The 144,179-nt window shown below is 42.6% G+C and overlaps 1 protein-coding gene across 1 annotated transcript; it reads left to right on the forward strand.

The window, feature by feature from the left end:
• The first annotated feature begins 14,668 nt into the window (after positions 1 to 14,668).
• Positions 14,669 to 75,183, forward strand: GXYLT1 (glucoside xylosyltransferase 1). Its single transcript, XM_067563956.1, has 8 exons — positions 14,669 to 15,019; positions 34,774 to 34,866; positions 45,646 to 45,820; positions 56,590 to 56,715; positions 57,248 to 57,499; positions 71,368 to 71,491; positions 71,877 to 72,049; positions 73,754 to 75,183. Exons 1-8 carry the CDS (start codon positions 14,802 to 14,804, stop codon positions 73,913 to 73,915), a joined length of 1,323 nt encoding a protein of 440 aa, XP_067420057.1. The 5' UTR covers positions 14,669 to 14,801; the 3' UTR covers positions 73,916 to 75,183.
• Positions 75,184 to 144,179: the final 68,996 nt, after the last annotated feature.

The raw sequence follows: 144,179 nt of genomic DNA on the forward strand, positions 1-144,179 counted from the left end.
TGGTTTGTTCTAGTGAATGGTTTTCTGAGTCACTGGCAGCTTTCCTCTAAGTCTCAGTTGTTCCCTCAGCTGCCTGGCATCTTCCAATACCTTCCTGGCTATAGCTATCGTCTAGCTGCAGTTCTGGCCCTCAACAAATTCTTATTTGAGTGATTGCATATGTCCATTTTACTGTAGGTGTGTGCACACCCAATGCACAGTTGTAAGAGATTTTTCTCTCAGTGGCAGAGCATGTACCCTCTACTGCCTCATTCTGCTGTGTGATGGTATAAAGGGTGCAGCCGCCCCCTAACTATGCCCCCACCAATTCCTTCTTACTGCCTGTGATGGTTGTCGGAGTGCGTGTGCTTGCCATTGCACACCTTTCCCTGCTTCTTGTATATAGTATCCGTTTTCTATTTAGAGTAGTTTATATGTTTTTGGATAGTTCTGAGGTAGAGATAGTGTTAAGTTTCAGTTTTTAAGTGTTTGGAGACACACTGGTTCCCACTGGGTTAGCGGTACGAAGGCATGCTTTGGTCACTGGGATTCAAGCCCTGTCACCCCTGTAATAAGCCAATGCCAGTGAGTGACCTGGGCCCTACCTGTCTTAAGTGCCTTGGAGAATTGCTCATTAGTGACAGGTGTCATATTTGTAGGGGTTTTAAGCCTCAGTCCAAAAACGCTAGAGCAATGTGATGGGGTGTTCACCCCAGACCAGCCTAGAAGGGGTTAATGAGGCTGAAGAGAGGTCATTTAACTGATAGACCACACCTGTGGGGAATTAGCTGGCTTAAGGAATCCCTGAATAATGATGGAACCCAGCTGAGAAGGACCATGCAGGGCTAATATAAAGTCAGGAAGCTGGCAGCAGAAGGGGCCTGCAGTGAGGGAGCCTGTAGCCATTATCTGGACAGTAAAGAGGGAAAGAGAGGAAACTAGGGGAAGAGAGTGTAGGAAAAGTCTCAGGGAAAAGGCAGCAAGGTTTAAGATGGTGCAGAATTTGGCTGCTGATTAGAGGGTCCCTGAGCTGGAACCCAGAGTAGAAGGCAGGCTAGGTTCCTCTACCAGCCACTGGGGAAGTGGCACAGTCTGGGCAGTGAAGGGAAGACTGCCATCTTGGAGGAAAGACTCTGATACCCTGGAAGGGGGAAAACACAAAGTGACCTGGCCAGAGAGTCAAGCCATGAGGACAGAGTACCCAGAGTTGTGCAGAGAGAAAGAGTGGTGGTAGGACCTACAGTGCGCAGCAGAAGGGGATGTTGGACCTGGAAAGAGCTAATCCCCAGAGCAACCAAGAGGAGGTCTTCCTAATGGTGAGAGCTCTCCATGACAAGCAGCCAGGCTCAGGTTTCTTCTAACGGAGACAGCACCATGTCTGCCTTTGGAGCCTTCCTACTTGGAACAGCACTGAGCATGTTCATGTCTGTTAGGAGTGCTCTTCCTGGCTTGAGTGAGCTGAGAGACTGATCTTTATTCCTGGCATTAAGAAAGAGACACTGCAAGGCTGCCAGGGACTTGATACCTGGAAGTTAAAGAACCTTGGCACCAAAGTTTGGTAGAGACAAAGGCAGTGGATGCGCTCGAAGAAGAGGTACTTCCCACCCGCAACAGACTTCTGATCAAGGGGTTCATCGACTCCAGAGCCTGGTCCAGGCCAGTCAAAACTGACCCCTAAGTGACCACCTTTCTATTTCATCAGCTCTACTCGTGGTACCTCAGAGTCAACCCAATACCAGCTATTGCTGGAGGCTTATGAAGTGGCTCGGGAGCTGCTTAACCTCTCAGTACTGGATTCCCTGGTGATCCAGGACACGTTGAACCTGGTACCAGTGCCTAATGTTCCTGTTCTGGCACCAGCACAACACATGGTACTGAGGGCACTTTCAACCAAAGTGCATCTGAGAATGGTGCTGTTTAGAGGGAAACCAGCCAGTACCACCTTCTCCAGGGTCAGAGAGTCCCTCCCCAGTGCTGACGGGATTAGCTCCCCCTCTGTCAGAAGAAGCAGACTCTGAGGTTGGCTGTTAATGTCACAGCCCAGACACATACAGCATCCCTCTCTGGTTACTTGCTAACTCTGGTACTTACCACATCCTTAGCTTTGACTGACACACAAAGGCCAATGACCTGGGCATAACTGGGTCCCAAGCCCATATCCGTGGCTATTCTGGAACCCTTGGGGACTCCTGCCAGCCTCCAGGTCATCCCCACACCCATTCTGCTTCTTTGGATAGACATCAGGAGCAGCCACATCAGAGATAAGTGTCCACCCTGACACTGGGCCTGGTACTGAACAAGAGAAAATCCCCTCAGGAGACTTGTCCTTAGGGGAATTAACAGAGGCTCTATCTGACCACACTCTGGCTTCTCTTTGTCCTCATCTGATGCAACAGTGATATCAGGGAGTAATTCTCACCCATCTAATAATTACAAAGCCCATCAAGACTTGTTGATGAGGATGGCCACAGCTGTAGATATCTATCCAGAAGATATCTAGATATCTGTAGATATCTAGTCCAAGAGAAGTTGCAGACTTGTGGACATCTTAGCCGTAGGGGGACCCTCCTGAATAGCTTTCCCAATTAATGAGGTTATCCTAGAGACCATCAGGGTACTATGGGAGACACCATCTTCCCTCCTCCCTGTGGCAAACAGGACAGAGAGGAAGTACTGTATCCATTGCAGAGATTGGAGCATTTGTATACCCATCCCCCCCTCTGGGATCCCTTATAGTCTCCACTGCCAGTGAGAAAGAGATGGGGCACCAGGCTTTGATGCCAAAAGAAAAAGAGGAGAAAAAGCTAGACCACTTACATAGGAAGCTTTATTCTACCATAGATATAACTCAGAATTGCAAACCAGCAAGCACTACTGGGTCGTGACAACTTTAGCCTGTGGGACAATATTTTAAAGTTTAAGGACAGAGTATCAGACAAGGTGAAACAAGAATTCACCGCAAGGGTGTATGAAGGAAAATTAGTGGCCAGAATGGCTCTCAAAGCTAATTTAGATGCGGCTGATGCTGCAACTCAGCCATTATTATGGCATTATTATGTTCATGGCTCCAATTGTCCAGCCTCTCTTCCAATAGACCATTTGAGTGTCCTTCAATTTTTTCCAGAGAAAACAGATGAAAGGCTGCATAGTCTCAAAGATTCCAGGGTGACCCTTAAATCACTGGGTATTTATACCCCAGTGGCCAAAATAAAGCTATTCCACCTGCAGCAGTCCCACTGTAATGAGTCATCCCTGAGTCCAATTACCTGAGGGCTCCATGTCAATCAATCAGGGGTTAGCCAATCTAGAGGTGAAGATTTAACCAAGTGACTCCAAGGCCCAGGGATATAGTCTCCCAATGAGAGCAGCCACTTCAGTCTGCTCAACATCATTATCTCACTGGGATTATCTCCTAGCCCCACCACTGGGTGCTTCTGATAGGCTGCTCCAGGTCCATCCCCAGCTTGTTCCTGTTCCTGCTCTAGCCTTGTTCCAACCACACTCTTCATTCCTGCTCTGACCGCTGGCTCCAGTCCCCGACCATTAGGCATGACTGTTGCTGCTTCAACCACTAGGCATGACCATCCACTTCTCAGTTTCTGACACTCACTGATTTCCAGTTTTTATGCCTTTTACCTAAGACCTGCCCAGAAAGAAGGGCAAAAGTTACAAGAGAAGTCTGCCACCTCCCTCCTCTTCTGCAGCTGCCAGTTCATCTAGACAAGCTAGGGCCTCCAAATAAGCATTCTGGAGTGTTGATCAAGGACAGACTACCAGTCCCCAAAGTGTCATCCTTTCCTACCTCTCTATTTGCAAATCATCTATCCTACTTCCTACGTGCTTGTTTCTGCATCACCACAGATCAGTGGGTCTTAAACATGGTGGAAGAGGGATACACCTTTAAGTTTGTTTCTGTTCTCCCTTCCCACTCATCTTCCCCATCCCTCTTCAGGAACTACTCTCATAAAGTAATTGGACTGCAGGAGGTGCAATCTCTCTTTCATGTGGGGGCCATAGAGGAAGTTTCCCTGTTAGTCAGAAGAAATGGGGTTTTATTCCCATTACTTCCTAATCCTGAAAGTAAAAGGGGGTTTCAGATCTATTTTAGATCTAAGAGAACTCAACAAATTCCTGAAGAAAATAAAATTCCAAATGGTAACTCTAGCTTCCATTATTCCTTCCCTGGACACAGGGGATCAGTATGCTGCCCTAGATTTAAGACACCTATTTTCACATGGCAATTCATCAGAGTCGCTGAAAGTTCCTCAGGTTTATGGTAAACTGATTCCACTATCAATTCATAGTGCTACACTTAGGCTTATCAGCAGCTCCTTGGATATTCACGAAATGCATGGTGGTAGCATTCCTGTGAAGGTCAGTTCTTATGTTCCCTTACCTAGCTGACTGGTTGGTGAGATGCTGGTCCAGATCTCAGGTGCTGTCCAGTATGGTCTTTATCCAGTCCACCTTCAATGCACTAGGGCGATTAAGCAACATAGAGAAATCAATCCTGACGCCTGTACAGAGAATAGAATTCATTGGTGCAGTCCTGGTCTCTACAGAGGCCAATGCCTTCCCTGCCACAGCTGAGTTTCCAAATGATGCAGGCCTTTGCTTTAGACTTAAAGGCATATCCTGTGACCACCGTATGAGACTGCATCCAACTTCTTGGGCACATAGCACCATGAAATTACGTGGTGCAACATGCCAGGCTGCACTTTAGAAAGCTACAAAGATGTTTAGCTTTGGTGTATTCACTAGTCCATCATCATCTGAACATGGTTGTTCAATGCCAGTTCAGGTCTTATCCTTCTTGGACTGGTAGACAGACCCCTTGAAAGTTTGGGTGGGGAGGTCCCCTTTTGCTCCTCTACAACTGGTGCTCCCCTTAGTTATAGATGTGTCATCCCTGGGTTGGGGAGCTCACCTGGGGTTTCCGCAGACACAAGGTTTTTGGTTTACCCAAGATCTGAAAATACACATAAATGTCAGGGAATTGCGAGCTATTTGGTTATCTTGTTTGACCTTCCTTCCATATATTAAGGGGAAGAGTTTGCTCGTGATAGGAGACAACACAGCAGCCATGTTCTGTGTGAACAGACAAGGAGAAGCCCGGTTGCTGTGATTGTGCCAAGAGGCAATGCTGCTTTGGGATTTCTGCATCACCAACTCCATCCACCAGAGAGCTGTTTGCCTTCCAGGGGCACAGAATACTCTGGCAGATCACCTAAGCAGGTCATTCACCAATCAAAAGTGGTCCTTTCATCCAGATCTGGCCAGATCCATTTTCTAGCTGTGGGAGACCTGTTTGCAACAAGGGCCAACAGAAAATGTCATCAATTTTGTTTCCGAGCAGGTCACAGCCCAGGTTCTTTGACAGATGCCTTTCTGCTACCCTGGATGAACAGCCTGCTGTATGCCATCCATCCAGTTCCACTCCTGCCCAGTGTCTTGTCGAAAATCAAAAAAGACCATGATAACCTCATACTTACAGCCCCACCAGGGTCCCAACAACATTGATTCTTAGCTTTACTAGCCCTATTGGTTGGGTCTCCACTGTCACTCCCACTGGATTCAGATGTGATCTCCCAGGACCACAGATGCCTCCTCCATCCCATCCTGCGGGTCATCTACCTGATGGCCTGGTTGCTTCATGGAAGAGAGCTATTCTAAGGAGGTACAGGAAGTGCTTCTAAATAGTAAAAAGCCTTTGATTAGAAGTACTTACCTGGCCGAATAGAAGATTCTACATTGGGTCCCAACAGAAAGGTGTTTCCCCCCACTGGGCTCCCATCTATCAAGTATTGGACTATCTCCACTTCTTGAAACAACAAGCGTTGGCTGTTAATTCCACCCAAGATCCACCTAGCAGCTGTTTCAGCTTTGCACTCTCCTGTTAATAACCACTCTCTCTTTTCCAGACCAATGTCTGCCAGATTTTTTGAAGGGTCTGGACAGGTTAAACCCACAAGTAGAAGACCCTCTTCCTCTGTGGAACTTGAACTGAGTCCTAGGAAAGCTGATGGGCCCCCCCTTTGAGCTGCTGGTGACCTGTTTGCTGCTACATCTTTCAGTTCAAGTGGTCTTTTTAATCACTATTACCTCTGCCAGGAGCAGGGGGAATTGTGAGCTCTAGTGCCAAAACCTCCCTACTGTCTTCTATAGAAACAAAGTTTACCTTTGCCCTCACCCAACATTCCTTACTAAAGTATTTTCCTATTTTCACATTAATCAAGCAATCTATTTACCAGTGTTCTTTCCAAAACATCATATGAATAAAGAAGAGGAAAAGCTTCAAATTCTGGACGTTAGAAGAGCTTTGGTTTTTTACGTGGATTGGACTAAGCCATTTAGGTCATCGTTGCAGCTGTATGTGTTTGCAAACAAAATGAAGGGCCTTCAAGTATCCTCCCAAAGAATCTCTCCCTGAATATGTGCTTAAATTAATTTATGCTACCAGTTAGCTAATGTGATGCCCTCCAAGTAGAGTATTGGCCCATTCAACCAGGTCTCAGGCAGCTTTTGCAGCTTTTCTGGCACACATGACCATCTTGGACATTTGTAAGGCAGCAACTTGGTCAGTCCATATGTTTGCCTTTCATTGTGCCATCTCTCAACAATCCAGGGACAATGTCAGATTTGGACATGTGATCCTCCAATCCCTGTTCAAATAGACTCTGAGCCCACCTCCAGTTCAAACTGCTTGTGAGCCACCAAGACTGGAATGGATATGTGCAGTCACCTGAAGAAGAAATGGTTACTAATCTTTTCTGTAACTGTTCTTCTAGGTATGTTGCATGTGACCATTCCATGACCTACTCTCCTTCCCCTGGCTATCAGTTTATCAGGTAAGAAGGAATTGAGGAGGGTCAGTGGCGGCTTTGCCCTTTATACCAAGGAGGCAGAGGGCACATGCACCTATGGGTACCGCTGAGGAAAAAAATCTCTGACAACTGTCTGCTGGGCATGCACACACCTATGGTGGAATGGACATGTGCAACACATGTCAAAGAACAACAGTTATGGAAAAGTTTAATAACTCTTTCTTTTCCTGCACTCTGGAATAATTGCTATCTAAAGCCCCAATACTACAATATGATCTACTTCCCTGGTTTTTAATTATATCTTTTAAACCATCATGCAAAGTTTTGACTCTACATAATATAAGTATCTAATTATGATAATAAATAATTATCGTATCAGCAATAAATATATTAATGTAGCAACAATAGGACCTCATCAGGAGCAGGGATCCGTATGTGCTGTACCAAAGAGAGAGAGAGAGTCATGGCCTCTTGCATCAAAGAATTCTAAGCTGGATGCAGTTTGAGAAACCAAATCAAGCCTACTTTTCTTTCTTCCACATTTATGCACCCACAGCTCATATTCCCATTAGCAGATAAGTGTGCTTTGCTCCTTTGCAGCAAAACTATTTAAAGTCAAATAGCAGTGCCCAAGACAGCCCCCAGAGAATTTCAGGCAGGGCAAAGAAGAAAAGATTAAGAATTTTCACTCCACTCATATTTTGGAAGTTCTCCTTTCAAAGATCTTTAAAGAAAAAAATGCCTTCATCCTTGATATAGAAGTAAGGGGGTAAAAGTAAAAACAAACTTCTCTTTATACTGCTAGAACGTCTTTTCTCTCAATTTAAATAAAAAAAAAACAATCTGCAGAAAGATTTAGAAATTGCACTAGTCTCTAGCAAATCACTGCTGCATTCACATTTGTTTAAAGTAAGAGAGTTGGGCTTTTTAGAACAATGATAAATGATCTGCTGACTATTTACTGTTTTTGGGATGTTCCAAAAGTTCTGATAGGACTTATTCAGTAACTCTTTGAAGTGAATTAAAATAGACTCTGATGAAGTAATAGTTATTAAAATATGAAAACACAGAAATGTGCCATCACATGCCTTCCCCAGCACTACAGTGCAGCTTAATTCAGTTCCTTTGAAAATCTTTCGTCACATATCTTTATACTGCTGATGCCAAGTGTATAATCCGTCCACGCCTCAGGTAGTCACCTGAAAATGCCAAGATCAGGGCAGGCTATAAAAGGAGAACAAAAAAGCTGGTGGCTAATACTGCAGTAAATTCACCAACCAGTCACAAACTGTGCTTCTGATCCCCACACTGGTTATCAAGAAGCTACAAACAAGAAGCTGCATAGCCCCCTTATTGCATTTCAGTCTCAGGCCCCCAATCAGCCACTAGCTCCAATAAAGAGATAAATTATTAAAATGCTATTCCCTTTACCAAAAAGTTCTCCTGACCCCAAAGAGTCAGCCACATTGCCAGATCAATATAAGTTTGGATTTTACCCAAAATACCATGCTACCAGCCAATCCTTTAGTAATTAAAACTAAAGGTTTATTATAAAAGGAAAGAAATAAACAAGGTGAGAGGTATTATATGATTAAAGCAATTAGATACATATAAATTATTTGAAAGTCCATATCTATCAGGTTTTCCGTAGAATTGTGGAGTTTGCAGGCTTGCATAGTCCCTTTGGTGTACAGCTAGTACCTGGATGGATCTTAGTCCTTTGTTTCATAGCTTCAGTTGTAGATGAGTTGATCGATTCAGAGATAGGAAGCAGGAATGAAGAGATTGAAGACAATATGGATGGTGCAGCTACCTTTTATAGACTGGATTGCCACGTGGCTTGTTTCAAACACAAGCCCTCAGCACATGGCATAGAAAAGCGTCAGAGAGAGCTCCTCTCTGTAGGGCATGTTCTTACATGTCCTGGTGACTCAAAGTGTAGCCCTGGCTTCTCTCCCTGGGCTCATTGTACCTTCTTGTTCCCTTAATGGACCACTAAGCAGGTTTAATGCTGCTGCCATCCTGTCTGGGATGTCACCCAGAAATACAGCACAAGTTGAATTACAGATACATCAAACATATCCATAACTTTTGATACAAATATGACACATACACAAATAATCCCATTATATTTAGTAAATTATAACCTTTCTAATGGTACCTGACATGGCCTATCTCATATGAATTATTGTAATTTTGAAATATTGATGTTAAATAATATAAATGGTCCCCCATCACGAGTTCTTTATCGTGAATATTAAATATGTACATACACAGACCCAGCTTTACAGTCATGACATAAGCAGAAAAATAATACACAAAATGACAAGGTAAGGAAGGAATAACATGAGACAATACTTTGCAATTTAATCTTAACCATTTTGTTTAAAAAAAAAACAAAACCAATTCTGAGATATTCTGAGGATGAGGGGAGGAGCAGGTACCATTGGAGTGGAAGTCAGCTATGAAAAGCAAGACTCAAGAATTGGGTTTCAAGGAGGAATTTGAAGAAGGAGGGGGTAGATCACTGACCACAGGAAAAGAGACATTGCATTGTGAAGACTGATGCTACCCTGTGTATGCAGCACGTCAGCAAGCTTCTTCAGTTTCTCCCTGCTTCTCCCCTGTCTACAATCAATCACAGGAAAATGTTTACACTGTAGGTTATACTAGAAGGAATACGAATTTCAAAGTATCCCTTCTTTTGAAAAACTCTTAAGTAGTCTGCACACTTGGCAGCAACAGCACAAATCTGTCAACACAAAATGTTGCTATGAGATTTAACTGAATTTCCTTTAGTGATAGTTTAACTTCTTAAAAGAACAAAACTGTACAGAGTGAAGTGACACTAACATATGGGATAAGATTTAAATGAAAATGCTTCACGTGTAGCATTTCTTTAAAAAAGAAAAATAGTAGGATGCCTACTATTCATATTAGTGGAAGCTAGTTTTTCTTTTTATTCAGTAGGAGCAGAATTATTTTCCTCTTCCATTATTCACAATAAAATCCCTGGAGTAATAATGTTTCTTGGTAAATTAATTTTACAAATAATGTATACATAATATTACCAGCTCTGTTTTTTCTTATAACTCAGAATGGGAGTTTTATATTCTGCTAAAATACTAATATATTACAAATAAATAACAATAGGAATTCAGTTTTCATTATGTATCATACATTAATGTAGCTTTCAAACATACTAATTGTAGTAATATTTAAAATTTCTCAGTTGCCTTAGATACATACATAAGATTTAGAGTTGGCTAACCTCAGTCTTTTCCATATTCAAGGTATTTTCTATAGTATTGTTAGTAGAAAGGAATCATAAATATACAGAGATTACTATATCTATTTATTTGACAAATAAGCAAATTTTGAATGCTACCACGGTAACTCTTTCAAGATAAAGATTTAAATTTGGCAGCAAATAGACATAATCCTATATATGACTATGATCTTGCACAATTCACATTTCCCTGAAGGGCAAATATGCAAGGAAAGATCACAAGGAATATGCAAAGAAAGATCTCCTTGTTTTGCATAAAATGTTAAAGTATCAGAAATTAAATCAAAATATCACCTCTCATGACAAATAATCTAGATTATCCAGTCGTATATTAAATCTTTGAGAAGAAAAGGTCTAATTAGGTTAATGAATACTTTTGGTGAGGAAATATTAATGTCTTTTTTAATGATAAAACCCCTAGTATGATATTCCAAAACTAGTCATTGATGTGGCACAGTAGTAAAATGAAGAATGACATGTGCATGGAATTAAGTGGCAGGCTGCAACTTTTATTAAACTTTAACACTGGGGGGAGGCACTATTTACCCATCCCCCATACTCTCCTATACCAGACATTTAAGTGGTCCAACGTGGGTTACAGTGCTCCTTACCATATAACCCATAATGCAAGGTAGGCTTTCCTCAGCTTGCCCCCCAGTACTCAGCTCTCTCTGAGTTCCAGCACTCTTCCCCCCTGCAAGGGGACAAAGGGTGCAGCAGGACCTCAGCTCACAAGGGCCACAAAGTCTGCCCATGGCCTGCAAGGGCCAGAAGGTCTCACCCTATTGTGCGAGCCCAAGGCCCATCACCAAAATCCCAGGTCTTTTACCACTGGGAACTGTTTATTTTATTCTCTTAAGTGCACTGGAAACTGGTCTCAAGTTGCACCAAATAAACCGCTCCACTCTAGTACCTCAGTTAGGTACTAAATGCATTATTACTTAACCTACTGTGGCTTGAAGGGGCTATGAAGAAGTTCCTCATCTTCCTTACTCAGGTTTCTTACTCCTCCTTCTCTTCCCCCAGTTCTCCTCCTAATACTTCATTCCCCGATCTAACCTCCAGCTACTAGCCAGAGACTCCAGCTTTTTAGCCTTACCTCTGGTTCCATTTTTTGGGAACTGGTCAGGATGGGCAGGGCATATGGAACTCCCTCCCCTCCTGCTGCTTCCTTGCCTTCAACTCCCCCCTCCTTCAATGAGAGAGACAAATGGAGCATTGACCAGCAGGGGAAGATGAAGCAGGCTAAAAAGCAGCAGCAATAACAGAAGCAAAGGGTGGGATCCATGAAAGGCCTTAGGCATTGCAATCCTGAGCATCATAGTGCCTAATTTTTAGGGACCTAGAAAATCATAGGAACAACATTCAAATCCACAAACCTGACTAGGTGCTGAGACTCCTATGCAATGAATGGGGAGAGAGAGATATGTAGACTAGGATCCATAAAGCCAGCATATTGGATAGGGAGCTGCCTAAACTAGACAATGGGAGATGCTGACAATAATGGTCTGTCCTAAGCCCCGCTTCTCTGGTGGAGATAGGTGCCTAAATCCAAGCTGCAAGTAGATGCCTATCTCTGCTTGCAATCCACAACCCCTGGGAAATAAGAGACACTCCTCTGCCTAACTCACATGCAGGCCCGATACAAAACAGCCTGGGGCCAGGAAGGACCTCCCTTATAACCTTTAACCTAGTGGACAGGGTACTCATCTGGGATATGGGAGACCCCTGGTTCAAGTCCTCCCTCCTCCTGTGGGGAAGAAGGGATTTGAAAAGGGATCGGTCATTCTAAGGAGGGAGGATTTGAACGGTGGGTCCCCCACATCCCATGTGAGTACATATCCACTAGGCTAATGGTAATAAGAGAGGTCCCTCTCCACCCATCTCCCCCAGAGTGTCTTGCACAAACTCACCTGAGTAGGCAGTCTCTGAGCATGCCTGCTGGACTTAGGTGGCCGAATGCCTATCTTCCCTGGTTTCTGAATCGCTCTGAAGTTTAGGTGGGAGGTGGGCATCCAGGCATCTAGAGTGAGGCTGCCATGCACATGCTCAGAAACACCAACTTATGCTCCTAGTAAACTTTTACTGCAAAAACTTAGGCATCAAGTGAATTTAGACACCTACAGGGTGAGGCTACAGTAGTGCCCAAAAATTCGGGCTTAGTCGCCTAAGTCCAGGATTTAGGTGCCCAAATAACTTTATGGATCACATCCCTAATGCTTAACCTACTGACTGGGAGGAGCAGAGCTGAGCTGAAATGCTGTAGCCAAGTCCAACAGCTTGGAAGAGGAGTCTCTGAGGTACTAGGGGGAGTGGATCGATTAAGGAGAAGGGATGTATTCATTGAAAGGAAAGAATAGGAGGAGTAGGTGCATGGGGGAAGGATATCAGATCGGCTCTGGGGGAAAGAGAATTGCTAGATTGCTGTATTTGTGTGAGGAGTAACTGATTGAATGGGGAAATTATGCAGCAGGGTATTTTTTTTTATTCTGTAATGTATATATTTAATTTACTAAAACTTTTCACAGGCAAGTGTCCTTAATTCTTCTACTTCCTCTCCCCCTCTGCTAGTTGTCCTTGGAACTAGAGCATGTGGGTTACACCCTCAACTTGTTCAACTTACTTACCATTGCAATCCTGTCCAACTTGGGCCATGAAAGCCAGAGACCACTAGAGAGGGCCAAGAAGACAGACAACAGACCCAAAAGCAGGAGCATCTGGCTAAGTAATTAAAGATTAGGTAGGTCTACATCCTTGTGTTGTGCTGCCCCACTGCTGTGCAGAGACCTGTAAACTGTCCAAAGTACATAAAAAGATAATAAGAGTCCAGCTCAGCCTGTTCCATTAAATTGTTTAAGAAATAAGTAAAAAGAGAAGATATTTGTTCAAACTGCATGTGTTTAAGCTTAAAGAACTATGATAAAAGTGTATTCAAGATGCCTTTGGAACTCACAAATGGACACAGCATCAAGCTGGGAGACTGTAGTATTGGAAGGATATATTCATAACTGGAATCTTGAGAAACGTGTTTACTAGGCAATGCTCATCAGATAAGGTTGCTGCCTATTTAAGGACATTGCTTTTTGGAGGATTAGTTGGCAACTTGCTTACATGGGTGGTGGACTGAAGACAGGAGGATTAAACAGCAAACGTCCAGACTGATCAGTGTGGGTCAGTGCGCACATGCGCGCACAAACACACCCCTCAAACTTCACAGTTTACAATTCTCAGTATTGCTCTTACAATTTTATTTCATGTTTTATGATATTTGGTGTTTTTTTCCCCCTTAAAGCCCAGCTCCTGGAGTCATGTGATTATATGGGAATCTAAGCTTCCATTTAAAAAAAACCCTATATTTCTAGTTGTTATTGTTTCACAGGAAAGCTTGCAACCTGAGTGCACCCTAAACTATCAAAAACCAAAAGGCAAAGAAAAAAAGAACTAAAAATGTATTATTTTAAAAAACCTCACAATTTTATAGCCAATATTATGGTTTTTGGGGGCCTGTTTGATTTTTTGAATGCTTTAGTTTGGCAATATTGTATCATGTGGCTGCATCGTGCCTATGCTGTTCTGAGCATGAAAGATGTCCTGAACAGATTGAACCAGAGAGAGGAAACCAGATGACAGTATCTATATTGGACTGTGCTGAAACTTGAACTTGAGGTACTTGCACCTGACGTACTTGCTATTACCTGCTCCTTAGTGTGTGACTTCTCATTTCCTACCTTTTCTTCTTTCCTCTCTTCCTTTTTTGCCTTCTGTCAAATAAGAGTCTGGCCTGACAAAATATGAAAGGCAAGCTGAAAGTAAGTCCTTAGAGAGCCCAACACTAATAAAAGTTTGCCAGGTTTCAGGGAGACTATTCACTAGGGAAAAGGATGCATTCTAAACCCATCTTAATTCTTTTTGCCTTAAAGAGAACAGGATCAGCATTTAACCACAACAGCAGCAGTGAAAGAAACCACCTAAAGAAACTTTTACATTTCCCCCCCCCAAAGAACAGCTCACCTCTGCTAGACTCCCCTACAAGTTAGAGAGAGGGGAGAAGGAAAACTGTTAAAATTCGTTTCGTTTTACTTTGTAAGTGACAAGCCCGGTCACTGTTCTCCTGGTGTGTTAAGAGTGGAAGTCAGCCATTAACTATTTAACCTGCAGCAATTAACAAGGCTTTTAGGAGCACAGCATTGGGTGCTGAAGTGCACGCCCTGTTCGCAGGGCAAGTGCCCCCGAGCCTTACTGCCCCAGCTCCCTGTCTTCCAATACCGCCTCCCCCCCACTTGTACCCCAGCTCCTCCTGGAGTAACCAGATAGCAACTAGGACAAATCAGGCCGGGGGGGGGGTGTGGAGGTAATAAGCACCTATATAAGATAAAGCCTCAAATATTGGGACTGTCCGATAAAATGGGGACATCTGGTCACCCAAGCCCCTCCGGTCACCCTAGCGACCCGTCATCCCCTCGCCCTGGCCCTGTGGGGCAGCCTCGTTTTCCCCCATTTGCCCCCTCCCCCACTTGACTCCTCCCAGCCCCGCCCCCTTCGCGGGAGCAGCGAAGCGGCCTCCCCCCGCCCCACGGAGGACGCTGCAGGGCCGGCTGCTGCTGCTACCACCTCAGCGCTACGGTAGCGCTGCAGCTGCGCCGCGGTGTCCGTTGGGGCCGGGCTCGCGCTGCCGCTTGGGGGGCCCGGCCGGCCGGCGCCGGGGCAGGATGCGGCGCTACGTGCGGGTGGCGCTGCTGTGCCTGGGTTGCGGCTTGTGCTCGCTGCTCTACGGGTCGAGCCAGCTGGCCCTGGAGCAGGAGCCCGGCGGGGGCAAGCCGCAGGCCCGAGACCCCGTCGCTCCCGTCCGGAGGCAGCGCACCGGCGGCGGCGGCGGCAGGGCGGAGGCGGGAAGCGCAGGCCGCGGGGAGCCGGAGCTGCCAGACAGGTACGGACGGGCCCCTTTTCCCCGGCCGCTGAGGGGCTCTACGCCGCAGCGGCTTTAAAGGATCCGGGCTGGGTCTCTAGGGCCTCTCCGGACCGGTGCTGCTCCAGCCCCAGCCCCAGCTCCAGCACGCGCGGCGCTCACCCGCCTGGCCCGGGGATCGAGCGAGCCGCTCTGCGACCAGAAAGTTTTGTAAAGCACTTGTCAGGCTCCCCCCAGCTTGGAGATGGAACAGTTCCGCCGTGCTGCGGCTTGGCTGGTCTCCTCGTGGCCCGGGGAAGCCCCCCAGAGAGGGGGCAGTGGTTAGTCAAGGTCTCAGCCCCGCACGGAGCTGCCCCTGTGCTTGCGTGGAGGGAGCAGCTGGCGGGGCTGGGACCCCGCTGACCACACCGGAGGAAGGGCGACGTTGTCTCTGTGCACACTGCTGTCACATCCCCAAAAGGGCACGGGAAGATGGGGGCAATACTTTCTTTTTCGATCACAGTTATCGTAATCTTAAGCGCTGCTGGTACACGCAGGATGAAAGGGTTAAGGTTAGTTTAGCCTGGCTGGGAAAGCAAATGTAAAAAGGCCTTACAAAATAATTGGCTCATGAGGTAGGAGGAAGGTGGCATCTAGTAAGACAAGTTTTGGGAGGATGCTAAGCTTGTAATGTGGCTAATAAGACAAAAGGGAGGCTTCTGGGTAAGGAGTCTCTAAATTCTAGAAGATGGTTATAAAATGGTTCCAGCAAAGTTGTTTTGTAATGTGATGAACGTATAATATCCTCTCACATACCAATGTTATCTTAAAATATGGGCCTTTGTGAGAAGATAAAACTAGTTGCATTTGGCATTTTAAGATCCATACATTTAAGATAATTTGAAAGAGAGAGGCCCAGCTGGCATATCTTGTTTTAGCCCAGGCCAAGAAAAGGGTCAGACCCAAACCTGTTTTTTTTAGCTAAGATAATAATGGTCAGTATGGCATCACTTGTTTTTATCACTATATGAAAGAGTGAGGCTTACTAGGGATATTTATCAGATCCTATCTGATCATGCTGGAGCAAGCCAGGATGAGAGGGTTATCCCTGGGACTGATCCTTTCATGAGTATACAGCTTAGAATGTGTGTTACTGTATGGGTGTAGTAATTGCTTATTTAGATGTTTAGAGCAATTGTATAAATACTATTTAGCCTTTTTATTTAATAAAGGATTGAATGGTTAAATTAGTGTCTGGTAGTACCCTGTATTAATGAAATTAATAATAATTTCAACATCTTAGTGACTACAATACCACTGACATTAATTTCAGTTGCCCTAAATGTGCCTCATTCCCCAAAAAAGAGTACTGACCTATCTTCTGGGGCCACTATAGAGTTCTTTCTTAGAGCAATGAAGTAACATAAGGGAAATGGAGATGTACTTTAGGTACTTCTGTAGAAGAGATATTGGCAAAGCACAGTGCAGGTGCATTGAATGCCATTGACATTTTAAATGAATTTATGATTGAAATAATGATATGGTGATACCTTCTATTAATAATATTAATTCCAACAACAAACTAAAAGTAGGTAAAAACATTTAGATATAAAGTGTGTTTTTTATAAGTTGATTGCATCTCTTCAGTGTTGTATTATTGACAGTTTATTTTGTTTCTAAGGAAAAGTTAATTTGATTGCACTTCAATAACTGTCCCATTTGAATACCACTTAAATCACTGGTGTCAAGTTACACTTAAATACATACTATTTAAAATGTTCTGAAATATCTAATAGATGAACAAACACAGTGATGTTTGTTTGCACACTTTAGTTTAATCAGGCTGTATGTTATTCCAGTAAAGGAGTTCATGTGACTAACTATTGTTACAGGCTATATCATAGGAATGGTTTTCTTATGGACTTCACTTGATGATCATACTCTAAAATATAAGGCTTGAAAAACCTTTTCATGGTTACCTTAGCTAGCGTACCACAATTGCAGATCTTGTTCAGATAAATGTCTAGTCTTTTATTCTTGCCATTTACGGAGTGTATATACCTCATTAATAATCTAGAGCAAGGAATTGCTGCCTCTATTTGTACACATGCCATCAGTTGGTATTTACTTCTGCTTTGGTATTAAAAATACATTTTTGAAATTTGCTTTCTCAGCAATGTTTGCCTTTTTAATCATGGAAGTTTTTTTTCCTCCTGTTGACTTTGTTTAATACAAGAGGCTTCAATCATGCTCCGTGGCAGAAAAGATAATGAAAAAGATGGGGAAGGTAAAGGGGACCACAAGTAAAACTTTCAGAAGTGACTTAGGCTGCTAAGTGCCTAAGTAATTTTTGGAAATGGGATTTATGCTTCTGTAGAATAAATATGAAATTAAGGAATTAGGATTATTTTAATTTGGGTTAAGGAAATGTGTTGTAAATAAAGGCCCTAATTAGCAAGTAGAAGGAAGGCCTTGAAAATAATGGGTTATAAGGCCAGAAAGGAATAAAGTAGGGAGGAAGTCTGGTTCAAAGAATAACTAACGGAATAAGGAGATGTTTCTAAAAAGAAGGCCTCTGACTGATAGGGGTGACTGCAGATGGTTTTAAAGAAGACAGAGAATCTGTTTTAAAATAAGCCAACATGGCCCTTCCCACCCCACGTACCAGTGTTGTTTAAAATATTAGGGCCTATGTAAATCCAGGTGCAAAGGAAAAACTGTTGATCAGCAAGAAGGAGGGGAAGCGGTAAGGAGGAAAGGCCTTGGGGAGAAAGGAGGTTGAAAATCTTATCCGGATTAAGACTGAAAATAAGGGTGAATTATCTCAAATTGTTTTTTAGCTGAACTCAGTAATTGGCATTGATGTCGCTTGTTTATTAAAGGGTATAAAAAGTAAACTCTTAAAGAGTTCATTGCTAATACCTGCCTGACCATGTTGGAGCCAACCGTTAAGGGTCTAAGCACTCCTGGGTTTAGTCCATGTGTAAGTATCTTGATCAAATGCTTATAAATGTTTTGTTACTGGTTCAGTGTGTAGTAAATGCATATTATTTAGGCTTTTTAGATATTGTGGCAAAGCACCCCTTCAGTCTTGCTGGGCTAAGGCTGTCTCCCTTGGCAGGACAGGCCTGGGGTAAATCTGCCCCATGCTGGATGAGTCTTTTGGTTCTCTGCTCAGCGTCTCTGTCCTAGAGTGTTCGGGGTGGGTCTTGGTTGGGCCTTAGAAAGGCCCCTCCGACCCCCAGCGGGGCGTGATGTGTCTAAATGCTCAGGCCACACTTCACAGCAGAGTACCTTGCCTTGGCTCCTTTGATGCGGCTGCAGTTGTGGTGGTACAGCCTGGGGAGGGGGCGGGGGAAGCAGTAGCCCTTCCCCCCCAGGCTAGTGCCTGGGTTTTCTTTTTTTTTCCTTTTGCTGCTCTCCTTCTAGAGAGAAGCGCTGTCTCCTATACTGGGGAAGTCTCGCTTCGTACTGCTATAAGCCCTCTGGCTGCTTGTGTCTCTCCCTCCTTCTCTCTAGAAGAGGTGGGCTTTCAGTAGGCCTGGAGTAGCCTTTAATTGGGCACACGTGCCTCTAATTGACCAGCAGTAACCTCGCTCCTGCATGCAGGGAAAAGGGCCTTCAACATTCTAGGGCTGACATACCTGCCCTCAAGTACCTTTTTGTAGCCCTCCAGCCTGACTTCATCACATATTCCCCCCCGCTCAACACTATGGGGTGGGCTACTTGGGTCAAGCAACAGTGCACCCGTGATAGGCCATCTGCATTGCCATGTTTGATCCCTGCCCTATGTTGTACACTGAAGTAGAAAGGCTGCAATGACAGGAATCATCACATTACCCCTGCGTTTTGGTCTTTATTGCAGTGCATCCACTTCAGAGGGGCATGGTCTGCAACCAGGGTAAACTTCCGCCTCAGTAAGTAACATTGGAGGGTTTCCATGGCCCACTTTATCTCCAGGCATTCCTTCTTCATCACAGCATACCTTTGTTCTCTGAGCAGGAGTTTCCTACTGAGGAATAAGATGGGGTGCTCTTCATCTGCCAGCCTTTGAGATAGTACGGCACCCAACCCGACCTCCAAGGCGACTGTCTGTAATATAAACTCCTTCTTGAAATCTGGGGCTATCAGTACTGGATCATGACAGAGGGCGGTCTTGAGGTCCGTGAAGGCTTCTTCAGCCCAGCAAGAGCGCTTACTACGTGTGGGTTGCAGGCTTTTATCAGGTCTGTCAGCGGGTAGGGTTGAGTGGCAAAGTGGGGAATGAACCGTCTGTAGTACTCAACTATCCCCATAAATGCCCAGACCAGTTTCTTCCAGATCAGTTGGGGCCAACTTCGTATTGCCTCTAGTTTGTTCAGTTGGGGCTTCACCATACCTCTCCCCACAGTGTATCTGAGGTACTTGGTTCCGCCAGCCCCATTGCACTTTGGAGGGATTTGCCTTGAGACCCGCTTTCCTCAGGGTATTTAACACGACCTCCACTTTTTCTAGGTGTGTATCCCAGTCCGGGCTATGTATTACCACATCATTGAGGTAGACGGCGGCATACTTAGCATGGGGGCATAATAGCTTATCCATGAGCTGCTGGAAGGTTGCAGGGGCTCTGTGTAATCCAAAAGAGAGGACAATATATTGGTACAGTCCTTGTGGCATAGAAAAGGCAGTCTTCTCTTTGGCTTCCTTGTCCAGAGGGATTTGCCAATAACCTTTGGTCAGGTCAAGGGTGGACAAGAATCGCGCTTTCCCCAACTGGTCAATCAACTCGTCGCTCCGAGGTATGGGGTAGGTATTAAACCAGGACACTTCGTTTAATTTTCATTCCATTCCAAGTCATTACAGAACCTCATGCTGTCATTGGTTTGGGCACCACAAGAATCGGACTGGACCCACTGACTATGGGACTCCTCGATGATCCCCAGCTCCAACATCCTCTTAACCTAGGCCTTAATTTCCTCTCTGTCTGCCTCTGGGATCTGTTATGGTTTAACATTCACTTTTAGTCCAGGTTTGGTGATGTGAAGAGCCTCAGTGGTCCTACCAGACTCCGCTGCGAACACGTCCTGGTTTTGCTCAGTCATCTCCATGACTTTGGACCGTTGCACTGGGGTTAATTCAGGGGATATCCTCATTAGCCCCTGAGTTTTATCTTTATGGGGTGATGTCTCTAGGGCAACCGTACAGGTGTGTTGGTCCTGCCAGGGCTTCAGCAGGTTCACATGATGGATCTGCTCCAGCTTTCAGCGGTCAGGCTGTCGAACCTTATAGTCGACCTCCCCAGCGGCTTCTACTATTTTATATGGTCCCTGCCACCTGGCCAGGAGCTTGCTTTCCACCTGGCCAGGAGCTTGCTTTCCGCCGTGGGCATCAATACCATCACCTGATTGCCGGGCTGGAACCTCCACTTTCTTGCCTTGTGATTATAATAGGTCTGTTGGGCCTCTTGGGCCTTCTCAAGGTGCTCTCGCACTATGGGAGTGACTCAGGCAATCCTGTCCCGCATCCTTATCACATGATCAATGACATTTTGCCCCTGGTTAGGTTGTCCCTCCCAGTCCTCCTTGGCGATGTCCAGTATGCCATGGGGGTGGTGACCATCTAGCAGTTCGAAGGGGGGAGAACCCAGTGGACGCCTGGGGGACCTCCCTAATTGCGAACATCAGGTAAAGTGATAGGATGTCCCAGTCCTTCCCGTCCTGGCTCACCACCTTCCTCACCGTGTTCTTCAGTGTCCCATTGAAGCATTCAGCGAGGCCATCCGTCTGGGGAATGATAGACTGATGTTCGTAGGGTCTGCATGTGGAGCATTGTGCACATATTCTTCATCAGTTTGAACATGAAGGGGGTTCCTTGGTTCATGAGGATCTCTTTGGGTATTCCTACCCTAGAAAAAATGTGGACCAATTCCTTTGCTATCATCTTGGATGTGGTGTTATGCAAGGGTATGGCTTCTGGGTAGTGTAGTCTAGAACCACAAGCACGTACTGATGACCACGGGCCGACTTCTGCAGTGGGCCAATCAGGTCCATGGCTATCCTTTCGAATGGGACCTCTGTAATCGGCAGGGGTATGAGTAGTGCCTGTAAGTGTGGCTGAGGGCTGGGGAGTTGGCACTCTGGGCAGGAGGCGCGATATCGTTGGACTTCCATATAGACCCCTGGCCGGAAAACCTCCACAGGATTTGATCATGAGTCTTGTCTACCCCTGGATGTCTTCCAAACAAGTGCTATGTGCTAGGTCTAGCACAGCCCTCTAGTGTCGTCAGGTACCAGGAGCTCCTCCACCTCTTCCTCTTGTACTCAGACTACCCTATATAGCAGGTCCCTTCTGATCACGAAGTATGGCCCAGGGCCTTTGGTCTTTCCCTCCATGGGGACTCCATTCACCTCCACCACTTCTTTCCTAGCATTGTTGTATAGTGGGTCATTGGCTTGGTCTTGTGTGAAATTCCCAAGCATGGGCCCAATGTCCTCAATTTCAAGGGGACCTATTTTGGTCTCTTTGTCGCGGCTGGCCCCAGCAGGACTAGGTCCAGGTTCTGCTATGTCGACAGTCTGGGCTGTTTCCCTGTCGGTCGGATGAGGTTGCCTTCCCAAGAGCAGAACCTTTTGGTTTTGGGTCAGAATCCTGGTTCCCAGTCTTTTGTCCGCTCTCTTTTCTTGCCGAGTCTTCCGTGGTTTCTCCATGGCGGGAAACAGGTCCTGGGCGAATTCGGAGAAGACTGGGGTAGGACCATATATGGGGACCTCAGTACCAATCCCAGGGTCACTACTCATCTCTGACTCCTCCACCAGGAGTAGGCACCCAAATCCCAGAAAGTCTCGGCCTATGAGGACCGGACATGGGAATTTAGGGACCACCCTTGCTGTCACCTTTGTGGTATTCACCTGAATTTTGATCCGGACTGGAATAGTCGGATAATAATTGACCGTGCCATGCACACAGGTTATTCCTGTGCGTTTGGCCCAAGATAACTGGTCCTGACCCACCAGTTTTCTGAAGACCAGCGTGACGACACTCCCAGAGTCCACTAATGCAGTGGTCTCTCTGTGATTTTAATTGGCTGTGTATATCTATATGGGGTCTCTGCCACCCCTACCAGGTAGATCAGGTTGTAGGGACTGGCAAAATCACCCAGACCACATTGCATGGGTTCCTCGTCATTGGGCTGCTATGTGTCCTAGCTCCCCACAAGCATAGCATCTGTACCTCACTCGGGGCGTCTCTCTATTCTTTGGGCTGCCAGGCCTTATGCCACGACCCTCTCCCGAGTTTCCCAAACCCCTTCACAGACTCAGGCCGCTCTCTGGCCTCCTTTCTCCCCAGCATGGGTTTACCTGATGCCTCAGGAGTTTGAGCCTTTGGGACAGGGGCAGACCTCTTGCTCCGGTGCCATTCTTCCCCAGCTGTCTGCGAGAGCTCCTTGGACGTTAGCTGTCTTTCCATGAGGGCAACTAGATCGTCATACGAGGAGGGGTCATTTTGGCTAACCCACTTCTGTAAGTCTGATGGCAGCCCCATCATGAATCAGTCCAGGACTAAGATCTCTGTAACCTTTTCCGCACTGTAGCCACTTCCATGTTAGGTGGATCAGGTTGAAGAGCTATGACTCAATGCCTGGCCATCCTGGTACCTCCACTCATGGAATCTCTGGGCCCTTGTGGCTGTCATCACTCCAGACCTCACAAGGATTTCTGCCTTCAGCTGAGAGTAATCCAAGGCAGCCTCAGCTGTCAGGCTGTAGTAGGCCTTCTGGGTCTCCCCACACAGGAAAGGGGCAAGGATGCTGGCCCACTGATCTTGGGGCCAGGCCTCCCGCAGGGCTGTTCTTTCAAAGGCGAGCAGGTCCGCTTCCAAATTGTCCTCCACTGTCATCTTCTGCAGGTAGCTGTTGGCCCTTAAGGGATGCACCCCATCGTGGCCACGGGTCAGGATGGTCAGGTCTTTCAGCTGGCTCACTACTTCCTGTAGGGTGGCTCGGTCCTGAGCTGCCTGGGTGATCAGCAGCTGATTCGTCTCCTATTGTAGCTGCACTGATTCTTGCTGGGCGGCCGTTTGAACCCGTTTAGCTTCTTGCTGCACTGATTCTTGCTGGGCTGCCGTGGCCTGCACCAGGGCTCTCACTATGTCATCCATTTGGGGTTGATTTACCTTGCCTCAAGGTGGTTCTCCACCCTTGTGCACATCCGTTCCGACACCACGTTTGGTAAAGCACCCCCTCAGTCTTGCTGGGCTAGGGCTGTCTCCTTTGGCAGGACAGACGTGGGGTAAATCTGCCCCATGCTGGATGAGTCTTTTGGTTCTCCCCTCAGCATTTCTGTTCTGCAGTGTTCAGGGTGGGTCTTGGTTTGGGCCTTAGGAAGGTCCCTCCGACCCCCGGGGGCCTTGATGCGTCTAAATGCTCAGAGCACAGCAGAGTACCTCGCCTTGGCTTCTTTGGTGGGGCTGCAGTCATGGTGGTGCAGTCCTAAGGGGGAAACTGTAGTCCTTCCCCCAGGCTGGCACCTGGGTTTTCTTTTTTTTTTTTTTTTCCTTTTGGAGAGAAGCACTGTCTCCTATACTGGGGAAGTCTCACCTCCTACTGCCACAAACCTTCTGGCAGCTTGTGTCTCTTCCCTCTTCTCTCTAGCAGAGGTGGGCTTTTAGTAGGCCTGGAGTAGCCTTTAATTGGGCACAGGTGCCTCTAATTGACCTCCAGTAAACTTGCCCCTGCCTGCAGGGAAAAGGGCCTTCAACATTCTCGGGCTGACATACCTACTGTCAAGTACCCTTTTGTAGCTTTCCTCCCTGACTTTATCACAACATGTTTAGAACAATTGTATAATACCATTTGGCCTTTGGATTTAATAAAGGATTTATGGTTTTAATCAGAGTTTGGTAGTTTCCTATATTAATAATTCCAAATATTAATAATGCCAACAGCTTCTAAGTCAGTTAGGGTCTTTTGAAAATTTTACCCTAAATCTGAAGTGTGCCGTTTTGGAATAATTTTGTTTCAGGCATGAGATGTCTCTTCTACAGAAAATCTCACATTAGAATGGAAATGCCATATTTGAAGCCAGAACTACTAGTTGAAAGGAGGTCCTTCAGGTCCAATCAGATTTATGAAATTGTGGGTTTTATGATTAAAAATATGAAACCCATAGTCTTAAGAGCATGACCTAATGAAGATTTTCAGATATGGGGCCATCACCAACTTTTGCCATGCTGGCTGTTGCAGCCATTTTAAATTCTGAATGCATGTTTTTCTTCTAATTGATTGTTTATGGTATTAAACCCAGTGGGTTTTTATTTTTGTACATTTATATTCCTATTGTCTTAGGTCTCCCAGAAACTAAAGCAATGAATTCTGATGCTTGAGATTATACAAACATATTAAGAATGAGCATGCTCTGTAACGTGTCACCAGGGAGTATTTACAAAAATATTAATTATATAGAAAAATAGCACAAGTTTACAAGTTTCTGTTCATGAACAGAAAGTTACATATCTTTTTCTAATAACAATATTTCAGATTGATCTACGCATAACAAGATATTGCTGTGCCTCAAAAAGATTGAAAAGGCAGCTTACATAATGTGCTTTAGGCTGCATGTTTAAGAAACAAGAAAGTCTTTCACAGCCTTTAGCATATTGAAATGTCACATTCCCCACCACAGTGGCACAGAGCGATGCAACGCTGCTGCCTTGACTCACTTGAACCTTGCCTGGCACCCCATTTTGCGGCCACATCTTCACGACAATAATCACTTGCTTCTGGGAGGGTTGTCCACAGTGGACTCCATCCATCCATGCCCTTAACCCATACCCATCGTTGGGTGAGAGGAGGTCAGGCGCAGGTATGACACCAGCAGTATCTTGTGTGGTATACAGATCACCTATTGTGTTAAACAAGAACAACTTTGTCGGTGGGCGGGATTCCATAGCTCTGCTCTTCTGTGTGAAGAGTCCCTTGTGGGCCTCATCAGCACCATTTGTGTCACTTGTCCTGTCATACAGAACTACCACAAAGCCCAGAGAAATAGTTCTGTCATGTACACATTGTGGTGTAGCAGACAAATCCATTAAAGTAGGGGCCAATTTTTCTAGGTCTCCAATGTGAACTTTTTTCCTCTTCCAGCAATGTCAGACACTGTTTTTTGCAACCAGTGTAGGCATGGAACACTGGTAAAGCCTTTGAATTGCTTGGGCCAAGTGAAGAAGCTATGTCATGAGCGGATATATATCTTGAGTGTTGGCCAGTCCCAAGTCCAATCCATAGTTCAGGGATCTGAAGCTTTTGCACATATATAATAAGAACTACCACAACTGTGTCAGCTGTGCATATGAAAACTTTAGTACATCCTTCACTGAATGCATCAGCAGTATGCAGCTTCATTCTGGTATCTGCATCCTCATGGTTGCATGGGGAAAGGTCGGTGTTATCATATTCAGGGCTACAGTATACATCTTGACCATCTGGGGTGATTACCCCTCTGCCTTCTGTTAACAATTTTGCACTATAATTTGCAAGGAAGCAGAAGCGTTCATTTTTATTTTAATTGATGCTTATAATGTCTTTCTAATTTAGTGGTAGAGGGATGTAAGGCTTGGTGCTCCTCTTGATCCCTTTCCTCTCTTGCTTTTGGTAGTAAACAAAGTAAACATCCCACACTATAGCCATCCTTCTACAAAACTACAGCTGAGTCTCAAGATATGGAATGAAAACTTTCATAGCATAATCATTAATTGTATAGCTAGCAACAGGTTTCAACACATTCATAAGAACTGCCCCATCTAAAATTATGGCATCAACTGCTAGAGCTGTATCTTGAGCTATGGCTGAACATAGCCATCCAGAATAGTCATCAGGTCACACTTCTTGCTGAGGTATAGTTTTCCCATCTGAGACAATGAAGGGGGGCATGCATGATTCTTATGCTGAAAGAAATTAATCAAGATTGCCAACATGTGTTTGGCAAGCTATGTATGTACAGCTTTGAGAAGAGGGAGCAGTTGTTTTTCAAGGAGGAGATCTGCAATGTGGTCTTAAGGGGAGTTTTTTTACTTGATAGGCTTTGTTAATGTCTTGGTTTTGTTTTGCAGTCTCTGTTACAAATTGGGCAGCAGCAGTTCACCACATTTTCTCAACCTCCCTAACAGACGGACAGCAGGGTCTGCAATGTCTTTGGTGTCCAGTTTAAGTCTCCACTTTCTTGTGAGAAGGGGTTGCCCATGACTTCTATGATCTCAACAAGTGCTTTGACATGTCATGCAAAAGAGGCCTGAACACCGTTCTTGTTCATGGTGCTTTGTGTTTAAACTCTTTTCAGGTGGTTCCTTTCTCTGCTGCAGCTTCAAATTGTCCTTATCAACCTGGCTATTTCTGGTCCTGCTATCATCCAGGGCTGAAGGGACTTTGTGTTAGAGCAACAGTTCTACCATTCCCTGTGATTGTCATTATTTTGCTCAGGAGGTTGGTCAAGTGAGATTGCAGAGAAAACATGCTATGTCTTGTGAACTGTGACGTTCCCCTTTAGGAGCCTCTTTAGTTGTGTTTGGATGCACTATATGAAGGCTTACCATATCTCGGAAGTGAACAGGCACTTAACTCAGGGATGACATGTATTTACCAGAGGTGGTTTTTACCAGGTAAAATCATGGTTTTACTGCCCTGGGAAAAACTATTTAGTCTCAGTTTAAGGTATCTTCTATTTTAAAAACTGTTTCATTAATGCACACCACATTACACTTAGTTTTAGTTACATATTCAAACTGGTATTTGCCCTGATAGTACCCCAGTTCTGATGGGAAAACACAAAAGTCTTGTGACTCGGGCCTGGTCTACACTGCTGGTGAAATTCGGTGGCAATCGACGGGAGTAGCTTGCGTTTAGTGTGCTGTCCCCGCTGCACTGACGGAAAATGCGTACCTTTCAACGCAGCTCTATGGTTTTTGAGGAGATGGTTTTATTAGATCGACTTCCGGGTCGATTGAGCGTGTCTTCACTGCAGCTCAATCAAACTGGATAAATTGATCTCATGGCAGCATATTTGCCACCGTCAGTATAGACGTAGCCTCAAATCCAGTCATTTGCACCCTGAATTGTGCAGCAAAGAGAATGCCAGTGGAACTGAAGAATGTATTTGATAAAGTGTGACAGTTATGAACTTCATTAAAGATACGTAGTAGTGCATGCCTCTTAATTATTTTATGTAAGGAAAAGTGCACTTAGCTTGAGCATCTACTCTTCCGCACAGAAGTTCATTGGCTTTCTCATGACAAAAATCTCACATTGCTTGTTTGAGCTGAGAAGATGCAAGGATTTTTTTCCTTACTGAATGTGGCTCTGCCATTGCTGAATACTTTCACTGGTCATTGCTGGCTTGCTGTCAGTGCTTCCTTTCAGGGGCAGAACATGAAAATCCTCATTGATTGATAAGGTTGAAATCTGTATTGACCACTTGCTGAAGCTAAATTATCCACCAAACATTTCTCAAACTCTTGGATGTCTGTGAAAGAGAAATACCCAGAACTTTAAGTAAAGCTTAGAGAGTTCTTGTGCCTTTTGTCATGACATATCTCTGTGAATCAGGCTTTTTTGCTTTGATTTTCTTCTTTGAGAACTCGTTGCTGTTAAAACATATCCTGCTCCCACCTCTCTGTTTGAAGATGACCTCTGCTTTTGCCTGGCCAGCACAGAGCTTCAGGTCTATCATCTTTGTTTATTAAGGCAGGCAGAGCACTTAATGAATTTTTTGAACTTTTTTGATCATGACACCTTATAAATCTAAACTTTGTAAGTATCTTGTGCCAAAAGTTTTTCACTAATTTTCAGGTAATTTATTTGATGATTGGCTTTTGTTAACTACTTCCTGGTTGTGAAGGCTTTAGACATCATAGACAAGATGTGAACTTGCAATCTGAATCTCACAATTTGTTTAATCTGCAAAGGGTTGTAGGATGTGGTGAGGTGAGAGATGACTTTATTTTTTTCTGGCCATTTGGTGGTTTGCAGACCAAAAAAAGTGGAGAACAAATGTAAGTGAATTACATACTAATGATGTACATGCATATGTATAAGTTCAGATCTTTCATCCCAAACAAGTAATGAGTAGGGATATGATTTAGACACAGAGGTCATGAAAGTCACAGATTCCGTGACTCTGCTGGACCTCCATGGATTCTTTGGCTTCAGCTCCGTGACATCAGCCAGGGCTTCTGCCAGGGCTGTGCGTTCCTGCCCCGTGGCTGTGGCTGGGTCCAGAGCCAAGGCTGTGTGTCCCTGCCCTGCAGCTTCAGCTGGGTCTGTGCACCCTTGCCCTGCAGCTGGAGCTGGGACTGTGTGCCGCTACCCCGTGGCAGCTGCCAGGCCTTTGACTGGGACTGTGTGCTCTTGCCCCATGGCTGCGGCCAGAGCCTGGGCTATGTGTCCTGGCTCGCAGCAGCGGCCAAGGCTGCGTGCCCCCCTGCAGCTGTGGCTGGGTCCGGAGTCAGGGCTGTATGCCTTTGCCCAGCAGCTGTGATTATTGCTCACGACCTGGGCAATAACCATGACAAAAAAATCTTAACCTTAGTAATGACAGTTGAAGATTGTTAACAGAAGTCAAAGGATCATGACAGCTCTTTTCTTCTTATGTTGCTAAATGGCACATATGGAGGTTCTGATATGGAAAAGGCTGATTAGAATAATGACTAAACTGACCTTTCTCTTTTGCCATGCCAGTCTAGCTAGACAAAAAAGAGCTAGCTACAGCAGAGGAGTATGTTGGTCTAGAGACTTAGAGAAGTCCAAGCCATTTATATCCAGAGCTAATAAACAGTTACTGTCTTGCAAAGAGCACCTGTAGTCAAGCTCTGTTTCAAATATGGAGTCAACTAATTCACCCCCTAAGCTAATAGGAGCCAATATCAATCTATTTAAAATAATTGCAAGTCCATAAAATATTGTGTTCTTCAGATGGTCAGATAGCAAAAGCACAGCTTCCTAATGTACTTTGCAATTCTTTATAAATCTCAGAAGAAGATTCTTGAGGTTATACTCTACATTTTGTTTTCCCCCAAAAGTGCAGGTATACTACCAATCAAGAGGTGAACAAGTTAATGTTACAATATCTGGAATGGTTGTAAAATGAGAGGAACAGATTAAAAGATAATGAGCGACAGGAAGATTTTTATGACAACCCTGTACCCAAATATATCTACTCCACAAATTGGTTCAGGAGAATTGTGGTTGTTTAATTATTATTTCTAGTAGGTTTATGCTGCAGTTTGTCATTTTGTAATTCCAGTAAATAAGAACATAGGAATGGCCGTATGGGGTCAGACCAATGGTCCATCTAGACCAGCATCCTGTCTTCTGACAGTGGTCAGTGCCAGATGCTTCAGAGGGAATGAACAGAGCAGGGCAATTCTGAGTGATCCATCCCCTGTTGTCTGGTCCCAGCTTCTGGCAGTTGGAGGTTTAAGGACATCCAGAGCATGGGGTTGTGTTGGTATCCATCTTGGCTAATAGCCATTGGTAGACCTATCCTCCATGAACTTCTCATTCTTTTTTGAACTCAGTTACACGTTTGGCCATCACAGCATCCCATGGCAATGAGTTCCAAAGGTTGACTACATTGCGTAAAGAAGTATTTCCTTATATTTGTTTTAAATCTGCTGTCTATTAATTTCATTGTGTGACTCCCTGGTTCTTGTCTTACATGAGGTGATAAACAACATTTCCTTATTCAGTTACAGAGGGGTAGCCATGTTAGTCTTTAAAGTGCTACAGGACTCTCATTGTTTTTGCTGTATACAGACTAACAAATTTATTTTCTGTAGGCATAAGCTTTCGTGGGTTGTAACCCTTTTCTGAAGAACCCACGAAAGCTGTTACAACCCATGAAAGCTTATGCCTACAGAAGATAAATTTGTTGGTCTTTAAAGTGCTACAGGACTCTCGTTATTTCCTTATTCAGTTTCTCCACACCATTCATGATTTTATATCATATCCCCTCTTACTCATTTCTTTTCTAAGATGAACAGTCCCAGTCTCTTTAATCTCTCCTCATCCGCTCTTCTATACCCCAGTCATTTTTGTGTCCCTTGTCTACACTTTTTCCAGTTCTAATGTCCTTTTTGAGATGGGATGACCAGAACTGCATGCAGTATTCAAGGTGTGGGTGCAGGCCCGGCCCTAGCCATAGGCAAAGTAGGCAATTGCCTAGGGCGGCAAAACGTAAAGGGCGGCTGCTGGACTGCAGCTGCCCACCTCTTGCCTGGTGCAGTGTGCAGCCGGGACCCTGGTGGCAGCCGCTCGCCTTCCACCTGGTCCCAGCATGCAGCTGGGAGCCCAGCGGCAGCCACCAGTATCCTGGGAAGTGGGCGGCAGCCGCCCATGTCTCTGTCCACAGTGGGCAGCAGCAGCTACCACATCCCCTCCAAGAGTCAGGCTCAGCTGCCCCTGGCTTTCTTGTCAATTTCATCGCTCCACTAGTGGTGAAATTGACAAGAATGACAGCCTCTGCACCTTTTCAAATACTCACATTTTTCTGTTGTGGGGGGAGTACACATTTTTATTTTGGCTACGGCAGCAGAATATGTAAAGCTGGTGCTGTGTGGCTGTATCATGGATTTAGATATTGACCTATTTTCTGTCTCTTTATGTATCCCTTTCCTAACATTGTTAGCTTTTTTGACTGCTGCTGCACATATAGCAGATATTTTTAGAGAACTATCCACAATAACTCCAGAATCTCGTTCTTGTTTGGTAACAGCTAATTTAGAACCCATCATTTTGTATGGATAGTTGGGATTATGTTTTCCAATATGCATTACTTTGCATTTATCAACAGTGACTTTCATCTGCCATTTTGTTGTCAAGTTTAGTGAGATTCCTTTGTAACTCTTCGCAGTCAACTTTGGACTTAACTATCTTGAGCAATTTTGTATTTTCTGCAAACTTTGCACTTCACTGTTTACCCCCTTTTCCAGGTCATTTATGAATATGTTGAACAGCACTGGTCCCATTACAGCTCCTTAGGGGACTCTGTTTTTCACCTCTCTCCATTGTGAAAACTGACCACTTAAATCTGCCTGTGTACCATATGACTGGAAGATACCTAATGCAGCGCCAATTTTTTAGAAAGGCTCCAGAGGCAATCCTGGCAATTACAAGCCAATAAATCTAACTTCAATAACAGGCAAACTGGTTGAAACCCTAGTAAAGAACGAAATTATCAGACACATAGATGAACATGATATGTTGGGGAAAAACCAGCCCAGCTTTTGTAAAGGGAAATCATGCCTAACTAATCTATTCACTCACTCGCTCACTAAGAATTCTCTGAGGGGGTTAACAAACATGCAAACAAAGGTGATCCAGTGGATATAGTGTAACTAGAATTTCAGAAAGTCTTTGACAAGGTCCCTCACCAAAGGCTCTTAAGCAAACTAAGCAGGATAAGATAAGAGGAAAGATCCTCTCATGAATCAATAATTGGTTGAAAGATAGGAAACAAAGCATAGGAATAAATAAATAAATCTGAGCCAGGATGTATTTAACTACCTGATAAATGAATGGAAACATCATCTAGTAGACTCACTTTTCTTTTGGCAAATGAGATCATATGTATGCCCTATTGTGTTTTCAGCAGGCCTATCCACAAATACCTCTAATTGAGAAAATGAAGATAATATATTGTGTGATACTAATTGCCCCATGTTGAGTGAAGAAACACTGGTATTTTGATTTTGACGGCAGCCCCACTGTCTCCCCGATTAAGGAAGAACCTATTATTCTGAGACCCAGTTCTACCTCAAGATACGGCTGTCAAACTAAGAAATGTTTAAATAAATTATAAGGATTCTGTGGTACTGCTTTAACCTCTAGGAAGGACTCAAAATCAAAGATACAGTACTGCAGAAAGTATAGTATTGCTAGTGCTTAAAGGGGGGAATCTTCGCTTTTGAAGTGACATCTTACAGAGCGCCTTTTTGTAACTGTCTATCTGCACAAGCATTTTAGACAGCAAAGCAGTATTCTGGAAGAAACTGAACACTGGACTTACATGAGTACTGATGCATATTGGAAATATTCTGTGCTCTTTTTGTTTCACCCAAGGTTCAAAGGCAAGAAGATTGCTGGAGTCAGATGTATAGAGAAATGTACTTGTCTTTCAAGACAAATGATTCATCACCTCTTCAGGGAATTAAAGCCAATTCCATGAAGGCTTTGATAGTCATAGTACAGAGCATCAGTGGAAGAAATGTGTAAAATAAGTACTTCATCGCAGTACAGAAAAAGCTTTTTAAATGTGTATTCAAAGGGCTTATATCCTCATGGTGATGATTGGACATCTGTTTGATATGAGATGAGATTCCTTTTTGTAGTTAATGCATATCTGCCAATTTGTTACACTCATTATAGTAGGTAGATATATGTTTAAAAAAAGTTCGCTGTCCTTCAGATCTGAGAGACCATGCTTATATGAGCCTCATTTTGGTTGTCATTTTTACAAAAGTTTTATGTTGTTCATCAATTGAGTAAACTTTGAAATAATTTTGTCAGAACATTGGATGAATGAGCCTTTCTATATCTCATCTGAGATTTACAGTTTTGTTGCAATTTCTCTTGATGGCTATCAGAAGGGAAAATTATGGGCTGACTGGCAGACACTTTTTATCTAAAAAAAGAAATTAATAGGTAAGACACTTCCTATTGCATATTATATATAGCTTCTTTTTATTTGAATATGTGCAGTTATTGGCTAATGTACAAAGATGATTTTGTAGTACTTAACTTCACACTGACAGTTTTAAGGCATTTAAAGCACAGTTTGTAGTTAGAAAAATGACCACTTAATAAAAAGTCACCTTAATCAAAATCTGTCTTCGTATGTATTAGGAGTCCTCTGCTTGCTCCTTTGACAGAAGCTTCTGCTACAAATACTATAAGGAGTGTAATGCTGACAGCGAGATGAAGTTTTTTTCCCCTGGCTTGTGTATCAACAAAATTGTTTAAGTTCAATTGCAAAATCTGTAGTGCTTATGATGCACAAGCTGGAAATAACTCAGTTTAATTTTCATATTCCAGGTTTAGTCTGTAGTCTTATAGCCTAGAAGTCATTGAGTCAGTAAGCAAGAAAATCCCAAATCGCTGTAGTAATCTAAATAATGCAAGTAGTATTAGTACTATAACATTGTGGGTTTCCTTCTTTTACACTTACACATAAACACACGATTTCCCTCCCCCCCCCCCCCCACACTCTGCTACTTTTCCTAAAGTGCTTTTCATCAGTAGAGGTTGAAGGGTAAGTATTGTTACCACCACATTCCAGTTAGAAACATTGGGTATAGGAAATCACTTAAGAGTATATCTGCGCTTTGGGATCTTCAAATGTAAAAAGCTTTTTCTAATCACTTCTTGACCACTACTGCGTAAAAGTGGGTGATGCAGCAATATATCCTGCTATTTCAGTTCTTAATCTAGCAGAGGTCAAGAAATTATTGCATTTATCATTAACATGAAGGAAGAAAACTTGCCAAGAATGGTGGTTGTGACACTGCACAGCACTATAAATGTGATGACAAAGAAATAAGGTTCTGCCACTTCATATCTTTTGTTCTGCCACTTCATATCTTTTGTGCAGTCTTGTTGAATTCTCATTTTAAATGAAGGTTTTTGGGTAGTCGGGAGTGACATTTAAACAGACAAAATGTCATTATAAAAGGATTAAATTTAAAAAGATATTCTAATTTAGGACTGATTTAAGATGCCTAAAGGAAAAAAATACTTTAAAAAAAAAAAATAGGTTGGAGAATTAGCGTATGTTATGGTAAAATTCTAATGGCCGTATTACACTAGGGCTTTGAAGCCTGTTAGTTTACAACAAGTGGTTTTTTTGTGCCTGTATTTCAAAGCCAGCATGCAGAGCAGAAACAGTCCCGGGTCTGCTCTGTTCCTGTAAGCCAAGGGCGCTTTCACCCCCTCTCATCCCACCTCACTGGGAAGGAGAAGCTGTTTTCACACACACACAGACCCTACAGAGCCCAGGAAAGAGAGCTCCCAGCTGATGCAAGGAACTGAAGATTGCAGCCAAAGCCTGGCCTGGAGCTGGGAGTCAGCAGCACTCTGGAGGAATTTTAAAGGGCCACAGCCTGTGCACTGATGCAGCCCAAGCTTTGCCCATGGCTGCACTCCTGGATCCTGCCAGCACCTCTGGGAGTGCAGGGGGCAGGGGAAGGAGGGGTGCTGGGAGCCGGCTGTCACCAACCGCCTACCACGTATTGTCTCTGGAGCGTGGCAAGCAGTGCAGTGAGCAGGGAAAGACCTGGGGAGAGGCAGCTGAGGGCTTGGGCTTGTAGTGTGAAGGGTGTGGGGCAGCCCCCACCCCAGTTCAGCCCAAAGGGAAGAAACAGGAATAGGGCAGGGAACTGCTTGCAAACCAGGCAGTGCTGCCAGGTGCCACCTTTGCAGAGATCTCTCCCAGCCTCAGCTGGAAGACACTTGACTGCAGGGTACTGTACCATAATGTTTTGTTCAGAGTTACAAACATTTCAGAGTTACGAACAACCTCCATTCCCGAGGTGTTTGTATCTTCAAGGTTCTACTGTATGTACCTCTAGCTAGTATGTTTAGCGTTTGGGCTAGTAAGTATCTAGTTAATTATATAAGCCCTGATATATGCTATATATGTAAGCTAGCGTTCTTTATGTAACTACTGTGCCACAGAATAACAGTTCTAATGTTTGAGCTAAAAATAATCCATTTCGATTTGATGTAAAACCAGTAACATTCATATAGGATTGTTATTTCTGTCTTATCCTGTTAGGTGTAAGAATTTGTCTGTATCTTACTGGAATTCCTATTGGATGCTGCCCTCTGATGTTTGTGGAATGAACTGCTTTTGGGAAGCTGCTTTTAGGTAGGCTCTGATACTAAATAGAGACTTATTACTCAGTTGCTGACAGATGCAGCTAGTATCATGGGTTATATAACAACCTGGCAAATTAAGCATACTTTAAAAATGACTTCAAATGCATTTTCTTGTGCTCACAGTGCAATTGTCTTCATAACTGGACTTTCTTTGTTTGCCCTGTTAATGACACCTTGTGCATTATCCATTACCCTGAGAAATTAAATATCAAGAAGAAATTCAGATAATATTTTTAAAATGTTCTTTATTGCATTATTTCTTTTCTTTTCTTTCTACTTATTTAGGAAGTATTAACAGGCTTAAAAATTCTTGCAATGTAAATATCAAAAAACAAAAGATTAAGTGTTACAACAGTGAGCTTTTGTTTCAAGATAGTCATTAGATCTCTCTGTTTAACAGGGTGTTACTATGTTACAGAATGAGCCTCATTACAAAACTGACATGTCATTTCATAGAATCATAGAATCATAGAATATTAGAGTTGGAAGGGACCTCAGGAGGTCATCTAGTCCAACCCCCTGCTCAAAGCAGGACTAACCTCTGCTATATCATCCCAACCAGGGCTTTGTCAAGCCGCAGCTTAAAAACCTCTAAGGATGGAGATTCCACCACCTCCCTAGGTAACCCATTCCAGTGCTTCACCACCCTCCTAGTAAAAAACTTTTTCCTAATGTCCAACCTAGACCTCCCTCCCTGCAACTTGAGACCGTTGCTCCTTGTTCTGTCATCTGCCACCACCGAGAACAGCCTAGCCCCATCCTCCCTAGAACCCCCTTTCAGGTAGTTAAAGGCCGCTATCAAATCCCCCCTCACTCTTCTCTTTTGCAGACTAAACAAGCCCAGTTCCCTCAGCCTCTCCTCATAAGTCCTGTGCTCCAGCCCCCTAATCATTTTTGTTGCCCTCCGCTGGACTCTCTCCAACTTGTCCACATCCTTTTTGTAGTGGGGGGCCCAAAACTGGACACAATATTCTAAATGCGGCCTCACCAATGCCGAATAGAGGGGAATAATCACTTCCCGTGACCTGCTAGCAATGCCCCTCCTAATGCAGCCCAATATGCCATTGGCCTTCTTGCCAACCAGGGCACACTGCTGACTCATATCCAGCTTTTTATCCACCGTTACCCCCAGGTCCTTTTCTGCAGAGCTGCTGCCCAGCTCGTCGGTCCCCAGTCTATAGCTGTGCATGGGATTCTTTCTTCCTAAGTGGAGGACTCTGCACTTTTCTTTGTTGAACCTCATTAGATTTCTTTTGGCCCAATCCTCCAGTTTGTTTAGGTCACTCTGTATCCTATCCCTACCTTGCAGGGTATCTACCACTCCCCCCAGCTTAGTGTCGTCCGCAAACTTGCTGAGGGTGCAATCTACCCCATCCTCCAGATCATTAATAAAGATGTTGAACAAAACCTTTCTAGAGATTTTATTAAAAATGAGTGAAATCTCTGATTACTCATATTTAAGAGACCAACCATGTCTATCAAATACTAATATCAACATTATTTTTTTTTCTAACTGAGACATTTACCAAGGATGAGAAAAATCGTCTAGCTTAACATCATGAACAGCTATTTGTGGGTCACCATTTTAAGAAAGATTTGTTGCAGTGAGCTGTAAACCTGCAGTTTAACCCAGTATAGCCAGAACAAGCACATGGTTTGCAATTGCTTATTCCTAGTGCTCAGTTTTATTATTTGAAACCTGGAATTCCCTATTAACTTTTTTTCCCCTAGGATCTCATGCCAAACAATGCTGAGTCCAACTACTTTACAACATGCCATAAGTAACCTAAAACAATAGTTGTATAGTACATTAAGGCCAAGTTGCATCTTTAATGAATAGTTTACACACATTACAGCAGTGGTGCAAATTTGTTTCCAAATTATGCAAATAGTTTGAGATGTCTGAAAAGTAACATTGAACATCTGGCGTGCTTCAGAACTGCTTGACAGAGACATAGTCTCCAAGCAGCATGGTGCTTTTCAATGTACAGCCTAATACAGGCAAGTTACTTATCTTCTGTTAAAATGTGATTAGGACATCTTTAGAGAGATCTTTGCCCAGTGTATGTGACTATCTCTGAGGAAATAAAACAAAAGACTATTAATGGTAGTCATTTTCAATAACTTTCAAGTTTGTGATAGGTTTAATATTTTTAAAAAGAAAGTTTATTTTATTTTTTTTATATAAGCATAGCAAGATGACAGGTTATGAAACCATGCAGAGGAACTGGTAAAAAAGCAGATGATTTCTGGCAAATTGTGTCACTTCTGGATTTAGTTCCAATACTTCTTTAAGCTTTGAATACCCTCACTGCAGTTGTCAGTCAGGAAGCTTAGAATATCTGTTATCGGCTGCCTCTTACCCTCCACAGAGGACCTCCTCTGTCGAGACGCCATGTCACAGTAACCGTCCTTGGCCACAGCGGGCTGGATAGGACTTTCTTCAATTCCTGTTAATGTACTGTCTATGCACATCATAGAGCTTATTTTAGAGCAACACAAGCATTTTTCCACATAGCCTGCTGTGTTGAAGTGTGCCAGACTGGACCCAGGTTTTTACTGATATTTTATTGAATAATTCCCCCCCCAATCAGGAGAGACCAATAGACCCAAAAGAATAGTTTTCTAAGGGAATGGGAAGCAGGGAGGGAAAGGAGACTAAGAAGTGGAGGAGGTAGGGAGGGAAAAGGAGAGAGACATCGCTCTGTCTGGTAGGAATTAATCAAAAGTTTCTAAAAAGTTAGATTAAATCTTTTCAAGTTTGTCTTCTCTGAAACATTATCTGTTCTTTAGCTGCTAGGTTAGCAGAATTGCTCTGTCAAGTTTCAATCCCTGGAGGCAATGAGCTCTTTCATATCAGCAAGTTGGTTATAAGCAATACTATAGAGAACCAAGCTTTCTGTGAGTTGGAGGTTTCCAGGATGATCGGATATATCCTAAAACTGCTCTGGGAAGTAATTTTTGCGGGTATATCCATTATCCTCCTATTAAACCTCCTATCTACTTCTAGTCAAAAGGATTATATTTTGGGATAGCCCCAAAACATGTGAATCAGTGTGGCTGGATTCAAGTTTTGTAGCTGTATCAACCTCATTTACAGGGGCAGTGGGCCGATCCAGTTTTATAAAAATATCCTAATAAAATAATAGTGAAACCTTGTTGTGCTTGCTTATTTGAACATCAAAACTTATAATCAGATTCCTGATTTGTTGCCAGTTAGATCTGTATGGTGCAAAGCCATTATATTAGACTCTGCTCTCTTGTGGGAGAGGGTAGGGAGTCAGAGAAAAGAATATGGACTTGAGGAATATTACAATTTTGGATTTGTGAAATAATGTTTCTAGTACATACCCTATTGTTTAAAAGTGTAGCCAATTACTTGACAACACTTGTGGTTTGCTATTAAGAATGTTTGAGGCCAGTTAACTAAGTTTAGCCAAACTTGCTGCCTAAAAACAAAACAGTATAGTACAAAGAGGAGACATACATATCTTCCTTCTGGGAAGCAAGTTTTATCTCTCAGCGTGTTCAACTTACACAGAAGGTGGGCTTCAAAGATACGACTTCAAACCCACTTCTGTTCATATTGTGGTTGTTTACAAGCTAAAAGTTTAAAGTTTTAAATTTAACCCACTAGTTTGTGCCAGCTTTGTCCTTCCTAACTCCCTATACTTTCTCTTATCTTATTTTAAGATTATATTCCAAGTGTTGATAAACCATGAAAGTACTCCCTAACTGGTAGTTGTATAGTCAATTGCTGGACCACACTTCCCTTCACTATGAAATATACTCAGGAGGCCAAATAACAAATATTAGTCAGGTTTATTGCTAAAAGTCAATAATAATATAATACAGGAAAAAAGTTCAAGATGATACCAGTTTCTGGGAAACCATCTTGTGCAGCATTGTTAAATTTACCTTGCACAAAAGTTGCAAGACAGCTTTGTGCATAACTGTTTTTTAATTAAATACACGTCTTAATGGCATAAACTTGATCTTTAGTGTATAATCTTCAATCATATTATTTTTCATTTTGAAATGTAACTCACTTTTGATGGATTGCTGAGAATGGATAATACAGTAGACAGATTCTTGGCAAACATTTCCACTTTGGGAAGGTTTTTCATAACTTGTAAATAAGAATTCTCTACTTATATTTATTTGAAAGATTGTGTGATTTAATACATTCATACTGTATTAGATTTGATAATCACATTAGAACAGTTCATGGTAAGAATATTATTAAATTGTTTCTAAAGTAGATCAACCTTGATAACATAATCAAAGCCTTGCTTAAGTATAAGGGATTCAAGGGAACACAGATTTGATGTATGCACTGTGCTGATACCAAACTAACTTTATTTACTTTGTGATTGACTTTAGCATATTGTACTAAATACTGAAATGGCTTCTGAACTTAAATTGTATATATCACAAGGCACTTTCATCATCACAACAGACAAATGACCCAAGAACAAAGATTACAGTTGTCTTTAAATTAACATCAGTATGCACAGAAATTGAAGAGTTTTTTTTAATTAATATTTTTAATAACGTCATCTAGAGCAGAGGTTTCCAAACTATTTTCTGGACTATTGGTGGTCTGCATGTGGTTTGGACAGCTGGCTTGTCACATGTTGTGTTTTTCTCAGTATTTATTGCTGACAAACTTAATTAAAACAATTGGGTTCATGCATCTAAAATATATTTCTAATGCTATTTTCCTGTGCCTATAACTTCTGTAGATGCTACAGGTTATGTGCTGCAGCAGGGGGAAGCTTACTGCAAATGAGGAGTGTAGGAGGGATAGGAGGAGGACCAAACGGAGCAACTGAACCATGTGGACTTGGGTGGGGAGGAGCAGGCTCCAGGCTGGGAAGAGGCATCCTTGCTGTCCCTATTTCTGCTCCTCAGCAGCTGGTGCATGTGCTCCTGACCCTCTGACAGGCTGGGTGTCTCTGCCAGAATTCTCAATTGCTGGAAGGCAGGGAGAGGAGAGTTGCTTTTTACCTTCTCCCTAGAGGTGGCCTGATCTCGTGTGCTGTGGCAGCTGCTTCAGCCTCTCTTCCAGGTCTCACTCTGACCTCTGCAAGATATTGGGGGGAAGAAACATCTTCACTATTTCCATTATGCTTGTCCTGCCTATACAGTTCTGCTCTCCCTGGTTATGAGATCACAAATGGGAAGGGATCAGGTCTGTACAGTGGAATGAGGGTGGCATGGAGTGCTCAATCCTGAATGGGAAGGGAAATGCTTTACAAATGTCTATTGAAATATGACTTTTATCTAAAAGTTTGAGAACCCCTGAGAGATCTTTAAATTAGATGTTATACATGGTCTCAAACATGATTGTCTTATGGTATGAGACATATACAGTGAATTTTGATTTGCTGTAGTGGAATCAGTAGTTTAGTAGTCTTCATAGGCCTAGATATTTTTTACCTCAGTTCACATTTAATGTTGCAGACTATCCTCCATTGGTTAGCTAGTAAGAATAGGTTTGAAAGCATTCTAAGTCAAAGGTTTTAAATTTAAAAAAAAAAGTTCATTGGTCAAATAATTATTTGTGAAGGATAAATTTTAATCACTGAGCAGTGTTTTGGCTTTTTCTTTTGTTACCCTGAGCGGGGTAAAAACTTTGAGGGGTGGGGAATAAGAACTTAACTTTTAGTTAAGGTTTCTGGACTATATATCCAACTAATGCAAACCATAAAGAGCATTCAGTTAAGCATTTAAATCTTTCAGCACCCCATCTACATTCTACTCAGCAGCTTTTCATAGTATCAACTACCTCCCTGCCCCCACCCATAATTTATATGCCTCCACTCTCTTCTTAAATAGTATGCAGCCTTGCCTCTGGCCAGAAATGTAATACGAGTGCGCTTGCTTATGCAGATTGTATGTAAAATACAGATTCTATGTAAAAAAAATTACAACGAAGTTCAGAAAAGTCTTTCAAAACGGATCACCCATTCACAAAACTTTCTTAAGTGTTGCAGAAAAACATCTCTCAGCCACCATTTACAATATAACATATCTACATCAGTACAAAACCAGATGAAGAGCTCCGTTGAATGTTTTTTATGAAAGTCTTCCACCAGCCCTCTATTATGGAGGCACTTGTGGCTCCACAGTTAAGGTTTAGTTGAGGGTTTTTTTTGCACTTTGCAGGGATTCAGCTGCTTGGTTATATACGAAAAATAGACTGTCCCCCCACATTGCACCACTTACTCTTTGAAGAGAGAATGAATTGTCTGAGATTTTGTAAGTAAATTCATTTGAATTAACTGTTTAAAAAAAAAAAAAAAAAAAAATTTGAAGAAATCTAGTATTGTTCTGAATGATCCCACCAATGAAATAGTTCACTCTTCAAATTTCCTGTGTAGTTAAAACTCATGGAAAATACTTTTGGAGAAATCTATGTTTAGGATTAATAGTAACTTTTTGCTGTTGATTCATAACTGAAAGTTTCTTTTCTAGCATGTTGTGACACAGAGACCCCTTGGCAAACAATGCTCACCTCAGACCTGACAAACTCACTCCACCAAACACAGGTCCTACAGGATATTTATCCATAAAAAGTAACATGTAAGATATCAACAGAAAGCTCATAACTTGCCAAGACTCATGATCAGTGTGAGATGTATGTACGGATAATATTTAAGGAATAATGTATTTATACTGAAAGTATGCTTTATGGACCTGCAGTAGAAATTTAATCACCAGGTGGTAATGTACCTTTATGATGACCCATTCAAGGAAGAGGGAGTTGTCTCCCCTCCCCTGTTAGTCGGCAATGTAATGAATGCCTGGTTCTGTTGTCTACTTTTGCTACAGTCAATGGAAAAATATCAGAGACAATGACAAACAAAACCACTTGAAGGTAGAAAAGAAATGATGCTACGAGGCAGAGGTTCAACTTGTTGAATAGAAACTAGACTGTTTTCAGTATAACAGAGTGTAGGGACAGGCACTCTGGATCCATTCACTGACGAAAACCCCTGGCAGAAAGGGATGCTTTAATGCATGTTTGGATCTTGGTTCTTGAGAAACCAGCGAGCTGTGCAATGGACTGACCTTTGGGGGAATATCTATTAAGATAGGAAAGGTAACTGTTAAGTGTACAGCCAGGATTGTGTGTTTTGATTTTATTTTTAATTGTAATCCTTTGTTCTTCAAGGAGTGTCCCTATGGGTGCTCCACTTTAGGTGTCCTTTAGGTGAGGGGGGATTTGATAGCAGCCTTTAACTATCTTAAAGGAGGTTCCAGGGATGGAGCTAGGCTGTTCTCAATGGTAGTAGATGACAGAACTAGGAGCAATGGTCTCAAGTTGCAGTGGGGGAGTTCTAGGTTGGCTATTAGGAAAAACTTTTTCACTAGGAGGGTGATGAAGCACTGGAATGGATTACCTAGAGAGGTGGTGGAATTTCCATCCTTCAGAGGTTTTTGAAGGTGAGCTTGACAAAGCCCTGGCTGGGATGATTTAGTTGGGGTTGGTCCTGCTTTGAGCAGGGGTTGGACTAGATGACCTCCTGAGATCCCTTCCAACCCTAATCATCTATGATTCTCTACTCCCTGTGCCTGTAATTGGAGATTTTTGGTAGCAGTGCCTGGTTGGGCCATACATGTGCCATCCTCGTCTAGTGCCTCTTCAGGCGATCACATAGCGCTGTGTGACGAACTGTCCCTCAGTTCCTTCTCTACCGCCTTCAGATTGAGTTGGAGCACTTAACAGTGCCTATTACCTTAACTTAGTATAGGATAGTAAATAGTTAGTAGTTAAATTTAGCAGTTATGTATGTTGGTTATACTTGCTACTTACCTTATTTTGATTTTAAAAAATCTTTCGTTTTTCTTATTAGGAAACTAAGTTTCATTTCCATACTTACCCTTTAGAATAGTTAATTGTCCCCTCCCCTGAGTGGGACAAAAACCTCTCTGGCATGCCCGACTTCCTGGGATTCAAAAAGTGCCTGGTGTGCAGACTATCAATCCTGATCTCTGATGGACACGCACAGTGTGTCTGCTGCCTTCGTGAGACACATATACCACCAAAGTGCTTGCACTGTCAAAACCTCAGAGACAGACCTAGGAAGGCGAGAGTTCTCCTACTAAAGTTACTGATGATGGAGAAATCTCTACGGCCAACTTCGGAGTCTGAGTCACAGACCCCCAGGCCAACGATCACCAGTGGCAGCTTCTGACAGTCTTTCTGTAAAGTCTCTTACAAAAGAGCACTCTGCCAAGAGGGTGACAAAAAAGCAGGCTCCAACTTCACCTTTGTGGGAGCCAGCTAAGAAATGGTGCTCCTTGACCACGGAGACCCCATTGGTATTGACGGCACCAGGAATGTCTGACTCTGATGCACTGGGACCATCTGGTACCATGGGTACCTTAAAAGCCAAAGACCCTAAGCGAGCTAGCTCAGAGAGAGACATAAAAGGGAAACTAAAGCAAAATCCTCTGCCTTGGTACTCTTGGGGCCAAAGAGGCACTCGGCACTGAGCAGCTCAACACAGCTGCAGACAATGGTGCCACCTTTGGCACTTACAGTGCACAGCACAAGACCTTTGGCACTGTTGACTACAACACAGATGTCAGTACTGCTGTTAATGCTGGCGTTAGTATTGCTGTTCCCAGTACCGGAACAATTCCTACAGCACAAAAACCTGATGGTCTCCTATATGTGGGAATCTCCACTCCTGGGTACTGAATGCATTCCAACCTGCTCGGTACCGAGCAGTCTGATCACTCTGCCCAGGTCTGCCCCTCCCTTTTCAAATGAGGATGAAGGGGAGATATACTTATCACACCACTCTTCACCCACGCATCCACCAGACCAGGGTCATCTCACCAAAGAGGATACTGTTTGGACTTGGAAGCGCATGCTGGTATGGACACCGGATGCCACCACCCATGCCCTTCCCATCACAGTGGCCTACTGGGACCCATGGGCTGCATTTAGGGCACAATATCAAAAGGCCTATAGCCCACTGAGATGGGCATCATGATGCTCCCCATCACTGTCCATACCAGGACCTTCAGAGCCCCAGGAAGAGGTGATCAAGGAGACTGAGGAAACCTCAGACCATCGATCAACTTATCTTCCTCATCACTGGATGAAACAATCAGGCCCCACCTCCCACCGCAGTTATGCTGGATATGGATAGAGACGCACAGGCTATGGATAATGGAAGGGAGGTAGTTGAAGTTGAGAAGAGGAACTGATGAGTGTGCTATAGGTGTACTGTTGAATGACTTAACTTGAAGTTGACCAAGTTTTTTTCCCTATGTTTTCCAGTTTATGTAAATAAGAATATATCAGTTCTCTAGCTCCTGTATTGCCATTCTTCCCCACTCTTTGAATCCAACACCCTACACACTGCTTCTCCTAGTCTCTGAGTGCACTCTTTCTCTCATGTCCTGTACTTCCCTGCCACAGTCGGCTTTTAAACTCTTATAAAAATACTTTAAGGTTGAATTCTGTAGGGGAGCATGGTGAAGAGTAAGGATTTGGATGGAGTGGAACATATTGAGGAACAGGGCTGTAGGATCATGGGTTCAACATGAAGGGAAGTTGGGATGGGGGAACCTGAGGGAGTGTGGCAGTGTGTGTGGGGGGGTGGCCCATGGGAGCTGTTCAATAAGGTGTTGAGTGGAAATGGGGAAAGCTAGAACTGGGAGCAGTTTGGTTGGAGAGTATCTGTGCTCTGAACCACTTGTGGCCAGTCAGGGTCTCCCTGCTTCCACCACTTCTCTCCTGCAAGTTCACTCCAGTTCAAGCCCCTTCCCTCCTATAATTCTGCTTTCCTTGCATTTCATCCCCATATGCTCTGTCTATATAGTTTCATGTTATGGAATCTTCCTCTAGACATGTAGATACCCTTTTTTTTATTATACAAATACTTTTATTTATTTTTTAGGCATTTCCTAATTCAAGGTTGCCAGGTTAGGAAATGCCAGTGTTAACTGTATCCACTTGAATGTATGTATGTATTGTGTTATGGTTTATTATATGCTAGCTTTTCTGCTGGACCCCTGTTTAATCCAGTTCACAGTGAATGAGGCAGGTGTCTAACATTTATTTCGAAGTAACTTACTAGAACAGAAAAATACTATACACCGTGTAACTGCTTAAAGTCATCCAAAATTTTTTCTCCGTGGAAATTAATGTTTTAAAATTATTTGTAAATATTTACCCTCTTTCAGTCTTTGGTACCCTGCTTCATTTACTGCACATTATCCAGCCTCTGCATTGAATTAGATAGGATCCTGTGAGAAAGGAATATAATGAGCATATAACTAAGAACTTTATTGTAAACCATATGCATAAAATTTCAACCTTAATCTTGGCATTTTTGACTTCGTGACAATTGTAATTCTGTAATCATATTCTGATAATGTAATTATTTTGATGGAATTACTCAGTAGGTGAATTTACAATGCAGGATAGTAAATTTGTATGTACATTTTCCAGAAATGTGGATATTTTCTTTTGTGAGTGTTGCTAACATTTTGTATATATATAGGTGTGTAATTTTGTGGGTATGAAGCTTGGTCAGACTAAACTTTAATCTAGACACATGTAACTCAGTACTATTTTTTTCTGTCTTGTTTCAAGTTATCTTTTATTAAAGAAATCCCATTTTTGCTTCCTAACTTCAATGTAGAGCAAGGATATTTTGTTAATGAGATTATGCACATAAGACACAACCTTTTACATCTATTCTTGGAAAATACCAATTTAATTTTTACTATTTTTCATTAGATATGATTTTATGAAAACTCAGTCTGCTGAGAAAATGCATCTGGCAGTGGTTGCTTGTGGTGAAAGGCTGGAAGAGACTGTTACTATGTTGAAATCGGCCATTATTTTCAGCATCCAACCTCTACAGTTTTATATTTTTGCAGAGGACCAATTGCACAACAGCTTCAAAGGCATAGTAAGTATCCATGCCATTCACTGATCAGTTTGTAGCTTAGTGGGGGTATGGGTGGGTTTCTCTTAGACATCTGCTGTCGGGTAGTCTGTCAGATATAGTTGCAATGATGCAGAGTGGTGTGTGTGCGTGCGTGCGTGCATGCATGCATGAGCGCGCGCAAATTTAGGAAGTTCTATATTCCTTTGTTGGTCAGACCACTGCACTACATTTGAGGCCCCACTCCACCGCCTCCATCAGTGAGCACACTTGGTCACTTTTCCTTTTTTTTAGTTGCAATATGTGTCCCCTGCCCACTTCACCCCTGCGGTGGGGAAGGCAGCACAGGTATTCTCCTTACTGAACCATACCCCAATGTCCCCACTGTACACTGAAATGCTCCCTCATGCCCAAATATATCTCTCTCTGTAACCCTTAAGCCCAACATCACCACGCCCCATCCGGGATACTGCAGCCCACCCCACCCCATCACTGCCCTCCCCAGGCCCCCATTCCCACTCCCACGCATGGACTCACTCGCCGCGGAAGAAGACGGGACTGACCTGCCAGTCGACCATAAGGAACACTGGACTAATGAGAGTCATTTCACCCCATATGGACCTATATATTCTCTTTCCTGCTGGATCCTGCCCCCAATGACTTTACTATGCATTGCATTGAAATGTGCCCTCATGCCCACATATGTATCTCCTATTGCCTCTCCCCCGACCTCCAATCACACCCCCACACAGGGACTCACTCGCCCTCCCTAGCAAACGCCTCCCAGGGACCCCCCCTCGCGGTGGCATGCCACTGTACCCCCAGACCTCCACCCCCACACATGGACCACTTGCCTTCCCTGACAAATACCCCCAGGGACCCTCCCTCCTCAACCTCCCAGGGATCCCCTCCACCATGGATAGCGTCCCCCAACCCACATATCCCCCCGTACGCCACTGTACTCCCCAGACCTCCACCCCCACGCATGGACTTACTCGCCTTCCCTGGCAATGCCTCCCAGAGACGCTCCCTCCATGCTGGATAGCGTTCCCCCCCCACACCCTCCTGCAACCCTCAAGCCCCACACCCCCAGCCCCTCCCACGGGCCACAGCTCATCCTCGATCAGCCCCCATTCCCCCCCACTGCGTGTCATCCCCGGATGCTGTATTGCTGTGCTTTTTGAACCTTGACTATCGCTTATTGTTTTGTGCTTAAACATTTGCTAATAAAACGTTTTATTCCAGAGTCCAACCGTCTTGGATGTGAGACTTAGGGATCCTTCCTTGCCAAGCACTCCTCCAGATGTGCCTGTAGCACTGGAGAAAGAAACTTTGTAAAAACTGTCCTGCAGCACACTGCGTTATTGTGATTTGACAGATTACCTTTTTAGTGTTTCTCGACAAGCTTAGCCTAGAAATAGTAGTGCTGTTAGAACTTTTATTGCTGGTTCTGTTTCCATTGTTGTAGGGCAACTGAAAGATGGCTATCAAAGCTTATATAAAAGTTAGTAGACTGAGTAAGAAGCCTCCTCAGAGTAGGATGGGATCCACAACAGTTACTGTGGCAGATTATTTCTTTGCAACAGTGCTTTCTCCTCAGCCTCAGGCTGGAGGTTACCCTCTCTGTTTCACTGGGGCTGCTTATGGCTCCTCTCTAATCCCAATCATCCTTGTGGCTCCAAATTCACGTTTCATTCACCTTTGACCTTTTAGTTTCTGGTTCCCTCCCTCAATGATAAATGTTCAACTGTCTTGGACTCAGAGTTCAGTTCCCTTCTAGGACCCACACTTTTTCCCCGTATGGATGCCCCTCCACGTCTCCTGCCAGGCACGTTTATTATTCTAAATGCATTCCATTTTCATAGCAACACACAACCCCATTTAAGATGTCTGTGGTACAGAATTATTGTTCTTTCTGAAGACTGGTCTACATTGCCTGTGGCGTCGATGGGAGATACACAAGTTGGGTACTGAAACTTGAGTATCTTCTGTCGACTTATTAATATTCCCTTACCATGGCATCTCCACTGTGCTGCGTCAACAGGAAACGTCCTCTGGTTGATGCAGCGTTATTCTTTTCGGGGGGGGGGGGGGGATTTACTGCGTCAGCTGGAGAGCACTTCCAGGAGCGATTGTGCGAGTCTCCACTGCCCACTCAGTCGATCCCACTGCATCGATCCGTGGAGCCCGACGCAGCTCTGGCAGTGTAGACGTACCCTGAGACTCTTTTCCCTATTCCCTAGTTCCTTCTTTCCTTAACCCCTCCAAGCCTTTGTCTGACAAGTAATTTCCCAAAAGGTGCACGTAATTTAAATATTCAAAAAGGCTAACAAACGCCACTATTCCTCATCAGACTCTGCAGAAGTTCTTTGTCATTACAAGTCCTGAAAACCCAAATGTTAATATTTAAGAATTGACAATGTCTGAATTACATACTCTGGGAGACTGTTCAACTACAAGATCTAGAGAATGTGGTTAATTTATTCTACCTAGTGCTGGGCACCAATTTCTCAAATATCCCAGGCAATGTAGGACCCTCACAGAATGGAAAAAGGGGGATTATTAGAGTAATATTAATTACTCTAATTATTATTAGAGTAAAAATATTATAATAGAGTAATAATAATAATAGAGTAATATTAAATTCTTAATGGAATCTCAATGAGCTCAAACAATTTGATTGAGGTCATCAGTGAAACCCTTCTCTTCTATATCTAGCTTGACAAAACAAGAGTTCTTTTCCAAAGATAAATCATCAGCCAGGGTCACAAAATATCATAGGCACTCCTGATTTCTGTGATACAGTAAGTGTCCAGGAGGATTTTGTGGATAGAAAACTACTTACAGAAAAGTTTTTAATCTTCTCTGGATGAAGTAGGAGGATTTTGATTACATACCTTCACAGTTCAGGGAGGCTCCATCTCTGATGTAATCAGCACCATGTTAATTTCTGTTGACAGAATGGAATGACTGCATCCTGGGAATTGCCTAAACTTTAAAATGAAACTGGGGTTTGCTGTCTTAATGGTGTTGGGAGAAGCTGTGGTTTGGCATTGCAGTAGAATTTTTTTTATACACTTAAATAAAAGATGAGAAGATGTACCACTTTGGGGAATTCATTTTTAAAAAATAGGCTAGGAATAACAGCTAACAATTGTTAACATTGTTACTTGGGGAGGAGGGGAAGGAGATGGTGCAACTGACATGTGCCTGTCATTACCCTGACAACTTCACTTATGTTTTATCAGCTTTTCCACATCATTTTATTTTGTGTTTTATTTTCTTTAGTCTATATGCTTATTGATGCAGAGACTGTCACCTTTCATTTGTATAGTGCCTAATACGTTAGGACCCTGCTTCAGATGGGGCCTATAGGTGCGATCACAAAATAATTGCATGAAAAATAAAAACTGTTATATGATGCTTAGATTACAAAATCAAGTATTCAGAAGTTAAGAAATGCTACATTTGAAGTTGCCCATGAAACCATAATTCTGCTCCTGACGAAAAAAGGAGGACATGACCATGTAATTAAGACTGTCATGATATAGCATTTCCTAAACCATGAGTGCTTGACTTTGCTACCTAAACTCTTTTTTTAATGTAGGGTTTTTTTTAATGTAATTTTTTAGGCTTTTCAAAAAGAAAAAGATAAAAACAGATTCTGTTATGTTCAACTGTAACAACCCTCCCATCAAATATCATTTGGTAGGGTTTGAGCCCTGAACCTACAACACTTTAGCTCAGGCTCCTGCCACTTGAGCAGCAGGGCTAACTTGCATCAACTTGCAGAGACTGTAATCCTGGTGGAGGGGGAGGGGCTGCTGGGCCCATATGCTGGGTCTAGAGGTTGGTTGGGTGGAAGCCTTGCTCAATTCTATCACTTACCTCTTCTAAGAGATGGGAGTTCCTTCTCAACTGCCCTGTGGCCTGTTGATGGAGCATCTAGTGCATCCACAATAGCTTTAATCTTACAGTTCTTAGTTTATAATGGTTTAGTTCAAATGTACTTAGGTTTATGGCTCTTAGTTTTTTAAGGAGTTTTTCCATTTAATATCCCCTCACCATTCCCTCTATCTGAGAGGCTGTCTTTGGGGGTTTTCATCACTGATTGGATTCAAACCTTGGGCAACAAGTCTCAGGAGATGGGAGGATGAGTGGGCAAGGTGCCTACACCACGTGGTATTTAATCTTCCAGAGCCAGAAAGTTCTTCTAGAGCCAATGACTCCATTCCAGGCTTCCTTTAACAACTCCAGTTGACAGTGAAGCACTCTCAGCCTGTGCACTTTCAGGCCTGGGAGGGAGGAAGAGACATTTTTTCAGACCTATGGTTCCAGGGATAGTTCAGCTAGGTTACCTGACAGAATTTCAGGGTTATCTGCTGGCAGTTTTTTTCCTTTTCTTTCACTCCCTCCAATAGAGCCTGGAAGCCATAAAAATCACCTTCCATACTCCCACTCAAGAAATGTCCAAAATTGTTTGTACTTTTTCATCTTTTATATAGTCCTCATCACTCTCACCACAAAAAGGATATTTTCTTTGAGTAGTGTCCCTATGGGTGCTGCTCTGTATATTTGTCTGCATCCCTGTGCTCTGATCTGTTTGGCCCATGTGTGCGCTGCTCACTGTCGTGCTCTGTCATGAGGCTAACCAGCATTGCGCAGGTGAACCCCCCTCAGTTTCTTCTCAACTGTCCGTGGCTAGAGATGGAGCTTTAACTGTTGGTTAGCGGATCATTAACTTTTTCATAATTGTTAATTTTTAGCTACCTTTTAGAGTGTCCTTTATCTTTTATTTACCGAAAGGCAAAACAAAAAAACTTTATTTTAGACTTCATTTTTTTCCATCTGGGAACCCCCACCCCCAGACATGGTATGCCTGATTCACTGGGCTTCAAGAAGTGTCTCAGTTGCAAGGAATCTATCCCAGTGACTGATGGACACTCTCAGTGCGTCCGCTATCTGGACATTTTACATTCTTCTGCCTTGTCCAGAGTAGCCCTCCCTATTAATGAGGCTCTCTTGGACCCTGCCAAACTCCTATGGTAACCCCTGCATTGGTTCCACCAACGTGTAAGTGGGTCGACAAAAAGTATTACGTGCCAGCGAAAGACACAGAATTTCTCTTCTCCCACCCACCTCCTAATTCGATCATTGTGGATGCGGTGAACTCAAGAGGCTCCAGCATCATTTCAAATCCACCCCCCGGTGCAGGACTGGAAGCACCTAGCTCTTTTTGTCAGAAAAACACATTTATCAGCCACTCTGCAGTTCTGTATTGCAAATTATCAAGCCTTAACAGCAAAATATGATAAACTACTCAAAACTCAATTTCTTGGCAAAGACATCAGTCTGCACTCAATGCAGCTTACACGGCAGCACACTCCATCTCTACTGCTGTTGTGATGAGACGAGCCTCTTGGCTGCACTTACCTGGTTTCCCCAAAGCAGTGCAGAGGATCTTCTTTTAGAAGGTATAAAGCTGTTTCCTCCACACTTTTAAAGGCTCCAGGGCTACTCTTCAATCACTTGGAATCTACACACCTGGGCAGAAGTGAAAATATAGTCCTCAACCTTCATTCAGACCCTGTTCATCACAAAATTCATCTCAATGATCATCTGAACTCCAAAGACAGAAGTCCAGGTTCCGCAAACAGAAAACTTTGGGCTCTCAACCTACTTCTTCATAGCCATCCACCTCAAAATGACAGTTTTGATGTGTTGGTCAAGGTACTGTCAGACCACTCTCCTCAATGCTATCCAACTGGAAAACCTCTCTGATCCCTATGGATGCCATCTCACCCCGTTCTGCAGTGCCTAGGAATGGATAACCTCTGACAAATGGGTGCTAGGATGGTGACACTTACAGCTATACTTCCGTTGTTATGTTCCGAGGATTGGTTCATGGCCCTCAAACTTCAGGACATGTATTTTCTTATCGCAGTTCACCCCCTCACAAGAAGTTTCTGTGTTTTACAGTTAGCCAGGATGACTTCCAGCATAGAGTGCTTCCCTTCAGCCTCTCCTCTGCCCCAAGTGTGTTCTTAAAGACCATGGCAGTGGTAGCCTCTCACCTACGTCAACTTGGTATAATCCTCTTCCCCACCTCAACTTCTGGTCACTTGACAAAGTTCCCTCTGCAGTACTGGCAGCTACGTCCCTGTTCCACAGGTTAGGACTGCAACTCAACATTAAAAAGTGCACTTTGGTAGATTTTATAGGGGTTCTCCGGATGCTGTAACAGAGTTTACCTTCTCGTGGACAGGTTTGCAACCCCTAACAAACCTAATTTCCAAGGTTCAAATAAACACCCATATGTCAGCAAGAAGTTGACTTCAACTGCTAGACATATGGCAGCTTGTATTTTCGTAACACAACATGCCAGGTTACATCTTCACTGCCTCCAGGCATGGCTCAAAACAGTTTATATCCTAACAAGCAGAGTCTAGACAAATTAGTGTCTGTCCCTTGCCAAGCATTGGATTCACTCGCTTGGTGGAAGGATCCCTCCAACCTCTGTGCAGGAGTCCCTTTCATCCAATCTACCCCTACCATCACAATAATGTTGAATTCATCCCTAGTGGTAAGGGGACACACCATTAAGGACAAATAGTCTGCACATCAACCTCCTGGAACTGAAAGCTGTCAGGAACACCTGCATCTGCTTCCTTCTACTAATTGGGAACATCCGTCAAAGTCATGATAGATAATGTAGTCTGCATGCTCTACATCAGTCATCAGGGTGGAGTGAGATCTTCCTCTCTTTATGCTTGTAGCTGGGAGGGGTGGTCCCCCTCTGAGGAGGACCCAGAGAGGGAGCCAGACCCACCCTGGCTGATAGAGCCCTCCCCCAGGGGAAGCCCTGACCGGAAGCAGGTGGGCGGGTCCACGCCTTTAAAGGCCCCAGTATCCCCACCTGACAGGAAGCAGGGGGGCGGAGCTAGGCCTTTAAAAGCCAGGCCGGTGAGCTCAGTTAAAGAAGGACGGCCAAGGGGGAAGGACACGTCTCCTCCTGAGCTCCTAGCTAAGGCCGGGCCGGGGAGCTGCGCTGAAAGGGAGCGGTAGGCCTTAACCCCAGCCTGGGGATCTGTGGAGGCCTCCCCCCAGTATCCCACGGCCTGGGAGTTGGAGAAGGGCCCACCAGAGGACCCCACAGCCTGGGAGCCGGAAGAAGGCCCATTGGGGCTCCCCGCTGACTACGAGCCTGAGGAGAACCCCCCTGAGACATCCGTGGCCTGGGAGCCGGAAGCGGACCCGCCGGAGCAGTACAGAGCCTGGGACCCCGAGAACTTACTGGCCCTGCCCGAGGCCTGGGGGCCACAGGACCTGGAAGAGCTGCCCTCCGAGGATGAGCCCATGGAGTTGCCCGAGCTGCCGCCCGTGGACGAGGAGGGCCTAGCAGGCCTACCATGCCCCAGCGACCCAGAGGAGGCAGGTACTGGGGGTTTCAGGGAGGAAGGAGCCCAGGGATAGCCACAAGTTAGTGGCTGAGTCAGGGGCAACCCGTGTGGCGTGTTGCGGCTGGAGCCCCGCCGACCCCGTGGCAAACGCCGTTGCCACTGCCAGGGCCCTGGGCTGGGACGCAGTGGAGATGGGTGGGCCTGCGTCCCCCTCCCCCCTTCCCTACCCACCTTGAGGGAGCCTTCCCCGCCATACCGCTCTAGAGAGCAGCCTGCTTGCCTTGCCAGCCCGGCCTAAGGGCCTGGCCTTAGACTGCTTGCCTTGCCAGCCCGGCCTAAGGGCCCGGCACTAGCCTGCTTGCCCTGAGAAGGGCACAAGACTGCTCCCGGTGAGAGGTAGCCGGGAGGGGTGGTCCCCCTCTGAGGAGGACCCAGAGAGGGAAAACCCCGGACGCTGCTCCCCGGATCCAGGGGAACGTCCACAATGCTGAAGCAATGAAGCTATGAAACCTGTGTATAGCCAATCACATAGTCAGTCTCTTACCTTCTAGGCTTACAAAACACCACGGTTGATGATCTCATCAGGCACTTCTCTTAAGGTTATGAATGGGAGCTAAACTTGTGGATACTCAAAACTATTTTTCTGACCTGGCACTTTTCACAAGTGGTGCTCTCTGCCACCACTGCCAACAGAAAGTGCAGAGAATTCTGTTTGAGAGGCAGACTGGGTCTTTATTCCCTAGGGAATGTCATCCTCACTCCGTTGATGAAAGTCCTTCTCTCTGCATAACCTCTGACACCATTAATCTTGAGAGTGTTAAAGAAGAGCAAACAAGACAGAGCCAGAGTCATTTCAGTTGTACTAAACTGGCTGAAATAAGTCTGGTACCTTTACCTTGGGGGTTCTCAAACTTTTTTTGTTGGGACCCCCTTTGAAATTATTTCAAGCTGTAATGAGCCCCCCCAACCAAAAAGTGATGACCTCTATGCCATTCTTTACCGGCAGTTGCAGGGGCTGACAGCTTGCGACATCCCTATAATAACCTCGCAACCTCCTGAGGGGTCACGATCCCCGGTTTGAGAACCCTTGCTTTACCTGATCTGCCTTGTTTCCTGTCCAGTGTTAAGACTTCATCTGTTCCCCATCTGCTCTCTCAGGATTTTGGTTGAGCTTTTCATCCTAACTAGGGAATTCTTTGCTCTGAGTTTGGCTCCTCGATTGGTCTCAGGGATAGAAACTTCATATGTACTTATACCAAACAGGGTGTTAACCAGAAAACTATACGCTAAATGTTTACCTTCAAAATGGAAGAGAATTCACCATCAGTGTGTTTGGCAACAATTTTCCCCTTTTCCCTCTCCCTCTCTGCTAATCTTGATTTATCTTTTGGAATTAAAAAAGTCAGGTCTTTCCGTAAGTTCCATCAGGGTTCACTTGGCATCTTTCACAACCTTTTATTCACAAGTGGAGGGATTCTGAATGTTTACTCACCCCATGACAGCAAGATTCATAAAGGGCTTGATGAATCTTTTTCCACAAATTCAACAGCTCACTTGTCTTAGATTTAAATCTAAGATTTAACTACCTTATGAGTCCTATTTTTGAATCACTGATTAGTTGTTCTTACTTCACCTGTCTGTGAAGATGGCTTTCTTGGTGGCCACTGTCTCTGCCCAGAGTGTCAGATAAATGGGGGCTTTAATGGCAGATCCTTCCTTTACAGTATTTTTCAGGGAAAAGTTAATTTCGACCACACGCTATATTTCTATCTAAAGTATCTTCTGAATTTCATATTAATCTGGCTATTCATTTTCTGTTTTTTTCCCCTCCCTAAAGACCCACCAGAACAGGGAGGAGGTTGCACTGCATACCTTGGATGTCAGCACTGTCCTTCTATGTGGACAGAAACCAAATCATTTAGAAAGTCTCCCAAACTTTTTTATTTGAAGACAGATCGAAAGGATACACAGTCTCCACTCAAAGACTCTCAAGATGGATCTCTGGGTGTATTATCTCTTGTTATGAGGATGCCAGCATTCAAACTCCTTCTACTACCCCATTCTACAGTGTCCCAATCTACTTCTATGGTATTACTGAAAAATGTTTCCAGTTGTTGAAATTTGCAAAGCTGCATCGTGGACCTCAATACATATTTTCTTCAGACCTATACCTTGGTTCACGCTTCCAGATCAGATGTTGCAGATGAAAATGCCATTCTGTCTTCAGTGTTTGGATCTGATTCTGAAGCTCCCTCCTCCTTGCAGGGATACTGCTTGGAAGTCGCCTGAAGTGGAGCACTCATAGCAACGCTACTTAAAAAAGAAGAGATTACGCACCTTGTGCAGTAACTGGAGTTCTTCAAGATGTGTCCACCCATGGGTGCGCTCCGTTGCCTAACTTCCTTCTACTCTGTTTTGAGTTTCGTCTCATGAGACTTTGGGTAGAGAAGTTTACATGTGCAGTGCTGTGTATCCTTGGTACAGGGCATGGGGGTGTCTTGAGCACATGCACAGTCCCAATGGGCACAGCTATTATAAATCCTCAATCATAGTTATGTGCACCTTAAGTGGGGCACCCATAGGGGGACACATCTCGAAGAACTCCAGTTACTGCACAACCTCTTCTTCTTTGTATAAACTGAAGTGACCATGTTCTGCCAACATGAGTTCATTTTAAATCAAAGCCAGTTTCCTGCTCACATCATCATCCAGCTGGGAGCTTCTTTCAAAACCAGCCAAGGAATGGTTTGTCTTCAGGAGAAAATCCTTCTGTCCAGGCACTCCCACCAGCTGTCAGCAATATCTTTGCGGATTGGAATGACAGTAGTGGTGAAAATGATCAAATGGGTTATGTCTTCTTGGCAAACTCCAGCTACTAAATAGAAAATTATGACTAGATCGACAATCTGAGGCAGGAATTGGGTTCATTGATGCAGTTATGGTTGGTTTGGTTATGTTTACACTGAAAAATGGCTACTTTAAATTACCTAGGATTGTTCAAAGTGACTATATTTTTTTGTTTTTGTTTTTTCAGTTTTGTTTTTTCTTTTAGTGGTTCCCCTACAGAATCAGCATTTTGCTTAATGTATTTACTGTCTCCTTCATTTTTGCATCCCATCTTTGATTTGTTCAATTTTAAAGACCTTTCGTGAGTCACTTTTTGCTTGACATTAAGCATACTTGGACAATATTCTAGTGGATTTTTGTAGTTAAAATAAATCTTTCCAGTTTGGGGGGAGGGGGGAAGATTAATAAAATCAGTTAATTAAATCAATACAGATTTCTACATGTCTTCAGTAAAATTATCAGTCTAAATGGTCAGTTCTTCCTATGATATAAATTATTCTCTGATAAAATTAAGCTTAAACAGTTTTGTATCCTTTCTTTATCTAGCTCAATGGCTTGCCATATCAAGGAAAATTTAATTATACCATATACCCAATAACATTTCCGACTGAGAGCGCAGCAGAATGGAAGAAACTGTTTAAACCCTGTGCTTCACAAAGACTATTCTTGCCAGTAAGTTAGCTTATTTCATAATAATGTATTCATGTTTGTTATGAATTCATCAAGATTTGTTTTTGAATTTACCTAAATTTTGGCTCAAATTTTGCAGGGAACTGTTTCCACTAAAAAATATTTTTCATCACATTTTACAAAAACACTCAATCCCATTTCCCCCCCCTTAACAGCAATATACTTACTTAAAAAAAAAAAAAAAAAAACAAGAAAAAAAAAAAAACCCTTCCATTTCAGCTGCTTTGTACACCAATACACCAATGTCTTAAATTATTCTATATCAGGGCTCTATTTCTTTCTGTTCTTATTATGGATAATAAAAGAATTTGTACATTTGTAAACTGTCTGAGGTGATTTCATTGGCTCATGAAAATATATACATTAAATTGCTCTGTAAGGGCACAAGGGGTGAGTGGGAGTGCATGTTTTCCAAATACTTTGACAAAAAAGGGAGTAAAGTAAAGTTTAAAAAAAGCAAAACAATTAGTTAATGGATCACCTACAGTTTGGTTTTAACTTCTCTCCTTCACAGTTAATCCTCAAAGATGTGGATTCGCTGCTGTATGTTGATACTGACATCCTGTTTTTGAGACCTGTTGATGATATTTGGTCTTTTCTGAAAAAATTTAATTCCACACAAATTGCTGCAATGGCACCAGAACATGAGGAACCTCGTATTGGATGGTATAATCGCTTTGCTAGACACCCATATTATGGAATAACTGGAATAAATTCTGGAGTAATGCTAATGAATATGACACGTATAAGAAGAAAGTATTTCAAGGTATGTGTGCTGCTTTGCTTGATTTGTTAGCATTTACCCTTTTTCTTTCAAATGGTTTCAAATAATGAACATCAATTTTGAAAAACAGTGCTGTTCCAGTACATTTTTCTCTTCTGGGATCAGAATATTGCATAAAAATAAGTTTTATTTAAATAAGAAGCTAACTGGTTCATACTTAGTTGCAGGATGTTTTTAAAAAAACTGAATTTGTGACTTTTACTAAAAGCTTGTTTACTCAGTTTCCTAAACTCTGGCTGCAAAAGACTGAGAATTACTAACAAGCAAACATTTTTGTTTGTTAGTAATTCTCAGTCTTTTGCAGCAAGTTATATTTGCCAGCAGATATTTTAATTTACCTTCATTTCACAATATACTTGTATCTCTTTGAGAAAATGACATTTGATTTGTGCAGTGTTTGTTGTTTATGGGAAAATTAGCAGCAAGTAAAATGTTTAGAGCTTTCGAGCATGTGTGAATGGTAATATGACCAGGAGATGGTGCTACTAGATTACTTACTAAGGCATTGTGACTCCTCTAATGACACATGCTACATTATTTCTTTATTTTAATCTTTACTTTCAAAAGATCACTCAGTTAAATTAAGTAATGATGATTGAGTTGTTTCATCAACATCTAAATCATTAAAATGACTTACTTCTCTTTTTAACTTTGCTTTTATATTGTAACCAGTTGTACCACTACAGAAATTAAAATTCTTACTAGAGCAAAGTATACAACTGCTGAAAGTATACATAGGAAAACTTTCAAATAAAAAATGCTATATGCTTGAAAAACAGTATTACAAAAGTGGTGCCATATGTAGTCACAGCTGGAGGGAAGGCACTTCTACTGAAAACAATAGTTTATAATAAATTATAACTTCAGCCCAAACGTTCATTTCTGGTGGACATTTTTTGTCCCAGAATTTTGTTTCACTTTTTTTTTTTTTTTTATAAAGAAAGAGGGTGGGGGTGGGGAGTCTGTTCTGTTAGCCCTAAGTTACTGAAGAGTTGTGTAAGTGGCTGTGATTTACATTTTTTTAAAAACATTTTTCAGGGTTTTTTTTTGTTGCCTAGGGAATTGGAGCATGGGACTAGGTGTCAGGAGATCTAATTGTTTTTGATTCTGCCATAAAAGTGCAGTGTTACTATGGGCAAGTCACTTAGCCCAGTGGTTCTCAACCTTTTCAGACTACTGTTCCCCTTTCAGGAGTCTGATGTGTCTTGCATACACCCAAGTTTCACCTCACTTAAAAACTACTTGTTTACAAAATCAGACATAAAAATACAAAAGTGTCACAGCATACTGTTACTGAAGAATTACATAATTTCTTATTTTTACCATATAATAAAATCAATTAGAAAAAAAATTGTACTTATATTGACGGCATAGTATATAGAGCAGTATAAACAAGTCATTGTCTGTATGAAATTTTAGTTTGTGTTGACTTTGCTAGTGCTTTTTATGTAGGCTGTTGTAAAAGTAGGCACACATCTAGATAAGTTGATGTACCCCCTGGAAGATCTCTTTGTACCCCTGCTTGAGAAACACTGGCTTAGCCTTTCTATACCTAAATTACCAATTCTGTCTGACAATTATCACATGTAGAAAAAATTTTTAAGCACCCTTATAAAGTGCTTTGAAGCTGTCAGATTAAAAACCCTATGTCAAGTGCTACAAATGAAAACATATTCTGTTTTCAGTATTCTCCTTATTAAGTAAGAACAGAAAGCCAAATCTTGAAGTCCTTATTCAGGCAAAACTCTCATTGACTTGAGCATCTAACTTAATATAGATGATTCATTTATGTGTACATTTATTGAGCATTGAAATTTTGTATCCTTGTCCATGAAGGACAGCTAAATGCCTGAAAAATCCCAAATTGAAACTCTGACCTTTTCTTCAGTAGTTACCAAAAAGTTAATCAATTTGTTTTATTAGATTTCAACCATTCAGGTATCCTTTTAAACTTCAGTCTAGACATTTGGTTTGCATATTTTCTGTGGGCCATTGTCACATCTCCCTTTAAAATACCTAACTATTGCTTAATCGACAAGAAAGAAAGTGGGTATATGTCTTCTATTAAATGGAGAGAGTGTGTCTGTAAAACTGGCAGATGGAATGTGAGAGGCCAGGGAAGGATATGTAGCAGTTGGACGGTAACCGTAATGAAGAGGGAAGACTCCCTGAGATGGAAAAAGATGGAGGAGAGTTTAAGGAGGCCAATTCTGTTTAGCTGGTATTAGCCAAGTAAATGGTCAAAGCAAATTTATCCAAATCATCAGTGGAAATTCTGATACTGTGAGGCTTCAGAGTCCTGAAGTATAGCTATCTATATGCAGTATAATTGTACACATCTAAATGTCATGGGGGAATAAGTTATGGTAACGGGGAAGGGGGGGATTGTAATGAGTAAACCTTGGGGGACACAATAACATTTTGAGGTTTAGCTAAGTTGTACTGTGTCCATATAGTCAGTACAATAAATTGCATTAAAAGAAAGTTAAGGTTGCATAGAGAAGCATTAGTCAGGTTATGATAAAGTTAAGGTTACACTCCCAATTTTGCCTTTGTTCCTTTTTGTGTGCATTACAATAGTTTTCAATTATCTCATTTTTTCTGCAATATTCCAACTAATTTGGTGCAAACAGTGGCTGGAACTCGCTGAATGAGACAACTGTTCACTATTTACTTTTTATCTTCATCATTCATTGTGTGGTCCCATGCCTCATGCACTGCATACCATCCAAACCCTGCACTGAAAAGGAAGAGGTTCTGAAGAAAAAAATAGTATGTGACCATGTAATTGGAAACTGTGGTAGGGCATATGCATAAGAGGGCAGACTAAAGGTTGAATGGGCAACACTAAATCTTTCTCTTTCTGACTTTTAAGTACCTGATTGTGAAATCTTAATATTATTTTAATGTATTTTTTTTATTATGGACTTTGCCAGAATTTTAAAAGAAAAATAGAAAAGAAACTTTTTTTGTACAGTATATGTAGTGAGTGGGGCAAGAGATCTTGCCTCATCTGTATGCACTTTTTCATAGAAGGTTAACTGTGATAGCTGGAGAGAAAGAAGGTGTAAAAGGGTGCTGGCATTATGTGAGGGAGGGAAAATGGTGGAATGGAATTGTACTTTACCTATTCTATACTTTTGACAAACTGCTGATGTATTTTTGCTATAAGTGTGTCTGTCTTGTCAAGTATTTTTATATTGTAAACTCTTTGGGGAAGGGTCATCTTTTGTTCATACAATTCTTAGCACAATGGTGCCTAATTCTGGTTAGAGCTTTAAGTACTAGCAAAATTTAAGTAATCACTCACCACACTGTATGGAATAAGGTAGCACTTCTTTGCAGCCCTGCCTCTTTCAATGTGTGGAGTCACAGATAGTATCACATCCACACCTACTAAAAATGGAATTCCACTCAACTTTCTTAAGCACCAGTGTGCTTAATATATTCAGAGTATCTGTTCATGGCAAATTTTCTCTGCAGTTTTGCTTAAGTATCAACCTACAGTATTGATGGTACACTGGCACATTTGTTTCCCATAAAAACAAAAAGCAATCATATACATGAAGTTAATTTTTAATAGTCAGAATTCAGCCATATCACAGCCATATTTCCCCCAACCACTAAAAAGCACATCTGTGCCTGAGGTGTTAGAGTTAAAATTTTCAAAAGAACCAAAGTCACTAGGGCACCTAAGTTCCATTTTCAAAACTGACTTAGGCACTTTAGGTGCTTTTGGAAATTTTAACCTAGGTGTTTGCCTAGGAAAAATGTTTCTGCTAAATTTCAAGTTTCTGCCAACTCTCGTTGAAGTACTAGAGCTCAGTTCATAGGTAATTCTTTATATAATTGCAAGTATGTATGTTTCACTTATTTCATCAAAAAGGGCTTAACTCATTTATATGCAGATTCTGGGTTCCTTGGTTACTGTGAAAGGCAGACCATTCACCATCCAGGAATTGCCTATTATGAGCAATTCCCTCTGCTTTCTCCATTTTAATTCCTGCCATATTCAGCATAGTATGAAGGAAGGTGATCTTTGCAAATGGATTTGGACATGACAAGTGTGGTGGTTGGGCTGTATCTTCTAAGCTCCATGTGATAGCCCATCCCTTCAGAGGGGACTTCTCATTTGGTACACAATATTTCTGAGCCAGTTTACCAGGAAAGATGCTTCTAATCTCTCTTCCTTATGGAAATGTTACTTCAAGCATGAACCTCTTTTTCAGTTTTTAGGAGTTGTGTGATTTCAGTCTTCCTTGACGTAAGTCCAAGTCGTCTTCCTCAGCCTGAAGCCTTAGTGGCTGTTTAGGTACTATCAGCTTTCTTATTCTGTGCATTTGAGTGGGAGGATGACCTCTCATTTTCTTTTCAGGCCAACGAACTGGGTTGAGTGGGGACTGCACTTATACAATAATTTGGGAATCAAATATTCAGTATCCTTTAGTATCCTTTTCTAGCCACTGTTCAGCCCTCCTGCCACAGATTCGTAGTCCAAGCTGAGGCTCCTTCCCCACCTGCTCCCTGTAGGTGTTCCCCCTCTCAGACTTCACCTGACGGGTGCAGAGAGCCCTTTAATTTATCTTAATCTCTCTTGTTTGTTGCCTTGCCTAAGAGGCAGAAAGCTTTATGCGTGTTTTTCTGTAGGTTCCATGACTAGGAACAAATGTGTCCTGAAACTAACAGCTTCCAGTTTTAAAGGGCCCAATGGCCATAACTTGCATACTGGGGTCTCTGTATGGGCCCGAAAACCCATCATCCTGTTAGAGGACACTTACGCAGCCCTGATTGACTTTCCAGAAGCTAAAGGCTCCATCCCATGAGTGTGATTGTTACTGTTCTTATTTGACACACAGTTGTGGTCTGCAATTGTGTATTGTATAGTTCTTGAGGAAGCTCTTGATTGGGGAGGCAGTATGTGGAGTGTCCATTGAGGAAATAATCCTGTATTCTGATTTGTATGTCTGCCTTCCATCTTCAGACTAAAATGCTTTTCTGCCCAGATTGTTCTCTGCTACACAGAGAACTTTTTTTAAAGGTCGTGAAAACCTCACATATATGAGCACATGTAACTTAGCTGTCTTGCAGTGGGAATTGTAATTTAGACTGTCCTGGCTTTTGTGCATCTTCATTGTAAACGCAGGAACTGCTGTAATAAAAGTTAATATTTTTCTGATAAAGTTTAGTAAATTGATATGGGTTTGTATGATACCTAGCATAATAGGACCCTAGGCTCTGGAATAATACAAACAAATAACAATGTAACTGTATTAGTTTAAATGGGTTTTTAAAGCCTTTTGTACTACATTGTTTGACCGTGCAAATATGTGTGTAATGTAATCTGTGAAACATGTATGTTGCTTAATTTATTTTGACTTCGTATCACACACACTCACTTCCAATATTTAACAGAATTCAACTACGTTAAATAGTATGTAACTTTTCAAAATACCAGTGAGCAGTGTCCCATGGATTACAAACCTTAAACAAGATACTGAATTTGTGGAAATGTGTCTAGTGACTGCCATTAGTTCTGTTTTTAGACAATTATCAGAAAATGTGGGGCAAACCTAGAATATTAAAGAAACTGGTGGGTGATACTAAATTCGGGGATGCAGCAAACACCACTGAAGATGGCGAATAAGACAAAATTACCTAAAGAGATTAGAAATATGGACGGAAAATAGTGATGTGGTTTGGAAAAATGCAAGCAGTTATGGTTGAGGAAAAAAACCAGAATGCGACAGTGAATGGAACATTAGATGAATTTGCAATGCAGTATTGCAAAGAGTTTCATTTTTTTGAATACACAGACTTATCCTGGCAAAAACAAGGAAGATAAGTCTATACTGAAGCTGTACTTGGAAGATTCTGTTCATTTCTTTAAAACTCGGTACTAGAAAAATTAAATAAATTGGAAGGATTTAGAGAAAACTAACAAATGATTAGAGACTTGGATCATTTAACTTGCTGTTAACCTTTTCTCCTCTCCCCCATTTTTTTCCATCCAAGGTTTTCTCTTGTTTCCTTCTCTTCCTTTCCCCTTTAACTCCATTCCTTGTCAAAGGAAGGAGGGAATGGATAGCAACCTTCTCCACTTTGTCCTTAGTAATTCTTTCCCCCAACCATTTTGACACCATCACTAATTCTAATATCTAATGGTAAAAGCAATACCACTGTCTAATAGAAGTAGTGCTACCAGAGATTTCTGAATGAAACAGTGCACTATAATCTGCTTTATTCTTCTCTTATCAGGAAAACGTTCTAGACTTTGCTGCTGCCAGTGCCGCTCCAATTAAATGGAAGTTGGAGGAGGTTGGGGTTTTTTGCTCCCCTTCTCCCCCAGGGCCTATCCAGGTTTTACCCAGACAGTCTGGTTTTGGGCTTCTGTGTCCAGGCGCCATTTCGGGGTGCCAGGTGTCTGGTTTTCAGGACCTGGTAACCCTATGTGGCATCTGACCTAAAAGTCCGGTTATCATGCGGCGGGAGAAGATGCCAGATCATCAACCCGCAACAGCCTCTGTTCAGCGGAGGTTACCTCCTACCTGCAGGCAGGATCCTTGAGACGATCCAGCAAGGGGAGGGAGGGAGAGGAGCGAGCGATGGGGGGGAGGGTTTGTGAAAGAGGTGGAGCAGGGTCAGGGCCTCAAGGGAAGGGGTGGGACCTCAGGAGTCCAATCACCAGCATTTAGGAAGGTGACAACCTTACCCCAAGTCCAATATCATACATTTATGGGCTATTCTTAGAACCTGTTTCATTCTCTTTTGCCTTTCTCACGACAGTTATCATTGGGGCAGTTTGAGTTAGTTTAATAACATTCTCAAGTCTCTCTAAGAATCAAACGTAAATTTAAACCTCGACATATCTCCACAGATGTCAGTACATTGTAGCTAATGTGATTGAGGTGAATGAGCTTTCTCCATTTTCTTCATGGCTGTTACTCAGTCTAATAGATCTAACTGATAGGAGGTTTTACTTGATAATTAGTATACATTTTCTTTTCCTTAACTGCATCCCACCAATCTTAATGATACTCCCATGAACCATACTAAACAATTTTTCCTCAGCTCTGGCATCTACCCTCTTCAAATAGTTGTAAACAATCATATATTCATAGATTTATTTTATTTTATTTTTTAAAGAAAGAAGGGAGTGTTGTGATCATATAGTCAGAGCTCTAGCATAACACAGGCCATAAGATTTCTCTGGTTTAATTCTTGCTTCATGTCCAATAAAGTTTTTTTAAAATTTTTATTTAATAAAGATGTACATATTTAGTTTTTAATCTTTTCTCATAAATCAGTCATTTCAGCCACGGAATCATTAATTCCTATTCCAGTGATCTCTTAATTCCTTTCAGTTAATCAACATCTTTAAAATGTCAATAATCCTAAAATGAGGACAGTATTCTAAGAACATCTTATCTTCTCTGATTCTTGACATGTGCATCTGAATATACAGCCCAAAATCTTACTGATTTTTTTTTTTTTTTTGGGCTACCATATACAATTGCAAGCACACTTCTAAATTTATCATCCACTATCATTCATAGATATTTTTGTGTAATCTTTTCTGTGTTTCTCCCTCCTATTAAGCATATTTCAAATTACTTTTCTAGGCTGAATATTATTATTTCCTGCCCATGTGTGTTTTGGTAACTTTCCATTTCTCTGTCCTTGTGGACCTACACCTAGAAGCTGAGCTCGTTTGCTGAATTGGGATCTCTATTTACCAGTACAATGAAAGATACAAGATCTTGAAGTTTTGCAGGAATGGTCAATATCATATTTAGAGAACAGGAACCCACTACTACAGGCAAAAAGGCTGTAAATCAGAATCTCCCAAATTGGATGTTGGGCCAAAGAAGAGGCTCAGTGTGTCTGGGGAAAGGTACAGGATTCCTTATGCTCATTGAAAATGTGCTGCTTGTAAAGATGCAATTTACTTCTTGAAGGTCACCACCTCTGTTCTTGCTGCTATTGTGGTTCTTAATTTACATCTTAGATGTACAGGTCTGCAGACTCCGCTGGCAAGCAGCTTTCTCTGCTTCCACATCCTTCAGCTCATCTGGGTAGTGGCATCAATGAGTGCCCTCTCACCCTCTGTGTCATAGAATCGTAGGATTGGAAGGGACCTCGTGAGGTCATCTAGTCCAGTCCCCTGCACTTATGGCAGGACCAAGCATTAACTAGACCACAGACAGGTGTTTTTCTAACCTGCTCTTAAAAATCTCCAATGATGGAGATTTCACAGCCTCCCTATGGAATTTATTCCAGTGCTTAACTACCCTGACAGTTAAGTTTTTCCTAATGTCCAATCTAAACCACCCTAGCTGAAATTTAAGCCCATTGCTTCTTGTCTTTATCCTCAGAGATTAAGGAGAACAGTTTTTCTCCCTCCTCCTTGTAACAACCTTTTATGTACTTGAAAATTATCATGGTCGTGTCGTGTCTCCTCTTCCCTCCCCTCCCCCCCATCTTTTCTTCTACAGACTAAACAAACCCAATTTTTTCAATCTTCCCTCATAGGTCATGTTTTCTAGACCTTTCATCATTTTTGTTGCTCTTCTCTGGACTTTCTCCAATTTGTCCACATCTTTCCTGAAATGTGGTGCCCAGAACTTGACACACAACTCCAGTTGAGGCCTAATCAGCTTGGAGTAGAGTGAAAGAATTACTACTTGTGTATTGTTTTCAACACTCCTGCTAATACATCCTAGAATGAGGGTCACTTTTTTTTGCAGCGGTGTTACACTGTTGACTCATACTTAGCTTGTGATCCACAATGACACCCCTCACCCCAGATCCCTTTCTTCAGTACTCTTTCCTAGGGAGTCATTTCCTGTTTTGTATGTGTGCAACTGATTGTTCCTTCCTAAGTGGAGTACTTTGCGTTTGTCTTTATTGAATTTCATCCTATTTATTTCAGAACATTTCTTCAGTTTGTCCCAATCAGTTTGAATTTTAATCCTATCCTCCAAATCACTTGCAACCCATCCCGGCTTGGTATTGTCTGCAAACTTTATAAGTGTACTCTCTATGCCATTGTCTAAATCATTGATGGAAAATATTGAACAGAACTAGACCCAAAACTGATCCCTGCGGGACCCCACTTGATATGCCCTTCCAGCTTAACTGTGAAACACTGATTACTCTCTGGGAATGGTTATCTAACCAGTTATGCACCCACCTTATAGTAGCTCCATCTAGGTTGTATTTCCCTACTTTGTTTATGAGACGGTCATGCAAGACAGTATCAAAATCCTTACTAAAGTCAAGATATACACATCTACCATCCAGAAGGCTTGTTACCCTGTCAAAGAAAGCTGTCAGGTTGGTTTGACATGATTTGTTCTTGACAAATCCATGCTGACCGTTCCTTATCATCTTATTATCTTCTAGGTGTTCGCAAATTGATTGTTTAATTATTTTTCTGTGTTAGATGTCCAGTCACTACTAACCTTTTCAATGAAAACTGAAAAAGTCATTTAGCACTTCTGCCATTTCCACATTTTCTGTTTTTGTTTTCCCCTCTTCACTGAGTTAATGGGCTTATCCTGTCCTTGGTTTTCCTCTTGCTCCTAATGTATTTGTAGAATGTTTTCTTGTTACCGTTTATTTCTAGCTAGTTTAATCTTGTTTTGTGCCTTGGCCTTTCTAATTTTATCCCTACATTCTTGTATTCTTTGTTTATATTCATTCATTGTAATTTGACCTAGTTTCCACTTTTTGTAGAGCTCTTTTTTTTTTTTTTTTGAGTTTCAGATCATTGAAGCTCTCTTGGTTAAGAGCCATAGGTATTTTAAGAGCATATTTCCTATCTTTGCTATATAGTGGGATAGTTTGCTCTTGTGACCTTAGTAATGTTTCTTTGAAAAAACCTGCCAACTCTCTTGAACTGTTTTTCCCCTTAGACTTGCTTCCCATCGGATTTTACCTACCCACTCCCTGAGTTTGCTGAAGTCTGCCTTCTTGTAATCCATTATCTTTATTATGCTGTTTTCCCTCTTGCCATTCCTTCAAATCATGAACTCTACTATTTCATGATCACTTTAATCCAATCTGCCTTCCACTTTGAAATTCTCAACCAGTTCCTCCTTATTTATCAAAATCAAATTTAGAACAGCCTCTCCCATAGTAGCTTTCTCCACCTTCTGAAATAAAAAACTGTCTCCTGTACATTCCAAGTACTTGTTGGATAATCTGTGCCCTGCTGTGTTGTTTTCCCAACAGATGTCTGGGTAGATGAAGTCCCTCATCACCACCAAGTCCTGTGCTTTGGATGATTTTATTAGTTGTTTAAAAGAAGCCAGATCTACCTCTTCTTCCTGGTTAGGTGGTCTGTAGTAGACCCTTAACATGACATCACCCTTGTTTTTTTACCCCTTTTATCCTTACCCAGCCACTTCCAACAACTGTCTCCTATTTCCATCTCAACCTCAGTCCAAGTATATACATTTTTAATATATAAGGCAATACTACCTCCATTTTCCCCATTTGTCTTTCCTGAGCAAGCTGTACCCTTCTGTATGAATATTTCAGTCATGTGTATTATCCCACAAAGTCTCTGTGATGCCAACTATGTCATCGTCATGTTTTTTAACTAGCATTTCTAGTTCTTCCTGCTTATTCCCCAGGCTTCTCACATTAGTATACGGACATCTCTCAGATGCTGATTTGATTTCCCCCATATGTTCTCTCTTGTTTCTCTCTTATCCCTGCTATAATGGCCTTTCTCCCCCCCAGATTCTGACCCTTCTCTCAGGTCTCCATGTTTTTGATTTACCTGTGGACTTTTGTCTCCTGCCCCTGTAAAACCTAGTTTAAGCCCTCCTCATGATGTTATCCAGTCTGTATCCAAATATGCTCGTCCCCTTCCTCAATAGGTGGACCCCATCTCTGCTTAGCAGTCCTTTTTCCCAGAACAGCATCCTGTGATCAAGGAAGCCAAAGCCCTCCTGGTAACACCATCCTCACAGCCAGGCATTCACCTCCAGGATGCATCTGTCTCTGCCTAGACCCCTACCCTTGACTGGAAGGATTGAAGAGAAGACAACCACTCCTTCACCCTTACTCCCAGAGCCCTGTAGTCACTTCTGATCTGCTCATGGCCATATCTTGCAGTATCGTTAGTGCCCACATGGATGAGTAGCATGGAGTAGTAGTCAGAGGGCTTGATGATCCTTGTCAGTCTCTCCGTAATGTCTTGGATATGTGCCCCTGGGAGGCAGCATGCCTCCCGGGATGCCATGTCAGGCCAACAGATGGGTGCCTCCGTCCCCTTCAGAAGAGTCACCAACTACCACGATCCTACATTTCCTCCTGGGAGTGGTGCCTGGGATCCTCCCAACCTTGGGAGTACATGATTTCTCCTCCTCTACCTTTGGGGGTAATTGTTCATCACTTGTTGCCGGAGCAGCATAATGGTTCTTCATCACTACGGTGGGTGGGTTGGAAGTAGGGATGGAGCACTGCCTGCTGCCAGAAGTAACCAACAGCCAGTGTCCTCCCTATGACAGAGCCATATCCTTCTCCCTTGGTGGCATGACTGCATACCTCTCTAGCTGGATAGCTTCCTCCACTTTGGATGTCTCCATATGAATACTCATAGAACCGTCTGATGAGTAGGACCACAGGGTGGAGTATTAGAGGTGCTGGGAGTGAGTGGGGAAGGAAAAATCAGCAAAATGAATGAGGGCACTGGAAAAAAATGGGAAGAGAAAAAGGAAAGCAAAATACACAGGGAAAATGAACTGACCCAAAGGGAGAATCAGAGTAAATGAGCAGGAAAAAGGAAAGACTATGGCAACTGTATGAGGGCATAGTGTGAGGGGAACAGAAGGCAACACATTCATTCACTAATCCATCCCCAATGGGTGGCTGAAACAGAAACATTTGGAAAGTAGTGCAGTAGCTAATTATTGTGTGTGTTTGACACTACCCATTCGTTTGCTCATATATTCATATGCACAGTATCAGATTTGGTATTAATATTCTTGTGCTGAAATTTATGTTTGACTGGTTGGAATTCAGCTATATCTCTCTCTCCATCTATATTCAGTTCTTGGTGTATAATCAAGGATTTTCTCCTGATTCATTTCCCCATCTCTCTCCAACCCCTCTCCATTCACTTGCTCGCAGTGGAAAGTATTGAGTGAGCAGTCCCTGCCTTATCCGTACCCCACCTCATCTAGAGTCTTGGTCTGAGCACCATTTACTCAGCCAAACTCCTCTGAGCTATGAGAATTCCCCTTTGCACTGCACTGGAAGTTTGAGATTCAAGAGAGTGATTTTAGTCAAATTACACCTTCAGAAAAGCTGAATTACTGCAAAGTAATTTTCCAATTTGTAGGCACAAATGACATTATGGAACACCAAATCAGATGTCTAAACTTTGTCATTTGTAGGTCCCAGAATGAGGTACAAAATTGGGACCCAGTTTGAGGTCTGACAATTGGGACTTGTATGCTAGTGTCATAAAATCTGATGTGGGGCCATCACCTATGGTCCCAAATTTATTTATGTTGTAATTAGCCTTCCATTATTTGTTCTGTGCTCAGCATTTAATTTTGAGAAAAATACACTGTTCTTCACACATAACAAGTTGTCAAATCCCTGCCAGCTTTAAGACCAAAATGCAACTCAACCTTAACTGTAGAAGCACTTTCATGATTCCTGTTTTTAAGATCTTCTCGCACTCTCCAACTTTGTCAGAATAATTCTTTGAAGTCATTTGAATCTTAGGTGAAAAGTTTGTGCAGTTACTTTTCTAGATCAAGCTAAGGTGCCATAATTGAGTTAATTATAAGTTAATTATTATTGAGATTTATTTGGTGAAAAACCTATATTTTTTAGATTTGTACAATTGTTTTATAAATAATCTTTCACAGCTGTTTGTGTGTGGGAAATTTAGCCAGTTTAAAATTAATCAAGACTTTTTCTTTGAAATCAGTTAAAGAAAATTAGACAGCTTTTCAACTTGTGGCTAAAAACCTGGTTTCTGAACAATGTCTGCTTTGTTTATATCTAACAGGGTTTCAGTCCAGTTCAGTACTCTCTCTTATTAGTCTAGAAAAACTGTTTGAGGTATAGGTTTTGAGGCGAGATGGGGAAATCTGAAGTTCAATTTAAAATGTTTTGCACAGCCTTACGCAGAATTTTCTATTAGAATAGATTTTGTATTAGATTCCATTAATCCATAACAAAGTACTTTTTGTTTCTTGATATTGTGTGTGTAAGGCACTTTCTAGGAGAAATAATTTGTGGGCACAAATGAAAAACTAGTACTTTATTTTATATGGTAATTGAGATGTGGAAATAAACAAAGTTTCAAATAGGGATGTAAAAACTAGTTTAATTAAAAATCCATTTAATGTTCTAAAAATAGAACATTTAAATGGGTAAACGCGGGGGGAGGAGCCGTGCTGGGCTCGGCTCCTCACTGCCAAGTGAGAGCTGCCTAGCTGCGGCTTCCCCCTGCCGCAGTAGCTGGGCCGCTCTCACTTGCGGGGAGCTGAGCCGAGCCCAGCTGCGGCTTGGGCCCCCCCTCCAGTTTAAACGGTAATCAGCTGTTTAAAACATTTAAACAGCTGATTACCGTTTAAACAATTAACCTTTTACATCCCTAGTTGCAAATGAATAACCTAATCATATTTAAAGAGAAAGAAGGCATAACGTAAGACATATTGGACTTGGATGTTACTTGATTTTCATGAAGTATGAAAGCTTGTTTAAAAGAAAATCCTATGCAATTTCAGGGATTCCAGTATTGAGAAGCAGATTAATGGGGATTCTTTGATTTCTCTTTTGACATAGTTCTGATGTTTTCTCTGTTTATTTTTTAAAAATAGAACGATATGACAACTGCTCGGCTACAGTGGGGAGAAATTCTCATGCCATTGCTTAAAAAATATAAACTAAACATAACATGGGGTGATCAAGATCTATTGAACATAATATTTTTTCATAATCCAGGTATGTCTTCTTTTCCAATGTTTAAATATGATATTGTTTCACACTATGATTGTAAAATATTTAATCTTTTATTTAGTTTCTAAATCCAGAAAAATTGCCCTTTTCAACAGAGAATTTTCAATGGATATGTTCTGGATAGTGTTTTGTTCATTGCTTTTAAAAAATGCTCTTTATGTTGCTTTTAAGAGACCATTTAGTCCAAAGTAGATTTTATTTGTATTGATGCCACCTAATTTGTATTGATGCCACCTAATTATTGCAAATATAATAAAAAATATATTAACACAATCTCTGCAAAATGTTCTTACCAAGAAAAACTATTGATAATTTTTGTTCTGCTGCAGAGTTTTGTTGTGAACTGTGTACTGTATGTTTTTCTGAACAGAGAGCCTTTTTGTCTTTCCCTGCCAATGGAATTACCGGCCTGATCACTGCATTTATGGAAGCAATTGTAAGGAAGCTGAAGAAGGAGGAATATTTATCCTACATGGAAACAGAGGTGTTTATCATGATGATAAACAACCAACTTTTAGGGCTATATATGAAGCAATAAAAAAAGTAAGTGTGTATATTATATTCATCCATATCTTGTGTAGAATTATTTTCTATGTATTCATATTCAAAAATAGGATATTTTATAAAAATTTATACGTTAAAGTTTTTACATGATTAGGACTTTGGTTCTTTTTCTTGTATGATAAGAATACCTCACTGTTATCAATTGCAGATAATTAACCTAGTATTCCACCTTTTTAAACCATTTACCGTTCAGCCGGACTTCAAGTTTGGTCTTACAACAAAATAGAAACTGAATTGTTAATTCTATTTTGAAACTAACATTTTAGGTTATCCAAGAATTATGATCAGATATATTGAGAGCCATCTTAAGAGCTCTAAGATATATTCTGTAATTGCAGTATATCTGTTAAAAACGTTATGCTGATTCTCATTACAGTTAAACACAAATATGTAAGAACCAATATTATTTATTAGTATTAGGATTGTTCCTACAAACTAATAGAGATTGGGGTTCCATTGTTCTAAGCATTATACAAGTAGAGTAGGAGACATTCCCTGCCCCAAAGACCTTTCAATGTTGATAATACTATACAGTTGTTAAAATTTTATTGTAGGAAAGCTTTGACCGCTGGAAAACAAGTATTTTTGTATCATATTGTGATCTGTTTTATATATACTAGGTACATAAATATGTGGTTATCACTTTAAATGCATGCAAGGTTTTCTTCTAAGCATAATGGATTCTTTTTTCTGCAAATAAGGCTTCTAATAAAGTATTTATCACTACATCAGTATATTCACTGAAGAGCTATAAAAGGTAGCATTGATACACATTTTAATGTAACAGACGATCTTGTATATGACCTTCAAAAATCAATAGTATATTTTAATGGTGCTTTATTGGAGGTTGTCAGCTAGATATAAAAATGAAGAAAAGTACTTTTGGGGGTCTGAAAATACACTGCACAGAAAGAAAATGTGTTCCCATAAAAATAAGATTCTTTGTTTCCTTTGAGCATTGTCAAAAAGAAGAAAATTTTTTCTTTCCTTTTTATTTATGATCCCATTTGGTTTATGAATATTCCACAAAAAGTATATAAAACAATGCTGATCTGATGGTTTTAAGATTAGTAAAATTCTACTATGAAATGTTGGTTCTGCAAATAATTTGTTTCATATTTCATGGAAAAATATTGTAACTGAATTAATGATTGTATTTTTATTTTAGGTCCATGTTAAACACAATATATGCTTGAGCATCATTCAATGTAATTAAATTGTTCTGTCTTTATTAGTACTACAAATTACCCATTGTGTTGTTGATTCACTGTAACTCAAGAAGAATTGTAATTTTTTAAAAAGTGCATTTAGACTGGGATAATTATACATTTTTCAGGCCAAAGCTGAGATGCAGTAGGCATGTGATTGTGTGAACATCCCATGAATTCTGTTAGATCTTTAAAGCTTGTTTTTAATTTTCTTGCATGGCTTGGTATGTTGATTTTATATTTTGTCTAAGCAATATTTGAGAGATTACTTCTTTATTTTGCATTCAAAACAAGCTGAACAAAGTCTTAGAACATCTTAGCTGGTCTTAAAACATCAATTAACCATATTTATGGAGTTATTTTTGTGTTGCACAATAATGATGAAAGGTATTTTTCATAACCCTCTTGCTTCTTTGAAAAAGAAATACTGTTCTTACACATGACTGTAATATCATTTCTCTTTTTTTCCTTTTAGTATTCCTTTGGAGATGACCTGGTTAATTTCCTGTTGCAGCCCCTAGAACTGGAACTGCAGAAGACAATGCATACATACTGTGGAAGAATATACAGTGTGTTCATAAAGCAGCTAACAAAAAGCATAAGAGATATTTATGATAGAAGATCAAAGGGAAGTTGATTCTTACTAAAAACTCACAGAACTGTTGAATTCATACAAAGATGGAATATAAAAAATGTATGAAGGATATTCATGCAAGAAATATAATATTGCGTGAATCAGCTATTCCTAGTGTGCCCAGGTAAATATTTACCAGTGTAGATAAAATGAAGAAACTGTTCATAGTATGAAGATACAAACACTTTCCTGCAAAAAAGATTTTTTGATCTTTTAATCACTGGTATGTTTCATTCTTGTTCTAGTGAGTATGGGAGTTACTGGCTGTTCTAGTCAGTTTTTTATTCTGCATAATTCAGTTGTCTGTCATACTCAAATGAGTAAAACTGAAATGAAGATAGATCTATTAGTAGAACATACCTCATACATTATCTATGATTCTGCTAAACTGTGAATGTAGCAATAATTGAGTCAGCACTAACCTCACTTTAAAGGTGTGAGAACAAAGTTGTTTACAAGGGCAGAAGTTATTCTGCTTTCAAAAAATGTGATGTAACCATTGACAATCTGTATGTGCCTTTATATGTGTTCATCTCTTACATGTTAAAATATTGTTTTGACAATCATGTTTCATATTTTAGATGTTAACTGCACATTATAAGCAAGATTTTCAAAGCAATTAGTAACTAGTGTAAGAGGAACTAGTTTCCCCTGTCTGTAGTTACTGATATCTTGTTGTGATACACAGCGTTTGTTATGAGGTTATTCAGCCATCTTGCCAAAATACTTCAGCTGAATTTTTTACAAATATACAATGAGATTATTTTAAAACATTTTTATCAATTTTAATGAGACTTTTTTGCAACTTACTAAGCTTTCTGGAAACAGAAAAGATATCATGGAATGTTGCCTCTATTATATTTAATTACTAAGAATGATTACATGATACATTAGAGAGCTGTGGTGGTGCTCTTAATGATTCACCAAAATGTATATAGGACAGGTGTGCTGTGAGAACTAAGGTATTAATCATGAGGAAATATTACCTGTTATATCCTATCCCTATCCCCACCCCCATAGTTTTGCATGTGTTTAGTAACAAAGCTTAAAAATCTTGGGCCAGATCCTCAGCTGCATGGTTCCACTGACTTCATTTAGAGCTATGCTGATTTACATGAGTATTAGGCCCCATGTTCCATTGTTTTCAGGATATAAATTATTTCTTTTTGAAAAACTAAAAATAAGAAAAATATTGGTTTTAATAGTAGTAAAATATATATTAATGGCATGAAATGCTGCTTTAAGTAACAATTGAGCTTAATTTAGATAATAGTTCTAATTGGAATGAACTAATTATATGGTGGTTCTACGAGTGCTTGCTCATGTCCATTTCCAATTTAGGTGTGTGTGTTCACCACATACACTGGTGCCAGAAAACGTTTTCCCTTAGTGGTACCCATACAAGTCATCTCTAGCGCCCCCTGCAGCGGCGCACACGTGCCCACATATAGGCGCTGCTGGCTCCCTCGCTCTCAGTTCCTTCTTGCTGCCAGTGATGGTTTTGGAACGCTCTTGCCTTCACAAGTTTTTTCTCGTCTCCCTAATGGTCTATTCATCGTTTTTAGTGTATATAGTTACTTGTTCAGTTACAGTTAGTTCTAGTTTGTTAGTAGTTAGAATCCCAGGGTCAGGGTGTGCCCCGTTCCTTGGGGTTTAAACCCTGCGCTTAGTATAATAAGATGAAACGTGCTTCATCTGCCCGGCACTGATCTCCCTCCTCGGTTCCGAAGAAGAGGTCCAAGAAGATCTGCTCGGAACAGGGACGTTCTCCTGTGGAGATGGCTAAGGGGGACCTGGCGAGACCTGCATTGGAATGCCAATCCTCCCCACTTCAGAAGGGCCCCTTGCCTTAGTTAGCGTCGACCCTGGCACCGGGCCCTCCACCCTTTCTAGGTAGTGGTAGAGGCCCTCATCGTTCAGTGGTGCTGTTGACTCTAGAGGCTTTCCAAGCTATGAAAGACCTTCTGGCGCTGCCAGTACCGCAAATGCCGAGGAACGGCAGAGTGCTGTACCGGGATCCAGCACCGGCATCTCGGGGCAGCTTATCGAGGGATAGTTCTGCTCGACAATCCACATCACTGAGGCACCATTCATCGGTGCACAGGCGGTCCCCGGAGTTGAGGCCATGCTCTCTTGGTCAGGACACTGCCAGATCGGGCTCCTGCCACTGATCTCCAGAGGACTGGCACCAAGTGGAGCACTGTTATGGAGTAGAGCGGTGCAGATAGCCAGACTCTCAGCGCATTTCCCCGGCACCGCAACCCCCATTCACCTAGCCCATACAGGAAGCCCAAGGACAGGTCCTGGTCCTGGCACATCCAGTGTTCTGGCTCCTCATGCCACTCACCGGTGCAGGCGCCTCAGCAACATGTCTTGCATGGCACCATGAGGCATTCAGGGACAGCACCGCCATGGCCGTCAGATATCAGCACCTCATCCTTGGACAGCGATGAGGTTGTCCAGACCAGGCAACCCCCAGTTCCGGTGTCCGGTTTCCCCATGGTACCACCAATGGCAGCATGGCCGCACTGTTGGGGGCTTCCCTTTGGGATCTCACAAACCGGTTCCGTGAGAGGAATCTTGAAGCTGCAGTCTTCCATCCCTCAGAGCACGGCGCCACACTTGGACACCGATTTGGACCATGAAGGTTCACATGCGTCAGGGCCTGAGGGTTCTACCTCACCCAGAACAGAGGCTCCTCCCCCAGCGCAGGTGCTGGCCTCTTACTCATTGTCACTGGATAAGGAGGTCATTGGACCCTCTTCTGCGGTGCCGATGGATGATTTTAAGGCGCACCAGGACTTATTCAAAAGGCTTGCCTCCAATTTGGGCCTCAGGATAGAGGAACTGGATGAGCCGGCTGACGAACTGTTTGGAATATTGGCCTCAGTAGCTCCTAGTAGAGTGGCCCTACCAATCCATGAATGGGTTGTTAAACTAGCCAAAGCTCTGTGGCAAACCCCAGCCTCCTTGCCCCCCACATCCAAGAGGGCAGAAAGAAAATACTATGTGCCAGCAAAGGGTTTTGAATACATTTATACACACCCTGCATCAGGATCCTTGGTCGTCACAGCTGCCATCGAAAGGGACAGGCAAGGGAAAGTCAACTCGACCCCTAAACATAAGGACATTTGTTTGGTCGAAAAATTTATTCTACAGCCAGCCTGACGCAACGAGTGGCGAACCAACAGGCGTTGCTAGGCAGATACCATCTTAATATCTGGCAGTTGCTGAACAAGTTTGCAGACTTGTTCTCCCCTTCTTCCAAACAGGAGAGACTCCTAAATGAGGAAAAACAAGGCTTACAAGACGCACCAGGGCTGTTCGTCATCTGCTGGCCCTCATCTGGGCTCCAGTTGCCATAACCGGGGCAGAAAGCAGACCTTTTGAAGGTGCGCCTGGGAATGACCTACAAATTCTTTCCAGGGATCCAATCCCCCTTTTGTTTTCTTCTTGTCTAGTCCATTTCCTCCCAGTCTGGGCTGCTGTAACATCAGACAGATGGTTGCTCAGCACGGTGTCTATTAGTTATACCCTCCAGTTTGCCTCACTCCCGCCTTCCTACCCTCCTCCTCGTCCCTCTTTAGGGACCCCTCTCATGAACAGCTCCTCAAATAGGAGATGCGAGCACTTCTGTAAGTCGGTGCAGTGGAAGCGTTCCCAGAGACCTGTGGGGTTGAGGGTTTTACTCCCATTACTTCTTGATCCTGAAGGCAGAGGGAGGGTTGAGGCCTATACTGGACTTACAGCACCTGAACAAGTACCTCAGAAAACTAAAAATTTGCATGTTCTCCCTAGCCACCATCATTCCATCTCTGGATCCAGGCAACTAGTACACCACTGTCGATTTAAAGGACGCCTACTTCCACAGTGCAAATCTTCACTAGTCACAGGAGGTTCCTGAGATTTATGGTAGGAAGACCGCCACTACCAGTTTGCTGTGCTCCCCTTTGGCTTCTCAACTGCACCGACAGTTTTCACCAAGTGCATGTCAGTGGTAGCGGCCCATCTCAGGAGGAGAGGAGTGTAAGTGTTCCCCTACCTGGACAACTACCTCATCTGGCACAAGTCAAGGTCCTAGGTCCAAACCAGCATTTCAATCACCTGAAGTGTTTGTCAGGTGCTGGGCCTCCTAATAAACTAACAGAAATTGGTATTAATTCCTGTGCAAAGAATAGAATTTATCGGAGCAATGCTGGACTCATCCAGGGTCAGGTCATTCCTTCCAGAGGAAAGATTCCGAGCAATGACAGAAATTATTACCCACATTTCGGCTCGTCCCCTCACAACAACGAGGGTGTACTTCAGCCTCCTGGGCCACATGGTCCCCCAGGCCAGGCTGCACCTCAGACCCCTCCAAATGTGGCTTGGCGTCAGTTTATTCTCCATTCATGCACCACCTGGACAGGATACTTAGTCCCTCCAAAAATACTTACCTCCCTGGTATGGTGCTCAAGTCTGGGTTCACGTCCTCTTGGGAATGCCCTACGAAGTATCTCAGCCGTCGGTAAGTGTGGTCTCTGATGTCTCGGACCTGGGATGAGGACCTCACATTGGTTCCCTCAAGGCTCAGGGCACATGGGCCTCAGAGGAACTAGGGTTACATATCAATATCAAAGAGCTCAGTGTAATTCATCTAGCCAGTGCAGTCTTTCTACCACATCTTGCCAACAGGGTGGTACAGATTCTAATGGACAATACGGCCTCCATGTATTATATCAACAGGCAAGTGAGGACCAGATCCCTGCCCTATGTATGGAGACCATCCGTTTCTGGGACTTCTGCATCAGCTGCAATATTCACCCAATAGCCATTTATCTCCCAGGAGGTCAAAAAATCTTTGGTGGACTGTCTCATCAGGTCCTTCTGTTCTTGCCATGAGTGGTCCTTCCATCTGGAGGTGGCAGCTTGCATCTTCCAAAGGTGGGGCAATTCCTAAGTGGATCTCTTTGCCACCATGGCCAACAGGAAGTGCTGTCACTTCTGTTCCGTCAGGGCCTCAGTGCAGGCTTCCTCACAGATGCTTTTCTTCTCCTTTGGTCGGAAGGGCTCCTGTACGCCTTCCCGCCCATACCTTTGATCCACAAAGTGCTCCTGAAGGTGAAAAGGGACAGGGCACAGGTCATCCTTATGGTACCAGCGTGACCCAGACAGCATTGGTTCAGGATGCTGATAAAGATGGCGGGACCCGGCATATGACCCTGCTGCTACACCCCGACCTTCTGTCCCAAGATCAAGGTTGCCTGCTCCACCTGGAGCTGGCCACCCTTCACCTAACAGCTTGGTGCTCCCTGGCTGAACCGGGAGGAGCAGGCCTACTCAACCCAAATTCAGCACGTGCTCCTGGAGATCAGGAAGCCATCCACTAGATCGTCCTATAGGGCTAAGTGGAAGCACTTTGCCTGCTGGGCAACCGAGCATGGCGTGTCCCCGGCAGAGGCATTGATTCCAACAATCTTGGAATATCTGCTCCACCTGAAGCAAGGAGGATTGGCCTTCTCATCAGTGAAGGTCCATGTCGCGGCCATATCTGCTTTCCACCCCTTGGTGGGAGGTAGAACAGTCTTCTCACATGAAATGACGACTAGGTTCCTCAAGGATCTGGAAAGTCTTTTCCCATCGGTAAGGGAGCCTTCCCCTCAGTGGGACTTGAACGTGGTCCTTTCTAGACTCACTGGACCGCTCTTTGAACCTATGGACTCATTCTCCCTTATGTACATGTCCTGGAAGGTCGCCTTCCTGGTCGCTATCATGTCCATCAGGTGGGTGTTTGGAGATCAGGGCATTAACATCAAAACCACCTTATATGGTGTTTTACAAGGACAAGGTCCAGCTGCGCCTGCACCCAATTTTTTTGCCGATGGTGGTCTCCCACTTTCACCTGAATCAGGAGATTTTCCTGCCTGTTTTTTTTGCGCCAAACCGCACAACTCCAGTGAGGAGAGGCGTCTGTACACTCTCGACATAAGGAGGGCCCTAGCTTTTTACATCAACAGAACTAAGCCCTTCCATTGCTCTACACAGCTATTCGTGTCAGTTGCAGACCGGATGAAGGGCATACCAGTGTCCTCGCAGTGTCTTTCTAAGTAGATCATGGCCTGCATCCGGGCCTGTTATGAACAGGCTGGAGTCGCACCTCCAGTGTCCTTGACAGCTCACTCAATGAGAGCGCAAGCATCATCTGCAGCCTTCCAAGCGCATGTTCCTATATTGGACATCTGCAGGGTAGCTACCTGGTCATCCGTGCATACCTTTGCGTCTCATTATACCTTGAAGCAGCAAGCCCGGGACTACGCTGGCTTCCATAGAGTGGTGCTTCAAGGGTCATGTCCATGAACTCCTGCCCGCCTCTGGAGACACTGCTGGTGAGTCACCTAAATTGGGAATGGACACGAGAAGCACTCGAAGAAGAAAGAACGGTTACTTACCTCGTAACTGTTGTTCTTCAAGATGTGTTGCTCATGTCCATTCCACAACTGCTCTCTTTCCCCTCAGTTGGAGTTCCAGCAAGAAGGAACTGAGGGGAGGGGGAAGCCGGCGGTACCTATATGCGGGCACATGTACGCGCTGGTACAGGGGGTGCTAGAGTCGGCTTGTATGGGTACCACTCAGGGAAAAAGTTTTCCAGCACCGGTGCATGCTGCAAGCGCACACACCTAAATTGGGAATGGACATATCTTGAGGAACAACAGTTACGAGGTAAGTAACTGTTCTTTTTTTCTGGGTCATAGGGGAGTTCCTTTGTAATCTGAGCCTAAAAGATCCCTTCACTACTTAGTCATCCCCACCTTCCATGGGGCCCTGTATAATGTCCATCTTTCTGTCCAAGGCTGATTTGGCTCTTACGTCTTTCAGAGCCAGCTGGATCTAAGGAGTCACTGAGCAATACAAAAGCACACCCTCTATTGGGAGCGGTGCTTTCATTGCACTCCCAGCCTTTGCTGGCCCAGGGAGCAAGAGACTGTATGGGAAGTAGAAGCCAGAATCTCTTGCATGTAATCCTGTGCACAACCACTAGTCTTATTAGACAAATCTGGAGCTGTTTTTCATAGGGATAATACATTGGAAACTTCTTATGGGTTTTGATTATAGTTATTACGTAAATTCAGGTGCCTGAAGCTAAACTGCCCCAACTTTACTCTCGGTGCATTTTTTGGTGCATGCATGTGTTCCATGTGAAATAAATAAGATTAGTGAGCCAGACAAGTCACATTAATTCTACTTAATCACCAAATGGTCACCACACCATATAGTCTTATTTTTAGAACCATGTGAAAATCAAATAATTATCTTAATGTTTATATATTTACTTATATTTTGCACACTAAAACACCATAGAAAATTCACTTTACTATAGACACTAGTTGATTCTCATGGTTTCCATTCTTATGAAGTGAGAGATTTTTTTCTTAAACACTCTTTCTAGATTTAAATCTATGTGAAAGTGAATGCAATTGTAAAGTTGAGTGACTTGCTGCATGCTGTGCATTATTTTTTACATAAACTTTGTTTTGCATCAGTTTCTGTCTTCAGTTTTTTACTTACATTAATAGTATTGTTCGATTATGTTTACAAACACTTTCTTTGTAACAATCTGCTTTTGCCCATTCATAACTTGTTGAAGTATTCACACTTGGGACTGATATTTTCATACTTGATTTTTACACAGATGTTGGGTGTTTGTTTTTTGAAAGTTTGGATGAATCATCTGAGCCGTTTTTTAAACAAAATGATGAAGAGTGCAAAAGGCAGCAGTAACATTTTCATTTAAATATTTCCACTTGTATGTTTTTTTAACAGAAATAAAACAAAGTCTGAATTTGAAAGTTGACGCTTGTCATAAAATAGACAGTTTACAGTGAGTTGTGCTTTAATTAAAAAGATTTTGATTTAACATTTTTTAAAATTGCATTCTGTGCAATAGACTTTGTTAATGGTGTATAAACTTAAGACAACTTCAGTGAACACCTGGGCTACTCAGAAAGTGTAAACTTTTCAAAAGTGGTTAAAAGGAAGCACATGCTGCTAATGAACCCTCCCAGTGTCTGACTATCCTTCCAGCATACTTGTCTGTCTTCTAAGTTGTTTGGGATTTTTTCAGTTTCAAGTTCTCTAGGTTCTATGAAACATACTGAAAAACAAACCTAATTTATAACATACATCCTGCTTCCTGAGTCGAAAGCAATAAATATGAGAGGAGGATCTTACACTTCCTTAAGAATTTCTCAAACTGGATGTCGGTAAGGCTATATGCATATAGGTGTAGAAATGTGTTATTTATCTGAAACTTGGCTGACTTGTGATGTCTAATTTTAGAAACGTGCTATTTACTGCTGACATTGACAGGTGCCGTTTGGCTGATTGCCTGTAATTATAGAACTAGAGACTTCCCCTTTTTTCCTAGTTAAAAAAAAATTAAGAAATTAAATGAAACAAAGCTACACTAATAGAAAGTTTTTCTTCAAGTGATTATCCCTATGTGTATTCCACCTGAGGTGTGAGTGTTCTCTCGATTGGAGATTTTTGCTAAGTGTCCAATCTGTCTGTCTATGTGCCCTAAACCTCCTTGTGCCCCATTTCAAGAACATAAAGGGTGGAGCCAGATCAACCACCACTCCAGTTAATCTCCACTGCCGTAACCTTGAGAGAGAGGACTATAGTGTCCATTCTCTTCTTACATCATTTTTAATAAATGAAAATAGTTGTTTATTATTGATGTTTTGCTGTTTAACAAATTGTTTTATTGGTGTATTTAGATTTTTATAGGGATTTCAGTAAAATTTCTTCTCTATCCCCCCATCCCTTTGTTCCTTCCTTACCCTGCCCCCTCTCGCCCCCCTAAAAGGGACTCTTCTTCTTTGCGTGCTTGCTCATGTCCATTCCATGTTATTGGGTGTGTGTGCCACATGCGCCAGTGCTGGAGATTTTTCCCTCGGTGGTATCCATAGGGCTGGCTCTAATGCCCTCTGGGGTCGCATGCATGTGTGCCAGTATATAGGGCGCCGCCAGCCCCCCTCCCTCAGTTCCTTCTTACCACCCGTGACAGTGCTGGAATGTCCTCTTGCATCAGCAAGCTCTTCTAACCCAGTGGTTCTCTTCTTAGTAATATTGTATATAGTTGAAGTTAGTTAGTTTGTTAGCATTTAGTTTACTCTGTATTGTAGATACGATGGGGCATGCCCCAGTCCCAAGGCTTCAAACTTTGTGCCTCATGCAAGAAACCTATGCTGCTGAGTGACCCTCACCATAGCTGTCTAAAGTGCCTCGGAGGAGGTCATGTGTGAGACAAGTGCAGGATCTGTGAAGGGTTCAGACCTCGCACTAAAAAGGAACAAGACATTAGACTGGGAGCACTTCTAATGGAGTCAGCTCTTAGACCGGCCTCTGTGCCTGGCTGTTCAAACTTGGCGCTGAGTATATCGATATTGGTGTGGAGTGTCGTTTCCCCCCCCCCCCCCCCATCCCCGGCACTGAGTTCTTCCCGTCACTGATCACTATTGCCGGTGCCTAAGAAACAGCTCAAGAAAACACATACAATGAGAGGGTGCTCACTGGCAACAAAGGACAAAAGGGGTACAGGAAACTAAGCGAGACCCATTCCAGGCTGCTCATCTGCACCAGGCCTTGGGTTGGCAACAGCAGCATCCAGATCCCTGGCACTGTTTTCCCCACACAATGGGGAAGTGGAAGCTATTTTGGTGCTGCCATAGTCTCCGAAAAAGGACTCCTTGGACTCCGAAGGGGAGGAGATAGCCAAGGGACAGATGTCCATTTCTACAGCTACGGGCCCCCTGCAGAGGCTTGACCACAAGGGCAAGGTTTGTACCATGGCAGTTTTGGAACCCTTCTATCTACCTTGGAGGACTTGCCGTTTGAGGGTCCCAACCTGTTTAATGAAAAAATGGATGAAGCCCTCCTTGAACTGGCTGAAGTGCCCTTCTTTGGAGTATATACACCTGTTCTAAAGAGAGAGTATGTCAAACACCAGTCTTACTCAGGTCAGAGACCAGTTCAGATGGGGTTTTATTAGAACCTCTTAGAAAGTGGTAGCAACCACAGAGTAGAAAAGACTGACTGTCATACTGTATCTTTGCAGGTAGCATCTTCAAGTAGCAACCCTTTGACACGTTGTCAAGAACTGCAATGATCATTCTTATGGCTATTGTGCCTCTGTCGTATACCCATGCACCATTTGGAAACTGCCTTTTCTTTTATCACTCTTGGAACATCGTACCATCAGACAAGTGGTCAGAGAATTGTAATGTCTCATATACAATTGAAGTCCACCCTCTGTCTACCCCCATCCCCTTTCAGGTCCCTTTTCACAGGCGGTTACTCATCCAAAAGATCAGTACTCTCCTTGTTCTAGAATGTATAGAAGATGTTCTTTGAATGATTGCACATGTGCATGCCATTCTTAGGTGTCTGTGCATCCAGCATATGGCTGTCAAACTTTTTTCCCTCAGAAGTACCTGTTGAGTGGCTCTATACCACAACAATTCTATTCCTTTGTGTAACATAGTGTATTTATATAGTTAGTCTAGTTCTTAATGTGTTAGGATAGATAGTAAGTTTTAGTTCTTTCTTTTTAAAAAAAAAAAAATTCCTAGACTTATTTCCCTATTTGGAGTTTTTCTATTCATGGTACTGAATGCCCCAGTCATCAGGTTTCAAGATGTGTGCTTCTTGCTCCAGGACTATGCCAGTGAGTGACCCGCACAATAGTTGCCTGAAGTGCTTGGGAGAGGCGCACACACAAGACAGGAGCCAGATTTGCAGGGAGTTCAAACCTAGACAAAGAAGGATAGGGAGGCTAGACTGAAATTCTTGCTGATGGAGGTGGCGCTCAGGCCACTGTTGGAGCTGTCTGGATCTTGGTGTCAAGAACTGCAGCTTCAATGAAAAGGCAACTCCAGCATTAGTGAAATCTGGACAGGCTTGGGCAGGGAAGATCTCCACCCTCCAAGTCTGGTAAGAGGGTTGAAAAGGAGTTAAGTAGAGTAAACCGTAAACCAAAGCACCCCTCTTCCAAATCTGTGCCTAAGTTGGCACATTCTGATCTGCTCAGTTACAGAGGAGTCCTCTCCCAAGGAACTCGGGACAGCAAACCAGGAGCAACACCCATGTCCAGGATGGCTTGTTCTGTGTCAAGGGCTGCTTCTATGTTAAACCAGGACACGTTCTCCCCCCTCCCGCCCTTTAGAGGTACTGCTGATCTGTCATGATGCAGCATTAGCAGGCCATCTGGGGTGCATCAAGACCCTCCATTTGGCTGCCTGCTCCACATTAACTCAAAGAATAAAGTGATGTTGTTTAAGATTACTGGCTTGAAACTTGGGGAGCTCCTGCTCGGAGTGGTCATACCCATTCAGATATCTCCAGTAACCTCTGGGGAATGCTGGGCAGGGAGTGACTCACTGCTTCCATGTTCCCTACAGGGTAGGCCTTCACCATGGGCTAGGGTCCAGGCAAACTGTCCATATCTTAACAAGGGCAGTTGGGACCAAACCGAATAAAACCTGAGGCTAGGAGTAGCAGCGGAATTTGTAGTCAGGTTCCAGGGCTGATACCAAGGGTCAGAGTTTGTCAGGTTTCGGGGTCCAGGTCAGGAGGTGAAGTTCAAATCAAGCCAAGGTCAAAGCTTGGAGTTAGGAGCAGGGAGCAGGAATGGTCATAGTAGCTACTGATCTGTGGTGTTCCCAGAATGCTTCCTGGAATGCCCCTTGGGTTTATATGGGTCATGAAGCAAATCAGGAGCCGTGAGGCTGCTGCCTGTCAGACCCCTTGAGGTGGGATTTCCCATGGTCTGTTTCCACAGCAGGTCATGAAGTGGAGTGTGTGGCAGCACAGAGGTGGCAATTGCCAGGCAGCTCTACAGGCCTGGGGTTCTAGATCCACGGTGCCTTGAATTACTGCCCCTCCCCCGGGTGTCCCTCTGCAGGCCCAAGTTTCTCTGGATGTGCTGTAGGGAAGGCTGCCACATGGTCGGGGGCATGGACTTGGGGATACAGAATTGCTCGTCTGGGACATAGCCTTGCAGCTCTGCAGGCTCAGATTCTAGCCCCGCGGGGCCTTACATCTACTTGTCATGCTGTCATCAATTGGACTTCATGGTAGGATTTTCCTCCTTAGATGATGGACGTATCCAGCCAATGCATGTGTAGGTGTTCTGTTTGCTTGTCCACAACCAACTCTCATCCTAGTTACAGATGCTTCAGCCCTGGGATGTGGAGCCCACCTTGGCTCTTTACAAATATAGGGTCTGTGATCCTGAGAGGACTTAGCTTTACACATCAGTGTCAGAGAACTGAAAATTGTCAGGCTGGCATGCCAAATATTTCTGTTGCAGATCATTGGCGAAAGTCTGTTTCGTCCTCACAGACAACATAGTGGCAATGTTTTATCTCAACAAGCAGAGGGGGGGAGCTTGCTTTTCTCCACTGTCAAAAAAATAACCCTACTCTGGAACCCCTATATTGCCAGGTCAGTAGATCTAGATGCATCTTACCTGTGGGGTGTACCGAACAGCCTAGCAGACCACCTGAGCAGATTGTTTCAAGTCATTGTGAGTGGTCTCTTCGCCCAGCCAGATACATTTTCCAGAGGTGGGGATTTCTTGAAGTAGACCTATTTCTTGAAGTAGACCTATTAGTGACAAAGTCCAACAAAGAGTGTTAGTGGTTCTGCTGCCTACAGGGCCAGAGGTTGAGTACTATGACAGACACCTTTTTATTGATATGGTCAGACATGCTCCTCCATGTTTTTCCACCAATCCTGATAATTTACAGGGTGTTAAAAATAAGACTGGACCAGGCCAGAGTTATACTAATAGCCCCAACATGGGCCCAATAGCAATGGTTCTCCAGTCTCCTGATGCTGTCAGTGAAACCTCCAACTTTGCTTCCATTGGACTTGGCCCTAATCTCCCAGGATCACAGTCACCTTCTTCACCTGAGCCTACAATCCCTTCACTTAACTGCATGGATGTTCCATGGCTAGACACTAGGGAGCAGGCTTGTTTGAAAGGCATTCAAGAGATCCTATGAAATAGTAGAAAGCCTTCTATAAGAGCCACTTACCTTGCTAAATGGAGTGTTTCTCCATGTGGTCTCATCAATATGGGACATCACCGTCCAGTTCTTCAGTTCAACGTATTCTGCCTGCTTGTTATACCTGAAACACCAAGGCGTGGCTGTTAGTTCCATCAAGATACATCTGGATGCTATTTCAGTGTTCCATCCTCAGATGAATAATTGCCCTATTTTCTCCAATGAAATGTCGATAAGGTTTTAAAAGGTCTTAATCAAATTTTACCCACAAGTGCAAGACCTGGTTCCTCTGTGGTATCTAAACTTAGTATTGTCAAGACTTATGGGGTCCCTCATATGAACCATTGGCCACTTGCTCTCTCTTGGTTCTGTCAATGAAGGTGGCTTTTCTGGCATCCTTTATTTTGGCCAGAAAAGTAGAGGAGCTGCAGGCATAGATGTTGGGCCCTCCATATGCAATCTCTCTTAAGGAAAAGGTTTGCCAGCACCCTTCTCTAAAATTCCTCCCAAAGGTGGGTTCCACTTTCCACATCAATCAGCTAATTTGTTTGCCTGGTCTCAGCCCAAAACCACATATGAACAGGGAGGAAGAACATTTGCATATCTTGGACCTCAGAAGAGCCTTGGCATTTTTTAAAATCTTCCCAGCTTTTCACAGCAGTGGCCGACAGAGTAAGAGGTCAATCCGTTTCCACTCAGAGAATTTCTTCCTGGATCACATCCTATATATACATGTACTGTAATTTGGCTTATGTCACTCCACCCATCAGTTACTGTTCGTTCAACGAGGTCACAGTTAACCTCAGCAGCTTCCAATTGCAAAACATTTGTAAAGTGGCAACCTGGTTCTTGGGCCACAAGTTTGCCTCCCACTATACTGTGACTCAAAACTCCGAGGCATCTCCAAGCAGGGAGCCTCCCCCGACTCCTGGAAGTGGGAGAGTGCCCCTGCTGATGCCGTCGACACCGGAGGCTTTCTGGCAGCAAGAGCCTTGTTGGCCTGCCTATGCCGCCTCCGCCCCCCTCCTCCACCGAGGGAGATGAGGCTGGTGTCCCGGGGCACGCCCGTGTTGGGTCCCTCCCGAAGGGCGGTGGAGATTCCTGCCTGGTTTCCCTAGCCTCCATAATCCCTTCCTGGGATCCAGGAGACTGGTATGCAGCCCTCAACCTCAAGGACACATACTTTCATGGGTCCATCCTCCCCAGCCACAGGAGCTTCCTCTGCTTCAAAGTGGCTGGCTCCCACTACCAATTTACAGCCCTGCCCTTTGGCCTATCTTCAGCTCCAAGGGTATTCACATGCATGGTGGTAGTGGCGGCTCACCAGAGGCGAGAGGGTGTGCAAATCTTCCCTTACCTGGATGACTGGCTGATGAGGGGCAGGTCCAGGTTCCAAGTGCAGGAGAGTGTGACACTCACTCTCTCCACATGCAGCAGGCTGGGACTGCTCATAAACAAGCAGAAGTCCACATTAACCCTTGTGCAATGCATAGAATTGCTTGGGGGCACCCTGGACGCTTCCCAGACCACAGCCTTCCTGCCTCAGCCATGTTTCGGCGATGGCCTCTATCATCTCCCAGCTACACCGATGCCTCACGATAACAGCCAGGCGCTGCCTAGAGCTGTTAGGCCACATGGTGGCCTGCATGTAGTGGTTGGCCTCTGTATATGTGCCAAGCAGACACCCACTGAATTGGGTGGTCACAGTCCCCCCGCCCGTCCTAGCCTCCCGAGACTGGGGGAGATCTCCCAGGGCAATGTTGAAGGGCGTGTCCCGTTCAGGGAACTGGTCCCGTCGGTCACCCTAATATCCGATGCCTCAGATGTGGGATGGGGAGCCCACATCAGCCAACCTGAGCACACAAGGGCTCTGGTCGGGGGAGGACAGGTGCCTGCACATTGACGTGAAGGAGCTGAGGGCTATTCACCTAGCGTGCAGGGTGTTCCTCCAATTCCTGACAGGCAGGGTGGTGCAGGTGCTGACGAACAACACTGCAGCTATGCTTATATAAACAGGCAGGGAGGGGCGCGCCCCTCGGCTCTCTGCGAGGAAGCTACTCGTCTGTGGGACTTTGCCTTGAGGCATGATATCCACTTGACTGCCTCTCACCTCCCACAAGTGAGGAACGATGAGGTGACTCGCCTCAGCAGGTCGTTTCTACCCTGCCACAACTGGTCGCGGCACCCAGAGGTAGTGACTACGATCCTCCAAAAGTGGGGTGTTCCCCAATGGGACCTTTTCGCATTGGCCTGTAACGTGAAGTGCCCGAGGTTCTGCTCGCTCCGGGGTCGTGAGACCGGGTCGATTTCTGACGCATTCCTCACCAACTGGGCGGGGACCGTCATGTACGCGTTCCCACCCATTCCGCCCCTGCCCATGTCCTACTGGAAATGAAGAGGGACAGGGTGGAAGTCACACTCATTGCTCCAGCCTGGCTGAGACAGCACTGGTTCAGCATACTGCTGGACCTCTCGATCGCCCTGCCAATAGAGCTCCCTGGGTAGCATGACCTTCTCTCCCAGGACCATGGTTGCCTGTTGCACCCAGACCTGGACTCCCTGCACCTCAAGGCCCAGAGGCCCGGTGGCTACGGACGGGGAGAGAGCCTGCTTGGTATAGGTCCAGCAACTTCTGCTGGGCAGCAGGAAACCTTCTACACAGGTCGTATATCAGCCTAAGTGGAGACGGTTTCCCTCTTGGGCGGAGTCCCAGGGCATTCCGCCCAGCCTCTTGCCTCTGCAGGTGGTCCTGGAGTACCTGCTCCAGGTAAGGCTCCAGGGTCTGGCTCTGACCTCGTTGAAGGTTCACTTGGCGGCTATTTCGGCCTTCCATCTGCTGCTAAAGGAGAACTCCCTGTTCTCCCAACCCATGTCGACCAGATTCCTCAAGGGGTTGGAAAGGCTTTATCCGCAGGTCCGTGACCCGGTGCCTTCCTGGGATCTCAATCTGGTCCTCTTGAGACTCATGGGGCCCCCTTTGAACCCATGGCTTCATGCCCTCTGCTCATACTTTCATGGAAGGTAGCCTTCCTGGTGGTCTTTAGCTCAGCTGGGAGGGTCTCCGAAATTAGGGGCCTGACATCGGAGCCCCCTTATACAGTATTCTATAAAGCTAAGGTGCAGTTGAGGTTGCACCCAGTCTTCCTGCTTAAGGTGGTTTCCCAATTTCATTGTAACCAAAATAAATTTCTCCCCGTGTTTTTCCCAAACCGCACGGTTTGGAGGAGGAGGGGAGACAGCATTGGCTGGGCGTGAGATGAGCCCTGGCCTTCTACATCGAGCATACAAAGCCGCTTCAAAAATCAATGCAGATCTTTGCCGCAGTGGCGGACTGGATGAAAGGATCACCTGTGTCCACCCAGCACATCTCCGCATGGATGACATCCTGCATCAAGTGCTGCTATGAGCAAATGTGCCGCTTCCGGGTGTCATCACAGTGCACTCAACCAGAGCTCAGGCCTCCTCTGTGGCCTTCCTGGAGAGAGTGCCGCTGCAGGATATTGCAACGCTGCCACCTGGTCTTCGGTGCACACCTTCACGTCCCACTACGCCATTGTTCAGCAGGCGAGAGAGGACGCGAGTTTCAGCAGAGCCGTGCCAAGGGCAGCTCGCCGGTAACTCCGACCCACCTCCGAGGTATTGCTTTTTAGTCACCTATATTGGAATGGACATGAGCAATCACTCCAAGGAGAAAACATGGTTACTTACCAGTAACTGTTGTTCTTCAAGATGTGTTGCTCATATCCATTCCACATCCACCCTCCGTCCCCGCTGTCAGAGTTGGCAGAAAGAAGGGACAGAGGGGCCGTAGGGTCGGCAATGCCTCATATACCGCGGCATGTGCGCGGGGCTCCAGGGGGCACCAGAGCCGATCCTACGGGGTCTGGTAAGGGGAAAAAAGTTCCAGGAACTGTGCACGCTGGCATGCACTCACCTATATTGGAATGGACATGAGCAACACATCTCGAAGGACAACAGTTACTGGTAAGTAACCATGTTTTTTGGAGTGTTTCTAGAGCTCTGCTCTAGAGATGAAACTGGAGCAGGAGTTTTTTTCTACTCCATTCTTTGTATCTTTGGTATGGGCATGAGAGTGTTTATTGTGCACGTGCAGAGCAAGTAAACACTGCTTACAAAAAAATACTGATTAAGAGCACATGGGTTCTATGCACCTTGAATGGAGTACACATATGGACAATTAATCTCAAAGAATTCTAGTTACAAAGGTATATAACAAGATCCAATGTCTGGAAGTTAAAGCTAGATAAATTCAAAATGGAAATAAGGCATACATTTAACAGTGAGGGTAGTTAACCATTGGAACAATGTACCAAAAGCTGTGATGGATTTTCTGTCATTGACAATTTTTAGGTCATGATAGGATGTGTTTCTAAAAGATACATTTTAGTTCAAACAGGAATTATTTCTGGGAATTTCTATGGCTTGTGTTATGCAGGAGGTCAAACTAGATGATCACAGTGGTCCCTTCTGGCCTTAGAATCTATGCATCTTACTCCTTAGGGAAGTAACTTCCCTTTAAGGTTCCACCGATACCCATCCTGTTATTTGCAAGTTTAAGTTTGATGTTGAATAGCTAATGATATTTCTGCTCCATTGTGCTATACAGAGGGAAAAACCTGTGAACACAATATACTAATATAAATCCTACTGTCTGGTGTGTGGGGGGGGGGGAGGAGCTGGGGGGTTGTTTTTTTTTTTGTTAAAAACAGTTATTACAGAAAGGCTTAGGCTTTTAGGCTTGCAAAAGATATGTGTACTAATTTGCATGTAATCCACTAAGGAAGAATGAAAGGCTGAATGGCTCTTGCTTGGATTTGAACTTCTCATTAGGTGTAGTTACAGTTCCACCTATGTAGTAAAGTTTGCTTAATTCTTACCATTATAAGATCCTGTTTTCAGTTGCTTACAGTTTTGCCAAACTTTGCCAGGTGGGGCTGAAATTTCCCAGCCAAATGTTGCCCTAGGCTAAACTTTTTGGAAAGTTTCATTTATAAATGGTAGTCATTTCAGAGAACAAGGATACAGGAAAAAAAACCCTTGTTCTGTCCATGTTAAATTCTTCCAGCTGTTTCAGGAAGAAGCTGTAGCACGTCCTTGCTTTGAAGCAGGGATTTGAAATATGGCAAAAAGTTTGCCCCACTGTCAGAATGATTATTTTTCTGTCCCTGCGAAAATAGACCCAAATTTAGCCAAGTTGTAAGCATCTGATAAATCTCATTTTATACATGTTCTGGAAGGCTTTTTTAGAGGCTGACAGCTAAATTTTCCCAATATTGTCTATACAGAGCATGCTCCATCCCCACAGAGTCAACCAGAATGGATTTGCCCCCCCATATACACTCTGCAGCACCCAAAACCCAGGCAACATAGAGAAGGAGGATATAGTCTAACTAATGTAGACATGGATTGTAGAGGAGGGTGGGAAACAGGGATAGGAGCAGGAGGGGGTAGCAGAGAGGAAGAAAGGAACAGCAACCTGTGTGGATTGGAGCAGATGGGGACAGGGTGTGTGAGGGAAGATGTATACCTGTTAGAGAAGATTACTCTCCAGAACCTGGAATTGAATCCAGGATCCCTAATTCTCAATATTCCTCTGATGTCAGCAAATAGCTATTAATCACACTTGCAAAGTATGCGTTTCATCCCCTCTAGTAGTTGGTCCACATAGAGGATAACAGTCTATATTGCTGTCAGTTATTCTTAACTCAACTGACTGAGGGGCTGTGCTGTGGATCTAACTTTGCTGAGGAGCCATGGGGAGGTCAATATTGTTCAGCATGATGGAACTAAGTTATGACTTTCCTTTTAAAAATAAATGTAAAAGATTACAAACAAAACCCTTCATTTAGAAGAACATTAAGCTTGTAAGGCTAAGTAGTACCTGTGCAACCTTAATTCAGCCACCTTTTACATATGATACTATCTTTAATTATATACTATTTTTTTCATGTCCATTTCAGTGTACAAGGTGGATAGTTCTCAGAGAATGAATCAGGTTTGTGTAGTTCCCTGGGCTCAGTTCCTACCATCTTTGTGAGAGTTTGCAGATTTAGCCAATCATTACTATTCTTTAAGAAAAAAAAACAGCCCTTGTGTTAGACCCCAGAATGCCATAGATAATGTGTTTGAGCCAATGTGAACATTTGTACAAGAAGAGTGTTGGTATGGGAAGGGAAAAGAAATCTGTTTATACTAGTCTGCTTTCACCCAGTTATGCAGTGACAGATGCAACACTCGAGCATATCCATCATCTGTGAAATTTATCTTTTCCTTTGTGTTTTCATTTTAAAGATGTCAAAAAAAAACCTGAGTCCACTGACAGACTAACCCTTTAATTCTGTCAGTCATTGCAGAGTTGCTGCTTTCCCCAGCTGACTCACCTAGCTCTCTGAAATTTCCAGCTCCTCCCCATCCAGGTTAGCAGGCTGATTCTCCCTTATCAATCAACATTCAGCTCCTCCTCATGTCATCTGGCGACAGTTTCTCCTTGTTGATTGGCTCTTCTTCAGAGACTCTGGCTCTTTGCCGACCAACTCAATTTTGTCTGACATAGTAGTGCTTTTCATCAGTAAATTGCAAAACATTTCACAATCTAACAAATGTATCCACACAGCAGCCTGTAAGGTAGGGAATTTTTTAACCGGAACAAACTAGAGAATGGAAAAGGTTTCAAACACTGTCACATAAGTGTCCATTTATATCGCAGTATTACAAAATATAGATCTTCTTTTGACCAAAGTAAGTGGTACGAACCGATATAGAATGAACTGGTATGTAGATTTTTGCAATTCAAAATGAGCTATTTTTTCTGTTTGAATGGTGTGTATTTAGAGCAGGCTGTGCATAGCTTTAATTTTTTTAATGGAGAGTACTGTGATTCTAGATTTGATCCTTTTTTTAATCTCCATCATGGAAGTAGGTAAATAGGTTCCTTAACATGACAATGTACAAAAGAATGGGTTGTTTTTACCTTTTAAAACTGAGTTTGAAATTAGGTCCATTCACTTGGAACACCACCTAAAAATCAGTGCCTAGTGGGGCATGCACACAAAGTAAGATAGAGCATACATCAAAAATTGCAGCCAAACCATCCCGTTTCCTTCCATTGTATATGATGAGTTGGAGAATCGCCTGTATTTTCTCTCCTTTTAGAAAGTTTGTTACTTTGCTTGTTATTTTTTAATCGTGATGGTGAAATATTTTTTCTATAGTTTAGTAGTAGTTATATCTGTGCACCTCTGATGCAGTTGTGCCATTCCAGTTAGCCAAGGTAAACCAGATCCACCCAGTGATTGCAATTTTGTCCTTGCTAGAGCTGTTTTCATAGTGTTTGCTTTAGCTGCAATTAATTAAATGCAGTCTAATATTAAGTGTGAGTCTGGCTGGTGATGTCTGGAAAAATCCAGTTGTCTTATTCACATGTGTTCTGTGAGGGACAGTTCCTGGAGAAGGTGTTATGTGTGGGTTTTAACCCTCTAGCCTTCCTTGAGTGGGAAAGATTTTCTCATCCCAGGTTTATTGGTTTATTCTGTAATGATAGCTGTGAAGGATTCACCTTTCTCTTCAAAGAAGTCTAATCACTATGTCAGATCCAAAAGCCCCTTCAGTTCATTCTCTTGGATCTAGTGAATTGTTGGATTAGTGAGTTTTGAAGAGCAGAGATATTGAACAGCAGTTAGGGATTACAGGGAATTGTCTGCTATGCTATATATATATAGCACACAAGTGGTAGGCATTTTGCAGATATGTAGGAATTTAGAATGTGTGGTTTTAGAGCTGGAATCTAAGTAGACAACTGACAGCCAAAGAGTGGATGAGGCAGCATGGAACAGGATAAAATGCAACATAAGACACTTTTATTTTCTGATTTTATTTATTTTTTTGAATGATCACCTTTCCTATTTCAGCCCTCTTTCCGTTTTGACAATCACTACAACCTCCAATCACCTGCCCTTCCTGTCATGATTCCTATGCTATTATAATAATCACAAAATTAAGAAAAACAGTGTGTTATATTTGGACCTAAGAGAGAAGCAGATAAAGACCCAGCTATCTGCTGTGGAAACTATTCTTGTGGCAGCAAAACTGAAATCAACATGAAAGTGAGTCTTTGCACTGGAGGGGGATTGCTCAAACATTTAAAGGGACAGGACATCACATTCCTCCATCCTACTTTTAAAAACTTTCCACATTTTATTTTACACACACACACACACACACACACACACACACACACTACCGTTTGCATAGGTTATATAGTGTTTCTTGTTAGCTAACTAAAAATTGAAGCTGGACTACTATAGACTCCCAAATTGCAAGGGATTTCATTCTGCCCTAGAATAGCAACTCACTAAGCAGTTTATAAATTCAGGTGCACCACTGGTTTTCACACTCTTGGGATAACATGGTAATGGTGATGTAGCAATGTCCTGGACAAAAGGAACAGTCAGGGGGAAGGAATCAGCTGGATCTGGTATCAATGGTTCTTCTACCAACTCTTTAAAATTAGAAGTTGTAATGGAAGGAGGTTTGATTGGAGGAACAGAAAGTCTTACTGGAACATCCCCAGACTCCAGTACTTGTTGAGGCTGCAATTGGTCCTTATGTAGTTTCCATAAAATACCATTGGATAGTTTTACCATGAATAAAACGGGTCCTGTGCATTTTACAATTTCTGCAGGTACCCATTTCACTCCACAGCCATAGCTGTGAGTCCACACACTAACTCTCCTACTTGAAAAGAACAATGTCAAGTCTCACATTGTCAATCAACTTGCATAGCTTGGGATTAGCCTACAAGTCAGGCAATATCAGTACATAGCAGGTCCCAACAAGTACGCAAAGATCACATCAAGAAAAGTGTTGTAGCTGACTCCTGGGTAATAGCATGTGAACAAGCAAGAAATTGTCCAGTTTCTGCTGATGGCTCAAAATATACTTGTTAGCTCTGAAAGCATGCCGAACTGTTTGTTCAAAGCGTTCTGCTATTCCTTTTGTATCAGGATGGCATGGAGAAGAACAGATGTGCTGTATTCCATTTGAAGCTAGGAACCTCTGAAATTCTTCTGAACAGAATTGAGGTCCATTGTCACTCACCACCTAAACTAACTGCCTAAACAAGGTATAAAGATGTCCAATGGTCTTGGTAGCTGAGGTAGATGTCATTCTGAAAACTTCTGGCCCTTTTGAACAGGTGTCAACTACGACCAAAAACATAAAACTTTCTAATGGTCCAGCAAGCTCCATGTGAATCCGTGTCCAAGGAGTCTGAGGCAATGACCAAGCGTGTAGATGAGCTGGACTAGGATCATTCTGAATTTGCTTACGCACTGCTGCAGTAATTGCAGCATACATGGTAATTCCAGGAATAGTTGGAGAATATAGGTCACATAGCAATCCATGTGCCTCTGTCAGTAAGGCAGAAACTCTTTGTCCATCTGGAGTGGTGTTGCAAGCTACAAATTGCTCAAAATGTCTGTTTTGTCTCTGCAGCAGCTAGGCACTAATGTCAGAAAACTCCATTTGTGTTCTGCCCTTATTTGCCAACCTCCCCATCTCTAGCTGCCTTGTTCCAGCTGTTCCTGAAGCAAAATATAGCAACAGTCCGTCACCACCTGTTTCTAGATGAACTTTTTATATGTATACTCTGCTTTCTTGTTCAGGCAGTGGGAGCACTGGACACTCATGGGATAGAAGATCCTCATTGCTGATATGTTACATATGGACCCAGCAGAGAAGGATAGATACAGAGGAAGCTGACATAGCACAGCTGTGTGCTGTAGAGAAACTTTATTGTTCTTGTGGCGGTAAAACTGGAACCATCACATCAATGAGGCTTTTCACTGGGGAATGCTCAAACATTTAAAGGGACAGGACATCAAACAATAAGTGTCTGTGTTTACGTGATGCACCAGCTGGTTGGGCAGGCACAGCAGGCTCTTCTCCTTTTGGATCTCCTACTGACAGCTGCTGCAGCCTTGCAATGATCTGCTGCTGCTTGCAATTCTGCCTTCTGGCCGTATCACATATACTCCTACACCTTGCAGTGTAAAGCAAAAATCCAACAAATAGTCAACCTCAGGTTGAGCCTTTGGTCTGACTCCAGATTCACTAGCCCTTACCCCTGGTATCAGAAGGTTTTAGTTGTCCTTTCCCCTTGTTGGGGATTTCTGCTCTACCTTCCTCAGTGGGCTGCTTGGGTACCCACACCTTTGGGTTCTGCTCCAGAGACCCTTTAATAACCGGTCAAGGCCTGACTACACAGAACCATCACTGACTCCCTGGACCACTTCAACCTTCTCCTGTCTTGGACCTTTGCTGCAGTCTCTTCCTGGGCTCACAGTGTATCAGCTCCTCCCTTTTTAAGCCTTTTCCACCAGTTTACTGCATGGATTCTTAGCACTTTCTCCCCCCTAGATGATTCTGCTGAAGGGGAGTTCTGGCAGGTCAGGCCCAGACTCAGCAGGAGTCTTCCTGGTCCCTGCAGTCCCCTTCCACGAGCACAGAGAAAGCTGGGTGGACTCATTTCCTCCCACTTTTCTTCCCAACTGTCTTGGTCTCCTGGTTGCAGGCCTACCTTCCTTCAGGGAGGCTGTCTGCCAGCAGCCTAACTCAGCTGCTACAGCACATAGGGAGCTGAGCTAGACTGCTGGCAGACCGCCTCCCTGCAGGAAGGTAGGCAGGCCTGCAGCCAGGAGACCAAGCCACTTGAGAAGGAAAGCGGCAGGAAGTGAGTGTGTGGAGATGCCACACTTCCTGAACGCAACCTTCAGTCGCTGGTTTTCTATGTGACACTTCCTGTTGGGGCAGAAACAAAGAAGACTAGGACAGGGCAGTCACAGGCTGCAGCTACACAGAGCAGTGGGAAGGTGTTTTTGTTTTTTTTTTAACAGCATTTCCGTTTTTCACAGCAAAGGTTTATTTTGGCACTTCTCTGCTCATCAGTAAGATACTATCTGGTACCAGCAGTGGATGGCACAGCATGCTGGAAGACCCAGTGAGAGGTCACACACTAATGGCTGTACAGAGCCTGTTTAATTGCACATGACTCCTCTACTAACCCTGAGAATCAGGGGAAAAACTGAATATGCATGGGAATGATTCAGATAGCAATTTGAGCTGTATATGAAAGTCACAAGGGCAAATAAACTCAAGGATGAGCAAAAGATTGCTCTGCTCTTAACAGTGGTGGACACAGAAGCCCTAGATATACAGACTATATTCTGTACAGATGGTGGTGGGGAAAACGAATAATAGTAATGTAGAAATAATTAAAAGGTTTGAGGATCATTCTGTATCCAGAAAAAAAAAGTTGAGATATGTTCAGGATGAGAACACAGAATGAAGGTGAAACAATGGAGGAGTTCATCACAGACGTAAAACTAAAAAGTCAGTCCTGTCATTATGAAATATTAAAAGACTCATTAAGGACTAGATTGTTCTGGGATGTAACAATAAGAAAGTACATGAACAGTTACTAGGGAAGATGGATCTGACACTAGGGGGCAATATGTATACACCAAGCAGCAGAATGTGCACATGCACACAGGAGAAAAGTTCATCAAAATTAAATTAGCCAGGGATAGAAAATGGAAAGCAAGAAACAATGCCAATGATGTGGCAACCAGTATGAGTATAGGAAATGCCTAGCATTCATGCAAATACAAAGAAACTTTAATAGGCCTAACCATTATTCTAAAATGTGCAGGAAAAATGCATGTATTGAGTGCAAAAACCGATTCCTCAGTGACAAGGAAAATCTGTTCTTAAGCACAATAATAGAGGAGGCTGAAAACTCAAAAGATTGGCTAATTAAAATATGCACAAATTGTACAATCACTGAGGCATGAGTAAATATAACAAACTGAAACAGAGAGATGTAAGGCATACGTGAAAGTGTATGAGTGTGAAAGGCTATAATGAAGGAATAATTCCAGCATAGGGAGAGTGCACACTGGCACATAAATACAAAGGGAAAATGATAAAACAAGAGTTTCTGGTAATACACACAGGGAAGCAACCGGTCTTGGGCTTACACACATGATAAATGCTTGGTCTCATTAGGAGGATGTATGCCACAGAGAGACTGAAAGACAACGTAGAACCAAATATGAAAGTATTAATAGCATTATATGAAGTTATAGTCACAGGAAATGGGTGCTCCCAGTAATATAGAAAATGCAGAACCTATGGTACATGCTACATGAAAAGCTCTGTAAGTCTAAAGAAAGAGGATAGAAGAGCTGCAAAACGTGACAGCAAATGGTGTCATTTGAAGAATGGAAGACTCAATAGATTGGGTTCACTTCCTAGATATTGCAGAGAGAAAAAAGGAGGGAGGACTACAGCTAAGTATGGACCCTAAGGAGCAGAACATACACATAAAAAGAGAACACTTACTTGTCAGGCAATATGGAAAATGCTGAGGCCAGAAGATAAAAAGAGAATTCAGAGGCTGCTAGATATACTGAATTATGTCAGCAAGTTGATACCAAACTACACAACTCACCTAAGACATCTCCACAAGGTCATCAAATCCATGGATACCACAACATGAAAAAGAATTCAATGATTTAAAGCACATTCTGTTATCAGTTATAGTACTGCAATTTTTTGACCCACTGAATGGCAAACTCTCGAAGATGCCACAAAAGGAGGACTGGGCACAATACTATTACAGTGTCTTAGAACTGATTGGTGGCCAATCTCATCTGCATCTAGTGCTTTGACAGCCACAAAGATGATTTACGCACAAATTGAAAGAGAGACTTGAGTCTGACATCTGGATGTACAAGATTTCATAATTTTATAGTGATAACTTCAAAGCAGAAATTGATCATAAATTCCTGACTCTGATACACAGAGAGAGACTTGGAGGAGAACCACCCAGGATACTTGTGAATCCTTTTGAAAATATGGAAATCAGCTGTGACCATGGAGTTCCAACCTGGATGCCACTTGGTAATAGCAAATACACTTTCAAGAGTATATGCTCCTTCTGGCAAATACACAGCCTGATGATCTGGAACAATGAATAAATATACACATGAACATGATAAATGTTACATGCTGTATCTCCCAGCGGATGGAATGAGCTAGAGACAAACAGCTAATGGTGAAATGTTGTAAACAGTGATACAAGCAATAAAGGAGGGGGGAAAAACACTTCCCAGCTGCATATTCCTACTATAAAAATGACCTTTCAGTGATCTCAGGAGTGCTCTTGGGGTGGACACAGATATGATTCTCATAGTGATGAAAAGGAAAATTGGACTACTTTATCAATTTTCTTGAAAGTCATAACCACATTAGCAACAGTTGTCAGACCTGTTAAATCTGCATTTGCACATCATGGATTTCCATCCCAGATATCCTCAAGCCAATAGATTAGCTGAATGTGGAGTATGTAGAGTGAAGAATTTTCTCAAAAAAGAAATGGATACAAGAAAAGTTCCATGTTTAACACTCCTCAGTTATAGAACCTACTGCAATGTGGAAAGTCAGTTGTTGAACTCCTCTACAACAGATGTGTAAATACTTAATTACTAGATATGGGACAAAAACTAAGGATGACTAAGAAGTCTGATAAAGAGAAAGGGAAAGTACAGTCAGACAAAATAATACAATAAAGGAGCAAGAACTCTTCCATAGTTAGAAAACAAAGAACAAAGGAGTCACCTTACTCATACTCACTGATCGTAGACAAAGACAAAATCTTAAGAAGGAATTGTAAGCATCTGCCAAGATACCTGACAAGCTGGCCAAGAAAAGTGAGGTGAGAACAGACAAAAGTTGAAAAAGATTCACAAACCAACCTTCTCATTGACTATGACATTGAACAGTTTGTTACAGATGAGGACTTGCCTAAGGAGGGTTGGCAATAAACAGATTGGAAAGATTGCTGAAATGCCATAAGAGACTGATTGTTTTAACACACAATAATATGTCTCAATCTGAAGGGCCGTTAAATCAATTACTATCTTTGTAAATCGTTTTAGTTTCATTTTAATTGTTTTAGTTCGGTAAAGAAACGTAGAATGCCTTCTAAAAAGGGAAGATGCCACACTTCCTGTGCAATCTATATGCAGTCTTTGGTTTCACATGACACTTCTTGCTAGGGCAGAAATAAACCAGTCCATGACCAGGCACTTCACAGGCTGCAGCTACACCAAGTAATAGAGATAACAAACTTACATTTCTGTACAGAGTTCCTGTTCATAATAAAGTTATAGTTCCTGATCTTGACACCAGTCTGCTTGTCATGAAGATACTCCAGCCAGGCTTCTCTCATTCAATGAAAGCCAAGATCTGCTCTTTTCAGGTCAGCCTCTACTGAGTTCAGACCTTTTGACTGCCTCCTCCAGGCTTGACACCTCCTGCAGATGTAGCAGAGGGAGGCTGTTTGAGCCCATAGGCTCTTAATGCCTTCTTGCCCAACATGGGGTTGGTAATACCCCCTCCAGTATCATGAAAATATCAACTATAAGGTGGCTGCTAGGCAGGAATCAACCTGGGGCAACAACTTCTCCTTTTTCTGGAAGTCTTCTTTCATGACTCTACTGGCCACGTTCCTGGTGGGGGAGAGGGAGCACGGGCTCCTGCTGCAGGCCAAAGGGGCTGGGGAAATGACTTTTCCTCTGCCTAGAAATATCTTATCATCATGGCTTCTCTTCTACTTCAGCAGGAAGTTACTTTGAGTCATAGACACTGGAGATATTGTAGCTTCCTTGTCTTGGGTCTGAAAATGAATGTGATCTTAGTCCTCCCAACCTTGATGCTGATGTAGATCTTGGATCTGGCTCATGCTTTGACAGCTGTGCTTGATTGTGAGGAATTAAATCTGCTTTTATCACCTTCTCCAAGACACTGAAACCCTCAGATGTACTGTTTTACCTTGCACTTTTTCAAAATGAATCTTACTGTATTTTCTGCCATGTTTCTAATCTCCCTAATGCGCTTTGCACTATTCTCTTTCCTTGTTGACATTTGCAGTATCTTTCAGTTTAGCATTATCTGCAGCTTCCACTAGCATGCTGTGAACTCCCTCATCTAGAAGATATGTAATACATCACTGATGGTAGGAGAAATTCTTTGCCACACATCTTTACTCTAGTCCCAGCTGAATGTGCAAAGTATGAGCCCAATAAATCAGAGCTTCATAACTTTGGCAACAGAGGTACACACACAACTGAAAAAAAAATTAGTCTGGGTCCCAGATTTAGTGCCACTAGAGAAATGGTTTACAATTTGTTTTCCATATTTAAGTGCACTCTTGAATCCTAAATAATGCATTGGCAAACATCTGTAAAATATTGTCTGTCTCACAATTGTTTTGTAATGCTGGTAGATTGATATACAATATTTACTCATCTTTAAAGGCAGAATAAATTTGTAGAATTAATAATGGTTTAGGGTTGTTGACTTCACAAAATGAAGAGAAATCTCATTTTTTTAAAAGCAGTTTTGAAAATCTCTCTTGTAACTGCTTACTTGAACTACGTAAAAACAATTTGTCCCCTAAGACTATAATAAAATATAAAATTCAGAGTACCCTGATGCTCTCTTAAGCCTATGTGGGCCCATAACATTTTCAAGGTTCTTGAAGGGGATATTTAATAACAGAATTTTTTTGAGGAATTTGCAATCATGTATCTTCAGTTTTACTAACAGTTGATACACCACTGCATTAGCTTTATTGGAGAATGACTATCAAAAGCTATTTGGACATGCAGCCTCCAGAATAAAATTTGGAGAACTTGTACATGGATTTTTCCCTATTTTTTAAGCAGATTGCACACTCATTGGCCCAGATCATCTCCCCCACAGAAACCTCTAAAGGCAAGAGGCTTTGTGAAAGAAGATATCTCTGTGAGGATCTCCTTGCAGACACCCCTTCCCACCCTCACCCCCAAAATATTGTCTTTTAAGGGTATGGTCAAGATTTGCCCTTCTGTGGGAAAGACTGAAGAACATGTCACCACACCTGGCTGATAATCTGGGATGGACAGGAAGTCACCACCCAGAGACTGTCTCTAGTGGCTTGCCCCCAGCAATGTCCCTATTTCCCTGGAAAACTGACTCCAGTCAGCTGAAATACCAGGGTCTGCATCTAGATTCATGGGCTTTGCAGAATTCACAAAATTAGATTTCTCAAGGCTAGAATTGGAATGATGGGTTATCTCCTCAAGCCCCTCACCCATCACAGATCCTAGATCATGTGTATAAGCCTTCATGGGGACTATGGGGGACAGAGGTGGCTAGATGCCAAATTGGTGCCTGACCTTTCATTCTATTCAGAAAGGACAAACTCCCTGTGCAGAGAGAGCCTTCTCCATTTGCTGAGTTAGGGACCATCATCTGGCCTGTTGTGTTTATCTAAAATCATTATGTTAACTGGAAGAAAAATAATTAGGGGGGGGGAAAATTCACCATTGGTTTTTTTTGTTTGTTTATAACCCTACTAAGGAGCATCAGGTCTACAGAAATGTTAAGACAGTTAAGTAACTCCATTTTGTTTTTTAGTTCAGCGCAGAGTATTTAATTCTTAACAAAAATTAACACTTACGGTTGCTTCCACAATCATTCCAAAAATAGTGTTTGGACAGCACTTCTGTTTTCTTATGCTTCCTCCGGGACGTCCGTGATCTCTAGGGTTGGTTTGGACCCTTACTCCTCCCTCAGGCTCAATGGTTCATGTTAGGAACAGTGGTGGTTTCTGGTTTCTTAATGCTCAGTTCCTCCTCCTGGCAGCTGCCTGCATAAACTAATAGACAACCGCTGTGGCCGCTACAGCTTTACAGTTTCTAAGTACAGGACATCAAGGCAAATCTATAAGGATAAACTATGTTTTTATTCCATGAAAGCTTTTGGATAAATCTAAAAGTCAGGAAAGGAAATGGAAGGGAATCAAAGATATCAAATAAATGAGTAATCAAGCAATCACATAGCAGTAAACAGTAAGTGCCCACAAACTAAGTACAATTAACCCCAAAGTTTCCCCACTGGCCTAAGCTGGGCTAGAGATTCATGGGAGGGGCTAGTTTCTTCACCAGGAAGCTAACAACTCGCCCTATTGGCTGGAGTGAGTTCTTGGTGGCTTCAAGCACTGGTGGCCCCTCGGTCCTGGGACAGGGTAGCTTCATGGGCACATCTGGCAATCTGTCCTCCCAGATGCAGTGGAGGTTCAGTCTCTCTATTTGGGAGCTAGGAGCTTTGGGTCAGTCTCAAGTCTGCTATCTAAGAGAAACAAAATGGTGAATTCTTCTCTGGCTGTAACTGAACTCCTGCAGCCAGATCTCTCCCACAAAACTGTTCTTTCATGGTCTCAGCCATGGTCTCTGGTGGCTCAGTTGGTCACCTGTAACTCTTCATCCCAAATGTGTGGTTTGTTGGGGCTCTTGTCACGTGTCGAGGCAGTCCCAACCCTGTAGGCCTGCAGTAGCTTGACTGGCTTGTCAGTTGATCTTCTGATCCAGCTCCTACGGGTTCTTTGAGTCTCTCAAGCACAGGTGAGGCAGGAAGTCTCAGTTTCAGTTCATGTCTCAGTTCAGCTGCCTCTCTCAAGACCCCATATTGGTAAGAGGGGCTATGTTTACAAGAACTTAGTCAGCTGCGGTGAGTGATTGTCCATATGGATTCCACTCTTGGGGCACATGTGCCTGAGACTGCATTCTTTTGGCCAGCAGTGCTCCTTAAGGCCAGGCCTAAGCCCTAGATGTCCTTGTGCCCACCACACAAAGGCATAAAAGGCAGAAAGGCCCAACCATTCCTGAATTTCTTCTTACCATCTGTGGCAATGCAGCAATGATGGACCTTGCAGCAATTCTACCTGCTTCTCTATGCACAGTGGTGGCATTAGTGTTAGTTAATTATTAGTATTGTTAATTAGTTATTTGTTAGCACACAAACCCAAAACAACTTCTTTTGGGTCAGATATTAAGTTTAGTCTTGTCCACTCCACCTCCATGCACGACAATCTCAAACAGGGACTCTAGCAATATGGCAAAAGTGAAATCACCATCATTAAAAACCTTGAAGTAATGGTTGAATGCCATTTAATGACAGGCACTCCTGCTGCCTCTTTTCTTTACAAGAGGGACATATAGAACATCCCAGAAATATGCCAGACCGTCTTTACAGGGACTCAAACAGCCAGAGAGGCTGATCTAAAGTTGTTCCTCCTTAAGCACTCTATGTAAGCCTTTGGACATTGAAAGGAAGGATGTAGCTAGACCTCAGTCCTCCAGTCACCTCCTCTCCGTGAGAGTCTCTAGTGAGACCTGTGCTACCTCAACCAACAGGTCACAGTCCTGTGTCTCCATTCTAGTGTCATTGACCTCAGAGGGGTAGGGAGGAGCACCACACCAGAGATGAGTCAAGGTGTCGGTCATCCAGTCAGGGACTTAACAGGCTGAGACACAAAAGTCAATAAGTTTCCACAGTTGAAGAGTATCCAACAGTCCGGCACAGGATCTTTTGGCACCTTGGTACTGAGTACTAAACTTGTGCCTGTAGTACCAACTAAACTTGTGGCCCACCCTTCCTCTGGCACCAATGTCCTCGGTAGCTGTCATTTTGGTACCTTGATCATTGGTACACGGTACAGCAGTACAGTCCCTATGGGTACCTAGAGTATATATGGTATCAAGTGGGCCCAGTACAGGAGTCATTCTTGCTGAATATGTTGAAAGTGGTGCTGATTTGACTGCTGGGCACTGATATGGTCTCTACAAAATATGCCTTGTTTGGTATTATTGTAAAAGTCTTGATCTGCTAAACATTAATATCCTTTTGGATTGTGTGTGCTACCATAGTATGTGAAGTTATAAAATATTGTTGTAAATGCTACTAGAACATGTGAGGTGGGAATCACCAAAACCAGCTTTTCAGGTACAACCATGAAGTGGCCAGATGTGCTAATGGCCCATCAAGGAGAGATTCCACTACTCAACAGGCCCTTCTTGCAAAATATAGTTATTTAGATAGGGACAAGCTCTCTCTGTTTATGGAACGGTTTCCTCCTGAAAAGAGGGAAGAGTTCAAAATCTATAATAAATGAGAGGCAGCTGCACTTCCCTATAAGCAGCATTAGTGTTGCCCACCTCACGGCACTGGGGAGAATTGCTGCTAAACTCTTCCCCTCTCCCCATGCTTTATGATAGAAGAAAGTTAATGAACCCCCCAAATACACTTTTGATTATTCTTAAAGGACCTTTTTCGTTTTGTATTAATAAAATTACTAAACTAGCTCAGATGAACAATTTATTAGGAAGGCCTACTGCACTTTTTACTACCCTCCTATTCTATGAGGTCAATTTGTCTCACGTTCTTCCTTCGGATCATTTAACATCATATCCTCATTCACATAATTATACACTGGCTACAACAGATTCATTTTTTTCTTTTATGTTCTTCTCTTATGAATCTTAATGTTCTGCCAGTCATTCGTATACACATTTTACCAGCACAATTAACATTAAATCAGTTTATAATATTCATATGAATTGTTTTAAAATATAAAAAGTGATATAGAAATTTTCCTAAATTACAAAGCAATGTGGTTGAATTCACAAGTATTTAGGGCATATTTTATTTTAAGCTTTCAAGAAAATGGAAGATATCTTATCAGTTTTACTCCTAATTTGGGACTGTAGGAAATTAATTTTTAATTAAAGAGGATGTTTTAGCCTCGTAATTCTAACCTACTGTGTCTCATTGAACATCTGGAGCCTAGAGACTCTCTATTTGCCTGTTGTAGATATTGAGATACTTCAGAATTACTGTGTTGTGTAGATCCTGATCCTCTGCCTGCACATTTGTTTTGCATTTTAAAAATATGCTCCCTTCTGCATTTTTTTCACTTTTCATTCCAAGGTTAACATTATAGCGGGAGAGCTATGATTACAGATTTAAAAATCAAGACGTGGAAATAGCTGTATTCTTATTGCTTACAGAGTTTGATGTGTGTTTTAGGCACATTTCTAGACATTTTAATGCCAAATAAGTTATTCTTATTTAGTAGAGTAAAAAAATTAACAGGACCATAAAGTTGTGATAACTTGCAATACATCCGATTAAAAAAATAAAATGATGGGACCATTTGACCTGTATGGTAGTTTCTTAGTGTGAGTCTATTTTCTCCTTCACAATAACTACCATTGTCCCCTTCCATGCTTTCCTTCTATCCTTCCTTCCACGCAGTCCTCTCGTGTATGCTCTTCCTGGCCGATTCATGACTACTTCCTTTCTCTACTACCCCTAAACTATAATATTCTGCTGTCCTGTCACCCCTCCCTTCCATTTATCATTGTGTGACCCCATGTGTTCCCCCCATTAGTTATGCTACTACTCCCACATGCTGTGCTCTCTCTGATCCTGCTCGTTGGTAGATATCTGATAACTTCCCTTGGCTCCTGCTACCAGATGGCCATTTTCAGGATCAGAGCTGTGGTGGCATTAGGGCAATTTTGTACCACTTCAGTCCACAGCAACCCCAAAGCTGGGGCAATCAATCCATCCACCCTGCATAGGCGGATCCTCAGGTATCACCGAGCTGCAAAGAGGCTTTTATGCCACCTCCTCCCTGCTGTTAGTGCAGCATCATGGACTAAGGGTGACTCTACCTAGTGTGCAATGGTGTGCTTGGTCACCATTCTAGCTGGTGTCACAGATGTGCTGGTGCTTATGGGAGGAAGCAACTTGCACCATATTCCTCCTACCTCTGCACCTACATAAGAGAAGTAAAAGTTTTAGGCCTATCTATAAACACTATATTTTTAATTGATTGTGGACCATAGGGAGATGGGAGTGTTGGGTGTATAAAAATAGCTCTTGCTGAAAGCATCACAAGAGCCCTGGTAGGCTGCCTACAGCTCTCAGGAGCAGGTACACTGTTGAGAACCACTTTCTTCACTATTCCATGAAAATACTGAAGTTGAGCAAGATACATAATGGCAGGATCTGGATCAATATCTTGCTTCTGTGGTAAATGTATTGCTCTACCTTGCTCTTTCTGTGGCCAGACGAACAGGATGTAATTGTGGGAAATTGATCCAGAGTGAAATTTCAAGAACAAAGTTTTGCGGCCTTACTGATCTGTAAAAATAGAGCAAATTTCTGATATGTATCATTTTTGCTATTTTAATCCTTGATGCTTGTCTAAATATGTTGATTGTTTTCTTGTTAGTGTTAATGTATCCTGGGATAGATTGAGAAGAGCCTGCATTGAAATGATTTTATAATCAATCATTGCCAAAATGAGAAACTGCTGACTTTTAGGTGTTTGCAAAACACATACAATTCCTTATAGTGATAGTAGCAAATTCCAAAGCATATCAAAACACAGTCAAAACTATCAGTAAATAATATAAAACCAAAATATCCTGGAAAATGCTCTAAATAATGATAGAGTGCATAGACTGGGATTGCAATCAGACAGTTTTCAGTTTCTGACTGGATAGCAGATAGCTGAAATTATTTTTCTTTAAATTATGGTGTTGGATTGGAAAATGGTAAATTGTCACACTGGACTCAATTATATGTTCTTTTGTACCCAAATCTTCAATATGCAAGGAATACAGGATTGGCTTGTTACATCAACAAATCAATAGACTGCTATAATAAGCAATATTGAAAAGCACATCACTGAAACTAATTATTTCAATTTATTCACCAATATGTTCGCAACAGCTTAAGAACTGAAAGGAACCATTATTTTCTCCAACTTTATTAAAAAGAACTATTCTACCAGTACTCAGGCATGCACAATCAAAGACTGCTAGGTGATTGCGTTCAAACACTACCCAAGCATGAAGAAAAGTCCAGAAATAAAGCAGGTGGGATAGACAAATACCTAAACCAAAACCCTGCTCCTGAAGGGCTGGTTGTGGTCCCCAACTTCCCAACATATTTACGCGCACATAGCAAAACTTCATAACGTCACATACAATGATAGCACATACAATCCAACAGGATATTAATGTTCAACAGATCAAGACTTTCAAAATGATAGTTCCCGAGGCAGACTTTGTACAAAACATATTTTATTTATATGACAGTGGTAAATATGGGGTTTCAGGGTGTTGCTTTGAGAGACAGGAGTGCCACAGAATGATTGAATGCCTCCCTGCTTGTTCATAGAGTGCATTGCAAACGTGTCTTGCAGGATTTGCACTATGGATTTCCACAGAGCAGGCAGGAATGCTATATGAAGGGCACACTGATGGACCTCAGAACCAGGACATCCATACGTATTTTCAGGTTGTCCTAAGACCATGTTTCTTGCATTTGCAGATGGTTCAGGTGGGCACCCCAGCCTGTCCTTGAAGTGCTGGTGATAAGTGAGTCATCATCTAGGAGGGGATGAAGAAGGGAGCCCCTTTCCATATGTTGTTTGGATCTAGCCACCAAACGAATTCTCATAGGATTTGAGGCAGGACTGTGACTCACTTGCTCGTGTGATGCTTTGATGGTGAGTATACTGACCTCAGCCTCATTGTAACAGCTGAGGTGAAGTCTGGCCAGTGGCATGATGTATGTACACACCTACATGTGGCCTAAGAGTCTGAGACATGTTTGCACTGCTCTCATGGGATATGATCTTTGGTCCTTTGGCAATGACTGGAGAGAATGGAATCTGCTCTCCAGGAGGCAGACTCTTGCAGATTGGGAGGAGCTGCTATGAACTATATAGGCCATGGTAATGAGAGTAATGATTTTCCATAGTTCACAAGAAGTCTTAATTGAGAGAGCAGAGAAAAGACATAGGCTCATGCTGTTGCAGTCTCCTATTGGTACCTTTCTCTGAACAGCCAGTCATACAGCTACAACAAGATGTGGATTCACTTCCATGAAACAGCCATGGTCTCAGAGGCACCTGTGGGGTGCCTGTGGGGCAGTCCTGGCCGTTAGCTGGCCTTGCTTAATGGTGTCTTTAAACTCCTCTCTGTTGTCAGGCAGGAGTTCAGCAAGGAGGGGTGACACACTGTCCCTGGTTAGAAAATCATACTTGGTCAGTAAGGCCTGGAAGATAGACACAGGCACCTGTAGGGAAGTAGAGAAGTCTGACTTTCTCATGAAAGGTCTTGGCAATCCTCACAAGGAGCACGTGGAATGATTTAAAGTCAACTGGTGCTGGTGCCATTTCCAAGGATGCCTTTTTTTCAGATGATGAAGACAGAAGATCCTCTGCTGGTGATCAGGTTGCTGCTCAGTCCCTGGAGCCAGCTCTTTCAGGTATTCTGGTGTAGATGGTCTAGCCAGGGAGGCAGATGCCTGAGATGGTGGGACACAGTGGCCTGTTGTAGGCAATGACTGGCTTTTTGTGTACTGGCCAGTCTAGTGTCATTCTTGACGAGCCAGTGGTGGCTGAGCCCTGTAGGGTAAGCTGTTAGGTTTGTCTGCATCATTCCCCGCTGACCTCAGAGGAGGGAACTCTCTACTGAAAGGCGGGGAGAATGTACATGCCAGTGATGGTGAGGAAGGGGTAGACTTCGTCCAGGAGCAGCACTGAAGCATGTGACAGTCTTGGTACAATACCTTGTACTTGTATTGGTGCTGGTAGGTGTCTCAGTACTGATGACTGTCTTGGTTCTCTTCTGGGCTCATCCTCTGAGGTGGGTGTTGATGCCAATGGGTGCTGAAGGAGTCTGCTGCATCATAGGCTCCGCCTTTTTCCCAACCCTTGATGTGGTGTAGGACTTGGTGGATTTATATCCAGAGTCTTTACAGAGTCTATCCTTATGGGAGAACACTGAGCTACATCTGGAGTCTTTGCTAGATAGTTACTTAGTGCTGTTTTCTCTGCACTGGTGTGGTGTGTCTGCTAGTAGGGGAGCTGGATAAAGCTGGATTGCCTGCCAGCAGCACTCTGGAGCTTGTCTCCTCAGGGCCTGATAAGACCTTCATGGATTGCTCCAGAAGACAGAGCTCTAGCCTGATGTCTTGGAGAATGACAAGCAGACTGAGCACCTACTTGGTATATGAGATTTCCTGAAGCAGAAGAGAGATCCTCTGTGTCCATCTTTCAGGAGGATTTGTCCATTGTGGGATGGACAAGGATTAAAGCTTGCAGGTTTTAAGTCTGCTATGTTAAAGAGCCTTGTACAAGGGGGAGGTTTACAGGGTGTGTCTGACTGGTAGAATTCAGTTCACATGGATGCAACTCACAGCAGTTGATGTAGAAAGTAGTTCTGAGGTTTTTCTCAAAGATTTGTAGAAATTAAGGCTCAGCTGAGAACTAGCATGTCTGACACTCAGTAGGTCTGTCTCACTGCTACAGGTGGTAAGAGGAAATTTAGGGAGGATTGCAGCTGTTCTGGCCCTTCTGCCCTCATATGGGAGCATGAGGCATGGGGCAATTGCATGGCCCCAATGGATATTATTATTTTAAAAGAAAACTCTGTGGTCCCACATGCATGTGGAACATGTGTGCCTTCGGTGGGATCCACACTGGCACATCGAATCATAGAAATGTGCGGCTGGAAGGGACCTTGAGAGCCCATCTAGTCCAGCCCTCCAAGGTAAGGTAGGACCAAGTGTACCTAAATCAGTTATAGGCAACCTAGGCTAGTGAGTGGGCCGCAGGATTGGCCCTCCTTTATCTCGGTGAGCTGCAAGATTGAAATTGGGCATGTACACTAACCATGAACCCACGATTAAGCTTAAATACATTTAATACAGGCCGAATATTTCATAATGAGTTATAGAAAATTGCTTAATATTACAATATAACATAAAAATTACAAAAATACTTAATTATTGCCAAAAACTTGACAAACTGTCAAGTCAGTGCACTTCTTGTATGATTCTTTCATGCGTGTGAGCAACTTTTAACAAAATGTCTCATGGGCCACACTCAGAAGCCTGATGGGCCGCATGCAGCCCATGGGCCACAGGTTGCCCACCACTGTCCTAGACCATCTGACAAGTATTTGTGCAACCTGTTCTTAAAAACCTCCAATGACAGATTCCACAATCTTCCTTGGAAGCCTACTCCAGTGCTTAATTGTCTTTATAGACAGAAAGTATTTCCAAATATTTAACCTAAATGTCCCTTGCTGAAGATTAAGCCCATTATGTCTTGCTTTACCTTCAGTGGACATGAAGAACAATTGATCACTGTCTTCTTACTAACAGCCCTTAACATATTTGAAGACTTATCAGGTCCTCCCTCAGTCTTCTTTTCTCTGAATAAACATGCCCAGTTTTTTAATCTTTCCTCATAGATCAGGTTTTATAAACCCTTTTATCATATTTGTTGCTCTCCTCTGGACTCCCTCCAATTTGATCACATCTTTCTTAAAATGTAGTGCCCAAAACTGGACACAATAGTCCAGCTGAGGCCTCCTCAGTAAGTAGAGCAGGCCGAGAACCTCCCGTGTCTCACATATGACTCTTGTTAATACACCCCAGAATACTAGCCTTTTTTGCAATCGCACCATATTGTTGGCTCGTATTCAATTTGGGATCCTCTATAACACCTAGATCCTTTTCAGCAATACTACTGTCTAGCTAGTTATTTCCCATTTGTAGTTGTGCATGATTTGTTCCATCTTAAATGTAGTACTTTGCACTTGTCTTTATTGAATTTCATCTTGTTGATTTCAGACCAATTCTCCAATTAATCAAGGTCTTGAAGAACCTCAAATTCATTATTTTAAAATTCTCATGTTTGGTGGGGGATTGACTCATGTTATTTGACTGCTTGTGGCTGGCAACACTGGTGTAAATAGCTACATGAGCTGGAAGAGGTGTGGCTGCTGAAGTATGTTGCACCCTTGAGATCTCCAGCTGGTGAATCTGGGCCTTGTGCTGACTGTGGTTAGATCTTGCAATGTTTTGTATCTTCTTCACCTTTTTTGAAACAATGTATGCAACAAACATAGTGGGTTGTGTAGGTGTGGGTGGGGAATAACCAAAGAAGCAAATATCTTTAACATTCTTGCCTCTTCACCCAAGAAAGACAGCAGAAATCAACTGCAAGAGAGAATACAACAAAATAAAGCAGCTCTGATAAATTCTGTAGTAAGTAAAATTCTTCAGAGTACAAGTAAGTACAAGCACTTCAAACTAGTGGAAACTCCATTACCTTTCAGATAATCTGCTTAGTTTACCCAGCTGTACCAGTATTGCCACAAGGGGGAGCTTTCACTACTCCTTCCTACTACCTTCTTTGGAGGAGAGTTTGCCTCTTGCAGCTTATTTTCCACTTGAAGTTAACAGTCTAGTTGTGATATCACAGCTGGTTACTATGGAGTAACTGGTATAAAAAAAACATGACTTCATGGGGAATATACAGAAGATGAACTCTGAAGAAATAAAGATTATGTTTTCATGAAAATGTTCCTAGTGCAGTAACTTAAAAAAATGGGAGAAAAATCAATCTAAAAAAAATTCAGGTGGTATTATTTCTAAATCAGCAATTGTCAGATTTTTGGTATGTGGAACATTTTACTAGTGATCTGCAGAAAACTGGCTGGTCACATGGTATTCGCTTCTCCTTCTTTCTAGCTGCTAATTTGCTAGAAAAATATGTGTAAATACTTCACTATTCCTATGGTAGAAACACAGTTCCTAGGATATACTCTCTCTCTCTATAAAACTAATGATATTCCTAATGTTGCCTTTCCACGTAAGATGTAGTTGCCACTTGGCTGTTATTGGGATGAATGGGAAGGGAGGTGATCCACACAATTATGAATGGGAGGGAAGGTGTCCATTATTATTTATTTGTGATTAGCACCTACTTTATTCTACGTACTCACCATACACTTAAGGATAGTACCTGTCTTGAAGATATTGCAATAGAATTGTCCATAAAACCAAACAGTGAGAACATTTGAGGAACTGTTCTAGACATAAGATAGCAGTAGCATAGGATTTATTTGCCAGACTTGGCTACTCAATGTATTTGTGAATATGTCAACAACAAAAAAATCACTGTTTTTTCCAACATATGTTTGAAATAATCTGTTCAATAATTCAGTCTCTAAATCTTGGTCTGTTGTTAGTGTGAGCAATTCATTGGGAGAACTCAGAATTCAAGCTGTTTTGATTGAACACTTGGTATGTTTATATTCCTTGATTGGATAAGAGTAAGGGCTTGTCTACATTGGGACTTCCAGGAAAATGAATCTGAATTGACTAAAGGGTTTAACTGCCTTAAACCCTTGTATAAATACCCTCAATCAGAATTAAAGTGGACTTAATTCAGTTTACTTGAATTCACTTCCAAAATGAATTTAGCTAAACCAAATGAAGAACATTTTAATCCTGAACAGCAGCTGCACAGGGATTTAACGAGGTTTAACTAATTCACTGCTTTAGCTAATTCAGATTAATGTTCCTGGATGTCCAGGTGTGGATGAGCCCTACATATTGGAAGATGGGTTAGAAATCGTATTTGCAGTAAAATTCATTTTTTCCCCTGCTAATTGTTTAAAATTTACTATGTTTTGAAGAACTTTCCTGCTGATAAGCTTGTTTCCTAGAGTCTCTCCCCAAGGGAGTGTACTCTATTGGGGTGTGAACAGAGTCAAAGCAAATTCATTTAAAAATTCAGCTGAATATTTGGAGAAAATGTTAGCAATCTTGTGTACTACATTGGGACACTGGCAAGCTGTGAGTTCTGAGACTGATAAAGTAAAGGCAGCATAATCAATCATTCCTCACTGATCAGTCTCTCAAACACTTTGATTATTTTTGGTTCACCTCCTTCAGTTTGTCAATATATTTATGATAAGGTGATGACCAAAATTGAAAGGCCTAATGTAGGTGATATGTGGCCAAAATTGGGGTTCCATACCCATGTAACTTTAAGAATCTGAAGAGGGCTCTTTGTTTATAATTTCTGTAAGGAATGGGTTTTTAGTCTGACATTTAATTGAAGCTATTCCACTGAATAGTTACTAGGCTAGTTGCCTTTAGACTCTTCTCTGTGTGATTATTAATAGACTTTCTGCCAGGTTCTTCATATAGAAAGGACACATTTTCAGAATGCTGGAAGCTAGCTGTATTCAACAGCTGCCTGTCTCTCAATATAAAGCACCTGCCACTTTGACATACAAGCACAGAATAGAAACCTGTATCAAAAGGGTCGGGGGAGATACATTTTTCTCCTTTTTTCTTTTTCAACCCATGGTAAGAGACAGGCAACATCATAGGTTTACTGAGTGAGTCATAGACACAAATTAAAAACAAAAAAAACACCACACAGTTAGCAACTTCGAGACATCCCTACCCTGAAAAAAATCCCTGCTGATACAGAGATCAATAAAAATGGCCCCAGCTCACTCATTCATCACACACTTCTGTTTAACAAGAGTAATTCAAAGTTAAAGAATGGCTTCTTTTGACAGGAACAGAGACATCAAAAGGACTATCAAAATAGAGTTGAAATCCCACATAGGTTACACATCCTGGGATGTAGAAATTAAAGAAGACATACCCTAGATTGCAGAGCAGCAAGCAGGTGTTCTGATACGGGATATTTTGAATAGAATATGGCTCCAGTCAGAAATTGTTGGCATATGACTTGCAACGGGATGTTACTATAGTTCTTTCAGAATCTTGAATTATAGAGACTGCGTATCCCTTGGAGAACAAGAACAGGCATATTTCAGTCCGCATACTTTCTTTGCTCTTCATGGGCATGTGGGAGGAAAGGCTCAAGCCACCCAGAAGATCAGGGGGACAGTTTTCCACAGGGTGCCATGAATTCCAGGACTGGAGGCAAATTCTGTGGATGTGAAACTGTGGGTTGCAAAGCAACCTGAGCAGATAGAGATCTCTGAAAAACATGCAGACAACTTTTTCCTCTTGAGATGTTGAGTTCTGATACTTTTAGAGAAAGGATTGTGCTGATTAGTAAGTAAATATTTTCAGAATACCAAACAAAGCACATAGTAGATAAGTGTCATGTTCAGGTAGAATTTATTAGTGAAAGGCAGATGTGAAAACTCAATATTATGGCAAAAATGGCTTTCAGAACAGCATAATTTTTTTTGGCAAAGCAATTTAATTATTTTGTCTTAGAATAATTTAGAAATACAAGAATAGATGCATCTTGCTCAGTTTGATTCTTAAAATCTCAGTTCTCCAGGGATTGTGTTATTGAGAAAGTAAACCTATTCAAATAATGAATCAGACTGAAATATTGAAAAAATTGAGTGTGTGTTAGATTCCACTTAGATATAAAAAGAAAAGAACAGGACAAATTCAGTCCAGCCTTTTTTTTTTTTTTTTTAAAAAAAGGAGAGAGATTGAGACAAAACACCCCAAAATGATAGATAGATCAGAATCAAACATTTTGATCTGAGCATCCAGGAACTTTAGGGCTGTCTGAATTCTGAACTCAGATCTGGAACTGAATTTTGCAAATGGCTCTTCTATTTATACCTGGCCAATCCACAACTCTGCTCTGAGTAAACCCAGACTCAGGAACGTTTGAAATCCAGGTCTGAGTTTTTCAGCTTTGAGCCCTTCCCTCCCACAAATACCTTGAAGTCACCCTATTACCTTTTGCTCATGTAGCCTCTCTTGCACTAGCAGTATCAAGGGAAATGAAGAAAAAAATTTCATGTTTCTGTCCATCTCTTCAAAGATATGTCTGGGCTGCCATCACATCATGGGATACTTTAGCCAATTCAGAAGGAAAGTTAATAGGTACTTTAGTAAAAGAATCTCTTGGAATGGACTGAAAGGATAGTTCCATTAAAATGTGTATGAATTGCATTATTTCAATGAATTAGCTCTTTCAATACGGTTATGTTAAGATGGCTTGTATAATAATAATTTGATCTGCCACTGACCTTATTTTATAGAGGGCTAATGTGATCCTTGGAAGTTTAAACAGGGGAATCTCATTTAGAAGTATGGAGGTTTTGTTACCTCACGTTTGGCACTGGTGCAACTGCTCCTGAAATATTGGGTCCAGTTCAGGAAGGATGTTGATAAATTGGAGAAGGTTCAGAGAAGAGCCACATGAATGGTTAAAGAACTGAAAAACATACCTTACAGTGAGAAACTTAAGCACAATCTATTTAGCTTAACAAAAGATTAAGGGAGGACTTGTGCAATCTATAAGTACCTACATGGGGAACAGAAGCTACACTGAAGAGCCCATAATCAGTCAGACAAACATATACCAAGATCCAATGACTGGAAGTCAAAGCTAAACAAATTCAGACTAGAAATAAAGGGCAAGTTTTTAATGGGGAGAGAAATTAACCACTGGGTTCAATTTACCAAGGGTTGTGGTGGATTCTCCATCACTGGTAATTTTAAAATTAAGACCAGATCTTTTAGAAGAACATCCACTCTTATTCAAACAGGAATGAATTCAGGGAAATCCTATGGCCTGTGTTATACAGGAGGTCAGACTAGATGATCAGTGGTCCCTTTGGGCCTTATAATCAGTGAATCTACATTGGTGCCTGTCATTGCAGTGCCCTTCTGCAAACGTGTTTAAGATGCTGCATGACAAGATATGTAAGGTGATTCTAACTGAATGAATCTTGGCACTTGCTCTCTTGGTTTGTCGAGAGGGAAGCTCACCTTTAATCCACCTGGTTCCCCCTAGATCTCAAGGGCGCTGATTTGAAACTCCATGATGATGATGGTAAATCTATGGCTGGTCCTTCTCCTGAGACTGTGGAGAACTCTCAACCCCAAAATATGACTTTTAGACCTTAATTTTCTAGAAGTATCCATTTGTGCTCTTTTTCAATATCACCTACCTGACTGCTTATCCCACCTTTGTGATACAATCTGCCCTTCTCATGAATCTCCCTTGGCCCACATCATTATCAGTGTTTATGCTCTCTTCCACTGCAGTTCCTTGCTGCTGAGCTCCTTCTTTCCTAACTACACCCTGGCAGATCTGGATATCTTCACTCCCGAAGTGTCACAAATTGACACCAGTCTTTAGTTACCTCCATTGACTATTCCCCAAAGAACAGTGTTGTGTTCTTTGGCTGATAGGTGTAGAGGTGTGTGTGTGTGGGAAATATAGCTTGTTCAACCTTACAAACATATGTGTAAGTTTGTAAAACCTTGCACACCCTACCATGTTTGCCTGTACTGGTCTATTATCTTTGGACTCCAATGCTTTTTGTTCTCCCTGTTCACCTTTAGGGCAATGTCTGTTGCCATTTTGTCTTCTTTTGTATGAAACAACCTTTTCAACCAAACTGTCTCTCTCTCACTTATACTCTTGATGTTTTCAGATTCCACCTAAAAATCCACTGTGCATTTTTCTTCCATTACATTTTTGTCCTTATTTATTATATTCTTGTTTAAAAGCTGATGACCCCTGTTGACAGGAACAGAGACATCAAAAGGATTGGCTTGTCTTTATGGAGACTTAGTATGTGGCAAGCTGGGATGTAAAGTTATAGTGCCCTAGCCTGCCACAAACTAAGTGGCAATGTGGACCCCAACTACCATGCAAAAAGAGTTCCGTAAGGACCTAGTGCACAATGGAACTTCTAGAGTGTGATAGCAGGGTCTACATGGCCAGTTAGTGTGTGGCACACTGCAGCACTATAGATTTACCTACAAGCTTGCCTTGTACTAACTCTCTGCATAGACATGCTTTTATTCAGGAAAATGAGAAATTCTCCCCCATGCAGTTGTCCAGCACTAGGCATATCCATCACTTCAGTCCCACTCAAGCCCTCTGCCCAAGGGTGGATTTCCTGAATAAGGTTCTGTTACCATAAAGAATGCGGTTTTCCCTTTATTATCTTGCTCCAGATTGATATTCTCTTGAGTGGCAGCTGAAATCTAAGTGTTTCCATGACATAATAGTATGCCTAAATTATGAGTGTAAATAAAAGCTAAATTAACTATACATTGGGCAAATGGCTCCCTATAGGAAAGGATAACCCAGGGACCTATTGCAGCCCCGGCTTCATCTTTTTCCCCTCTCTCAAATTTTGGTGTCTATTTGGTGTCATTAAGCCACAGCCCTGAGCTGCGGAGTGGAGAAATGCTGCAGCATCCCAGGGACACAGTTATTCCCGTAGCTCCCAAAGGCACAGGAGGAGCACAGCTGCTCTGCCACCCAATATAGGGGTACAGTGTCTGCTTCCCTTCTGGTCAGCCTTGCTGCCTTCTGTAGAATGGGAGGCATAAGCAAGCCTGTGAGGGGCCGGCACCTCTAGTGCACCAGCTAGCTAATCCTTGTGCTTGGGCAGGACAAGGACTGCAGTTGTCGCAACCCTTGAGCACTAGTGTAAGATGGAGGCTTCTTGTGCTTTCCACCCTGCTGTGCACCCACATAATGGTTGCTCACAATATGGTCCTTTTTTTGTCAGCTAGGATTCAAACCTGCTCAGACTCCCCCTCTGCCCACATCCTTTTGGCTCCATTCTTGCACTCAAGCCCCTTTGTCTGATATCCAGCCCCTATTTTTGTCCCCTCCCCCCTTCCCCTCTCACCATGTGAATAGACACTCTTCACTGTCTATACCTTCTGCTTTTCAAGATCATTCCTGTAAAGCTTCCTTGTCAAAACATAGCTGCTAACCATGGATCTGATCCTGTGAGGTGATGGGTGCCTTTAGCTCCCATTGACTTCAGCAGGAGTCAAGGGTGCCTAGCAACTCAGGACACTGGACTGTTTATTTATCTGGCTCTTCCTACATTTGAAGAGGCCCTGTTGGTTCCCTGTTACAGCTCCTACAATAGTACAGCCTTCTTCTGCCCTTTCCTTTTTCATGTATAGATGTACAGTAAAATGCTATGCATTTTCTTATAGGGCACAGCACTTACATTCTGAATACTTTAATGGAAAACATTACCTGAAATGCTTAGTTCGGTCCTTTTCTCTGAGTCTATTATGTACGAACAGAATTTCTTTTGTAATGGGTTCTGGTTCAATGTCTTGCAGCTTTGAATAAAAGGATTTATCTAGTCTATGTCTGTCAATAAAGAAGTAGTTGAAAGTCACCTTTAGTACTTCCCTTAAAAGTAACTAATCTTTTGATACCCTGGGGCCTTGAATCAATTGTCCCCAATCAATATTTTCTATATACAGTTATTGTTTCTCTTCACCCAACACACTGTGGACTGGAAATCAATGGGGTACATTTGTGAATTTTACAGAACATTGAATAGGCTGAGAATTAGACATTATATTCTTTTGGGAAATGCACAAAAGACATTATGTGGCAATCTCCTGAGAGATCGTTACTCAGGGCCATTTCACTGCTATCAGACAGTATATTGTTTTTAAACATCTTTATGGTTCTGTCTGAAAAGAAAGCATCCCCTTTACTTTCTAGCAATGCGGTGCAATTCTGGAACATCAATTAAAATATGAAACATTGAGGCAGATTCTGCTAATGTAATTGGCTTTGAGTACAGGAAGAGTTTACCAACGTCTTTGCAGTTCTTTCACATTTGGCCTTAATTTTAAGAGCTCATTACTATTCAGTGTTCTAAAGGAGTCCCAGATTTAGCTGATTCACAGGGGGAAGAGACAGCATTAAGTGCATTATCTCTTTCAAGTTTAGTAGAAACAGATTATCTTCTTGTTGTTTTTAAATCCCGAATATTAGTTAAAAATCTCTCTAAAAGTCTGGACTCCATCAATGGTTTTCAAGAGATGGCTGTCTGGTCTGAAACTGAGATTTTCAGAATGTGCTTGTCAGCAGTTTTCCAGGGGATTAGCTATGCTGTGTATTTCATGAAATAAACACATTTCTATGGTTTGAGGGAAAACTGAAGGTTGATGGTACATTTTTTGAAGCCCAAAGCACTGTGCCAGATGGAATTTGCAAGCTCTGCCTTAGTGACCAGAAAAAATCAAGCCACAGGAATCCTTTGAGCTACCAGAGCTTCAGCAAGCAACACCTTTTTCCTAAAAATAATAATTAATGTATTTAGGTTGGCCAAAATGATACCCCCTATACCATGTAAGTAAGCCTTCTGGCTCACACTAACAACAATCATCTTTGTGCTGTGAACAATGGCAAATCCTTTGCCATTTAATTTCAGGCAATTTGGTGTCTTTAAGACTATTTTTTCATAACAAATTGGCACGAATGTGAAAAGCCACCATTGGGCCAACATTTTTTGCCTGTAACATTTGGAGCAGAAGCTAAAATGGTCTTTGTTCTGGGTTTTTTAAATGGAACGTCTGCAAAATTAAGTTAATGAAGTATGCAAAGCAGGCTACATTTACAAAACCCATCACCACACAACACAGCTGGACCCAGTGTCAGAGCAACAAATCCAAGGTGGAGAAAGAGAGAAACTAGCCAGCTTAGGTGCATCTGTCACTTCCATCAACCGTATAGAATAGATTACATACAGTTCTGTTGAACTGAATCAGGAAGAAATGTTCTTCTGCGAGTGCTTGCATGTGTCCATTCCAATGTGGGTGTGTGTCCCCCCAACCACAGCTGCTGGAATTTTTTCCTTTTGTGGTATCTGTTGGATCGGCTCCAGCACTCTGTGGTGTCTCACGCTCATATTGCCTGCATAAAGAACCCTGCCAAGCCCCTTTCCTTAAATTCCTTTTTACCACCCGTGACGTGACGGCTGCTGGAACTCCTCATTGCCTATGCAATTGTTCTCTTAGTGGTTTTTCCTGACAAATTTAGTGTCAATAGTTCATGTAGTTTTAGTAGTTTGTTGTTTTTCTAGATCGTTTGGATGCCTCTGCTCTTAGATATCAGGTTTGTCCACCATCCCAGTGCCGGGGCATGTGCTTTGTGCAGTAAGTCTTTGCCCATGAGCGAACTGCACTCAAATTGCCTCAAGTGCTTAGGGGACACTCATAGGAAAGACCACTGTCAAATCTTCAGGCATTTCAAGCCCCGGACCAAGGAGGACCGCACTGTACGTCTGAAGGTCCGCCTCATGGAGGCAGCCTTAAGACTGGCCTTGGAGCCACACTTGGACTCGGCACTGAGCACTCGGTACAGAATGCGCCTCCAGCAACGTGTGACTCTCTGCACTGATCATCTTCCCTGCTGCCTAAAAAGAAACTTCACAAGCACCAGGGGAAGAGTCGGTCTCCGGTACTGAAGGACAAAGGAGATGGAGGACAAGATCTGTGTCAAGCTGCTCTGCATCCCCAGCACTGCAGTGTCAGGTGCCTGCAGGCTCCCTCCCCATGACAGCAGGCCACAGCAACCCCTGACACCGGCGCTAGGGCAGCGCACCAGCCAATTGGTGGTGCCGTCAACCCCTGTAGTTTTCGCCGCAGCCCGAGACCTTCTAACCCTACCAGTATCCAGCTCACTGGATGGTCAGGACTTGGCACTGCTGATGCCTCCAAGTGGCAGGGAATCGTTGCCAGGACATCGCCTGGTACCGTGACAGCTATCCAAGGGGAAACCCATGTTGATAGCCACAAGATCTCCTCAGTGACCCTCCCCAGCACTGCCCTGGTCTCCACAGCGTAGCTTGTCATCCTCATTGGAGTCTGAAGTGGGATTTTATTCCCCCTGCCCATGCAGTCAGCCTCGCTGCCCCTTGGGCCATGCTCATTCTGTCATGGCACTGAGTTTATCAGTACCCCCAGGCATCTGGCTGCCGGGTCCATGGGGGCCGGCAAACATGCGATGGCTCTTTTGGAACCCTTGGGGGTTTTCCCCACCTTAGGGTACCTCTTCAAGGCACTCATACTTGGTCATCTCGGAGGCTAGGGTACCCCGGGTACTGTGCAGTGATACCCTGGAACTGGACTCCAGTACTGAACACAGCACCAAGACCCAGGAGGAAACCCCACAGGCACCTGTGGATACCGAGGAACCAACCAAGGCACCTCAGCTGGTATTAGCCTCCTCATCCTCTCTGGAAGAGGCACCTGGGGCCTCCCCACCACAGAGTGACCATAAGGCTTACTAAGACTTATTAAAGTGGGTAGCCTCAAACCTAGGGGTCCAAATGGAGATGGTCAAGGAGGTGACACAGTCTCCTGGATGTTCTTTAGACATCAGGCCCATCTCGAGTAATCTGCCACTGAATGATGCTATCATGGACCCAATTAAGGCCCTGTAGCAAAATCCTGCCTCCCTCCCCATGACAGCAAAACGCACACAGCACAAATATTTTGTTCTTGCCAAGGGGTACGAATTTTTTTTTTTTTTGCACCCTCCCCTCCCCCCCCAGGTCCTTGGTGGTTGCAGCGGCCAATGAGCGGGATTGCCAGGGGTAGGTGGATACTATGCTCAAGGCAAAGGATCCCAAGAAACTGGGCCTCTATGCATGGAAGGCATACTCAGAAGTCCATCAATTTTGCATAGCTATGATTTTATGGAAGTCTGACAAAATTCAAGGAGCTACTCTCCCAAGACTCCAGGCAAGCAGTTTCCTCCATAATTGAGGAAGGAAAGACTTGTTTTGATGAGATGCTCAAGGTCGGCAACACAATCCCCCCTGCACTGGATTCAGCTATCCCCCTATTTTCCAACCACTTTTTCTATTTCCTGGATTCTTGGACCCAGATCACCTCAGACAGCTGGGTTCTCAACAAGGGAGAACTGGGTTACACCATCCAATTTCTGTCTACCCCACCTTCCCTGACCCTCTTTAAGGATCATTTTCACAAGCTCCTGTTGGAACAAGAAGTCTTGTCCTTTCTTCGGGTGGGAGCTGTGGAGGAGGTTCCCTTTCACTTGAGAGGAAAAGGATTCTACACCTGCTACTTCCTAATTCCAAAAAGAAAAGGGGGTTTTACACCCATTTGAGACCTGCATTGTCTCAACAGATCTCAAGAACCTAAAAGTTCTCCATGGTCTTCTTGGCTTCCATCATCCCCTCGCTGGATCCCAGGGACTGAAATGTTGCCCTCAATCTAAAGGACACTTATTTCCACATTTCAATCTTTCCTGGCCACAGATGTTCCCTATTTGTAGTGAACCAAGATTACTACCAGTTTGTGGTGCTCCTGTTTGGCCTGTCAGCTGCCCTACAAGTTTTCACCAAGTGCATGGTAGCAGTGGCATGGAAAAAGGGAGTCCATTTATACCCATACCTCAATGACTGGCTTGTCAAAGGTGGTCAGAGATCAAGTGGAGGCCAACGTCCATCTCATTCAATCAACTTCCAATGTGTTGGGCCTTCTGTTGAACTTCCAGAAGTCCGCCCTGATCCTGTTCATTGGAGCAGTATTTGTTTTGGTGCAAATGAGAGCTCTACTTCTGAACAACTGGTTCCTCTCGATTACATCCCTGATAAGATCCCTCCAAAGTCATCCCATCATGACCATATGAAAGTGCCTGTGTCTCCTAGGCTGCAAGGCATCGTGCACATATGTAGCGCAATATGCGAGGCTACGGCTCAGACCTCTTCAAGCCTGGGTAGCCTGGTCTATTCCCCTTTTGCCATCATGTGGACTCAGTGCTCATGGTTGTGGTCCAGGTCCTCGCCTCACTGACATGGTGGCTGGACAGTCACATGCTATATGTGAGGGTATTCTTCTCAAAACCCAGCCATCCTTGTCTCTGGTATGCGATGCATTGGCCCTTGGTTGGTGAGCCCACTTAGGGACCATCAGAGTTCAAGGTCTCTGGACCCAAGAAGAGCTCTTCCTGTCCATCAGTGTCAGGCAGCTCAGAGCAGTACGTCTAGCCTGCCAGGCATTTCTCCCTCACCTGATGGGCAGTTCCATTTAGGTCCTCATGGGCAAATGATGATTATGTTCTACATAAACAGAAGGGCAGTGCATGTTCCCCCCGCCCAATGTCAGGAAGAAATCCACCTGTCAGAATCTACATCAATCTCACCTTCCCAGGACTCAGAAACAGCTAGCAGATCACCTCAGCAGGTCTTTCTGCTCTCACCGCAAGTGGTCTCTCTGTCCAGACATTGTGAGAGACATCTTCCAATAGTGGGGGATTCCCCTTATAGACCAGATTGCCACCCAGACCAAACAGGAAATACCACCAGTTCTGCTCCCTGTGAGGTCACAGCCTGGGGACCCTCGCAGATGCATTCCTGTTATTGTGAACAAGGCACCTGTACTGCGCATGTCCTCCTATCCTGCTGATTCACAAGATTCTTCAAGCCGGACCACGTATGGATCATCCTCATAGCCCTGATGTGGCCCAGGCAACATTGGTTCTCCACCCTCTTAGGCATCTCCATGGAGACACCACTGCAGCTTCTGCTGCACCCAAACTTGATGTTCCGGAATCAGTTGGCTACTGCATCCGAACTGCACCTCTCTTCACCTGTCTATCTGGAAGCTCCATGGCTGAATCCAGAAGAGTGAGTTTGGTCGGAGCAAGTCCGTGAGATCCTACTGGGTAGTAGAAAGCCATTCACCAGAGCTACCTAGCTTGAAAATGGAAGTGGTTCTCTATCTGGTGTTTCCAGTGACAAATCTCTGCAACTCATTCTAAACTACTTGCTACTGCTAGGACAACAAGGTGTAGCCCTTTCCTCAGTCAAAGTCTATCTAGCAGCCATATCGGCTTTCCATCCCAAGATCAACAACTGTTCCATATTTTCACATGACATGGTTGGTCTGATTTCTCAAAGGTTTGGAGAGGATGTACCCCCAGGTTAGGGATTTCCTCCCCCATGGGCCCTAAACCTTGTTCTGTCAAAACTCACTGGCAATATGCTCTCTGTTACACCTCTCCTGGAAAGTAGCCTTCTTGGTGGCCATTACCTCAGCCAGGTAGATTTCCATATACGATCTTTTTTAAGGACAAGGTCCAGTTCAACCACACCTGTCGTTCCTTCCAAAAGTGGTCTCACAATTCCATTGCAGTCAGAGAGTCTTTCTGCTAGTGTTCTACCTTAAACCACATGCAAATAGGGAAGAACAGCGCCTCCACTCATTGGATGTAAGATGGGTTCTGGCTTTCGACATACAAAGGACCAAGCCATTCCGCAGAGCCACTCAGCTGTGCATAGCAATAGCAGAAAGAATGAAAGATCTCCTCATTTCTGTGCAGAGAATCTCATTGTGGATTACTTGTGCATTAGAGCACGTTACGACCTCATGAACACCTTGCCACCAGCCAACTTAATGGCTTACTCTACAAGGTCTCAAGCCTCTCCTGCCACTTTTTTACCGCAAATTCCAATGAAGGATATCTGTAAGGCAGCAACCTTGTTGTTGGTTCACATGTTCACAATGCACTATGTCATTACACAACAGGCTACAGACAATGCCAGCTTCGACCATGTGGTTGTACAGTCAGCCTGCCCTTAATCTCTGAACCCACCTCCGGTACTACTGCTTTTGAGTCACCTACATTGGAATGGACATGTGCAAGCACTCGAAAAAATGGTTACTAACCTTTCTGAAACTGTTATTCTTTGAGATGTGTTGCACATATCCATTCCAAAACCCACCCTCCATCCCCGCTCTCTCAGAGGCGGTTGGCAAGAAGAAACTGAAGGGGAGCAGGGTCAGCATGGCCCTTTATACCAGTGCTATGAGCGTGCAACAGCAGAGTGTGCTGGAGCCGGCCCAACAGATAACACTAAGGGAAAAAATTCTGGCAGCTGTGCTAGGGCTCACACATCTACATTGGAATGAACATGTGCAACACAGCTTGAAGAACAACAGTTACAGAAAGGTTAGTAATAGCCTTTTCTGAGTCGATTCCATACACTGGAAATGCCAAAATATTTATTTTCAAGCAAAATGTTTTGGATCTTTTCATTTGTTATCATCCTAAATTGGGATGAAAAAAATCAAAATATTGACATTGCCTTTGGGATAGGAATTCCCATTCTCTTCACTCTAGGCTGAATTCACAATACTCTATAAAAGCCCTGCTTTGCACTTGGCCCTGGAAAGGTGTTTAACAGTGTGTGACCACCCACTTCACTTGGTTGTTACAGTGCTGGGCTGTAGCCCAAGCTCTTTGTTTTTCTGTTTATGAAAACCTCATTATTGCCACTTTACCTCAAAAATAAACTCCACCCACAACCTCCTCTTGGCCACTGTGATGGAGTGTACTGCCTACATTGGCCCTGCAAGACCTAAGTTGGACCAGGTGGACCCAATCAGCCAATTAGGTTGCAATTGGGGAGAATTAAACTTGAGAGGAAAGCCCTAATTAGGGGAAGCTCATCTGTGTGGGAACATGCAGGGTTTACATAAAGACAGCAAATTGGAAGTACTGGGGGCTGCCAGGAAGGAGTCTACAGTCACTCCCTGGGAGGAGGGAGGTGTGTTTGGGGGCTATAGAGATAAGTAGCCCATGGTTACTCCTTGGGAGGAGGGAGTTGAGAGACTGGCAAATCTAGAGGAGTGGGGAAGTCCAGGAGGTAAGGGAAAGGCAGCAGAGAGCAGGAGGGAATCACACCTTGGCTGCTGTTGAGGGTCCTTGAGCTGGAACCCAAAGTAGGGGGCAGGCCTGGTTTCCCTGCCTGCCACTGAGGGAGTGGCACCTGGGGCAGGGAATGAGAGTACTGCCTGAGACTGCTGGTGGGCAGGGACTTAGATACACATCCCCTGAAAGGGAAACCACCCAGTATCCTGGCTGGTAGGCCGAGTCTTGAAGAGGAGGCTGTGATTCCTGGAGCAAGAGAGGGGCAGCAGAGGAAGAAAGAGTTGGAGTGCAACCACAGGAAGGGTTGTCTGGCCATGCAGAGCTAATCCCCAGGACAGCCAGGAGGTGGTGCCATCACACGATGAGTAGAGCACCCCATGACAGCCAATAATCATGATCTTTCCTCCTTTAATCCTTTCTCTGATCTTAATTACTGCAACCAAGTGCATTCAAATCATTGCTGCCAAAAATCATCTTCTGTGCATCTTGTTTTAGTTATGTCACACATGTCCCTTTTGAATTTCTCCATTGGTTCTCCTTTCTCCACTACATCAAATATAAGCTTGTCCTCATCTTTAAGGTATGTTTTTATTTAGACCTTCCCTGTCTATAAGATCTAATTACTGTACATAACATTATTTGTATTGTAGTAGTATCTAGAGGCCTCAGTTGGGGTCCATTTGTGCTGGATGTTATACAAACAGTGAAAAGATAGTTACATTGTAAGCTCTTTGAGGCAGAGATCATCAAAGAAAACAAATGGATACAAGAACAGAGAGGGGGAAGTACAGGGTACTGTGAGATAAATATAATAAACAATGGTCATAGTACACCAGCTACCGTGGCATTGTTAAGGCCATTTTGGGCATCACAGCACTGATCCTCATTGACATTCTCAGCCTTCGCAACCCGTTAGTCCACCTCTCCTGCTAGTACCTGTGCATTTTCTCCTGTGACACTGTCTATACATGGCAAAAGCACCTCCCAGTAGCCATAGAGTTACTCTCATCTTCTAGATTCCTCTGTCAGACTCACTTCTGTTGTCCTGCCAACAGTTCACATCAACTGCAAAGTCAGTACAAACTAAAATTCCATACAGACAATGGTTTGTTTATATCACTTTACCAGCTATTCAGTGTTTCGCAATCTGAGGATTGCGATTTATTTTATAATTTTATGGTGGTAATGAGAAAGTAAGCAATTTTTTTAGTAATGGTGTGCTGTGACACATTTTTATGTCTGATTTTGTAAGCAAGTAGTTTAAATGAGGTGAAATTTGGGGTACACAAGACAAATCAGCCCCTGAAAGGCTCCAGACAGTAGTCTGAAAAGGCTGAGAACCGCTGGTGTCAGTAGTATTTTCTTTGATCAGTTTTATAAGTCACGCTGGTTGAATACCACAATGAGTTTACTGTAGACTCAGAATCTCAAATGTTAGAAAAAGAACAGAACCAGGAGATATTTCTGACTGGTTTACAGATAGATGGAGAGGCTGTGTTTTGTTGCTGAGAATCATCTGAAATGGCTTATCTTCAGGCTGATCAATACAGTGGGTTATCCATAATCACTTGGGGCTTGATCTAGTACCCACTGAATCAATGAGTTTGTCCATTGATTTAGGAGGGGATTGAATCAGTCCCTCTAAATGGATCATTGAAGCCAATGGAACTACTTGCATGATACAAAATTTGGTCCTCTGTGTTTTGAACCAAGTTATCAAAGTCAGCCAAATTGAAAGCTTCAGAGAAATGAAGTATGATAAGGGCAGAACGGACTATTCCATGTTAACTGGTGTTCTGAGTTATAGGAGATGCTCAGGTACAGACCACTTGGTTTAGTGCAAGACTGTTCCAGCCATTTGACTGCATAATGTTTGTCGATTTGGAAAGTAAATAAACTTAAAGTGGCGGCATTTGATGTAGCGATGGTCGATGTAGAACAGAGCTCTCGCATGGTGAGCAAGCAGCACTCCAGCAGTATTTTTCTTCAAGTTTTTGTAGGTGCACTTCATATTTTTGAAAGAGACATCAGTGGCTTGAGCAAGACCTAGTGGCTATGTCTAAGCTGGAGTTTGTGATCCTGTTAACTCAAATGACTGCCAATTAACTCAAGTTGCCTAACTTGTGCTAGTCTAGACATTCCAGGGCACACATTTTTGGTTTAGCTTAGGACTCAGTCAATTAACTCAAATGAAACAGGTCCACTAACTCTAGAGTAGGCAAACCCATTGTACACAGGTACTTTGCAAACCACACATGGCTCTGCCAATGTCAGTCCTGATGTAAATCACCCCAATACTGTCCTGACTGTGTCTTCAGCAGTTGTGCCAAGTTACGTGAGGTTTCGCAGTGAGACCAAACTGCAACATGGATGAGTGCTCAAGCTCGCTGCCAGCTGTGATTTATCTATTAAAGGATTTCAACTCTGATTTCAAGTGGTAAAAGTCAAAGGATAAAATCCTGACTCCTCTGAAGGCAGTAGCAAAATTCCCATTGACATCAGTGGGGGTCAGGATTTCACTGTAGACTAGGATCCCACAGGCTCATTCAGATAAAAGGTAAAAAGGGGAAATGATGAAGCAGTTAAGAAATGGGCTGAACATTCTGGGGCTGATTCTCTGCCCACTATAGTAATTTACGGCGTGTAGGTCCTGATTTACCCTGCTGTAAGTCACTGGAGAATCCAGCCCTAATACTTAAAGCTTGTAATACACCAGTAGAAAAGCTGGTTAACTAATGGCAATAGATTGGATGCCTGCACATCTGCCATTATAACACTCTGTGCATTCCTGTTAATACTGACTATAGCAGGAGTCATGCGGGTCTTTTTAAAGCTGCAAGTTGTCAGAAATGACACGTGATCTGCCATGAGTTGCGGCCTTGCACAAAAAATAAGTACATGCAATATTTTAAAGTGTTGTGATGTGTACATTTTAGGGTATTATTTTGACTCCTATGTTCTGTAGAGATTCTGGTGTGTTTGGAGAGAAAAGCATACCTTGTTGTGGGGACTCGGAACAAAGACAGGAAATTCTCACCTGTCATAAAAAGTTGTCTCAGTTCTGAAATAGTAAACTTGTGTTAACAAAGGAGTCCAGCAGCTGCATTCCAGAAGCTCAGTGCCTCCCAGACCTCCTCCTGCTGGGCAATGACCTTTTGCAGCATCCCCAGCATGGAAAGGTCGTCAAGGAGCAGCGGAGTTCTGTATCTTTGGAGATCATTCCTGCGATAGCCCTTATGGCTGAACTGTTGCTACTGTTTTCTACATGCAGCTTTTGATAACATCCTTGCTCTGTTTGCTACCTACCTACTGGCTCTGAATCCCCATTGTTAGTCTCTGTCTGTAACATCTGGCTGTTTCTATCTCTGTTTGACAGTTATGCAATGCTGTGTAATGAAGCCATTGTATGTGTCATCGCTGAATATTTTGTGTTCACTCTGTGAGTGTGTGTGTGTGTGTGTGTGTGTGTGTGTACACGTACATACTCTTAAACATACATATATATGCACAGTAGATGGTGCTGTGCTTCCCTGTCTTTCTGCACTGAATGTGGAATCTCATTAGCAAAGCTTTTCAAAGCTAGACTGCAAATTATTAATAATTGCTTCTGAATTGGCTGATCAATTGATGTTACATATTTGGAGAGACAGTTTGCTTTTATGGAACTTAGACAAAGACTAAATGCAGTAACTTACAACACTAATCTAAAATCTTCATACACTGAGAGGAGAATATTGACTCAAATCTTTTAAGGGGGGTTTTTAATGCATGTGAGTACCAGGCTTGTTTTGGATTGATAGCTACTGCTGAGGTAAAGAATTAACATCTAAATTACAAAGGACAATGCAGATTGATGTATTTAAATAAGCCAGAGCAGTTAATATATTAAGAAGCCATTAGAAATGTAAACTAAAGGAACCACTAAACATAGGAAAAATCACAGTTTAAATGATACAGAATGTAGCAAGAATCTGCTTGAGTCCAGGGCAATTCAGTGAAATAAAAAGTATCACTTACTTCCTCAGGTTTTTATGCTTAATGATTTCATTGCTGTTTTAGGTCTTTTGCTAGGCTAAATGCTGTGCGATGTGCTATGTCTCAAAAACAGTAAGTCTTAGACAGCTAAGAATGCATAGAAAAGTCACATCTGTTCACAAGGATATGGTAACACTGCAGTAAGCTTGAAATATTGTAGCTGAATGTCTGTAGCCATTTTCACCAGCTTTAGCAGATAAGCCATTTAAAATGGCTTAACACCTACCCAGCAGTAGAACTCAGAAATCACAGAAATGTAGGGCATGAAGGAACCTTGAGAAGTCTTTTAGTCCAGCACCCTGCACTGACACCGGACCAAGTATAGCTAGACTATCCCTGACACCTGTTTTGTCTAACCTGTTCTTAACTGTCTAATGATGGGGATTCCACAATCTCTCTTGGAACCCTATTCCAATACTTAGCTATTCTTATAACAGAATAGATTTACTAATGTCTAACCTAAATGTCCCTTGCTGAAGATTAAGCCCATTACTTTGTCCTACCTTCAATGGACATGGAGAACAACTGATTATTGCCCTCTTTATAACAGTCCTCAATGTATTGAAGACTTATCGGTCCCCTCTTAGTCTTTTCTTTAAATGTAATTACATTAAACATCCTTGTAGGGGTAAAAATACCAAAGAAACCCACCACAGTCACATTTAGCTTCATAAAGGGGAACTACATAAAAACGAGGACATTAGTTAAATGAAATTTAAAAGGAACAAGGGTGAAAAGCCTGCAAACTGCATGGAGACTATTTAAAAACACTAATAGTGGCTCAGACTAAATGTATACCACAAATAAAAAGAGAAAAATAGTAAGAGGACCAAAAATGCCACCTTGGCTAAATAGCAGAATAAAGCAGGCATTTAGAAGCAAAAAGACAATTTAAAAATTGGAAGTCAAATGCTAGTGAATATAGAAAGGAGCATAAACTCTGGCAAGCCAAATGTAAAAGTATAATAAGGCAAGCCAAGAGAGAATTTGAAGCTAAGGACACACACAGCCATTTTTTAAAGTACATCAGGAGAAGGAAACCTACCAAACAGTCAATGGAGCCACTGGATAATCAAGGTGCAAGGGAGCATCCAAGAAAGACAAAGCCATTCTGGAGAAGCTAAATGAATTCTTTGCATCTGTTTTCATGGAAGAGGGTGTGGGGAGATTTCCTCATACCTGAGCCATTCTTTTGGAGTGACAAACCTGAGGAACAGCCCCAGACTGATGTGTGAATAGGGGAGATTTTGGAACAAATTGATGAATTAAACAGTAAGTCACCAGGATAGACTATATTCACCTAAAAGTTCTGAAGGAACTCAAATATGAAACTGCAGCACTATTACCTGTGGTCCACTCACCACTGGGATGCCTCCTTGTGGCCACATCTGGGGATTAGCTCCACATCAGGTCCAACACCATCTTATTCTGCTCACTCTGCTGCTGCTGTCTCTCTCTGACTCTGCAGCTCAGTGTGCTCTGTCTTTGTGGCTTGGCCCTCCACCCAGGTCACAGTGTGGTTCCCCCACCTTTTCCAGGGTATCGAAGTCCCACTGGATCAGCAGCCCATTTGCCATTCCAATCAGCCTTCCAGTCCAAGGCTAGGTCCAGTGCTGCTTTCCCAGCAGCCGGTAGAGGAACCCGGGTCTGCCCACTACTCTAGGTTCTAATCTAGGGACCCTATATCTGACAACTGTGGTTTGCTTCCCCTTAGACCCTCTTGCTCTTTCCCTGGACTCCTTCCCACAGCTTCTGGCTCCCCCCTTTCTGGGTGTACCAGCTCAAACTCTCTTCTCCCACTGAGGGCCTGCAGACTACTGAACATCATAGTTTCAAATCCTGCTCCTAGGGATGGACTGCAGCTGCCTACTTCCTGGCTTTATACTAGCTCCTCCCCACCCTCCTCAGCTGGGCTCCATCTTCAGTCAGTCCTTCAATCCCTGACTCTTCTCCAGGTGCAGCCTATCAAGTTAATTATCCTAATTTAATCTGCTCTGCCTTGTGTGGGGGTGGACACCCCATCACAGGGACATAAACCTTTGCTTAAATCAGCCTCTGTACCAGATGACTGGAGGATCGCTAATGTAACACCTATTTTTAAAAAAGGCTCCAGAGCCTGACAATTACAGGTTAGCAAGTCTAACTTCAGTACCAGACAAAACAGTTCAAACTATCGTAAAGAACAAAACACAGAGATAAACATTATATGTTACGGAAGAGTCAACATGTTTTTTAAAGGAAAATCATGAATGATGGAGAAAGTGAATAAGGAAGTGTTATTTACCCCTTCACATAACACAAGAACTAGGGTTCACCTGATGAAATTAATAGGCAACAGGATTAAAACAAACATAAGGAAGTACTTCTTCACACAACTCTGTCAATCTGTGGAACTTGTTGCCATGGGATGTTGTGCAGGCCAAAAGTATAACTGGGTTCAAAAAAGAATTAGATAAGTTCATAGTAGATAGGTCCGTCAATTACTATTAGCTAAGGTGGTTAGGGATGCGACTTCATGCGCCAGGTGTCCCTCAATCATTACCTGCCAGAGTTTGGGACTGGACAATGGGGGATGGCTCACTCGATAATTGGCCTGTTCTGTTCATTACCTCTGAAGCATCTGGCACCAGCTACTGCCTGAGACAGGATATGGGACTAGATGGACCATTGGTCTTACCCACTGTGAATGTATAAGGGATCAGAGGCCTGCAGCTGGCTAACTGGCTGATTAGCCTCTCCTGTTGCACCTGAGAGGAGAGCTGGCTCTGGTGCTAGTCTGCTGTGTGACCCTGGGCAAATCACTTCATCTCTCTACGTGCCTCTGTTCCCTACCTCATCTATTTACATTATAAGATCTACAGGGCAGGGACAGTCTCCTTTGTGCCTGGATCACATTGCCTAGCACAATGGGACCTTGATCTTAGTTGGGGACTCTATTCCCATTGACTGCAATGGAGCTATGGCTTAACCCAATGTTTCTAAAAATAGCCTACAAAAAGTGATAATCTGTCCACCTCTACCTGGATGGTTTGAAAAATTAACTTTTTTCACGCTTCCATACAATGTTTGTTCATGCTTATGGTAAGATACAAATAATGAAAAAAATGACACGTCATCCTAGAAACACTTACTTCATAGGTATTTTCAAATTATGTTAGCGGAATTTGCACAGTATTGGTGAAATTCCTGTCATTAGGAAATAGTATTCTGTAAGAGAGCTGATAATAGGATACAAAATCCCTAATGTGATTAGATGAGGAGTTGGTAATGGGAATTTTTTTTTAATACCAGGGTTTTACATTTTACACCAACAAGTGGATCTCTTTAATATGATATAATAATATAATAAAAAGCTGGGCATGGTGTCAAAAATGGAATTGTTGCACAGTCATAACTTTGCAGATCTAGGAAAATTAGATTTTAAAATCTAGTGTTGGGGGAAAAAGTATTCTCTAAAGCAGCACCTGTGGGTCTTCCAGTACATTATATGTTGTCTGTTTATCTAGGCCCTGATTCACATTTGGGTAGACACCTGATCTCTTACAGAGCCCCACTGAAATCAGTGGGATTCTGCATGGCTGCAGGGTTTTGCCTGTATGGAACAAGTTGCATAACTGGGGCTTTATTTTGTTAACTTCTTGTTTCCATGGAGCAGGGATTGTGGGTAAAATCCTGGTCACATTAAAGTCCCCCTCTTCTGTTTCTTATATGGCACAGAGTGCATCAATGCTTAATATTATAGTAAATAATATTATTTCTAGAGCTAATCAGAAATTTTTCAACTATACTGGAAAATGCTGATTTGTTGGAATTGATACTGTAGGAGAGTAAAGAGTTAAAGCTGGATAAGTGATCAGACCTAAGCTACAGGGAACGGGGTCAAGACAAGGGCAAACCTTGTTTCTATTAATTGGTGTGAATTCTAGTTAGAGTCTGTTATCTTTTTCTTCTTTTCCTCCCTTCCTGGCCATCTGTGCTGGGAATGAGATTAATAAAATACCTATTGCTATTTCTGTGCAAGGCCTTTTGGTTGGAAAAAAGCATTATCTTCCTTCTCCCCCTGGCATGCTTTTACTTCAAAGAATGTTAGTGTAAAATGTATAGGTTTTAAGGTGATGTGCCTGACCTCTGTATGGTAATCCTGTAAACAACAAACAGGGGCGGGTATAATTATATTTATTATGTAGTTGTTAATATTCATTTTATAGGTGTCAGTGTAACCAAATAAGGGTCTATGGGCAGTTGCTGAAAATGTATACATTTACATACTGTTATGGATAAAAGAATTGTAAAGTAACCCCCTTGTTGCTCACTCACGGTGTCGAGGTGGAATGAGCAGGCAATAAAGGGTTCCGTCTCCCCAGTCCACCCCCTGGACAACCTGTTTGGTTATTTCTAACAGATACGTTCCTTCAGAATGTGTTGGCTTTCATGAATTGTTTGTTTAAAAAAAAATTGGAATAAGAAATTGTCCTATTTTGACATTTTTAGAATAAAACGTTTCAATTTTCAACTAGAAATGACTTTACATTTTGAAATTTTAGTCAATTTTTAGCTTAAATTTCTTTTAAGAAAAAATCTAAATTAAACATTTTGAAATTCTGAAAATGAAATGTTTCAGTCTACCTAAACCATTATTGCCCCCAGGTTTTCTGTTTGTGGAAAATATTTAGATTTTGGCTTCACGTCCCAATGCAGAATGGCAACATTTTTCAAACTCTTGAAAAGTTTTATGGGACAAGAGACCCACCTTTTGTCCAGCTCTAATTATTTCAAGCCTGAAATATCCCAGCATTCCTGTCCTAGCTTTTTTTTTTTTTTTTTTCCCAGTGAAACCAAATAAAAAAACCAGCCCAACAAAAATAGGCTTTTTTTTTTGTTGGCAACATCCCTGTGCATTTGTGAACAATGACTGTAATGTCATGTTAGTGACATATGAGTGGTTCATCAAAGTCTGGAATTATCAATTCTGTAGTGTCAGAGAATTACTGATGACAGGTCCAAAAAAGGAATAAGGGAGTTTTTTTCCCTTAATAAAACTATGCACCTCTCAGAAGTAATGTTGCTACAGCGGCTTTCACCAGTGGAAGTTGGGAGCATTTAACACTTATAGGAAAGACTCATTTTAGAAATAGGCCCTAAGGGAAGAGAAGTTGCTTCATCTGAATGACCCAGGTTCCAGAGTTACAGCCAGTCTGATTTTAAAGAAAAAGTAGTAGTAGTCAAATGTCAAAGCCCTGATTGGAAAGGGAAAAGTTACTATGCATACCATTGTAATAGGGCAAATCTCGAGGGGAACCTACTGCCATCATCATCTTTTTGTTGTTTTTGTATTGCTAATATGATATGAAACATACCACTCAGAATGTTGTAGAGTCAATCTGTCATTTTATAAATTATTACTATATTACCATCTAAGGGTTGCTAATCTCTGTAACAAAGGCCACAATATGATGTAAAATAATACCAACAGCAATTATTAGGCTGTTAGATTTGTGACTAATGGTTCAAGCTTTGCTAATGTGATACAACTAAAATGCAAAAGTGTGATGACACTGGTGATTTTTCTGAAGTTTTATATTTTTGGGAGTATGGTCTCAGGATAAGGATGATAATGATGAAGACAACAGTATTTTATGAGTAACAATTACTCACATGAGCAGTCCAGTTGATTTCATCTGTTACCTTCAAGGGAATGCTCAGATGAGTAAGGAATAATCACAATTAAAAGGTTACAGGATCTGGCTTTAGTTCCTGCATACAGAATTTTGTTGTTTTTAATCCCGAAGGATTAAAATGTGGTTAACAAAACTACACATAGAGGGGTCACTCATCCCCCTCTGAAATACAGCTACTGTACTTCTGAGGTGGAACAGAGTGGCTATACTACATAACAGGATTTTAAAGTGACGGGGAAAAACAAATGGTTTTCCATATTGAAATTTGCTTGCAACTATTTTTCATATCTCACTTACAATTTTAGACCAAAATTGGCAAACATAAGAGCCTAAATTTACGATCCTAAATCTATATTTAAGCAGCTAAATGAGTGTCCCAATTTCGGTAAGTGCTGAGCACCCAGCAGCTCCTACTGAGGTTAGCATTTGGTAGTTTAGAGTTCTATTTTTTAAGAAAAACCTTGGCCTAATCGGTTTACTGGGATTTTCATGTAGTATCATGTCCAGATCTGACTCTGTTCAATGGCCAGTTGCATAAGCAAATTACACACAAATTTTGACACATTCTCAACAGCACAGCATAGGGACTTATTTTATTAATTATTATTTGTATTATCAGAGTGCGTAGGAGCCTGAATCATGGACCACAACCCCCACCAGTTGTGCTAGGTGCGGCATGAATACAGAACAAAAACTGCCCCAAACAACTTGCTGATCTAAGAAGGATGGGGATCTTGGTGCTGCAGAAATGCTGGGTAAAGAGTCTCCTTCATGTGAGATATAGGCTTCATGTGAGATATAGGCTTGACAATGATAATCAAGCAAATATAATTTAGTTCAAATAGGTAGGTGCATGTTGGCTTATTTTGGTCATTTTATTTTATATTTGCCCCACATTTCCCTATAGCACCAAGTATTTCCCTCTGCTACAGGCATGATACTGGAATTAATAGAAGTCTGGTCGCCTTTGGCAAGAAGAAAGATAATGTAGCTCTGTGCTCTTTTTAGAAATCTAGTGGATCGCCCTGTAAGTGAAATGGAATCCCCTCAGACATTTAATAACTCAGCAACAGTTGATCCTGTGCTGACAAGCAAAACTGCTGGATTGCTTGGGGAATCTCAGAAGAAAAGTATTGGCAGTAGTAATGCAAAGGTCTCTTTTTCCTCTGGGGTGTATTAACACGACTTATTAGCAGCCAAGTAAACCTCTCCAGGGGCAGTGAAGTCATCTTTTTTCTACACCTTGGACAGAGAGAGTGGAGGCCACATCCTGTGAGATCTCACCTCAGGTTCACCCCTTCCTCCATAGAGGTGGATGTCAGACATAAACTACACTCAAGCAAGCCATCCTCGGCTCAGGAGATAAAGTTCAGTTTGCTGTTCTGAACACCAGCACTTTGGGAGAAGAGGGGATGCTTGACAAGGGAAATTTTACTTAAACGAGTTCATTAAAGTCCTCCCTTTTACTCCAAACATCAATCTTTCCTTACCTACTTCATTCTCTTTCCTTTATAATCCTGGCTTTAGGACTAGCTGGATGGGAGATGGAGTCTGCCTGAATATGCTCTCAGACTTTCACTATTCTTTGCCTTCTTGCTGTTTGGTAAATAGCATCTTAAAGTCGGTTGTTCTGTACTGTCAGCAGGGCGGGAGAGTCTTCACCATCTCTCATGGAAGAGCCAATTGGGGTAGTCTCAGTAGGGATTATTATTCTTCCCAACCCTGCCATGCAGGGTAAGGAAGAGAGTGCTGAGGGTCAGTAGATTTCTTTTATCTTCCCTAATGTGGATGGAGAGTGGAACAGCTTAGATTTGAGGGCTCAGAGGTCACCAGGTCTTCTGGCAGATGGAGCAAAAATTGATTATTGCTTCCCAGCTCTGCCTGTGTGAGCACTAAAGCTGGGCAGGAAACCAGATTTTCTGTTTCACAGGAAACTCTGAAATTTCAAAATTTTTCCTGTTCCAAAATGAAATGAAAAGGGAGAGAAGGGAGAAAGCTATTTCCTGCCAAATAAAACACTGAAAAACATTTAGTTTCATGTCGATAAAAACCATTTCATTTCAATAAAATCAAAATGTTTTGTCCCATTTTTGACATTTTAAATTTTGTTATATTTTTATAATTTATAATATGAAATTAAAAAAAGATACAAAGTCATTTTGAAGAGGAAAATCAAAATGATCCATTCTGAATCATTACTGAGTTACTGAAGACCTCAAATCATGATTTAAAGACTTCATGTTACAGAGAATCCACCATTTACACTAGTTTAAACCTGCAATGTGATTAATAATGTGATTAATATAATTTGTCTGAACATGAGTAGCACAATATTTGATGTCTGGCAGAGATGGCGGGGGTAGAGGGGTGGGTGGGTCAGTTTTTCCTGGATGTATAAATAAAATAGTATGCTGGCAAATGGTATTAGCATTTTGCCTAACAGAGACATTATTAATAACCATAGTTTATATGTTTATAATGCCAACAAAGGGTCATTATGATACAATAAACCACAAGAACAAAGCTCAACTGGTTTATGACTTCATTAAAACCATGGGCTATAATTGTAACCTTGCAATCAGCATATGCAAATGCTTCTATTGTAATAATGCATAACTTTTTAATTTTCTTTTTCTTGCAAGAAGAGAGATTATCTCACTAGTTTTTCCTACCTTTTCTCCACTGGTTATTATTCGTGTAATACTTACGCTTATTCTTTTGAAATACCGTAATAGTTTAGAAATGAAATTGGAGTTTTGACGTATCTGATGCCCTTTTAACACATTTATTCTCTGCCTTAAGCAACAGTATTGGTTATATCGGTACAATCGGGATAAAAAAATGTGGCTTTCATTACAGTATATGTGTCTAGATTACAAACTAGAAAACTGTCACTGATTGCTGGGATATAATTGACCATTACATATGATAAGTGCATTATTGATTGATGAATGTGACCTGGTTGTATTTGAAATGTCAAAGAGAAAAATTGAGTTGTCATATTTTATCGTGTTCTTGTTTGAGAAACAGACAAATATTAAAATTAATGACAGCCTGCTAATTAATCATTGTGTTATTCACAGTCATCATATGTGGTAGATGATCCACATTGATTCATCTTTGGTTATAAGAAGTAGATAGGGAAATAAGGTTATACACTCTACAGTGCTGGTTTTTTTTTTTTTTAAAGAGGCATTTCTTTTAGTTATGCAGCTCCATCTCACCATTTTTCCACTATGAAAATCTGACTACTCTAGACAAGCGATGACACTTCTTCCCCACAACCCTTCATAGTGCCTCTAATCTTTCTCAGGATGCAGATATCAGGTCTTAGTCCTCACCACTCAAAAGTTTCACAGCTTACTCACTTGCTTCTCATTATTTGATCTAAAAGAGGAGGAAGGAGCCAGCTGTAATAGTCATTCCTGTGTAGGTCCCTTCCACTTCAGTCTTGGGAGCTGGCCCTGGAGAAGCTGCCGTGGTTCATAATGTGTGAGATTTGTGATGGGGAAGGCCTGATGGCTCTGTGATCTGAAGGCTATGCAGTAAGAAGTAACTCTCTTGACAAACAAAGAAACATGGGAGTGAGTGGTTTTTAGTACTTTATAAATCAGTTGAAGTATATTATGTTTTATTTATGATTTTTAGAATATATTTGAATTTTTATTATAGATGTTTTTCAAAGATCTATGCATTCCTGGGGGAGAAAAGTACCTCATAAGAATACTGGGGATGATCTGATTGGCTGAAGAAATGACAATTATTCATAATCTAGTTGAACTGACTCTCTAAGGGACCAACTTGGCATGGAATTTCAAAGTTTTATGCTGTGAGATGCATGGTTTTATTGCAGAAGGTTATAGGGAAATGATTTAGGATCGCCTTAGCTGGAGAACAGATCATTCCTGAAGCTCGAGAAAAGATGATGATCATACCGTGAGCAGAAAAAGGTTTCTCAAGGTACTGAAAATATTTTTAAGTTAGTCCAAAGGAAAGTGTTGCTATTTCCATCAGTGAATAGTGTCCTGATCTGAAAAATGGCCAGATTTCCATCCTAGACTTAATCTCAAATTTTCAAGATTGACCTTAGATTACATTTTTTTTAATTCAGAGAAATTTTACCCCTTTTTCAAGAAAAACAACTATTTCCTTTGGAAATCATGAGGCATCATGCTGTGGTGGCACTAGGCATAAATAGACTGAGCCGCTCAAGGGGCTCCCGATACACTATTACCTCCAAAACACTATTCATTTTATTTAACATGGACTTTTTAGCAAGTGTATTAGTATGTACTATGTTCATAGATTTTTTGGTTTGTGGAAATAGTGCAATTACTAATTTTAGGGGATTGGTGAGGGACAAGGGGGTCCCCAAAATATTCCTGATTAGGTCTCTCAATGGACTAGTACTGCTTCTACCTCCGCCTCCATGAAAGGAGTAAGACCCCTCTAACACACCTGTATGGGCTACCCTAGAACTTGGGTCTGGGCAAGACTGCCTACTACTCCGACTCCCAGATCAAGTGGGCAGAGACTGGGCAGAGCCTTGACCCTGCCCCCCACTGACTGGCCAGTGCAGCTGAAATGTCAGGGAGGTGATAGTTGAGGGGGGCAAATGATCATAATGCAGTTTTGCTGCTATCTATACTGAATGTCTGAATCCAATTAATTTGAAGTGACAGCTGGTGACAAGCACACAGTAATCCAGCCACTGAAATAAGTAGTTAGGACCCTGCTATTGTAAAGCTTCTTGATCTTTTGAGAACATAGAAAACAAAATTACACCTTTCCAAACAAGCAGCAACCAGTTGTATGACACAGTTGTGCATAATGAGTAATGTTTTCAGCAAATGTTTAATTACAATAGACCGGTGCCTAAATTGTCATAATTAATGTGAGAGTTCACAGCAGCCAAGACTTTTTATACTGGTGGATCACTCTCTTTGAAATACTCTGCACTTAAATAGCAGGAAAAGCTGCTATTAGAAATCTCTGTAATAGCTTTTATGAAAGGTATGGCTAATTTAGAGCCCAATTAAACCCAGAAATCCAATTATTTCTGAATAACATAATTGCAAGAAAGTAGCTAGCATTGTAAGTATGCACTAGCTATTATGGAAGATGTTTTAATAAAAGAAAATCAGTTTTGTACCAGTGAAAAGATGCATTTGTAGATGATTACCTGTTCTATTTATTCCCTCTGAAGCACCTGGCATTGGCCACCATTGGAAGACAGGATACTGGGCTGAATGGACCATTGGTCTGGGCTGACCCAGTATGGCCATTCTTATGTTCTTATCATAAACATGGCCTACAAGTTTTGGAATTCTTCTCAATCGCTAAGATGTATCAAAAGTAAGAAATCCCTCATTTTGGTCCCATGCCTGTGTTAGTACATGTATTTTTTAACTCCAAATGGAGCACAATAAAATATATTAGAGCGGAGCCCTTTTGGATATCTGAATAAATATTCTCCCTCCCAAACCTCTAATGGTATGTCTACACTGCAAAAATGCTGCCCCCTCATATCAGCCAGTCTGAGAGTGGGTCAGCTGACTTGGACTTGTGAGGCTCACCGTATGGGTCTAAAAATAGCAGTGTAGAGATTCCTGCTGGGGCTGGAGCCTGGTCCGAAGACCCTCCCCTCTTGCTGGATTTCAGAGCCTGGGCTCCAGCTTGAGGGGGAATGTCTATCCTGCATTTTTAGCCCAGTAGCATAAGCTCAGGTTAGTTGACATGGGTTCTGAGACTCACTGCCATGGTTTTCTTTTCATGTGCAGATGTACCCGTGGTCAGTACCATAAAGCCTTTTTTTTTTTTTTTTTTAGTGAAAGAGCCACACAACTGCTGAGCTCTGACTGTACAAGTAAATACCACTGAACTGATCAGCTTAGACATTGACAAACAACAGCGGCAAGGCTGGAAAGAGGAGACCCTGGATGTGCACTATCTAACAAAAGACGACCTGCCTTATAACAGAGCTCTGGGTGAATATGAATGATGAATAACATGTAATCTGGAAACACAAAGATGGATTTGCTAACTCGGGATATTAAATGACAAATTCAAAATGGGCACACTCCTGACCTTGGCTGTGCATCTGCGCAAGGTTGTAAGGGGCAAAGGTAGCTCTTATTCCCTGGTGTGGGCTTCCTGTATCTCACCTAGCAGCTGCCACAGGGAGGAAAACAGCCTCTGGAGGACCGTTACTCCCCTTCCTATGTCGGCAGGCAGGAGCAGGGAGTGAGCAGAGTCTTAGTTGTGCCCCTCCAGCACTTCAACCACTGACCCAGAATAGGGCTGCTGATGATTACTTCCTGCCTGGAGCAGTAGGGAAACAGAAGCTGGATCGTAATCCTCCAAGTCACTGTCTAGTCCCTAGTCTGCCCATACATGCTGTGATCTTTACCCAGGGTTTGTGGCAAAGCCACAGTTGAGCTATAGGATAGCTCATCTATTGGGCTAAATATAATGCTTGAATGTATTGGGCTAACTCTTGCAGTCCTTTATTGAGGGCCAGATCACATCATGCTTATTTATGCACTGACTGTAGGAAAACCCACAAAAAAGATGGAAATATTGAGGGAGGGTAGTGAGTTTCAGCCCTTTTTGCACCATTTCACAGAAAACCCTACCATAATTTTACACATTTTGAGCTCTCTAGTTCCAAGGGAATTGTGGCTGAGAGAGGCGGGGCTACAACTAGGCAAGAATCCCTCTCTGTGGCATCATTAATTTCTAAGCCTGCAGGCAGACCGTGTCTTCAATATCTTACACAGAATCGTCACCCGTGCCATCAAACTTTCTCATCACCCCACAGGAAGTTTGGGCCTAAGCGCAGGCAGGGAACTAATGGGAGCAAGGCTGCCAAAGGAGCTGGACTGCTGTGTGTGAAGTGGGTCTGAGAAATAGCACAAAGCCATTGGGCCTCCATGTAAATACATCGGCCATCGGAGGATGCTCAAGATCTTCAAGACTTTCTCATGGATCTTGAGACAGCCACAAGTGAGAAGGGTACTGATCGCTGCCCACTTCACAGAGCAGGCAAAAGCGTACACCTCCTCCACCTCAGGAGATGATTTGGAAGAAAACCCACAAGTTGACATTCATGGAATTTCCTGTTCCTGGGACATTTTTATCTGAGAAGACCACAGCTTGGCTTTCAGTCTTTATTCAGGCAAAACTCCAGTTGATGTTATGTGGAGTTTTGCCTGAGTGAGAACAGAATAGGACCA

The sequence above is a fragment of the Emydura macquarii genome, unplaced genomic scaffold (genome assembly GCF_026122565.2).
Source record: "Emydura macquarii macquarii isolate MOO-44397 ecotype Brisbane River unplaced genomic scaffold, CSIRO-AGI_Emac_v2 contig_2636, whole genome shotgun sequence".
Classification (NCBI taxonomy): Eukaryota; Metazoa; Chordata; order Testudines; family Chelidae; genus Emydura; species Emydura macquarii.

What these genes read in the sequence shown, in the direction of transcription:
- GXYLT1 (XM_067563956.1), top strand. Translation starts at nt 14,802, where the DNA reads ATGCGGCGCTACGTGCGGGTGGCGCTGCTGTGCCTGGGTTGCGGCTTG. An exon ending in TTTTGGGAAGCTGCTTTTAG is followed by an intron (nt 34,867 to 45,645) that starts GTAGGCTCTGAT and finishes ATTTTTCATTAG; the next exon opens with ATATGATTTTATGAAAACTC. An exon ending in TAAGAAGAAAGTATTTCAAG is followed by an intron (nt 57,500 to 71,367) that starts GTATGTGTGCTG and finishes TTTTAAAAATAG; the next exon opens with AACGATATGACAACTGCTCG.